A 135,481-nucleotide genomic window follows, 5' to 3' on the forward strand; every position below is an offset into this window, starting at 1 on the left:
TGGCGGCTCCTGACTGACGGGCGGCTCAGGCGGCTCCTGACTGACGGGCGGCTCAGGCGGCTCAGGACAGACGGGCGGCTCAGGCGGCTCAGGACAGACGGGCGGCTCAGGCGGCTCCTGACTGACGGGCGGCTCAGGCGGCTCAGGACAGACGGGCGGCTCAGGCGGCTCAGGACAGACGGGCGGCTCAGGCGGCTCAGGACAGACGGGCGGCTCTGGAAGCTCAGGACAGACGGGCGGCTCTGGCCTGGAGAGAGAACCTGGAGGGAGGAGACGGAGAGACAGCCTGGTGCGTGGGGCTTCCACAGGACCCACCAGGCTGGGGAGACCTACAGGAGGCCTGGTGCTTGGAGGAGGCACCGGAAGGAACGGGCTGTGGGGGAGCACTGGAGCTCTGGTGCGCAGCCTTGGCACCACTCCCCCAGGCTGGATGACTACTCTAGCCCGGACCCTCCAGAGTGCAGGCACAGGTTGAACCGGGCTGTAGGTGAGCACTGGAGATCTGGTGCATACTACGCGTACCTCTCCCTTAGGCTCAATTCCCACATTCGCCCGGCACGAGCGGAGCGCAGGCATAGGACGCACTGCACCCTCCCAGCGCCCCGGAGACACAGCACGTAGAGCCGGCGCAGGATACCCTGGACCGAAACGGCGTACCGAAGACCAGACACGCTGAGCCGGCACAATACGCCCTGGCTGGATGCCCACAATCGCATGACACTTTCGGGGGGCTGTCCTATAGCGCACCGGGCTATGGGCACGTACTGGTGACACCGTGCGCTTAACCGCATAACACGGTGTCTGACCAGTAACGCGCTGCTTACAATATGCACGAGGAGTGGACTCAGGTCTCCAACCTGACTCTGCCACACTCCCCGTGTGCCACCCCCCCAAAAAATGTTTTGGGGCTGCCTCTCGTGCCTGTCGCGCTGCCGTGCTGCCTCCTCATATCGCCGCCGCTCAGCTTTCGCTGCCTCCAGTTCTTTCTTGGGGCGCCGATATTCCCCAGCCTGTGCCCAGGGTCCCTTACCGTCCAATATCTCCTCCCATGTCCATGAGTCCATAATCCTCTGCTCCAATTTACCACGCTGCTTGGTCCGGTGTTGGTGGGTGATTCTGTAACGGTTCTCGTCCTCTTCGTCTGAGGAGTAGCAAGGATCAGACCAATACGCAGCGTGGTAAGTGTCCATTTTAATTTATTAAAACTGAACACTGAAAAATACAAAATAACAAAGTGAACAATACCGAAAACCGAAACAGTCCTGAAATGTGAAACAAACACTACAACAGGAAACAATCACCCACAACACACAATGAAAAACAGGCTACCTAAATATGGCTCCCAATCAGAGACAACGACTGACACCTGCCTATGATTGAGAACCATACTAGGCCCAACACATAGAAATCTAACAACAGAACAAAACATAGAAAAACAACATAGAATGCCCACCCCAACTCACGCCCTGACCAAACTAAAATAAATACATAAAAAAGGAACTAAGGTCAGAACGTGACACATGCTTCTACACCTACATTGCTTGCTGATTGGGGTTTTAGGCTGGGTTTCTGTACAGCACTTTGAGATATCAGCTGATGTAAGAAGGGCTATATAAATACATTTGATTTGATTTGATTTAAATTGTGTAATTTACCCATAGTCCCTAATATCCATAGGGATATCCAAAGTCAACCCCCATTTACCACAGGCATTACAATCAGATTGCCCTCCGAATTGATTTTTAATTGTGCTGCCAGCTGTGGGCATGTGCGCAGGATTGAAACAAACCCAAACTTAATTTACATTGTAATGCAGTCCTGACCAGTCTCACAAAACTCAGTTTTGGACGAGACTGACGTTATGAGATTGACTTTATGATCTTAATCCTATTTACACATGCCCGGTTTTGCCAGCCCGTAATGCCGAGTCTGATTATATCAGACACACAGTTATTATTATATCTAGGATATTATGGGTTGAGGGTCCAAGGGTTGAATCGTGGGATCACATTATTGGATCTCTGGACTTTGGGATTTCAAAAGTATTTGTGATTATTTTCATTTACAGTACAGTAACTATGTTTCATTGTTTACTTGGATCCAAAAGTGCAAAATCCATATTACCGGATTTTAAATATGTTTCTGAGTGACTCATGGTTGCAATAATGATGTGTGCACCCAGACAAAAGTGTTAGAACACATGGGAGATATGGAGAAACATTTCTCTGCACCTACTCTGGCCAGAGGCTCCTGGAGCACTTTGCTCAATAAATTGTATGTCGCTTGTCAGTGCTTGCAGATAGTGTGTGTGTGTGTGTGTGTGTGTGTGTGTGTGTGTGTGTGTGTGTGTGTGTGTGTGTGTGTGTGTGTGTGTGTGTGTGTGTGTGTGTGTGTGTGTGTGTGTGTGTGTGTGTGTGTGTGTGTGTGTGTGTGTGTGTGTGTGTGTGTGTGTGTTACTTCAGAAAGTATTCACACCCATTGACTTTTTCCACATTTTGTTGTGTTATAGCCTGAATTTGAAATTGATTAAATTTGGCCTAACGTCATAACTTGCCCTCCTGGATGGAGATCAAAGGTGCCGGCTAATCAAAGGTGTCAAGACCCCCCTCTCCTGGGGGAGTTGGCCAGTTATTTGACGGTCGTAAATGCCTTGCAGGAACTTTCTCTCCCTTGCCATGCAGTATTGAAGGGAAAGAACCCTTTTGTTACAAAGAGATTCTTCCCGCCAAAACTCCAACATCCAAAAGTGGATAATGAAACAATATTTCTAACACAAAGAATGTGGGAAATGGTCAGGAGGGACATAAAGAACAATCATGTCATCACTTATTATTTTGTGATGTCATTAAACATGTCATAATGGAATCATTGTAACTTTAAGAGTTTTCACAATGTAAATGTCAGAGTTAAATCTAAATGTTGTAAAACGTATATGATTAAATATGAAACTATTTGTGAGAAGATGAAATGTGATTTTAGCCTTCTAAATGAGATAATTGTTTGTCATATGAAGTTTTACCCAGTCGGTAACCACGCCCACGTGAGCACAGACATTATGCTAAAAGGATGGAACGCCCCTTTTGCCAGAGTGCTTATAAAGGACTCCTAAAGAATTAACATATTAGACCAGTACATTGCTGGGTTGCTACTGTCGTGTAAAATTATTTAAAACTACAAGACCAAAACATGCCGGGTTGCATGTCGGTGTATAAAGTGGTTCTAGCTGTACCCTGAATAATCAACCATTGACACCAGACAGCATGGAGGGGTGGCTACACGTTGAAATGGTTGCAGTTTAAATATAGTCCAACGTGACCACAGCGTGAGCGGAATGATACGAAATGGTAAGACCCTCTGAAACTCAACAGGGAAGAAGAAGACTAAGACATGCACCGCCTGCAGCTCTGCATGTAATGCAGTCTAGGAAACTCGACCGAAGACGAGAAAAGAAGAACATTTCCCTCTCAACACCGTGCGGTACGTCTGATGTATCCATTCTAAAGATCAAAGAATGCCTACTACTACTACAACTGAGGACATTGTGACCTCTGATGGACAACCAGAGACTTACACAACCAGAGACTTCTGTCGAACTGACTCCCCATAGATGGACCGGGCGATTTAAACAGAGAGAGATGACAAAGAAATACAAACGTAAATATATATACATCAGGTCTGTTCAACGCTGGTCCGACCAATCTGAATCCACGCTTCAAGACTGCTTCGATCACGCGGATTGGAATATGTTCCGCATCGCGTCCAACAACAATATTGACGAATATGCTGATTCGGTGAGCGAGTTCATTAGGAAGTGCATTGACGATGTCGTACCCACAGCAACGATAAAAACATTCCCAAACCAGAAACCGTGGATTGACGGCAGCATACGCGTGAAACTGAAAGCGCGAACCACTGCTTTTAACCAGGGCAAGGTGACCGGAAGCATGACCGAATACAAACAGTGTAGCTATTCTCTCCGCAAGGCAATCAAACAGGCTAAGTCCCAGTACAGAGACAAAATCGAGTCGCAATTCAACAGCTCAGACACAAGAGGTATGTGGCAGGGTCTACAGTCAATCACGGATTACAAAAAGAAAACCAGCCCCGTCGCGGACCAGGATGTCTTGCTCCCAGACAGGCTAAACAACTTTTTTGCCCGCTTTGAGGACAATACAGTGCCACTGACACGGCCCCCTACCAAAACCTGCGGGCTCTCCTTCACTGCAGCCGAGGTGAGTAAAACATTTAAACGTGTTAAACCTCGCAAGGCTGCAGGCCCAGACGGCATTCCCAGCCGCGTCCTCAGAGCATGCGCAGACCAGCTGGCTGGTGTGTTTACGGACATATTCAATCAATCCTTATCCCAGTCTGCTGTTCCCACATGCTTCAAGAGGGCCACCATTGTTCCTGTTCCCAAGAAAGCTAAGGTAACTGAGCTAAACGACTACCGCCCCGTAGCACTCACTTCCGTCATCATGAAGTGCTTTGAGAGACTAGTCAAGGACCATATCACCTCCACCCTACCGGACACCCTAGACCCACTCCAATTTGCTTACCGACCCAATAGGTCCACAGACGACGCAATCGCAACCACACTGCACACTGCCCTAACCCATCTGGACAAGAGGAATACCCATGTGAGAATGCTGTTCATCGATTACAGCTCAGCATTTAACACCATAGTACCCTCCAAACTCGTCATCAAGCTCGAGACCCTGGGTCTCGACCCCGCCCTGTGCAACTGGGTCCTGGACTTCCTGACGGGCCGCCCCCAGGTGGTGAGGGTAGGTAACAACATCTCCACCCCGCTGATCCTCAACACTGGGGCCCCACAAGGGTGCGTTCTGAGCCCTCTCCTGTACTCCCTGTTCACCCACGACTGCGTGGCCATGCACGCCTCCAACTCAATCATCAAGTTTGCGGATGACACTACAGTGGTAGGCTTGATTACCAACAACGACGAGACGGCCTACAGGGAGGAGGTGAGGGCCCTCGGAGTGTGGTGTCAGGAAAATAACCTCACACTCAACGTCAACAAAACAAAGGAGATGATTGTGGACTTCAGGAAACAGCAGAGGGAGCACCCCCCTATCCACATCGACGGGTCAGTAGTGGAGAAGGTGGAAAGTTTTAAGTTCCTCGGTGTACACATCACGGACAAACTGAATTGGTCCACCCACACAGACAGCGTTGTGAAGAAGGCGCAGCAGCGCCTCTTCAACCCCAGGAGGCTGAAGAAATTCGGCTTGTCACCAAAAGCACTCACAAACTTCTACAGATGCACAATCGAGAGCATCCTGTCGGGCTGTATCACCGCCTGGTACGGCAACTGCTCCGCCCACAACCGTAAGGCTCTCCAGAGGGTAGTGAGGTCTGCAGAACGCATCACCAGGGGCAAACTACCTGCCCTCCAGGACACCTACACCACCCGATGTCACAGGAAGGCCATAAAGATCATCAAGGACAACAACCACCCAAGCCACTGCCTGTTCACCCCGCTATCATCCAGAAGGCGAGGTCAGTACAGGTGCATCAAAGCAGGGACCGAGAGACTGAAAAACAGCTTCTATCTCAAGGCCATCAGACTGTTAAACAGCCACCACTAACATTTAGCGGCCGCTGCCAACATACTGACTCAACTCCAGCCACTTTAAAAATGGGAATTGATGGAAATTATGTAAAAATGTACCACTAGCCACTTTAAACAATGCCACTTAATATAATGTTTACATACCCTACATTACCCATCTCATATGTATATACTGTACTCTATATCATCTACTGCATCTTGCCATCTTTATGTAATACATGTACCACTAGCCACTTTAAACTATGCCACTTTATGTTTACATACCCTACAGTACTCATCTCATATGTATATACCGTACTCTATACCATCTACTGCATCTGCCATGCCGTTCTGTACCACCACTCATTCATATATCTTTATGTACATATTCGTTATCCCTTTACACTTGTGTGTGTGTGTAAGGTAGTAGTTGTGGAATTGTTAGGTTAGATTACTTGTTGGTTATTACTGCATTGTCGGAACTAGAAGCACAAGCATTTCGCTACACTCGCATTAACATCTGCTAACCATGTGTATGTGACTAATAAAATTTGATTTGATTTGATTTGATTTGATTGCAATTATTTTTGAATGAGCAATCGTTCATGTGCAAAGTATTCACATTCCCATGAGCATAGTTATCCAACTGTATGTACAATGTCTTTCCCGCTCTATATCTGTCCCCACCCTCTTGCCATTGTGTAACAAGCCGTCATATCAGGTTAGTCCACTAGGGACTTTTCATTGCATTATGTTAGTAATCAACATATACTCTATCCTGGGTTTGTGTTTATGTAATTCTGTGTGATTATTTAGTTAGTTAGTAAATATTAGTAAAAATGCGTGTATTGCTGAATCATCATTTTAGACTAGGGTTCGTGCAGATTTGAAGTCAACGTTGTTCAGAACGAGACTGATATGGGGTAATAATAATAACTAATGGATGACTGGTAGGATAACGATATATTCTGATATATTCTTGAGTTAATTCGGGAAACTGTAACTCATTAAACAAACTTTTTCCGTGGTGCCCCAAGATTGCTAATGAGTTGATTATTACATGATACATTTAATCACGTAATAATTAAACATAGTTAATTGATTTGATAAAATAGCCATCATCACACTAATGATAGTCACGTCACGACACTACACACAATATCCCATAATGTCAGAGTGGAATTATGTTTTTAGAAATCTTTACAAATTAATAAAAAATGAAAAGGTGAAATGTCTTGAGTCAATAATTATTCATTCCCTTCATTATGGCAAGCCTAAATAAGTTTAGGAGTAACGTTTTGCTTAACAAGTCACATAACAAGTTGCCTGGACTCACTCTCTGTGTAATAATAGTGTTGAACATGACTTTTGAATGACTACCTCATCTCTGTACCCTACACATACAATTATCTGTAAGGTCTCTCAGTCGAGCAGTGTATTTCAAACACAGATTCAACCACAAAGACCAGGGACGTTTTCCAATGCTTCGCACCATTGGCAGATGGGTAAAAAAATCTAAAAAGCAGAAAATGACTATCCTTTGAGAATGGTAGTTTCCTTCCTCTCTGCGACTATTAATTACACTTTGGATGGTGTATCAATACGCCCAGTCACTACAAAGATACAGGTGTCCTTCCTACCTCAGTCGCGGAGAGGAAGGAAACTTCTCAGGAATTTCACCATGAGCCAATGGTGACTTTAAAACAGTTACAGAGTTGAATGGCTGTGATAGGAGAATGGATGGATAAACAACATTGTATTTACTCCACAATGCTAACCTAAATGACAGAATGAAAAGAAGAAAGCCTACACAGAATAAAAATATTCCAAAACATGCATTCTGCTTGCAATAAGGCGCTTAAAGTTAATTTCTTAGCCAATTTTTGTTGCAGTTTAACTTATGTCCTGAATACAAAGTATTATGTTTTGGGGAAAATCTAACACAAAACCTCACTGAGTACCACTCTTCATATTTTCCAGCATGGTGGTGTCTGCATCATGTTATGTGCATGCTTGTCATCGACATGGACTAGGGAGTTTTTTAAGATAAAAAGAAACGGAATAGGGCTAAGCACAGGAAAAGTCCTAGAGGAAAACCTGGTTCAGTCTGCTTTCCAGCAGACAATGGGAGACAAATTCACCTTTCAGCAGGACAATAACCTAAAACACAAGGCCAAATATACACTGGAGTTGCTTACCAAGACGACATTCAATATTCCTGATTGGCCTAGTTACAGTTTTGACTTTAATTAGCTTGAAGATCTATGGCAAGACTTAAAAATGGCTGTCTAGCAATGATCAACAACTATATTGTACAATCCAGGTGTGCAAAGCTCTTAGAGACTTACCCAGAAAGACTCACAGCTGTAAACGCTGCCAAAGGTATATGTATTGACAGAAGTGTGAATACTTATGTAAGTGAGATATTTCTGAATTTCATTTACAATAAATGTGCCAAAAACTTCTCCAACCATATTTTAACTTTGCCATTATAGGATAGTGTGTGTAGATGTGTGAGAAAAAAATCGATTTAATCAACTTTGAATTCAGGCTGTAACACAACAAAATGTGGAATAAGTCAAGGGTAGGAATACTTTCTGAATTATATGCATTATATGTACATTGGTTAGATGCCACTCTACTGTAGCACTGCTAAATGACAAAAATGATTTGTTACATGTAAATATTTAGTAACTTCTATTGTGATTGTGTATCAACTATGGGGGGGATCTGGTTGCAAATGACTGTTTTAACTTTTGGCAACTGTTCAAATTGAGCAACATTGCACATAAAGTGCCATGTTCTCAATATTGCACATCAATTCTCAACATTGCCAACAAACATGAATTAGTTGCTATTTCAAGTCTTTTGATGGGCATTTTGGTGGTAGCTGATCTTGCTTTGCTGTTATGCCCAAGCTTTAGCTCAGTGTGCTAAGTTAACATGGTCGTAAAACCTGTGATCGATCTACCCATTTACCTAGTGGGTCTCATTTACTCAAAGTGAACAATTCGTTGCAGCTAATCCCCAAATGAAGAAATGAGATAGGTTCAGAACTGAGCAAAAGGGTCAAGCTTAGCTAATAACAAAATGCTTTCCATTTTTTTCCAGAGGGATCTTCTAGCTGAGAATGTAGACAGTGCCGAAAACAAAGAGGGATCAAAAACACTTCCTTACACACCCGCCCCAGGAAACCCTTCAAATCCAGAATGCATTGCACCAGGTATGTAGCTACCACATCAATATTCAACATCTATGAATGCTTATAAGGCGGAATAATATAGTTTAAGGGAATAATAAGGGCTTATTAAAATATCGTTATTTCATTATTATGTAGTGTTCAGCATGAGTAACGCTTCACTTGAAGGGATCCTACATAAGGACTTCATAACACAGTCATAACTCATACATACCGCATTCATTCAAGTAAATGTTGTTTTTCAACAACTAGAAATTGATATGTACGCTATGTCTTGCAATTGTTGACATGAACATTTATGAACTGCTTATGTATTGCTTATGAATGGGTTGTGAATGCATTTTTAAGGCCCTATTTAGATGTTCATGTTACCTCTAAGGACCAGTCTAATTCCCCATAGTGACTCAGCAGACCTCTGGCCTTTAAGCAGGATGTCACGTTCTGACCTTAGTTCCTTTGTTATGTCTTTATTTTAGTTTGGTCAGGGCGTGAGTTGGGGTGGGCATTCTATGTTGTTTTCTATGTTTTGTTCTATTGTCCTTTTCTATGTGTTTGGCCTAGTATGGTTCTCAATCAGAGGCAGGTGTCAGTAGTTGTCTCTGATTGGGAGCCATATTTAGGTAGCCTGTTTGTCATTCTGTGTGGTGGGTGATTATATTATTTTCTGTTCTGTGTTTATGTCACCTGACATAACTGTTGCGTTTCGTTCTCCTTTGTTATTTTGTTTAGTGTTCTCTGTTTAATAAATATAATGATGAACACTTACCACGCTGCGCTTTGGTCCTCACCTCATTCCAACGACGAGCGTTACACAGGATACATGAGAAGCATTTCCTTTCCCTGCATTAAATTGTCAGCAGGAGATACAAACACAACACTCTTATAGAATCTGATATGACCCAGCATGGTGTCAACCCATGTCAACTGGACCAACCCACTTTTCAACAAAGGATTAACGCACACTTACTCTGTGCACTATTTTAAGACATGAGCTAATGATGGACAAAATTGTCTCAATCTGCCAGTGTTGCATCTACATCACTTTTTTCACTGCTCTAGTTTATACTGTTATTAAATTATAGTGGCTATTGATAAAACAGGACCGCCACAGTCATTTTGACACCCATTTTGTTTTCCAAGCAATAAAAACAGGTAATTCTAAACAAAAATGTATATATTTTTTTGTTATGTCTTGATGAAATTAGCATGGAGGAACAGGTGTTAACAACGGAGTGACTAAAGTGTTGTGTTTGTTACCTTGCTGTGTCTACATCAGGGATCATCAACTAGATTCAGCCGTGAGCCGATTTTTTTCTGGAGCGGATGGTCGGGGGGCCGGAACATAATTACAAATAATTTGTGGACTGCAAATTGACTGTACGAAGCCCAAACAGATATAATGTTTGACTAAAACAGAATCATTCAAACCTTGCTTACATTTGTAAATGATCCCGTGTCTCTCTGTAATGCTTGGGAATACTTGGGAACAGATTTCTTAAATTACAATCACTTGGAGCTGATTTCCTGGTGTTTGTACAGTCTTTTATGTCCAGCAATGAAAATTCAACACAAAAAAACTTGGCGGGCCGCCAGTTGGGGAACCCTGGTCTGGACAAAATACAGTCTCAATGCCCTAGTACTTTTTCACATTTCTTGTGCAAGGACGACAAGCAAGAAATTGCCAGTAATCATTTATCGCACTTAAGTCCAACCGCACAGATATACTAATGTGTTGATAGGATAAGTGAGTGTCTATACGCTGCACTGTTGGTCTTACGATCCTATCTTCTTGGCATGTGTCTCAGGATATGGAGGCCCCTTGAAGGATGTCCCTGCAGAGACATTCAACTCTACAGCTATACCCAAGTCCTACCACTCCCCTTGGGAGCAGGCTATCATTAACGACCCCAACCTGGCCGAGACCCTCAATATCAGGATGCCTGTCACTGAGCCCAGACCAGAGGCTCCTGACTACAAGAGCTTTAACAGGTGAGGTGTTCTGAGGAGAGTTTTCAGACAACTGCTATTCAACAACTCAAAGTTTAAGCCAAAGATTTCCGAGCTACTTGAACATACTGCATCAGCCGTGCACTTCTCTCAATGACTTTGAGTTAAGTATGCAAATTTCAAGGTTGGGATGGTACTCACAGTAGATAGGATACTCAGTACTTATAATGACATTGATATTGCAAACATTTCCATGGAATGAAATGGTTTTCTTATAACACAGTTCAGATTCACTGTTACATGGATGCACTACTGTAACGCTCCATAAAAAGCCAGCTTTCTATCTTCTATGCAACCGTCACATGTTTTGAGATCTTCATTTTGATTTTGCATTCACACTTGTATCTCCACATCTGATTTCCAGGGTGGCCACACCGTTTGGTGGTTTCGACAAAGACCCCCAGAGCAGTGGGATCACGTTCAAGCTCCCTGAGATCGACCTGAACCTCCCCAACTACTCTGAGCTCCAGGACCCAGGGGTGAAACGGCCCACCTTCAACAGGGTCGCCCAGGGATGGATAACCGACGGCATCCCACTGATCCTGCCCACCGTGCCTCTGGAACCTATGCCCATCCCTGAGTCCGATGACCTCTAGATTACCTATAGATGACCCATAAATACCTGGAAAGACAAGAGAGCACCGGTCCGACAAGATCCACTGCTGGCACCTCTAACCGTACTGCCTGATCTGCGATATAGGGGTTGGAGCTGAAGCCTAAATCATGATGATTGAATATGTGCAACCGACGACAAACTGATGGTTTCAAATGGGGGTTCCCTGCTATCCTGTTTCAATTCTGTGCCATTTGCCAGAGTAATGATACTGATGGTTAGTTTTGCATTGTGTACTCAGAGAATAACATGTAAATAAATAGCACTCATGGCAGAAATGTTATTGAAATGTCTAAGAGAAAAAAATACGAGTAATACATTGAAACTTCAATACATATTTTGGCTTATATTGGATATCAGATACAAAAGTATCTTTGTCTTTAATTATGTAGACATGTTGCCTATTAATCTTTTAGAATGGGCCTATCGATGTGCAAATAAAAATGTATATCTCTTTTCATGACATTGTATAATTAATTGGCTTATGTAAATCAAATCAAATCAAATTTTATTTGTCACATACACATGGTTAGCAGATGTTAATGCAAGTGTAGCGAAATGCTTGTGCTTCTAGTTCCGACAATGCAGTAATAACCAACAAGTAATCTAACCTAACAATTCCACAACTACTACCTTATACACACAAGTGTAAAGGGATAAAGAATATGTACATAAAGATATATGAATGAGTGATGGTACAGAACGGCATAGGCAAGATGCAGTAGATGGTATAGAGTACAGTATATACATATGAGATGAGTAATGTAGGGTATGTAAACAAAGTGGCATAGTTTAAAGTGGCTAGTGATACATGTATTACATAAAGATGGCAAGATGCAGTAGATGATATAGAGTACAGTATATACATATGAGATGAGTAATGTAGGGTATGTAAACATTATATTAAATGGCATTGTTTAAAGTGGCTAGTGGTACATTTTTACATAATTTCCATCAATTCCCATTATTAAAGTGGCTGGAGTTGAGTCAGTATGTTGGCAGCGGCCGCTAAATGTTAGTGGTGGCTGTTTAACAGTCTGATGGCCTTGAGATAGAAGCTGTTTTTCAGTCTCTCGGTCCCTGCTTTGATGCACCTGTACTGACCTCGCCTTCTGGATGATAGCGGTGTGAACAGGCAGTGGCTTGGGTGGTTGTTGTCCTTGATGATCTTTATGGCCTTCCTGTGACATCGGGTGGTGTAGGTGTCCTGGAGGGCAGGTAGTTTGCCCCCGGTGATGCGTTGTGCAGACCTCACTACCCTCTGGAGAGCCTTACGGTTGTGGGCGGAGCAGTTGCCGTACCAGGCGGTGATACAGCCCGACAGGATGCTCTCGATTGTGCATCTGTAGAAGTTTGTGAGTGCTTTTGGTGACAAGCCGAATTTCTTCAGCCTCCTGAGGTTGAAGAGGCGCTGCTGCGCCTTCTTCACAACGCTGTCTGTGTGGGTGGACCAATTCAGTTTGTCCGTGATGTGTACACCAAGGAACTTTCCACCTTCTCCACTACTGACCCGTCGATGTGGATAGGGGGGTGCTCCCTCTGCTGTTTCCTGAAGTCCACAATCATCTCCTTTGTTTTGTTGACGTTGAGTGTGAGGTTATTTTCCTGACACCACACTCCGAGGGCCCTCACCTCCTCCCTGTAGGCCGTCTCGTCGTTGTTGGTAATCAAGCCTACCACTGTAGTGTCATCCGCAAACTTGATGATTGAGTTGGAGGCGTGCATGGCCACGCAGTCGTGGGTGAACAGGGAGTACAGGAGAGGGCTCAGAACGCACCCTTGTGGGGCCCCAGTGTTGAGGATCAGCGGGGTGGAGATGTTGTTACCTACCCTCACCACCTGGGGGCGGCCCGTCAGGAAGTCCAGGACCCAGTTGCACAGGGCGGGGTCGAGACCCAGGGTCTCGAGCTTGATGACGAGTTTGGAGGGTACTATGGCGTTAAATGCTGAGCTGTAGTCGATGAACAGCATTCTCACATAGGTATTCCTCTTGTCCAGATGGGTTAGGGCAGTGTGCAGTGTGGTTGCGATTGCGTCGTCTGTGGACCTATTGGGTCGGTAAGCAAATTGGAGTGGGTCTAGGGTGTCCGGTAGGGTGGAGGTGATATGGTCCTTGACTAGTCTCTCAAAGCACTTCATGATGACGGAAGTGAGTGCTACGGGGCGGTAGTCGTTTAGCTCAGTTACCTTAGCTTTCTTGGGAACAGGAACAATGGTGGCCCTCTTGAAGCATGTGGGAACAGCAGACTGGGATAAGGATTGATTGAATATGTCCGTAAACACACCAGCCAGCTGGTCTGCGCATGCTCTGAGGACGCGGCTGGGAATGCCGTCTGGGCCTGCAGCCTTGCGAGGGTTAACACGTTTAAATGTTTTACTCACCTCGGCTGCAGTGAAGGAGAGCCCACAGGTTTTGGTAGCGGGCCGTGTCAGTGGCACTGTATTGTCCTCAAAGCGAGCAAAATAGTTATTTAGCCTGTCTGGGAGCAAGACATCCTGGTCCGCGACGGGGCTGGTTTTCTTTTTGTAATCCGTGATTGACTGTAGACCCTGCCACATACCTCTTGTGTCTGAGCTGTTGAATTGCGACTCTATTTTGTCTCTGTACTGGGACTTAGCTTGTTTGATTGCCTTGCGGAGAGAATAGCTACACTGTTTGTATTCGGTCATGTTTCCGGTCACCTTGCCCTGGTTAAAAGCAGTGGTTCGCGCTTTCAGTTTCACGCGAATGCTGCCGTCAATCCACGGTTTCTGGTTTGGGAATGTTTTAATCGTTGCTGTGGGTACGACATTGTCAATGCACTTCCTAATGAACTCGCTCACCGAATCAGCATATTCGTCAATGTTGTTGTTGGACGCAATGCGGAACATATTCCAATCCGCGTGATCGAAGCAGTCTTGAAGCGTGGAATCAGATTGGTCGGACCAGCGTTGAACAGACCTGAGCGAGGGAGCTTGTTGTTTTAGTTTCTGTTTGTAGGCTGGAAGCAACAAAATGGAGTAGTGGTCAGCTTTTCCGAAAGGAGGGCGGGGGAGGGCCTTATATGCGTCGCGGAAGTTAGTATAACAATGATCCAAGGTTTTACCAGCCCTGGTAGCACAATCGATATGCTGATAGAATTTAGGGAGTTTTGTTTTCAGATTAGCCTTGTTGAAATCCCCAGCTACGATGAATGCAGCCTCAGGGTGTGTGGTTTCCAGTTTACAAAGAGTCAGATAAAGTTCGTTCAGGGCCATCAATGTGTCTGCTTGGGGGGGAATATATACGGCTGTGATTATAATCGAAATCAATGTGTGGTTTGGATATGTGGAACAAATTAACTTGTTATGTACAGTACTTTGACTTGAAACACACAATTCTTCAAATTAAAAGAAAAGTAAGTAGGCTACAGTGTACATGCTATTTGTTAATTAGTAACAATACATCATTCATTATGAAAGTATTGCTTAAGTAACGTCATATGTACTGTACTTATCGGAAGAAAAAAACATTACTGAGTTACAGTATGCTAACATTAAAGAACCAACACATACCAAATTGAATCGGAAAATAGTTTCACTGACTTCGTACCAATTCCCTGAATTCAAATATTTAAAAAAAAGATGCTACCCAGGATCTGTATGACCAACCTCAGACCAACAACCATACACCAACAACAGTTGATGATGTCTGATCCATTTATACACACACACACTATCAGGTATGAAGGTAAGACTTAGATGCAGACAACGTCGAATTAACAATGGTTTAATAACGGGGCAAAGGTACAGGTCGGCAGGCAGGCTCGGGGGCAGGCAGAGTGGTCAAGCAGGTGGGCTCAGAGTCAGGACAGGCAATGGTCAAAACCAGGAGGGCGACAAAAAGAGAGACTGGAAAAAGCAGGAGCTGAGACACAAAACGCTGGTTGACTTGACAAACAAGACGAACTGGCAACAGACAAACAGAGAACACAGGTATAAATACACAGGCGATAATGGGGAAGATGGGTGACACCTGGATGGGGGTGGAGACAATCACAAAGACAGTTGAAACAGATCAGGGTGTGACACACACACATACACACACACTGTAAATGATCTGCTAGGGTCCATTGACAGACTACATTTCAAGAAGGTAAAAATAGCTTTGCAGCAGACGTACACCACCTCAAAAGAATTTCCAGAAATCATTTCACTTTTTTCAATGCCAAAATCACAATTTAAAAGGAGAGGAAAATACCCAGAACCAATGTCATTATTTTAAGTCATTCTGCTAAATAATTGGGTTGAATTAGAAAATAGCTTTATCCATAGCAATGTTGTTAGCATTAACTGCAGAAGGTCATTTTGTGACCTGCTCATTAGCCACAATGGCTGGCAAACTAATTATAGCAGAAAATATGGATTGAACCATTTGGCTGCTAAAGAACCAGCCCGGCAGACAGGAGTGTGAAACAATTCTCTGTAGTCGGAGCAGTCTGAATATAGCACTGGTCTACTGCAGGCCTATGTGTATAAAACTCACAAATTAACATTTAAACAAGTATGCTGTTTTAAAGGGATAGTTTTATGACATTATAACAAGAATAGTTTCCTGACAGTAGCTAGATGTCATTCCAATTGGTGACAGATTTTCATGTGAATATTCTAAAATACACAGAAAATATGTTCATTTTCCCACCAGTGGTATGTTTCCATCAAATGGACTTGTTGCAGATAAAAATCAGTGTGTAGTGCACACAGAATGTACTTTTTCGCTAAAGTGTTCATGTACCAAATAAAAATCTAAAGTTCAATGAGTTTCCATTGCATTTTCAACTCCACCAATCGTTTTATCACAAACTGTTGCATTAAACAGCAAATGTGCCTCCTCTGGTCTTGGCACCTGTGCCCTAGCCAACAGCTCGCATATACGGTGTGGGTATGCTGTGCAGGTTGGCTAGTCTACATGATGAGATTATTATGGATAAGAGCGAGAATATTTTGATTTGTCAAATGGCAGTCAAGCATCGATCATCATGTCACCAGAATAAGACCCTCAATATTTATTGGAAAGCAGCATCAAGCTCATCACTGTGCACTTTCACCACCCTATGAAGTTCATCATCATTTATTTAATCTGTAGCCTAATAAACTGTGTAGCTTCCCAATTTGTTCTTATGCGATATGACTTTACTTTCGTAAAAACTGTGGATGGAAACGGGGTTATTGTAGCAATTCCTTCATGCTTTTTTTTTCTCAAAAGGAGTCCATGGAATCAGCTGTTTCAGTAGGTCATGTCAGCATATTGCTAATATTAGCATCCCATTGGTTTCCATTCATTTGTTTAGATATGCCCAGAAAAATATTGAACATCGATTGTATTTCATGATGGTATGATATCACTACAGCTGCCGTAGATCTCATTTAATAAGAAATACTTTCGAACACAAATCATTACTTGAAACGATCAAAAGTTGGACAAGAGCTCCTCTCCCTTGCCTCCCAAGGCTGAACAAGAAGCTTAAAAGTGAGGGGAAAATGCACATAAAGAGAGTTACAAAATTTGGGCTAGAAATCGTTTTAAACGTTTCAAACATTGATTTCAACTTGAGAGCCTGTCAAATATAATTGTGTCAGAGTCAGACAATGGTTCTGCCTTTACATCTGCCACGTTTCAAGATCTAATGGGAATAAAGACATGTTCCCGATCAGTGGTCCCCTGCCACCGTGCATGCATTTTTTGTGGGAAATTAGCATAGGCCTACTAGTCACAACAAATGCAATGGTGCTTTCTGAGTTGTTGATAGCGGACTGATATAGAGGCCATGGGCCTGCATATGCCATTTTATTCAATTTAATTGTATTGTTTAGGAGTGCTGGAGGTTGGTCTACTCTATTGACTGGATAATTATTTTTTTGCAGTATTATTTTTTTGTTGTTGCTTTAGTTGAGAAATTAGAGCGGGAGAGACAAAAAGGAGAAGTACAGTTCAGAAACGTCCATATTGGGGATTCAATCCCCGTCATTGAGGGGCATGTCTAGTCCGGGCGTGGCTGTGTTGACCTAAAGCTAAATAATAAATTTTGTGTGCACCACGTCATCACGCACTGATTTTTATCCTCAACAAGTCAGTTTGGTGGAAATACACCACTGGTGGGAAAATGTGCATATTTTCTTTAAGTGGATTTTAGAATATTAGCATGAAAATCTGTTGCCAATTGGATGAAAACCTAGCTACTAAGCACATTTTCATCCACAGTTCTTATGCAAATAAAGTCATATCTTATTTTTTTTAAATAATGACAGCTTTGACAGAAACTGGAAGTTTTTGCTCGTTAGACATGGGATCTTTTTGTGTAGGTAAAATTAATTATGCTGGAAATGGTGGTGGAAACGCCTTTATGGGTAAATATTGGTATAATAACCATCATATATAAAAGTACATTTGGAGTCATGATGATATGGTGTGTGGTCCTCCCACTACCACTTGGGAAACCATGCAGTTCATTAGGCTACAGATTAATTAAGATGTGATGAACTTCACAGGGTGATGAAAGTGCACGTGATGAGCGTGATCCTGCTATCCAATAAATGCTGAGGGTCTTATTCTGGTGACATTATGATCGATGCTTGACCTCCATTTGACAAATAAAATATTCTCGCTTTTATCCATAATAATCTGATCATGTAGACTGGCCAACCCGCATAGCCTACCTGCACTGTATTTGTAAACTGTTGGCTAGAGCGCAAGTGCCAAGCCCAGAGTAGGCGCATTTGCTATTTAATGCAACAGTTTTTGTGACAAAACTTGAAGTTGAAAATGTGATGGAAGCACATTGAACTTTTATCAACAAGTGTGCATATTTTCTTTATGCGTATTTTAGAATATTCGCATACAAATCTGTCTCCAATTGGATGGATACCTAGCTATAGACATGGACTTTCCTTTCCTCGCAGAATGACCAATCTATATTTCCCCCCTGAATGTTTTTATCTCGAGGAAAATGGTCTTTAGATAATTGTATTTGATAATTGCAAACATCAAAGCTTAATATTGAAAGCCTCAACTATTGCCACATTACATGCTGCAGTCAGCGTTATAGTGAAACAGTCTTTTTGAGAGTCATGTGAGTCCTAGTCTCACCTCAAATGGGACAAACCAAACGCCGAATGCTTGTGTCTGCTCTGCGAGACAAGCGATTTGCCATCAAGTGCACCCATGCGGCCGAGATATCTCGTTGTGAATTGCAGTAGGCTACTGTACACTAGGGGCGGATTTTAACCTCGCAACTCTCGAAGCACCACTAATCTGCGGATGACATTCAGGCATAGACCACTACTGGATTTATTTCCAGAAATTATTTCCGCTATTGAACCGAAAACGTAAAAACAGCAAGGACATTATCAGGCTAGAATAAGACAATAGACAAAACGTATTCGGGTATGACGGTTAAAATGCCGGTTGGCATTGTGTCACTGCACTGGCGTTGCAATTTATTGTAGCTATGCAGACTTTAATACTGCATTTGCCCACAGATTCCATCCACCAGTACTGCCTGACATTATCCACGAGCGTGTCCGGGTAGTCTATTGCAGTCATTTTTGCTTAAACGGTTTGTAGGGGACAAAACATGTGGGAATCTAATGTTGACAACTAAGCTGTTTTGGGAGATATTTTATATCGGCCAAATATTATCGGCGAGATACAGTGAGTATGGCATGTGTGTTATGACATTTGTATCTAACGGGTATGTTTTAATTTGATGCAGTGATGCGAGTTGCGGTAAATAAAGCCGTTCCCCCATAACACGCATGCGTCCTAACAGGTGTAAATTGCACGATATGCAATGGCATCTGAAGTAGCCCTATGCATGGTAGAAAAGACCCCTCATGTTCGTGTAAACCCCTCGCTATTTAGAATAATACAATGCATCCAAGGATGGAGAATTATAGGCTAAATGAAATCATATCAAGTTTTAGGTTATAATTATAGGGCTATGATACGGATCCTTTTTCTATTTGAAGAATACACCACATGTGCAGATAAGCAAATGTAATCATATTTGTTCATGTCTATTCTATTTGCTTGTGATTATTCCGGTTTATATGTATTCCACTTTTTGGTCACAACATGGGCTGGATACACTTGTCTAGATACCAGGTTTGGGCTCAATTCGAATTGAAGGCAGTGTATCTAGTGTATACAGTAAACATTTTGTACATTTTGTAAATATGTGATCGTTACAAGCAAAAACATCTCATTTGCAAATAGTAGAAGTAAGGACAAACATGGGTCAACTACAGGTGCAGTCAGATATTATGCTAAAATGAGTGATGGCAAACAGAATGTGAAAGGATAGTTCACCGAAAACACATCTCATTTCATGCATAACATAAATTAATGTATCGATAGGTGGGATGTTCTGTCATGTTGCTTATTCCTATCCAAACCTTTCAGATCTGCATTAGTGCCTAACAGGTTGTTTCTGGACAAGTCTATAGCTTTTTAAAACCAAGCAGCAGCCCCTACATCTAGGTAGTTATGAGGCAATATGGCTAGAAGTAGGTTTGTAGAGCACTTTGGGTTGGGATTTGCTTTTCTTAATACAGGGCTTTCTATACTATTATTAGGAGGTATTGGTTGCATCCCAAATGGCACCCCCATATAGTGCCCTATGGGTCCTGGTCAAAGTAGAGCACTTCAAAGGGAATAGGGTGCCATTTGGGACACAGCCACACTATTAATGGGAGGTATACTTCTTCCTGCTCATTGTTTCCATGGCACATCTGAGATCTGACTACAGTTGAAGTCGGAAGATTACATACACTTAGGTTGGAGTCATTAAAACTCATTAAAACTCATTTCAACCACTCCACAAATGTCTTGTTAACAAACTATAGTTTTGGCAAGTCGGTTACTTTGTTCATGACACAAGTAATTTTTCAAACAATTGTTTACAGACAGATTATTTCACTTATAATTCACTGTATCACAATTCCAGTGGGTCAGAAGTTTACCTATACTAAGTTGACTGTGCCTTTAAACAGCTTGGGAAAATTCCAGAAAATTATGTCATGGCTTTAGAAGCTTCTGATAGGCTAATTGACATAATTTGAGTCAATTGGAGGTGTACCTGTGGATGTATTTCAAGGCCTACCTTCAAACTCAGTGCCTCTTTGCTTGACATCATGGGAAAATCAAAAGAAATCATCCAAGACTGCAGAAAAAAATTGTAGACCTGACCATCGTTATGTCTGGAGGAAAAAGGGGGAGGTTTGCAAGCCGAAGAACACCATCCCAACCGTGAAGCACGGGGGTGGCAGCATCATGTTGTGGGGGTGCTTTGCTGCAGGAGAGACTGGTGCACTTTACAAAATAGATGGCATCACGAGGAAGGAAAATTATGTGGATATATTGAAGCAACATCTCAAGACATCAGTCAGGAAGTTAAAGCTTGGTCGCAAATGGGTCTTCCAAATGGACAATGACCCCAAGCATACTTCCAAAGTTGTGGCAAAATGGCTTAAGGACAACAAAGTCAAGGTATTGGAGTGGCCATCACAAAGCCTTGACCTCAATCCTATAGAAAATGTGTGGGCAGAACTGAAAAAGCGTGTGCGAGCAATGAGGCCTACAAGCTGACTCAGTTACACCAGCTCTGTCAGGAGGAATGGGCCAAAATTCACCCAACTTATTGTGGGAAGATTGTGTAAGGCTGGCCAAAACATTTGACGCAAGTTAAACAATTTAAAGGCAATGATACCAAATACTAATTGAGTGTATGTAAACTTCTGACCCACTGGGAATGTGATGAAAGAAATAAAAGCTGAAATAAGTAATTCTCTCTACTATTTTTCTGACATTTCACATTCTTAAAATAAAGTGGTGATCCTAATTGACCTAAGACAGGGACTTTTTACTAGGATTAAATGTCAGGAATTGTGAAAAACTGAGTTTAAATGTATTTGGCTAAGGTGTATGTAAACTTCCGACTTCAACTGTATATTGTCAGACAGAAGGATAATAACCATCAAATATTATAGAATATAAACTATTATGTGTTATATACAGTAGCAGTGTCTTTATGGATTAGACACACTAAAGTGATAGTCCATAGGCAACTGTTAGAGAAGAGGATGAGAAAAGTTTACCGGTAAGACTTTGCATTAATTTGCACTTATACCTGTGTATTACTGTACTTACTACAATAACAACATTGTAATAACATATTGTTTTAGTAATGCTTTACAATCACGTAGGGATAGAGATGGAGTTCAATATAGAATAAAGTGTAATTACAGTGTTATTACACTCATATAAGAGCAACCTAATGTTTTATAATGTGCTTATGGGTTACCTACCTGTAGGATATTAGGTATATTACTTGGGTCGAGGCCTAATCCTACTTCATATGGAATTAATTCTGTGGATTCCTGGAAAGCATCATGACTCGGCAGCATCACAGCTCAGCAACAAGAACAATAACCTGTCCTGTCTGTAATGTTTCAGAGTGCAGGGAAACTGGGTTTTGGTCAATTTGAATTGAAGGCAGTCAATTCAGAAAGTGATTAAAAAAAAATAAAAAAAACATTGAACAATTTTTGAAATGTATATACTATATATTAAAAAGTATGTGGACACCCCTTCAAATTAGTCAATTCGGGTATTTCAGCCACACCTGTTGCTGACAGATGTATAAAATCTAGCAGACAGCGATGCAATCTCCATAGACAAACATTGGCAGTAGAATGGCCTTACTGAAGAGCTCAGTGACTTTCAATGTGGCACTGTCACAGGATGCCACCTTTCCAACAAGTCAGTTCGTCGAATCTCTGCCCTGCTAGATCTGCCCCGGTCAACTGTAAGTGCTGTTATTGTGAAGAGGAAACATCTAGGAGCAACACCGGCTCAGCAGCGATGTGGTACCCACACAAGCTCACAGAATGGGCCCTCCGAGTGCTAATGCGTGTAAAAAATAATCTGTCCTCGTTTGCAACACTCACTCCCAAGTTCCAAACTGCCTCTGGAAGCAACGTCAGCATAAGGACTGTTCATTGGCAGCTTCATGAAATGGGTTTCCATGGCCGAGCAGCCGCACACAAGCCTAAGATCACCATGCGCATGATGGATGTATAGCCATTGGACTCTGGAGCAGTGGTAATGCGTTATCTGGAGTGATGAATCACGCTTCACCATCTGTCAGTCTGACGGATGAATCTGGGTTTGGCGGCTGCCAGGAGAACGCTACCTGCCTGAATGCATAGTGCTAACTGTAAAGTTTGGTGGAGGAATAATGGTCTGGGGCTGTTTTTCATGGTTCGGGCTAGACCCCTTAGTTCCAGTGAAGGGAAATCTTAAGGCTACAGCATACAATGGCGTTCTAGACAATCCTGTGCTTCCAACTTTGTGGCAACAGTTTGGGGAAGGCCCTTTCCCATTTTAGCATGACAATGCCCCTGTGCACAAAGCGAGGTCCATACAGAAATGGTTTGTTGAGATTGGTGTGGAAGATCTTGACTGGCCTGCACAGAGCCCTGACCTCAACCACACCGAACACCTTTGGGATGAATTGGAACGTTGACTGCGAGCCAGACCTTATCGCCCAACATCAGTGCCCAACCTCACTAATTATCTTGTGGCTGAATGGAAGCAAGTCCCCCGCAGCAATGTTCCAACATCTAGTTGAAAGCCTTTCCAGAAGAGTGGAGGCTGTTATAGTAGCAAAGGGGGTACCAACTCCATATTGATGCCCATGATGTTCGACGAGCAGGTGTCCACATACTTCTGGTCATGTAGTGTATCTTCTACTTTTCAGTTTATTGAGAAGTCATTGTAAATAGATGCCCTTTTTTCAATTATTGGATTGGAATGTCAGTTTACTTCCAGAATCGACTGACTTCCATTCAAATTGACCACAACCCTGCAGGGAGCCTCATTGGCCTAGTTAGCTAGCTATATGTGCTGTTTTGGCATGGGGAGTATCCAGACTTTCACACAGTCCTAATGGGATTAAATAATGTGATGAAATGCCAGGGGGTACTGTATTTTTCAGTGCTGTGACAACCCGTGACTTGAAAAGCAGCAAATGCCTGTGAACTGGCTGTTGAATCTGTGCCCAAGTAATCTATACAGTTGTAACGTTGTCCACCCAGCTCACATCAATCACAACACAGAGAAGCTATTGCAACCGTAGGCCTAGTCTCTATGGTCACTTACTGTAATTCATCATCTAGATTCTATTTAGGTGTATGTAAAATAAAATCATAAGACTTTGAGAAATGTATAAAGGCATGGAATAAAACAATGGCAGTAACGCAACATGATAGCAGGGGCAATTTTAAGATGTATTTTTATGGGGGGCCATAGGGGGACCAAGCACCAGTCAGGGGTGGCCATGGGAACTCAGGAAACTGTATCACAAATATTGTTGACAATTGGCTTGAACTATGATGCGTTTTATTGAAAAACTGTTTCAACTGTTCATTTGTATCTGCCCCTAATATGTTCAAAAAATCGATTTGAAAATGCACACAGGGAAAATATTAAGTTTGATACATGTTAACTTAAGTGGTAACTCACTGGTATGGAATTTTATCAACCTTTGAAAGCAGTAGGGCAACTCACTTTAAAATGAATGTCAAACAAAAACCAATGATTGCAAAGTTAAACCATACAACTATATGCACAATTAATACTTTTAACAATTCCCAAATGTTTTTTTTGTTTTTTTTACAAAAGCACATTTACTTGAAGGACAGTGCAGATGCAAAGTTTGGTAACAGAATGACGGTTTGTGCTGTTTGTGCCGTCATTGCCCAAAGTTTTTTTTAAAGCCAATGATTTGTCCCATCTCTCTTCCTCTCTTTAGACTTGGTCCCATTGTCATTCAATGTCCAATAGTGCTATTCAAAAGCTTCCTTATGGATCAGCCTGGAAATGACTTCAATGGATATTTTTGGAAGTGCGAGGCAGGGATGTAATGGATTGGTCCCATGGCCTGCTAGCTCCCTCTTCCCAGTATGTCCAGCTGTGGCAAGCCTCCCCCACTCTCCGGAGAAGGTAAACAACAGCTCCCATCACACAAGTCACTAAATCCTACCTAACCCAATGTCTGATCATAACCAGTGGCCAAGTGCTATTCACTCTCTATGTAACGATTCTCTAATTCCTCCTCCTCCTCGGACGAGGAGAGGAGAGAGGGATCTGAAGACCAATGTGCAGCGAGGTATGATGACATAACTGATATTTATTGAATTACGAAACGAACACGAAAACACTTGAAAATTACAAAATAACAAACACGACGTAGACAGACCTGAACATGGAACTTACATACAACATGAAGAACGCACGAACAGGTACACGACTACAAACAAACGCTACAGTCCCGTGTGGCACGAACATACATACAGACACAGGAGACAACCACCCACGACAAACAATGTGAAACAACCTCCCTATGTATGTCTCTCAATCAGAGGAAAACGAAAACACCTGCCTCTGATTGAGAGCCATACAAGGTCAATTAAACCTGACACTTAACATAGAACAAACACAGACTGCCCACCCATCTCACGTCCTGACCCACTAAACACAACAATACAAAAGGAAAACAAGGTCAGGAACGTGACACTCTAAGATGTGCATGGACACATAAGGACTTACCCCTCAGGATGTACAGTAAATTCCCAATCTGGCCCTCATACCATCACGGTCACCTAATCATCCCCAGCTTACAATTGGCTCATTCATCCCCCCTCCTCTCTCCTGTAACTATTCCCCAGTTCGTTGCTGTAAATGAGAATGTGTTTTCAGTCAACTTACCTGGTAAAATAAGGGTTAAATAAATCAAATAAATGTATTGTATGATTAAAGTGTACTCTATGGATATATCTCATAACAGCAGTCTTAAACTCCTGGTCCAGGAGCCACATTTGTATATCCAATTCCCATTAGAGCATAACAACAGCTGGTGACTGCTCTCTCCCCAGGGGCAGGCTCTAACTCTCTGGCATGGGTCAAGCTCTTCAAAAAGCCTGGAGCTGTTGGTGGTGGTGGGGGTCTGGGGAAGTCTTATCAGCCTGGGAGCATGTTGTCTCTGGCTCTAACCAAAGGCCTGCTGAACGAACCAGGCCAGAATAGCTGCTTCCTCAACAGTGCCGTACAGGTGAGTGCTAAAACGTGTCAATTTGCAGGTTTATGCAATAGTGTAAACATAGCTTATTTCCTACGGAAGGCTAAGGGGCAAGATTACTACTAAATTAAGATGTGTCCATGCTTTTTTCTATGTAGGATTTAGGTCTACTTTTCATGTAGAACTTCATGTAGGACTAAAACAGTCATAACATTTTATGTTACAGATGTTGTTGGATTAATACACATACATGTGATTTGAATATGATCAGTGCAATGCTGTCATTTCACCTGAACAGGTACTATGGCAGTTGGACATTTTCAGGAGGAGTTTGAGAAAGCTTCCTGGTCATTTTTGTCTAGGGGATGCCTGCATTTTCTGCGCTTTAAAGGTTTGTATATAATATCATCATCACAATACATCTTACACCTAGTTTAATTACTTATTCAAGAGATTCACAAGATGTCCAAGTTCACCATACCACTCATAAAAAATTTAGAATAGTTATTTAGTTTCTATTTAAACAAAAAAAGCCATTGATATTTGAAGATCTTTTAAACACACTGGTTGAATCAATATTGTTTCCACGTCATTTCAATGAAATAATGTTGAACCAACGTGGAATATACGTTGAATTGACGTCTGTACCCAGTGGGCAGAGTTCCAGACCTAGAATTAAGAATTAATTCTAATCCTGGACTGCATTGAACATTCTTTTTAGTCCCGGACTGAGCTGAATCTGGGTCCAGGAAACCGGCTCTTAGAGACTTGATAATTAAGGCAATGTACAGTACCCCTCTCCCCTCAATTCTCTACAACGCTTTTTCCCCCTGCAGAGTATTTTCAGCCAGTTCCAGCAGAGCCGAGAGCGAGCGTTGCCTTCGGATAGCCTGCGCCACGCCCTCGCCGAAACCTTTAAGGATGAGCAGCGCTTCCAACTTGGCCACATGGACGACGCTGCAGAGTGCTTTGTAAGTCTAGAACCGTAGCACTTTCTTTTTTAGCGATCAAAATGTCATATCAGCCTTTTTTATTGAACTGAAGCAGTTTCCCAAAACTCTCCCAAAAGTAATTTTGCAACCCTAACCCAGAACAAATATACCTGATTCATCTAGTCACTTAACCAGTTAAGTCGGCTGTGCTAGTTCTGGAATAAATCAAATAAGTGGAAACGGCTGGGAGTACTTTAAGGAGAGGTTTGGGAAGCACTGAGCTAAAGGAACAGAAGCTAGGAGGTCAGAGGGAATTTTCTGCTTAGCACACACAAGGATATACCTCCAACTGAGGTATTTGGGGATTCTCCTAGAGCCGTCCAATGGTACCATCTTACAGTAGCTGAAGACCATAATAACCCTATTCAACCAAAAGGGAAGTCAGGAAGACGCCAGGGTAAAACGAGACTACATTTCTCCTGTGCTGTAAAAATATGTTTATAATTTTGGGCAGTTGATTTTGTCTTTCCATGACATAGACGGACCAGGTGAATCCAGGTGACAGCTATGATCCCTTATTGATGTCACCACTTCAATCGGTGTAGATAAAGGGGAGGAGACAGGTTAAAGAAGGATTTTTAAACCTTGAGACAATTGAGACATGGATTGTGTATGTATTTGTATTTGTTAGGGATCCCCATTAGCTGCTGCAAAGGGGTACATATAACGCATACAACAATATTACAATGTACGTGTGTGTGGAGTGTGTGTGCTCGTGCCTGTGTGCATATGCGTTTGTCTGTACGTGTGTGTGTCTCTTCACACTACCCGCTGTTCCATAAAAATAAAAAAATCTGTTTTTTAAATCTGATTCTACTGCTTTCATCAGTTACCTGATGTGGAATAGAGTTCCATGTAGTCATGGCTTTATATAGTATTGTGCACCTCCCAGTCTGTTCTGGAATTGTGAAGAGACCTCTCGTGGGATATGCATGGGTGTCCGAGCTTTGTGCTAGTAGTTTAAACAACTCGGTCCATTCAGCTTGTCAACACCTCTTACAAAAACAAGTAGTGATGAAGTCAATCTCTCCCCCACTTTGAGCCACGAGAGATTGACATGCATATCATTAATGTTAGCTCCCCGTGTACATTTAAGGGCCAGCCGTGCTGCCCTGTTCTGAGCCAAAGTCCCTCTTTGTGGCACCTGACCACACGACTGAACAGTAGTCCAGGTGTGACAAACTAGGGCCTGTAGGACCTGCCTTGTTGATAGTGTTGTTAAGAAGGCAGAGCATTGCTTTATTATAGACGGATGTGTGCCATTCAGAGGGTGAATGACCAAGACAAAAGATTAAAGTGCCTTTGAGCGGGGTATGGTAGTAGGTGCCAGGCACATCGGTTTGAGTGTGTCAATAACTGCAACACTGCTGGGTTTTTCACGCTCAACAGTTTGCTGTGTGTATCAAGAATGGTCCACCACTCAAAGGACATCCAGCCAACTTGACAAAACTGTGGAAGCATTGGAGTCAACGTGGACCATCATACCTGTGGAATGCTTTCGACACCTTATAGTCCATGCTCCGACGAATTGAGGCATGGACTACAAGTGCAACTCCATATTAGAAAGGTGTTCTTAACGTTTTGTACACTCAGTGTACACTGTTATGTTTCTACTCGCAGATATGTGTATCAGGATAGTTTGGGCTACAGATGCTAAGGATGTAATGGAAAACAGTGACTTCAGATGTCTGACCTCATTTTGTTTAATTCTTGGTGCACAAGGAGAACATTCTGGAGAGGATTCACCTGCACATAGTTTCTGACACGGCGACTGAGGCCTGCACATCCAAGTCCTGCATTACCCACCAGAAGTTTGCCATGACACTTTATGAACAGGTCATGTGATTTATTTAATCCACTGTTGATTGGAAAGAGGGAAAAGGAGAGACATATAGACTAATGGGTAACACTCTATTTAAGGGATACAGGTATAATGCATCGTGATACGTTCATAATGCATTATAAGCCTTACCATCAGTATCTATGAAGTGTTTATAATGTGTTATCATCTTATAATGAAACAGCTATTTTCAGCCATTTTCAGCCATTTCACAAATTTCCATATAAAAAGATGTAGCATTTTATAAGTTAATTTCTAAAGCATTTATAAGGACTTATACATACATGAAACAAGTAATAATACACTATAACTGTATGCCCTAAGTAAAGTGTTACCCAATAGTGACATACTTACTAACAACAAAAAGATTGTAAAACCAAGTCAATTCAATAGATCTTTATTGTCCCCGTAGGGGAATTCACCTAAGAAAGACATATACTGTACATGCATAAATAAAAGCATACATACAGCATAAATTAGATTTTGCCAAATATACGGTATATATTTGACCCGAAAGCCAATCTGATAAGGCCTATACACATATCATCGGATTTCCAATTTCAACTTTCTGTTAGTTATTCTGTTATTTTAATTTGACATGCAACTTTGTTTTTCTCCCCCTGCAGTTTGTATGTCGTAGTTGTGGCGCCTCGTCGGACCACCTTCCTTTCACAGAGTTAGTGCATTATGTCTCCACCACAGCACTATGGTAAGTACTTCCTCTAAGAAACTTGACAAACAGAACTAAATCTTTGCTCTGAGCCAAAGGGGGATTTTCTGGTGAGATGGCGCTGAACTGGATAGCTGCCGTCTTACGGGCTCCTGATATTGTGTTTTTTTTACGCTGATCTTAACTTATTTCCACCATCATTTCCAGTGACCGAAAACAGCTTCTGGACATCAGAACAGCCATCACTAACCTCAATTTAGATGAAGATCTCTACTTCAACGAGTCGGCAGTTCTGGACGTTATGCTTACCCCGGACCAGGCCCTGATTGTTGGCGAACGTACAATCACTAGAGAACAAACTGGACGAGCTCCGTTCGAGACTATCCTATCAACGGGACCTGAAGAACTGTAATATCCTATGTTTGTTGAAGTCGTGACTGAACAAGAACTTGGATAATATACACCTCGCTGGCTTTTCCATGCATCGTCAAGATTGGACGGCAGCTTCGGGTAAGATGAGAGGGGGTCAATTTCACGCCATATGTATTGAATTCAAAATAAAATAAATTGTGAACATGACAAATAAAGTTGAGAATGTAAACGTTACGGGTGAAATAATGGATGTTGAAATCAAAAACCAAACAACAAAAATAAGACATCAAAAGCAAAACCCCAAAACATATCATTTTAAAGCGAGAGCAAAACTCTATGACAAATTATTTAAAAATATATTTGAAAACGAATGCAAAAATCGTTTTCGGTTAAACTTTCCCAGCAACCAATCCTATTGAATACATTTTTCCTACGTTCTTGCCTGCATGTACTGGAGTATTGTCATGCTGAAACAGGAAAGGGCCTTCCCTTTGCCACAAAGTTGGAAGCACAGAATCGTCTAGAACAGGGCAAAGGCCGGCCCGGGCCCGCGACCTGATTCAATACCGCCCGCGGAATCATGCTCAGATCACATAAAGAATTTGCGATAGTAAAGTTTTGAAAAACAAATTTGTTGTTCAAATTAAAAGCCCAATGAATACTCGCCTTTGTGCAATGAATTAACTCCCACCACTTGTGAGACATTTATTTTGAAGGCACGTATAAATAACAACTGCACGAGGACAGACAGTGACTGACAGGCTGACACACACGTCACAGTTATAAATAGTAGCTAGCTATAAATTGCCAAAAAATTTTAAAAAAGGAAAGTAGACAATGAATGTCGGGTGTTCCAGCAAGAGTGGACATCAAAATATTTCTTTATTGAGGTATCAGGGAAAGCTGTGTGCTTAGTGTGCAAAGAGAGCATCGCTGTCTTGAAAGACTACAATTTGTCCTGACACTTCCAGACGAAGCATGCAGAGAAATATAGGAATATGTCTTCTGAGCAGAGGGCAAGTGCATCGAAAGAGTTACTTTCTCAGTTGCAAAAGCAGCAAGGACTTTTCACAAAACTGCATTCAGCAAACGACGGAATTGCGAGAGCTAGCTGTGTACCGTCTCACAAAATTGCTAAACATAGCAAGCCATTTAGCTGAGCGTGAATTGATTAAATACTGTTTAATTGACTCTGCAGCAATACTTTGCCCCGACAAGAAAGAGCTGTTTGAAAATGTTTCCCTGTCAAGACGATATGGCGTGTTGAGGACATCACAGAGAATATGGAACAACAGTTGAAAGACATGGTAAAGAATTTCACCTATTTCTCCTTGGCCCTGGATGAGAGCAGTTGATATTCTTATGAGGTATAACCCCAGACTTTTAAATTACAGAGGAGCTTGCTTCAGTGCAGTCAATGAAGAGCACAACCACAGGGAAATATTTTTTGGAGGAGGTTAATAAGTGTGGCAAAGCTGGGACTGAGGTTTGAAAGTTATCCAGTGTAACCACTGATGGGTGCCCATACTTGACAGGAAAAACGTTGGCCTTTTGAAAAGGATACAAGATCAAGTAGCTAAGCTGAACCGAGATCAGAAAATTATTTTCCTGCATTGCATTATTCATCAGGGGGTGCTCTGTAAATGTGTTCTGAAAATGAGCCATGTTGTGGATACAGTCACTAAAGTGCTAAACTTCGTAAGAGCAAAATCGTTAACCCACAGGCAGTTTGTCTCACTGTTCAAATCAAATCAAATCAAATTTTATTAGTCACATACACATGGTTAGCAGATGTTAATGCGAGTGTAGCGAAATGCTTGTGCTTCTAGTTCCGACAATGCAGTAATAACCAACAGTAATCTAACCTAACAATTCCACAACTACTACCTTATACACACACACAAGTGTAAAGGGATAAAGAATATGTACATAAAGATATATGAATGAGTGGTGGTACAGAACGGCATGGCAAGATGCAGTAGATGGTATAGAGTACGGTATATACATATGAGATGAGTACTGTAGGGTATGTAAACATAAAGTGGCATAGTTTAAAGTGGCTAGTGGTACATGTATTACATAAGATGGCAAGATGCAGTAGATGATATAGAGTACAGTATATACATATGAGATGGGTAATGTAGGGTATGTAAACATTATATTAAGTGGCATTGTTTAAAGTGGCTAGTGGTACATTTTTACATAATTTCCATCAATTCCCATTTTTAAAGTGGCTGGAGTTGAGTCAGTATGTTGGCAGCGGCCGCTAAATGTTAGTGGTGGCTGTTTAACAGTCTGATGGCCTTGAGATAGAAGCTGTTTTTCAGTCTCTCGGTCCCTGCTTTGATGCACCTGTACTGACCTCGCCTTCTGGATGATAGCGGGGTGAACAGGCAGTGGCTTGGGTGGTTGTTGTCCTTGATGATCTTTATGGCCTTCCTGTGACATCGGGTGGTGTAGGTGTCCTGGAGGGCAGGTAGTTTGCCCCCGGTGGTGCGTTCTGCAGACCTCACTACCCTCTGGAGAGCCTTACGGTTGTGGGCGGAGCAGTTGCCGTACCAGGCGGTGATACAGCCCGACAGGATGCTCTCGATTGTGCATCTGTAGAAGTTTGTGAGTGCTTTTGGTGACAAGCCGAATTTCTTCAGCCTCCTGAGGTTGAAGAGGCGCTGCTGCGCCTTCTTCACAACGCTGTCTGTGTGGGTGGACCAATTCAATTTGTCCGTGATGTGTACACCGAGGAACTTAAAACTTTCCACCTTCTCCACTACTGACCCGTCGATGTGGATAGGGGGGTGCTCCCTCTGCTGTTTCCTGAAGTCCACAATCATCTCCTTTGTTTTGTTGACGTTGAGTGTGAGGTTATTTTCATGCAGATCTCCCCTACCTCACATCAGATGTATAGTCTTGTCAAAGCCTTCAAGGGACAAGCCAACAATTTCACCCACCTTCCGACACTACTAGTCTGTTCCCTATCAGATGACCAGCGGTAGAAGAATACATCGCTGCTGCATGCTATGAACGGTGAGTTTTCTTGTCATTTTGAGGATTTCAAAGTGTTGGAAAATGACATGCTGTTGGTTTCCTCTCCTTTCACCTTCAATGTGGATAACGCTCCCACTGACATGCAACTTGAGCTTATCGATCTTCAGCCTGATGCAGTGATTAGAGAACTATTCAAAACAATGTCACTGACGAGGTTCTACGCATCTCTCGATGAACACCAAACTTTCCAAAGATTAGGAGTCATGCTCAGAAGATGTATGTACTGTTTGTGTCAACCTATGTATGTGTACAGATATTTTTGGTGATGAAATATAACACGTCAAAACTGTAATACCTTATTCTTGACGGAGTCGTGGCTGAACGACGACACTATCAACATACAGCTGGCTGGTTATACGCCGCATCGGCAGGATAGAACAGTGGCGTCTGGTAAGACAAGGGGCGGTGGACTATGTATTTTTGTAAATAACAGCCGGTGCACGATATCTAAGGAAGTCTCGAGCTATTGCTCGCCTGAGGTAGAGGTAAGCTGTAGACCACACTATCTACCTAGAGAGTGTCTCTGTATTTTTCGTAGCTGTTTACAAACCACCACAGTCAGAGGCTGGCACTGAGCCACCATTGAATGAGCTTTATTCTGCCATAGTGTCACGTTCCTGACCTGTTTTCTGTTAGTTTTTGTATGTGTTAGTTGGTCAGGACGTGAGTTTGGGTGGGCAGTCTATGTTTTCTGTTTCTATGTTGGTTTTGGGTACCTGATATGGTTCTCAATTAGAGGCAGGTGGTTTTCATCTCCTCTGATTGAGAATCATATTAAGGTAGGTGTTTTCACTTTGTTTGTCGTGGGTGGTTGTCTTCTGTGTCTGTGTATGTTGCACCACACGGGACTGTTTCGGTTTGTTTGTTCGTTTGATGTAGTCCGTTCCTGTTCGTGAGTTCTTCATGCATTTATGTAAGTTCCATGTTCAGGTCTGTCTACGTCGTTTTCTTATTTTGTAGTTTGTTGAAGTGTTTTCGGTTTTCGTCAGTACTTTAATAAACTTCATTATGTCCAAATATCACGCTGCACTTTGGTCCAATCCCTACTCCTCCTCTTCGTCTGAAGAGGAGGAGGACACCCGTTACACATAGGCAAATAAGAAAACCCTCACCCAGAGGCGGCGCTCCTTGTAGCCGGGGACTTTAATTTAGGGAAACTTAAATCCGTTTTACCAAATTTCTATCAGCATGTTAAATGTGCAACCAGAGGGAAAAAAACTCTAGACCACCTTTACTCCACACACAGAGACGCATACAAAGCTCTCATTCTCTCCTCCTGATTCCTGCTTACGAGCTAAAAATTAAAGCAGGAAGCACCAGTGACTAGATCAATAAAAAAGTGGTCAGATGAAGCAGATGCTAAGCTACAGAACTGTTTTGCTAGCACAGACAGGAATATGTTAATGGAAGTCATGGTTTACAGGCAATATCCACACTGAGCTAAAGGCTAGAGCTTCCGCTTTCAAGGAGTGGGACTCTAACACGGAAGCTTATAAGAAATCCCGCTATGCCCTCCAACGAACCATCAAACAGGCAAAGCATCAATACAGGACCAAGATCGAATTGTACTACACCGGCTCTGACGCTCACCGGATGTGGCAGGGCTTGCAAACCCTAACTGACTACAAAGTGAAGCACAGCCGAGAGCTGCCCAGTGACACGAGCCTACCAGACGAGATAAACTACTTCTATGCTCGCTTCGAGGCAAATAACACTGAAATGTGCATGAGAGCACCAGCTGTTCTGGAAGACTGTGTGATGACACTCTCCGCAGTCAATGTGAGTAAGACCTATAAACAGGTCAACAAACAGATTACCAGGACGTGTACTGCGAGCATGCACTGACCAACTGGCAAGTGTCTTCACTGACATTACCAGAACGTGTACTGCGAGCATGCACTGACCAACTGGCAAGTGTCTTCACTGACATTTTCAACCTCTCCCTTTCCGAGTCTGTAATACCAAGCAGACCACCGTAGTGCCTGTGCCTAAGAACACTAAGGTAACCTGCCTAAATTACTACCAACCCGTAGCACTCACGTCTGTAGCCATGAAGTGCTTTGAAAGGTTGGTCATGGCTCACATCAACACCATTATCCCAGAAACCCTAGACTCACTCCAATTTGCATACCGCCCCCTATAGATTCACAGATGATGCAATCTCAATTGCACTCCACACTGCCCTTTCCCACCTGGACAAAAGGAACACCTATGTAAGAGTGCTATTCATTGACTACAGCTCAGCGTTCAACACCATAGTGCCCTCAAAGCTCATCAATAAGCTAAGGACCCTGGAACTAAACACCTCCCTCTGCAACTGGATCCTGGACTTCCTGATAGGCCGAAACCAGGTGGTAATGGTAGGTAACAACACATCTGCCACGCTGATCCTCAACACTGGGGCCCCTCAGCGGTGTGTGCTCAGTCCCCTCCTGTACTCCCTGTTCACTCATGACTGCACAAACAGGTACGACTCCAACACCATCATTAAGTTTGCCGATGACACAACAGTGGTAGGCCTGATCACCGACAATGATGAGACAGTCTATAGCGAGGAGGTCAGAGACCTAGCCGTGTGGTGCCAGGACAACTAACCTCTCCCTCAACGTGATAAAGACAAAGAAGAAGATTGTGGACTACAGGAAAAAGAGGACCGAGCACGCCCCCATTCTAATTGACATGGCTGCAGTGGTGCAGGTTGAGAGCTTCAAGTTCACCAACAAACTAACATGGTCCAAGCACACCAAGACAGTCGTGAAGAGGGCAAGACAAAGCCTATTCCCCCTCAGGAGACTGACAAGACTTGCCATGGGTCCTCAGATCCTCAAAAGGTTCTACAGCTGCACCATCGAGAGCATCCTGACTGGTTGCATCACTGCCTGGTATGGAAACTGCTCAGCCTCCGACCGCAAGGCACTACAGATGGTAGTGCGAATGGCCCAGTACATCAATGGGGTTCAAGCTTCCAGCCATCCAGGACCTCTATACCAGGCGGTGTCAGAGGAAGGCCCTAAAAATTGTCAAAGACTCCAGCCACGCTAGTCATAGACTGTTCTCTCTGCTACTGCACGGCAAGCGGTACCGGAGCACCAAGTCTAGGTCCAAGAGGCTTCTAAACAGCTTCTACCCCCAATCCATAAAACTCCTGAGCACCTGATTAAATCGCTACCCAGACTATTTGCATTGCACCCCCCCCCCCCTCTCTCTCTTTTACACCGCTGCCTCTCTCTGTTGTTATCATGTATTCATAGTCACTTTAATAACTCTGCCTACATGTACATATTACCTCAACTAACCGGTGCCCCCAGACATTGACTCTGTACCGGTACCCCCCTGTATATAGTCTAGCTAATGTTATTTTACCGCTGCTCTTTAATTATTTGTTACTTTTATTTCTTATTCTTATCCGTATTTTTTTAAACTGCATTGTTGGTTAGGGGCTTGTAAGTAAGCATTTCACTGTAAGGTCTACACCTGTTGTATTCGGCGCATGTAACTAATAACGATTTAATTTGAAGTCAAGGGACAGATAATCTCTTACTGACTCTCACCTCTCAGCAATCCTGCGCATTGCGACGTCAGAAACAATAGCTGACTTCACTGCTCTAGTCAATGCCCATCAGAGACTTCACTCCTCACACTGATTGAGTAATTTAAATTTAATGTTGAGCTCTCTCTCTCTCGTGTTATTGTGCAGTCCGTTAACAAGAGTTCTATCCGTGGTGCTGAATGCACAGTGTACTTTTCCCTCCATGTAGTTCATTGCATGTTTAATAATGTAAATACCTACCAAAAGGAGAGCGTGGATGTGGTTTATTTATGGTTTATTATGTTAAAGTTAAATAGGTAGCATATCTGGACGTGATTTACAGTAGATATATCTGTCAACACAGTCATATACATGATGTGTAATTCTGTAATATGATTCTGGTCCGCAATGTTATATTCTAATGTGGCCCTCCATGGAAAATTATTGCCCAGGCCTGGTTTAGAATGTCATTGTATGAACTAAGGGGCCTAGCCCGAACCATGAAAAACAGCCACAACCATTATTCCTTCTCCACCAAACTGTACAATTGACACCATGCATTGGGGCAGGTAGCGTTCTCCTGGCATCCGCCAAACCCAGATTTGTCCTTTGGACTGCCAGATGGTGAAGCATGATTCATCACTAAAGATAACGCGTTTCCACCATTCCAGCCGACGCTTGACATTGCCCATAGTGAACTTAGGCTTGTGTGCGGCTGCTCGGCCATGGGAACCCATTTCATGAAGCTCCCGACGAACAGTTCTTGTGTGGACGTTGCTTCCAGAGGATGTTTGGAACTCTGTAGCTACATGCTTCAGCAATCGGCAGTCCCGTTCTGTGAGCTTGTATGACCTAACACTGCGGCTGAGCCGTTGTTGCTCCTAGACGTTTCCACTTCACAATAACAGCACCAGCATGACGGTACCATGTTGAAAGTCACTATGCTCTTCAGTAAGGCCATTCTACTCCCAATGTTTGTCTATGGAGATTGCATGGCAGTCATTTGAAGGGGTGTTCACAAACTTTTGTATATATAGTGCATCTACTTCAATTACCTCATACCCCTGCACATCGACAGCCTCAATTTGTCAGGGCATGGACAAGGTGTCGAAAGCGGTCCACAGGGATGCTGGCCCATGTTGACTCCAATGCATCCCACAGTTGTGTCAAGTTGCCTGGATATCCTTTGGGTGGTGGACTATTCTTGATACAGACGGGAAACTGTTGAGTGTGGAAAACCCAGCAGCGTTGCAGTTCTTGACACACTCAAACAGATGTGCCTGGCAACTACTACCATACCTCGTTCAAAGGCACTTAAATATTTTGTCTTGCCCATTCACCCTCTGAATGGCACACATACACAATCCATGTCTCAATTGTCTCATGGCTTAAAAATCATTATTTAACCTGTCTCCTCCCCTTCATCTACACTGATTGAAGTGGATTTAACAGGTGACATCAATAAGGGATGATAGCTTTCACCTGGTCAGTCTATGTCATGGAAAGAGCAGGTGTTCCTAATGTCTTGTACACTCAGGGTCTAGCAAGTTATCTTTACTCATTGTGTATGTATTCCTTGTGTTATTATGTTTCTATATTTTTCTCTCTGCATTGTTGAGAAAAACCTGTACGTAAGCATTTCACTGTTTAGTCTACACCTGTTGTTATACGAGGCATGCGACAAATAACATTTGATTTGATTTGCCTTAGCAACATTTTATATTACAGTGCGTAGGCATCATTCTATGGTAACTATAAGGCAATAACCTATGTGAATGCCTTGTACCAGGTGTGTACGCACAGCTAGTTGTAGAATAGACCTACTGCTCTAGTAGGTCGTCCCACAACTTTTTTTCCCAAAGTACTCCAACTGCATAATGTGCTAGTGGTAGCTAAAGACTTTATGCTACAATGCTATTATAACTGTATAACTTGTGTGTAAGTAGAGTGTGTCAGTACAGCGTAATAACTTTACTGTTACTGTACGTACGTTGTTCCTCTTACACTTTCTGTTAGGTTTGGATTAGGCTTATGTGATTTAGAGTGCAGAAGGACACCCCCTCATATCCCGCCCCCTCTGTGTCCCAGCCAACAGGTGGACCGCGTCTTGGGGCAGAACGACAGGCTTCGGTCGGACATGTTCGGGGAATTGCTGCAGGCGGCAAGCACCATCGGTGACCTACGGAACTGTCCGGTATGTTGCTCATTTTCATTATGAACCACAGTTTGATGTCTAATATCCAATGTGATGTATTTGGTTTTGATAGACATGTTGCCATGCTGTTATCTATGCAGCCAGAAAGTTGGTGCTGAACAATGTGACTGCAACGTGCCGTCATCCCAGCTTCTAGCAGTACATGACTCCAATGGATTTTTTATGTAATCTATGACCAAAATAGTCCAGACCCATTTATTTATTTATTTTAATTATCCAGAACTCCTCGTCCATAACTCTGTTAGTCAATTACTGTTGGTCAGGTCATGTAGTGGACGGGGATTGTGCTTTCTGAACTGTGGAAGTCCGTTACTGTAGCAATGTTCATGATGTTATTTGTTTATAAATCACTGTCATCTTCTGAATACAGAAAGGATCTAGCGATGAATGGATTCCACCAGCTATTCTAACAGTATCAAAAAATTCTGTGGTTGATTAACTATAGGACACATCTTCACATAAATGTTACTCTGTAAATACTACAATACTGTTTTATTGAACTGAACCTTAAAACGTATGACCATCAGAACAATATATTATAGCTACTGTACCTGCAGTATCCCAAAGCAAGTGAATGCAGATCCAGACAGTATTTAATTCAAACCCGCATCGAGCTGATTTCTACTCTCTGTATTCTGCTGTGTGACATGATGATGGAACAGGCCTGAAGGAGAGGCAGCCAGACTAGTGTTAGGGATATAAATAGCAGTTAAGGCTTATCCACTGTTGCTCTCTCATCTCGATTGGCTAGCACCGGTCTACCACTTCAATGTGCGTCAGCCCTGGTGCAAGTGCTTTGTTCCATTAACCCTTTCTACTGTTCCTGGATGAAAAAATCTAAATCTAAAAAATTAAATATCTTTAAGATAGATATTAAAGATATTTTTGTATTTTATGTAATGAAAGTTGTATTACATTTTTCATATTAACAACATTAAGAATAACTAACAACGTGTAAATAATAATTATAAAGGATTAGTAAATAGTTTATTAATCATTATAAACTGGGTGGTTCGAGCCCTGAGTGCTGACAGCCATGGTATATCAGACTGTATACCACGGGTATGACAAAACATTTATTTTTACAGCTCTAATTACGTTGGTAACCAGTTTATAATAGCAATAAGGCACCTCGGGGGTTGGTGATGTATGGCCAATGTACCACGGCTAAGGGCTGTTTCCAGGCACTCCACGTTGTCTTGCTCGGACATGTACTGTCAACTATGGGACCTTATACAGACAGGTGTGTGCCTTTCAAAATCATGTCCAATCAATTGAATTTACCACAGGTAGACTCAAATCAAGTTGTAGAAACATCTCAAGGGTGATCAATGGAAACAGGATGCACCTGAGCTCAATTTGAATCTCATAGCGAAGGGTCTGAATACTTATGTAAATAAGGTATTTCTGTTTTTTATTTTTTATAAATTTACAAACATTTCTAAACTTGTTTTTGCTTTGTCATTATGAGGTATTGTGTGTAAATTGCTGAGGATTTGTATTTATTTAATCAATTTTAGAATGAGGCTGTAACGTAACAAATTGTGGGAAAAGTCAAGGGCGGTGAATACTTTCCGAAGGCACTGTATGTGCATATATTAGCATTTTCATTATTTTTCTCAGCATGAAAGGTACACATCACACTATTACAACAGTTTGACTGTTTTCGAATACAATGTTCAATATATTTTCTTAAGGATCCTCTGTGTTGTGTGCTTATTGTTTAACCATTGATATATTCTATGGGCTATTTTGAGACCTTTAGGAGGTACTGCTGGAATATCTACCAATGGCATATCCTGTGATAAATTACACTGGTCACTCAAAACATTTACAAGATATATATAGCCCACACTTTAGATGAGGCCACACAAAAATACTTAACTAATGATTAGTAAATGGTTTATAAGGACTTATATTAAACATCTTATACATCATTATTAAATACTTTAGAAGATGTCCATAAATGTATGAATCACGAGGTTACTAACATTTACAAATGTGGGAGTAATCATTAATAAATGAATGAACTATTCACTAATCCATTATAAATGCTTTATTACGTGGAGTTATTATAAAGTGCTACCATAGTCCTGTATATATTATAGTTTATGATTCCTATATGATGCAACATGTTTCATGGCAAAGTTGACACGGTTTCTGGAATAAAATACATAGATTTATATATAGATCTCTGCTTTTAATTATCTCTCCTGGATGATAGTTTCTCATCGTCTTTGCAGAGCAACTGTGGCCAGAGCATCAAGATCCGTCGGGTTCTCCTGAACCGCCCAGAGATCGTCACCATTGGCTTTGTGTGGGACGCAGAGCAGTCTGACCTTACAGAGGACGTGGTGAGGTCACTGGGTCCACATCTCAACCTCTCGGGGGTAAGAGTTAAAGATGCACCGTGGAAGTTTAGTCGCTAATTGTTTACCTCAAATTTGGCTTGAGGGTTGACTGTATGGTTCATATACATGATTATGTAATATTAATCCATTTATTTTAATAATAATACTACAGAGTAAGATAATAATAATAATAACTATATATACAGTGGGGAGAACAAGTATTTGATACACTGCCGATTTTGCAGGTTTTCCTACTTACAAAGCATGTAGAGGTCTGTAATTTTTATCATCGGTACACTTCAACTGTGAGAGACGGAATCTAAAACAAAAATCCTGAAAATCACATTGTATGATTTTTAAGTAATTAATTTGCATTTTATTGCATGACATAAGTATTTGATACATCAGAAAAGCAGAACTTAATATTTGGTACAGAAACCTTTGTTTGCAATTACAGAGATCATACGTTTCCTGTAGTTCTTGACCAGGTTTGCACACACTGCAGCAGGGATTTTGGCCCACTCCTCCATACAGACCTTCTCCAGATCCTTCAGGTTTCGGGGCTGTCGCTGGGCAATACGGACTTTCAGCTCCCTCCAAAGATTTTCTATTGGGTTCAGGTCTGGAGACTGGCTAGGCCACTCCAGGACCTTGAGATGCTTCTTACGGAGCCACTCCTTAGTTGCCCTGGCTGTGTGTTTCGGGTCGTTGTCATGCTGGAAGACCCAGCCACGACCCATCTACAATGCTCTTACTGAGGGAAGGAGGTTGTTGGCCAAGATCTCGCGATACATTGCCCCATCCATCCTCCCCTCAATACGGTGCAGTCGTCCTGTCCCCTTTGCAGAAAAGTATCCCCAAAGAATGATGTTTCCACCTCCATGCTTCACGGTTGGGATGGTGTTCTTGGGGTTGTACTCATCCTTCTTTTTCCTCCAAACACGGCGAGTGGAGTTTAGACCAAAAAGCTCTATTTTTGTCTCATCAGATCACATGACCTTCTCCCATTCCTCCTCTGGATCATCCAGATGGTCATTGGCAAACTTCAGACGGGCCTGGACATGCGCTGGCTTGAGCAGGGGGACCTTGCGTGCGCTGCAGGATTTTAATCCATGACGGCGTAGTGTGTTACTAATGGTTTTCTTTGAGACTGTGGTCCCAGCTCTCTTCAGGTCATTGACCAGGTCCTGCCGTGTAGTTCTGGGCTGATCCCTCACCTTCCTCATGATCATTGATGCCCCACGAGGTGAGATCTTGCATGGAGCCCCAGACCGAGGGTGATTGACCGTCATCTTGAACTTCTTCCATTTTCTAATAATTGCGCCAACAGTTGTTGCCTTCTCACCAAGCTGCTTGCCTATTGTCCTGTAGCCCATCCCAGCCTTGTGCAGGTCTACAATTGTATCCCTGATGTCCTTACACAGCTCTCTGGTCTTGGCTATTGTGGAGAGGTTGAAGTCTGTTTGATTGAATGTGTGGACAGGTGTCTTTTATACAGGTAACGAGTTCAAACAAGTGCAGTTAATACAGGTAATGAGTGGAGAACAGGAGGGCTTCTTAAAGAAAAACTAACAGGTCTGTGAGAGCCGGAATTCTTACTGGTTGGTAGGTGATCAAATACTTATGTCATGCAATAAAATGCAAATTAATTACTTAAAAATCATACAATGTGATTTTCAGGATTTTTGTTTTAGATTCCGTCTCTCACAGTTGAAGTGTACCTATGATAAAAATTACAGACCTCTACATGCTTTGTAAGTAGGAAAACCTGCAAAATCGGCAGTGTATCAAATACTTGTTCTCCCCACTGTATATATATATATACCATTTAGCAGACTTTTATCCAAAGCAACTTAGTCATGCGGCACACATTTTTGTATGGGTGGCCCCATTGCCAATCGAACCCACAAACCCTAGGCATTGCAAGCGCCATGATCTACCAACTGACCCACACAGCACCCCAATCCCATTCAATCACACTGTCCTTCATTTTAGAATATTTTTTACTCTTACATGGGTGTCCAATTATGTAATTTCTGCACAGAATTGTATCCCATTTAGTGGACCCTTTTGGTTTTAAACGCACCCCCAGAGGCAAATCTTCAGTATACATGATACAGTATATACAGTTTCATCTGTAAGATTTGCTGTTTCTCATTTTAACCGCTAACATAAAGTAGCTACGCCTCCATTTTGAGGAAAACAACTTAAAAATGAAGATCGTATCATGAAAGAAAACAAAAAACACTAAATCAAATGTTTGCATGTATGTGAGATATTACAAAATATGATAACAAGATATAAACAAATCAGGAAAAGCTGACAGCACTACAATGTTGTTAGTACAGTTATTACTGTGTAATTACATGAATAGTGGAACTTTAGGCGTAGTGTTGAAACAGGTTTAACAGATGTAAGTTAGATGTTACAATGCTATAACATATACACGATAATTACACTGACTGCACCTGCCTATGTAAGTACCATGTAAATACATACTGTAGGTATTAAGGACGCTTATTGTAAAACGTGCCCTTGATATTATTCGTAAATCCTTGAATTTATTCATGCCACAATCAGGTATAACAATTGTTAGTAGTATGTAGCAATATGTAATTGTAATTACACTGTACCTGCCTTTGTAACTACCATTTAAATGCATAGTTATTAGGGCACATATTGTGAAGTATGATCAAAGAACACAATTCTGAACACACATTTCAAATGTGAAATGGCTCACACACAAAGAGACAACATGATTGTCCAATGATTATGTTCACATTCCAGTCTGAATAAATCCTATCCAGGTCGTGTGAGATCTGGCAGGCGTCTGTAAAGTAGCCAGACTGGATAGCTTGTATTAGGTTTGCTTGAGTATTAACCAAGTGTCAATGTTGGTTGAAGATTCCTGTCCTAATTGATCATCGGTATGCCATCTTTCATATATGTCTTATTTCATGTATGTCATATTTCAGCTGTTCAACCGGGTCACTGATGAGAACGCCAAAAGGAGTGAGTTACAGCTCGTGGGAATGATTTGTTTCTCCAGCAAACATTACTCTGCGTTCGCTTATCACACCAAGTCCTCAAAATGGGTCTTCTTTGATGACGCCACCGTGAAAGAGGTGAGTGTTCAAATGAATGTGTTGGTGTCTGTTTCAAATGAATTGAGAAAAATGCCCCTAATATCTCATAGATGATCTATTTGTGCAGATGTTGCAAGAGTCATGTCAAAACTTTGAAAACCACCTCAAAAGTGTTCTCATGTGGAGATAAGTCCCAGGCCATCAATTCAGTAGATCCAGCCACATCAAATGAATCGTTAAGGACCAAATTAAGGACCAAATCATTTCCAGATCTTATTCGGTGCTTATCTTTTCCATTCATTTGGTGTTGGCATACAGATAGATTGCCACAATCCAAGGCGTGGGATTCACCTTGATGTTAGACTACATATTAGTTTCAAAAACATCTGGTAAATGTTGATTTTGGAGTGTAATGTTCCTTTAACATTGCCGACCGGTAAACATAATCTGTGTTTAATGAATAAAAGAAAGTAGGTTATTATTACTCTTTTGACAGTAGCCGTAAAAGCAATGCTTTCCTTTTAACAGCTGGGCTATCCTTTGATCTATCCTTGGGATCCTGAGTGGCGCACTGCATCACAGTGCTAGAGGCGTCACTATAGACCCGGGTTCAATCCCGGGCTGTATTAAGACCGGCCGTGATCGGGAGTCCCATAGGGACTCGTCGTCTGGGTTAGGGAGGGTTTGGCTGGGTAGGCCGTCATTGTAAATAAGAATTTGTTCTTAACTGACATGCCTTGTTAAATAAAAACAAAACATTTTAAAAGCTCAGCAATCAACTAAAGGCTCTCCTAAGACTTTCCATTGTTAAGCTGACAGTTAAGCAAGGTCTATGCCTCACCATCAAAAACACGACACTGGACCATGTTTCATCTGGAATCACCACACACGGAGAAAGACACAGCAAATTCTCTGTACTTCACATTATATGAAGAAAATAAAAACGTCAACATACTAGTTGCTACTCTTTAGCGTTCAGTCGCAAACATGTCAGTCACACATTAAAACATTCTTTTCACTTTTACGTTCTTTTTATGTTCTTCTTAGATCGGATCCAAGTGGAAAGACGTGGCCTCTAAATGCATCCGGGGACATTTCCAGCCACTGCTCCTGTTCTACACTAACCTAGAGGGGACCCCAGTCTCCAGCGATGACGCGCCCAGACAAACGATTATGTGTCCCCGCTTCAAGGCTCACGTCAACGGGGAAGTGCCAGGTAAGACGAAACCTTAACGGTTGGTTTACATGTGTGTCACAATGAGTCGTCACAAAAACAGTTGGTTTTTAGCTGCTACACTGGACTCGATACTTTTGCCATCGTGAGCAGAGAGAGAGCCACTTTATAAAGAGTTTTTGGCCGTGTGCCGCACTTCAAATTCTTGAAAATAGAACTAGAGCATAATTTGATGCAACGTTTTGTAGGTTCTAGGTTATATTGAAATTAATGAGAGTGTCTCACGTTCAGCCAAAATGTAAGTTTCCAGTGTAGCAGACCTTTATGGGAGGTGTGGGGCGTGGTAGGTGAAGGGTCGTTAAACATTCACTTAACTTTTTGGTCACTACCACCTGGTGCAAAAATGTTGGTAACACTTTACTTAAGGCATTTAGGTAGAATGCATTATGATGAGATCATAAGGCATTGTAAGACTTTCCTGTGGCTAGCTCAGTGTCTTTCCTCAATGGCCTTGCCCATACACAAGGTTCTATCTAGATCACACATCCAACAACCACAACGTCAGCCACAATACATTTTCCCTGAAATATTGTAGCTGTGGAAAGAGAATATGTACTATTCTGCTTCCACTTCATGCGTAATACAGAGGCCTACAGTAACTAACACTGTCATCGCTTTGAGAGAAAAAAACATCCTATCAATGTGATGGCGCCTGGCATTGTTTTTAAAAGCACTCCCCAGGCGGAGCGATGGGGATTGTCCGCCCTTGTCGTGTGCAGAGTTGAACTTGATACGAGGACGAAAATCTGTGGCATGCAGATTTCCGCCGGCCTCCCTGCCTAATCCCTGCTCTCCCTGCTATCCCTGCTCAAGTGCGCTTGGTAGCTTTCACTCCCTCCCGTGATCTCCCATCCCGCGTTTGTTCCCATTCTAATATGCGCTTGCTTTCGGAAATGGTGCCCTGCTCTTTGAAACGGACCGTTTAGCCTGGGCGTCGTATCCGGTCACCTCTTTTGGAATGGGATTTGATTTGATTTGCATTTTTACGTGGATAAGCGTAAGTAATTCAAGTGTTGTGTTGCGTTATTGTTTGATGTAGATTATTGGTTTATATAACGACGGATATTTGTGAGGATGCTTTCGGGCAGTATTGGCCGGATTATCGATGCTATTGATATTTTTTTTTTTTGGCATCGTTAACCTGCCTTAGCAGTGCTCTTGTCTGAGAATGACCTTTTCCCAATTTGGAGATTGTCTGGTCAGAAAAACGTAAATTGTGGGCTCGCCACAGATTACATAAATACTTGTTTCATGTTGAAATCCAATCGAATATAAATACACTGTTACCATGCCATATTTGGCAGATTTTGTAAAGTAAAAAAAGAGTGCCATTTTCAATCATATTGCTGCACCTGTGACCAAGTAAAGCAAAAATAATTTACCTAATTGTGAATGTGGGTTGATTCCAAAAGCAAGAAAATAATTCCAATAGGAATCAGATATTAGTTTGGACCTTACAAGAAAGCATTTTGAGGGCCTGATGTGGCTCCAGATCCATGGGAGCATCCACCGTATTCTTTGCACCAGTCTTTTCCTTTTAAATCCGTTAAGGCAAGTGAAAATGTGTACACACAAAGCAGCAGGGTAGAGAATTGGTACGCAACATGGGCTGGCTAGATGCTACCAAAAATGGAGTAAACTAATGCCAGTTGCTGTGTTAGTGAGGCAGAACACCTTGGCAACGATAGACACAGGTTTGTGACAGGCCAACTACTGACCTGGGTCATGTGACATAGAAAAACAACCAAAGGAGCAGACAACACTTGTGGAAAAAGTGCAACTTTATTATAATGTTTTTTAAAATGCATTGTCCAATGTTGCGTTTTAGGTTACAGCAGCTGTGGCCAGCTCTCCTCCTGTGCAGTTGGCCACCACTGCATGATTTTATTCTAGTCTTACTTTAACATACTTTATTCTGCTAACTGTTGAGAAAGTCAATCAGCTGGGTTAGTGTAGGGCTGGAACAAAGGCCTTCATACACATAGGTTGCGTTCCAGACCAACTGCATTGCAGATGTTGCATTACAACAACAAATGTGTCACGCCCCCTGACCTTAGTATTCTATGTTTTCTGTATTATTTTGGTCAGGTCAGGGTGTGACGAGGGTGGGTATGCTTGTGGGTCTTGTCTAGGGTTTTTGTAGATCTAGGGTTTTTTGTAAGTCTAGGTAATTGTAGGTCTATGGTGACCTGAATTGGTCCCAATCAGAGGCAGCTGTTTATCGTTGTCTCTGATTGGGGATCCTATTTCGGTTGCCATTTTCCCTTTTGGTTTGGTGGGAACCACACCCGGCCAAACACAAAGAAATACAAATCATAGAACCTAGAATACCCACCCCAACTGTCACGCCCTGACCTTAGAGATCCTTTTTATGTCTCTATTTTGGTTTGGTCAGGGCGTGAGTTGGGGTGGGTATTCTAGGTTCTATGATTTGTATTTCTTTGTGTTTGGCCGGGTGTGGTTCTCAATCAGAGGCAGCTGTCTATCGTTGTTTCTGATTGAGAACCATACTTAGGTAGCCCTTTTTTCCACCTGCCTTTGTGGGAAGTTGACTTTGTTTAGGGCACATAGCATGTAGCTTCACGGTTTGTTTTGTATTGTTTATTGTTTTGTTCGGCGTCTTTTTCAAATAAAGAGAAAATGTACGCTCACCACGCTGCTCCTTGGTCCTCTTCTTTTAACGGCCATGACAAAATGGTTGTGTGCCACGTCATTGACCGTGCAGTTAAGCATCAGATTGCTATATCATATGATGTGGATAGCTGACATTTTTATTTTTTATAATGTTATTTCACCTTTATTTAACCAGGTAGGCTAGTTGAGAACAAGTTCTCATTTGCAACTGCGACCTGGCCAAGATAAAGCATAGCAATTCGACACACAACAACAGAGTTACACATGGAATAAACAAAACATACAGTCAATAATACAGTAGAAAAATAATTCTATATAGAATGTGAGCAAATGAGGTGAGATAAGGGAGGTAAAGGCAAAAAAAAAGGCCATGGTGGTGAGGTAAATTCAATATAGCAAGTAAAACACTGGAATGGTAGATTTGCAGTGGAAGAATGTGCAAAGTAGAAATAATGGGGTGCAAAGGAGCAAAATAAATAAAATACAGTAGGGGAAGATGTAGTTGTTTGGGCTAAATTATAGATAGGCTATGTGCAGTAATCTGTGAGCTGCTCTGGCAGCTGGTGCTTAAAGCTAGTGAAAAAAAAGCATGTTAAACACCCATCCAAGCGTTCTGAGATCTGGCATGCATCTGAAATGTAGTCAGCCTGGAACGTGACCATTAGCTCCCACCTCATCTCACTGAATGCCTGTCTGATGTTCTGCTTCTGCAGCAGGGATGATGAAGTTGGATGCCGTCCGGGAGAATGCAGGCCCATTCCGCTCCAACCAGGGGCCCTATAAACAGATGCTACTTCCACCCTCCACCTCAGGCTACAAAAGAGGTAAGATCTGGGTTGAGGCCAGTAGGCACAGAACAGTAGAAAATGTTTTGAAGCATAATGAACCTCATTTTCGTTTTCCATTTCAAAACGTTGTACTTCGGGGTGCTCTGCAGAACATGACCCAGACTTGGATTTTGGCAGAGGAAGACAACTAAGATGTAAAAAAATACCTCAAAACATAAGTGGTGTTAAACCTTTTTTGTGTTATATTCAATGATTTTAAATTCATTGTATCCACATCGTGTGGTTGAATTGTGTTTTTTAAATTGTAAAATATATCAAATCAAATAAGCATGTGTTATCCCAATCCTGATATCCATAGTGAAAGGCCCACCTTGTAGTCCCAACAAATTCCGGGTTCCTTCCAAGGAGACTTCCCAGAGGGTTGTAGAGGGGATAAAGAAGGAGGCCGAAAGAGGCCGTCGAAAAGCAGATCCACACAAAGGTAACGTGCACTACAGTGATTGCTATACTCATAAGGTAACATTTTACTGTACTTTGAGTGCTGATGACATGCGTAAGAACCAGTATATTGTGTCCATACTCTTTTTGTCAAAACTTGCACAAAAATTGAAATGACTATTCATTCAATCAGAGGCAGTTACTTGTCACTGACTACCACAAACGTAATCTTGTGTGTGATGAGTGAACTATTCAACCCACCAGTGCTACAACCAAAATCAATGTATACTTAACTGTGTTAACCTGATTGTAGATTATTAAGATACAAGGGTTTTGTCCTCAAGATTGGTTGGATGATTTTTCACACTGTTTATAGACACAAATAGTATTGACTATAATGTGATATCAAATCAAATGTATTTATATAGCCCTTCTTACATCAGCTGATATCTCAAAGTGCTGTACAGAAACCCAGCCTAAAACCCCAAACAGCAAGCAATGCAGGTGTAGAAGCACGGTGGCTAGGAAAAACTCCCTAGAAAGGCCAAAACCTAGGAAGAAACCTAGAGAGGAACCAAGCTATGAGGGGTGGCCGGTCCTCTTCTGGCTGCGCCGGGTGGAGAAGATAACAGAACATGGCCAAGATGTTCAAAAGTTCATAAATGACCAGCATGGTCAAATAATAATAATCACAGTAGTGGTAGAGGGTGCAACAGGTCAGCACCTCAGGAGTAAATGTCAGTTGGCTTTTCATAGCCGATCATTGAGAGTATCTCTACCGCTCCTGCTGTCTCTAGAGAGTTGAAAACAGCAGGTCTGGGACAGGTAGCACGTCCGGTGAACAGGTCAGGGTTCCATAGCCGCAGGCAGAACAGTTGAAACTGGAGCAGTAGCACGGCCAAGTGGACTGGGGACAGCAAGGAGTCATCATGCCAGGTAATCCTGAGGCATGGTCCTAGCGCTCAGGTGCCCCGAGAGAGAGAAAGAGAGAATTGGAGAGAGCATACTTAAATTCACACAGGACACTGGAGAAATACTCCAGATATAACAGACTGACCCTAGCCCCCCGACACATAAACTACTGCAGCATAAATACTGGAGGCTGAGACAGGAGGGGTCAGGAGACACTGTGACCCCATCCGATGATACCCCCGGACAGGGCCAAACAGGCAGGATATAACCCCACCCACTTTGCCAAAGCACAGCCCCCACACCAATAGAGGGATATCTTCAACCACCAACTTACCATCCTGAGACAAGGCCGAGTATAGCCCACAAAGATCTCCGCCACGGCACAATCCAAGGGGGGGCGCCAACCCAGACAGGAAGACCACGTCAGTGACTCAACCCACTCAAGTGACGCACCCCTCCTAGGGACAGAATGGAAGAGCACCAGTAAGCCAGTGACTCGGCCCCTGTAATAGGGTTAGAGGCAGAGAATCCTAGTGGAGAGAGGGGAACCGGCTAGGCAGAGACAGCAAGGGCGGTTCGTTGCTCCAGTGCCTTTCTGTTCACCTTCACAATCCTGGGCCAGACTACACTCATTCATAGGACATACTGAAGAGATGAGTCTTCAATAAAGACTTAAAGGTTGAGACCGAGTCTGCGTCTCTCACATGGGTAGGCAGACCATTCCATAAAAATGGAGCTCTATAGGAGAAAGCCCTGCCTCCAGCTGTTTGCTTAGAAATTCTAGGGACAATTAGGAGGCCTGCGTCTTGTAACCGTAGCGTACGTGTAGGTATGTACGGCAGGACCAAATCGGAAAGATAGGTAGGAGCAAGCCCATGTAATGCTTTGTAGGTTAGCAGTAAAACCTTGAAATCAGCCCTTGATGTGATGCGGTGCACTTCCAATAGATTGCCTGAAGGGTCACTTGGATAATGTTTTGGTGCATTGTTTTTTAGATGTGGCCCCAAACCAAAGGGCAAACTAAGGGCAGCAATATGAAGTCAGGAAATGTTTTACAGGACTGGCCAATCTCCAATAAAATAGCATACCATCTGTCCGACACAGATAAAGTTGTCTCAGGGCAAATAGAACCATGCAAGATGGAAATAATTGGTTCCAGAGTGCTTCACCACTTTCAGTTTTTTTGTGTAGTTCTAATCCTAATCGAGCCATTCATTGTTCATGCAACATTTATCCAATCCTGAGAAATATATTTAAAAACCACCTAGATTAAGTTTATACGTAGATTGTAGGCCTAAATACATTTTACGATGCTACACATGTACAATATGCATGCTTGGCACACTAAAACAAAAATGCTGTTTCTTACATATGTAGAATCGTAATTTGATCACCCTGTTGCAGGAGAACTTTCGAGCAATCTAGGAAAATGTAAATGTGTAGTGTATTTGAGGTTTAGAATTTCTAAAGTTAATGTATCATTTCTAAAGTTAAAGCTAATGTATCAACCCCTACAAAAATGTCCATTAATTATAATCCATATAATAATTCACATTTCATGTTGCTGTAGGATTATTGTTCTGCTGTAGCAAACTGGCACACATTAAGATCCTACATCTGTATGTCACTTCCTGTTTAGATATGGTCTATGCAAGATCCCCTTCTGAGGACGGGCTGAGGCAGCACGCTGACCAGAGGTTGCGAGGCGGCAGTGGAGCCCGGGCTGACAAGTTGTCCTCCTCCCACCAGAGCAGAGCTTCCCAGGACCCACACTCTCAATCCGGTGCCCTTGGCGGACACAGTTGGAGACAGGAAACCTCCCCTGGTCGCCAAGAACAGGACGGCAGCCAGGACGCGTGGGATAAGGGCAGCAGGTCAGGAGCGGGCAGTAACAAAGCCAAGCCCTCCTGGAGGCCCATCCGGGAAGTTCTGAATGTGGACAGCGTCTTGAATGACCTTGAACGGCGACAACAACAGCAGCACTATGTCGGCGGTGGTAGCCCCCGGCTCGCTAAACCCTTCTGTCAGGAGATCCCGCACGCCAGCGAACAGGACAACCGGGACTGGGATAAAGAGCGGAACAGGGATAAAGAGCGGGAACGGGACCGTCTCAGGATGAGGGAAGAGTGCAAGCAGCAGAAGTGCTTGATGACGATTTACGAGGACGAGCAGCGGCAAGAGACAGGGAGCCACAGCTCCCTAGAATCGGAGGGCAGGGCAAGTGGGCACGGCGACCGGGGCGGTGGAGGGGGTGGAAGCAGTGGGAATAGGGCCAAGGGCGGGCCCAAAGCCCTGTTGCGCAGCGACACCTGGACCATCCAGAGGACTGAGTCGGGATACGAGAGCAGCGACCGGCTGAGCAGCGGCTCCACCAACCCTGACTCACCCGGGGTGGACAATTTTGCCGGGAAGGAGCAGCGGTTGACACCAGAGGTGCAGTCTCAGAGGTATGATGGCAGACTGGGGTTTAAACCCAGATCTAGAGACCGGGCTTTAGCCTGCTGAGCTAAAGTCTAGGAGCATAGATTTATGCCAGGTGTGCAGTCACAAAGGTGGACTTTGTTTACATTCAAATATTGTATTAAGTGACTGTAATGCACTGTTTGTTAAGTTTAATCGAGTTAATGTGTTGACACCTAATAAACTTGCCTTATATTTGTTTATATATATTTCTTGTCTTTTCAGGGGACCCATGTGTTTCCAGATAATAATACAATGAATTTAACACTTTAAATAAGGATAGTTGGATAGTTGTACCACAAGGATAGTTGTACCACAATGTCCATCATAAACGTAGTCTCTTGGGTGAAACACAACGATCTTACTCTCTGAAGTCCATTTTGGCAGAGTTGTTTCAGAGTTTAAATCTTCTTATTTTTCTTCAGCAGGGGTCAGCTTCACCCAAACAGGTGCGATTCAAAACCTGATGCGGTACACTCCCCTTTGCATCAAGGTAAGTGGATGTTCTGCGCTTTCGAGCGTGTGTGTTTAATATATAAGTTGTACAGATGTATGATCTTAATTTGATCACTCTTTTGTTGCTGAGAATTTTTCTGCACAGTGGGAAATGCAGATGGGCTTCATGATTCACTGAAAACATGCAATAATACATGGTTATATTAACAGTATTTCACTTTTCATGTAGCCTAATTTTGGCCGACTAATAGCCTAACCACTAATATAGCCTAACCACCGATCAAGCAACATTATTTTTGCTGCAACAATACTAGTCAATTAATATCCTACAGCTGTAGTACAGTATGTAGTGAAGGTTCATTGTTTGTAGTTTAAACTGAAACGGAGTCATGTTCTCTCTAAAGGACAGTTTGAAAATGTACTAGGGTGGGAGGGCTGCTCCAAAACGGGAGGGTTGTCTAACTTTTGTTTTGCTTTGGGGAGGGTTGTGTGTTTTTTTTATTGGGCAAAGGGGAGGGTAGTACATTTTTTCCCTGATTTACATTCACCATTTTGCAGCTTTTCATGTCTTCCATATTGTCAATTTCTCATCTGTTTGCATGTGCCCTCCCTATCTAGGTGTTTTGGCACTTCACTTATGCACCACGCTTTTCCACACGGGTACTACACCACACGTTAATATACCTATAGCTAGCACATTTGGTTCCTTGGAGGTTGGGGGAACATACGTTTTTGGTTTCCCATTGGTTCTTGGAACAAATCCATAAGTTTCCTGACTGGTAAATCTGAAAGTTTTATTCATGTTCAGAGAACGGAAGTTAATATTTAGTTTGGTGTCTTTCATGTGTGATTTCATGAAAGTTGGATTTTTATAGTAATTTATTTGAGTTTGGCGCTCTACTCTTGTTGTGAATCCAGCCAACATGTCTGATTTCAAAAAGGATTTACGGCGAAAGCACACCAAACGATTATTTTTCCAGCCAAAGAGAGGAGTAACAAAAAGCAGAAATAGAGATCAAATTAATCACTAACCTTTGATGATCTTCATCAGATGACACTCATAGGACTGCATGTTACACAATACATGTATGTTGTGTTCGGTAAAGTTCATATTTATATCCAAAAATCTGAGTTTAGGCGGGATGCTACTGTCTCACTTGGCCAAAAGCCAGAGAAAATGCCATATTCAAATAAATTACTATAAAAATCTAACTTTCATTAAATCACACATGAAACATACCAAATTAAAGCTACACTGGTTGTGAATCCAGCCAACATGTCAGAATTCAATAGGCTTTTCGGCGAATGCAAACGATGCTATTATCTGAGTTAGCACCATTGTAAACAAAGAGAGATAAGCCTTACCTTTGACGAGCTTCTGTTGTTGGCACTCCAATATGTCACAAATGGTCCTTTTGTTCGATTAATTCCGTCGATATATATCCAAAATGTCCATTTATTTGGCGCGTTTGATCCAGAAAAACACCGGTTCCAACTCGTGAAACATGACTACAAAATATCTCAAAGGTTACCTGTAAACTTTGCCAAAACATTTCAAACTACTTTTGTAATACAACTTTAGGTATTTTTTAACGTAAATAATCGATCAAATTGAAGACGGGATGATCTGTGTTCAATACAGGATTATTGTAGCATGCTTTCTGGTCACGCGCCTCTATCTAACAGTACACAACAAGTGACCCTGATTCAAAATGGCCGTACTTCTTCATTACACAAAGGAAAAACCCTCAACTAATTTCTAAAGACTGTTGACATCCAGTGGAAGTGGTAGGAACTGCAAGAAGGTCCCTTAGAAATCTGTATTCCCAATGAAAATCCATTGAAAAGAGAGTGACCTCAAAATAAATAATCTGAATGGTTTGTCCTCGGGGTTTCGCCTGCTAAATAAGTTCTGTTATACTCACAGACATGATTCAAACAGTTTTAGAAACTTCAGAGTGTTTTCTATCCAAATCTACTAACAATATGCATATCTTATCTTCTGGGGGTGAGTAGATGGCAGTTGAATTTGGGTATGCTTTTCATCCAAACGTGAAAATGCTGCCCCCTATCCTAGAGAAGTTAAACTAACTGTTTTAAAGTCACCATTGGCCTCATGGTGAAATCCCTGAACAGTGTCCTTCCTCTCCAGCAACTGAGTTAGGAAGGTCACCTGTATCTTTGTAGTGACTGGGTATATTTATACACCATCCAAAGTGTAATTAATAACGTCACCATCGTCATAGGGATATTCAAAGTCTGCTTGTTTTAATTTTTTACCCATCTGCCAATAGATGCTGTTCTTTGCAAGGCATTGGAAAACCTCCCTGGTCTTTGTGGTTGAATCTGTGTTTGAAATTCACTGCTCAACATACATTCTTTAAATGTATGTAGTTCTGTCCTTGAGCTGTTCTTGTCTATTGATGTGCAGTACAGTCGTGACCAAAAGTTTTGAGAATGACACAAATATTAATTTCCACAAAGTTTGCTACTTCACTGTCTTTAGATATTTTTGTCAGATGTTACTATGGAATACTGAAGTATAATTACAAGCATTTCATAAGTGTCAAAGGCTTTTATTGACAATTACATGAAGTTTTCAAGACCTCTGCAATCCGCCCTGGCATGCTGTCAATTAACTTATGGGCCACATCCTCACTGATGGCAGCCCGTTCTTGCATAATCAATGCTTGGAGTTTGTCAGAATTTGTGGGTTTTTGTTTGTCCACCCGCCTCTTGAGGATTGACCACAAGTTCTCAATGGGATTAAGGTCTGTGGAGTTTCCTGGCCATGGACCCAAAATCTCAATGTTTTGTTCCCCGTGCCACTTAGTTATGACTTTTGCCTTATGGCAAGGTGCTCCATCATGCTGGAAAAGGCATTGTTCGTCACCAAACTGTTCCTGGATGGTTGGGAGAAGTTGCTCTCGGAGGATGTGTTGGTACCATTCTTTATTCATGGCTGGGTTCTCAGGCAAAATTGTGAGTGAGCCCACTCCCTTGGCTGAGAAGCAACCCGACACATGAATGGTCTCAGGATGCTTTACTGTTGGCATGACACAGGACTGATGGTAGCGCTCACCTTGTCTTCTCCGGACAAGCTTTTTTCCAGATGCCCCAAACAATCGGAAAGGGGATTCATCAGAGAAAATGACTTTACCCCAGTCCTCAGCAGTCCAATCCCTGTACCTTTTGCAGAATATCAGTCTGTCCCTGATGTTTTTCCTGGAGAGAAGTGGCTTCTTTGCTGCCCTTCTTGACACCAGGCCATCCTCCAAAAGTCTTCGCCTCACTGTGCGTGCAGATGCACTCACACCTGCCTGCTGCCATTCCTGAGCAAGCTCTGTACAGGTGGGGCCCCAATCCCGCAGCTGAATCAACTTTAAGAGACGGTCCTGGCGCTTGCTGGACTTTCTTGGGCGCCCTGAAGCTTTCTTCACAACAATTGAACCGCTCTCCTTGAAGTTCTTGATGATCCGATAAATGGTTGATTTAGGTGCAATTTTACTGGCAGCAATATCCTTGCCTGTGAAGCCCTTTTTGTGCAAAGCAATGATGACGGCACGTGTTTCCTTGCAGGTAACCATGGTTGACAGAGGAAGAACAATGATTCTAAGCACCACCCTCCTTTTGAAGCTTCCAGTCTGTTATTCGAACTCAATCTGCATGACAGAGTGATCTCCAGCCTTGTCCTCATCAACAATCACTCACACCTGTGTTAACGAGAGAATCACTGACATGATGTCAGCTGGTCCTTTTGTGGCAGGGCTGAAGTACAGTGGAAATATTTTGGGGGGATTCAGTTAATTTGCATGGCAAAGAGGAACTTTGCAATTAATTGCAATTCATCTGATCACTCTTCATAACATTCTGGAGTATATGCAAATTGCCATCATACAAACTGAGGCAGCAGACTTTGTGAAAATTTATATTTGTGTCATTCTCAAAACTTTTGGCCACGACTGTACTCCAGGATAATGTTTCCTGCAGGTTTCCTCATGGTTCTATATGAAGTCATGTTTTTTCAGAACATTAAGACATTTTTCCTAAAAACCACAAGAAAATATTACTAACATTCAAAGAACGTTCTAAGAATGTCATTTAAAAATAGATACAGTGCCTTGAGAAAGTATTCACACCCCTTGACTGTATTATGTGTCATGTTTTGTGTGGACCCCAGGAAGAGTAGCTGCTGCTTTTGCAACAGCTAATAAAATAAAATCCCCCACCCCCCCCAAATTACCAAAAACTGAGGGACCTTACAATTATCTGTATGTGTGGGGTACAGAGATGAGGTAGTCGTTCAAAAATCATGTTAAACACTATGAATTGTTAATAAAATGTCTACTCCTGAACATATTTAGGCTTGCCATAATAGAGGGGTTGAATACTTATTGACTCAAGACATTTTAGCTTTGAAAATTTTATGAATTTGTAAACATTTCTAAAAACATAATTCCACTTGGACATTATGGGGTATTGTGTGTAGGCCTGTGACACACAATCTCAATTTAATCAATTTTAAATTCAGGCTGTAATACAACAACATTTTGAAAAAGTCCAGGGGTGTGAATATTTCTACTAATAGGGGTTGCAACAATTTCGGCGGATAATTTTAAAAGAGGGTCCAGATTGTCTAGCCCAGCTGATTTGTAAGGATCCAGCTTTTGCAGGAGAAGCGGCGGCGGCGGGGGGGGGGGGGGGGGGGTTGGGAAAGTTGCTGTTGGTAGGGGTAGCCAGGTCGAACGCATGGCCAACCGTAGAAAAAAGCTTATTGAAATTCTTGTTTGTAATTAGTGCTACAGGATGCAAATTTCTGTTTGAAAAAGCTAGCCTTAGCTTTCCTAACTGACTGTGTATATTGGTTCCTGACTTCCCTGAAAAGTTGCATATCGCCGGGGCTATTCAATGCTAATGCAGTACGCCACAGGATGTTTTTGTGCTGGTCAAGGACAGTCAAGTTTGGAGTGAACCAAGGGCTATATCTGTTCTTAGTTCTACATTTTTTGAACGATGCATGCTTATTTAAAATGGTGAGGAAGGCACTTTTAAAGAACAACCAGGCATCCTCTACTGACGCCATGAGGTCAATATCCTTCCAAGATACCCGGGCCAGGTCGATTAGAAAGGACTGCTCGCAGAAGTGTTTTAGGGAGCGTTTGACAGTGATGAGGGGTGGCCGTTTGACCACGGGCCCCTTACGGACGCAGGCAATGAGGCAGTGATCGGTGAGATCCTGGTTGAAGACAGCAGAGGTGTATTTAGAGGGCAGGTTGGTCAGGATGATATCTATGAGAGTGCCCAAGTTTACGGATTTAGGGTTGTACCTGGTAGGTTCCTTGATTAACAGCCATTCGATTAATATAAAGAGACATCTGTTACAAAACACACAAAGGTTTCATGACATTTGGAGATTGTCAAACCAAGCCTTCAATACTGAGTAGGGAGGGATGTATTTTCTGTTTTGTCGAGACTGACATACTCTTCTTGGTTGTGGTGTTGAAGACCTAAACCATGATGATAAGCGCTCGAAGTCGGTAATCAGTATGCGGTTATATGTTGCTTATTGGTTGTGTGTGGTGCATTGGCACAAGAAACCTGTTGATGGAAAATGAATTGCATATATTTTATATCATTATAAATATAGCATCAGCATGTGGAAAATACGATTTCCCCATAGCTGATCGTTGTCTGCAGCCAGCTCTGGTCATAGTGTAATGATACAGGCAGGGAGAGTGAGCTTGTGGTCGGCAAACCCTCAACTTCATGAAGTCGATATCCACGTTTATAAACACAGGGTTGCTACAGTTGTTGTTATTTATGGTGGTAATCATTATTTTTGATTTGAGGGGGAGGGTGTGTCATTTTTTTTTCTTCATATTTCAAACGGTCCCTAAAGAGTTCATAACACCAAATCTCTCAGAACACTTGAAAAATTGTGTTATTCTTACAAAGGTTTAGCGTTATACCTGCAAAATCATAGTAATAGTTCTAAATCAATACAATACATAATGTATCTTCTGTCTATTGTGATGTAAATGTTATACTTAATTTCCATCACACTATCATAGTTCAACCCTTGATAAAATGTTCAAACTGTATTATAAGATGAATTTGTATATACAGTGGGGAGAACAAGTATTTGATACACTGCCGATTTTGCAGGTTTTCCTACTTACAAAGCATGTAGAGGTCTGTAATTTTTATCATAGGTACACTTCAACTATGAGAGACGGAATCTAAAACAAAAATCCAGAAAATCACATTGTATGATTTTTAAGTAATTAATTTGCATTTTATTGCATGACATAAGTATTTGATACATCAGAAAAGCAGAACTTAATATTTGGTACAGAAACCTTTGTTTGCAATTACAGAGATCATACGTTTCCTGTAGGTCTTGACTAGGTTTGCACACACTGCAGCAGGGATTTTGGCCCACTCCTCCCTACAGATCTTCTCCAGATCCTTCAGGTTTCGGGGCTGTCGCTGGGCAATACGGACTTTCAGCTCCCTCCAAAGATTTTCTATTGGGTTCAGGTCTGGAGACTGGCTAGGCCACTCCAGGACCTTGAGATGCTTCTTACGGAGCCACTCCTTAGTTGCCATGGCTGTGTGCTTCGTGTCGTTGTCATGCTGGAAGACCCAGCCACGACCCATCTTCAATGCTCTTACTGAGGGAAGGAGGTTGTTGGCCAAGATCTCGCGATACATGGCCCCATCCATCCTCCCCTCAATACGGTGCAGTCGTCCTGTCCCCTTTGCAGAAAAGCATCCCCAAAGAATGATGTTTCCACCTCCATGCTTCACGGTTGGGATGGTGTTCTTGGGGTTGTACTCATACTTCTTCTTCCTCCAAACACGGCGAGTGGAGTTAGACCAAAAAGCTCTATTTTTGTCTCATCAGACCACATGACCTTCTCCCATTCCTCCTCTGGATCATCCAGATGGTCATTGGCAAACTTCAGACAGGCCTGGACATGCACTGGCTTAAGCAGGGGGACCTTGCGTGCGCTGCAGGATTTTAATCCATGACGGCGTAGTGTGTTACTAATGGTTTTCTTTGAGACTGTGGTCCCAGCTCTCTTCAGGTCATTGACCAGGTCCTGCCGTGTAGTTCTGGGCTGATCCCTCACCTTCCTCATGATCATTGATGCCCCACGAGGTGAAATCTTGCATGGAGCCCCAGACCGAGGGTGATTGACCGTCATCTTGAACTTCTTCCATTTTCTAATAATTGCGCCAACAGTTGTTTCATTCTCACCAAGCTGCTTGCCTATTGTCCTGTAGCCCATCCCAGCCTTGTGCAGGTCTACAATTTTATCCCTGATGTCCTTACACAGCTCTCTGGTCTTGGCCATTGTGGAGAGGTTGGAATCTGTTTGATTGTGTGTGGACAGGTGTCTTTTATACAGGTAACGAGTTCAAACAGGTGCAGTTAATACAGGTAATGAGTGGAGAACAGGAGGGCTTCTTAAAGAAAAACGAACAGGTCTGTGAGAGCCGGAATTCTTACTGGTTGGTAGGTGATCAAATACTTATGTCATGCAATAAAATGCAAATTAATTATTTAAAAATCATACAATGTGATTTTCTGGATTTTTGTTTTAGATTCCGTCTCACAGTTGAAGTGTACCTATGATAAAAATTACAGACCTCTACATGCTTTGTAAGTAGGAAAACCTGCAAAATCGGCAGTGTATCAAATACTTGTTCTCCCCACTGTACATCCGAGCAAAGACAAAATCCTCAGTGTTTTGAAAAGAGAGATACCAGTATTATCTTCCCCTCCCCCATACCAACGTTTCAGGGAAACATAGGCTTTAAAAAAGAAGGAAAAGCAGATTAAGGGACTGTTCATTTTGATCCCCTGACTTAATGGTGCTAGATTATGGCCAACTGAATATGGGGGCAATAGGCCCTAAACGCAAAGGACCTTTGTCATGACTGCAGAGCCCTGGTGAGTCATGCAAAATCAAGCCCTTCAAATCTCTTACGTTCTAATCTGCACAAGCTATTTAAAAAACATGACGATATCCGAGAAGAAAACGCTAAATAAACCTAGTGTGGAAATAGATTTTGAGCCGAGCTAACAAATGGCCTACCGTTGCTACTGTAAATAGCAGTACTGTAAGTGACACGTCAAAATCTATCAGACGTGTGTAGTACTGTAGGTCTCTGACTATTTTCCACACTGATAATGAGGGTAGGCAAAATATAAAAATACAGTAACATCCTGACTCAATGATTTGTTGTTGCCATGTTGAGAGGTCGATCTTATTAAACCTTGCCTAAGCTCGACCCTCTTGACTTTGTTTCCTAGAGGGAGTTTGTTGCGGTCTGCCTTGATAGCTAGATTCTAGACTTGTAGATTCTGTGCTCGCTACATCTTTTGACAGGATGCACAAGTCCTATGTGAGTTTGAGGGTAAAGATGACCTTCTATTCACATTTTATCCTATGTGTATTTGATGATAAATACGATATTCTATGCCATTGTATCTTATGTGTATTTGAGGGGCCAGAGTATGGCATTTTAGTCAAGTTTTATCCTATGTGTGTTCAGAGGCTAAAGAAGACATTTTTGTCACATAAAAAAAAAAAAATTTAAACACTGAATAAACGTACACAGAATGTCAATTTGGATTGTGCGCTGGTTGACTTTTGGTCTCTCCTGTTCACCCATTAAGCCCCTTCACATTCATTAATCTGACAGTAATCCCCAAATGCTTGTTCAGATGCCACAGCTGGACTTGACTGTTTCCGCCTTAGTCATTGTTGTTAATATGTTAGCTTGTGTGTAGAGCGCTGTGTGCTCCAGTAGGATATGTTCCCCGTAAAATATATAAAAGCTAAGCTATTCAAAGCTTTGATTGCAACTGAATCAAGTGCTGGCCCCTTTTTTAAATTTTCATGTGATCGAGTGTTGGCTGCAAGCACTCTTTCATAGTTTTATGCAAGAGCATAGAGTTGAACATGTTTTATCCCTTCACCTGAATATGTTAGCTTATAGCAATGCTTCCTTCTACAGTCAACCTGTGTGAATCTAGAGCCAAACCGACTCCCACAGCTTTTATCCTTGCATAAAGGGAAGGGAAAAAGGAAGGGGGAAAAATGACGCTTCTATTTTTAAAGTGGATGAATTTAGCATGCATACTGCCTCCTGCTGTGCTGACCGTCTGCCGATTGGTCGATCCAGCAGCAGGGTCAATGGCAGTGGAGATCAACCCTGTGCTGCCATCGTGCATCAGAAAAACAGAACTGCTTTTACTCTCCCAACTCACTGTTACTGTGAGACAAATAGGCCCTTCCCTATTTCTCTTACTCTTTTTCTCTCTTTCTCTCTGTCTGTGTCTGTCTGTCTACCTGCCTGTCCATCCCTCTCTCTCTTTCTTTCTTTCTTTCTTTCTCTCTCTTGCTCTAATGTCTCTCCTGTGTGTTGCTCTGTTAGTTTTTTTCTCTTCTCTGCGATTAGGTGTTAGTTTCTATGTGTCTCTAGAAAATGGTGGTTTAAATGAAAATGTCAAATACTTATTCCTAATTTATAAATCATGAATTAACAGACCTGATTAACTGTTGATTTAATTTATTCAATGGAATCACCCCCAAGTTGTATTACTTTTCCCTCCTGGACAAAATATCAAGATTTATCGTGGGGGAAAAACTATCCAGACTTTATAAATAATGTAAATAAATAACTCCATAAAATGTTGGTGATTGCATCATTTTGGGGTTTCATTTTCATTTTATCCTAAGCAGTGAGTGTGTTAATTTCAGCTTTGTCTATTTTTCTTCTAGACAAACATCAACTGACATCTCAGGGAAAGAACTGTGACCATCAAGTTCCACATCTCCTGAAAAGTAGTCCAAGTTCAAGGTAATGTTATGTTGATATGTTTAATGTCGTTAATTGTCAATGTGTACATCCATATTTTGTGCACTTAAAAAGTATATTGTGTTCTATTCTACAGACGAAAATGTAGATACAGCCCCGGTAGTTCTAAGAAAGGAGCTGGTCCAGAGAGGGATGCTAGCTCCTCAGACAACAGGAGCAGTCACATGATGGAATCACCAGAGATGAGTAACAACAACAGAGGTGGTCACCATGGCGATAGCCCCGCCCTGCGGCGCTTGGGTAAACCCAGCAGCTCGGAGTGGAACAGCTCCGACAACCTGTCTGGGAATCTCTCGGAACCAGAGGACAGTGCCTACCGCTCGAGCAACAGCAAGCCCCTTCTGTCCGAGTCGCCATGTCCCCCCCACCACCTGGCCTTCCACCAACCCCCCCATATCGAACTGGAAGAGCCCTCATCTCAACATCAACCCGCCACGCCACCAATGCCTCACCCCAAAGCCGCCCAGCAAACTTCCCCTCACCAGGGGGATGTTGGCCGCCACTGCTTCCATCCCAGGCTACTCCAGGAGCCCTCCCAGACCAGCCCCCGGCCCAGCGTCTGGCCCACCCCGGCCTCACATACCCCCAGCCCCAACCGGAGGTCGGAATCCAATGGCCCTCTGCAGAGGCCCTCGTCGGGTGCCAGCTCCAAGTCGGGCTCGGACCCAGAGAGGAGCAACCCGTCGTCGGGCGAAAGTGAGGAGAGGCTGCCCATCTGCAGGCCACCTGGAGCCGAGTCAGCGGCAACCCAAGGGGTTTCCCTCACCACGTACTTCAGCGTGGACAATTGCATGACGGACACGTACAGACTTAAGTACCATCACCAGCGACCCCTCCTACTCTCGGCTATTGTGCCCCGAGCACCGACGGAGCCCCGAGAACACCCCAGCCACCACCTGCACCCCGCAAACACACACTCCATGCTAGACCCACCCAAAACCCGGCCTGATGCAGGTAAGCTTGGACAGTCACAGCGGCTTGTAAAAACACCTACGGACATTCATGTACAGTACACTGTTCCAAAACGACATGTTCTCCTCGTACTGTACAAGTGGTCTCAACAGTAAAATTACAACTCTAATAAAGCATAAATATTAAAGCATCCAAATATTTTAAATTCTGGCATCTGCCCAAAATTTGCTCTGTAAATTTTTTTTTTTTTTAAATTCCATGTGTGTTTTTGCATTGACTTCATCTATATCTATATTGTTTTATTTTTTTCCTCGAAAACAGGCCATAACAGCAATAAGCCCACTGCAAAATGGAACCCAGTGACAGCCAAAGGACTGGACGAGCGTGGCTATTTGTGATGGTATTACCTGGTAAGTGATAGTTCCTCTTATCAGCACTTTTTTGATGGCTCCACTACCAGATCCTTCTATGAATACAGATGCAGTTTATTTTGTACAAGCATTACTGCACGGCATGCTGCACTCGCCTGAGACAAAATCAGTGAGAGATCGGCAGACACAAAATCATTTCATTTCCCTGTAGATGATGATAATGCATGACATTTCTCATTTTAATTTAATGCAGTAAAAAATATATATTCATCTGTATACCAGAACTTAAGCTGTTCGATACCACTACTCAGGACAAGCACTGACTTTGCTACTTATTGAGGAAATATTTGCTTACAGTAACCATGTTTCCCTCCACCGTTTTTTATGCGACTAAAGTGATACCGTATTTTAAAAAACACGACAGCTGTGATGGAAACAGTTTCGATACAATTTTATAAATGCCGACAGATCATTTGTTTGTTCGACCTGGGGCATTTTTTGGTCTGTAAAATGTATCATGCGAGAAATGGTGGTGGAAAGGCCTTTATGCACATGTATTGATATAATAACCATTATATCGAAGTAAACTTGGAGTCACGCGATGATATAGTGGGTGGTCCTCCCACTACGACTCGGTAAACCATGCAGTTTATTAGGCTACAGATAATAAGTGATGATGAACTTCACATGGTGGTGAAAGTGCACATTGATCTTGATGCTCCTTTACAATATATATCGAATGTCTTATTCTGGTGAGATGATGATCGATGCTTGACTGCCATTTGACAAATACACATATTCTCGCTCTTACACATAATAATCTCATCATGTAGACTAGCCTACCCGCACAGACTACCCGCACTGTATCTGAAAGTTGCTGGTTGAAAATACAATCTATACATTACCGTATTATCAGCAGGTTTGCATGGGCGGGAGTTTCGGCTTTCCATGGTGACATCACCATGCGGTAAATTGATGAATTGACCAATAACAAAGAAAGTCCCAAACCTCTGTGCCAGTGACAGCTAGTTTTCAGTTTTCCCCTCCCCACTCAGACCACTCCCAGACTCCCAGAAATCTATTACAGTAAGGTACTTAATTGCTACCCAGAAACTATTTGATATTGATAAATTAACAGCTGCATTGGGCCTTTAAGAAATGCACTAACTAAGCTGCTCTGGATAAAAGTGTCTGCTAATGACTAAAATGTCAACTTAAACAAGCAAAAACAAGAGCTGAAAAATGCACAACCAATAAACCAGACTTGTGTCAAATACATAGGTCGAATACTTAAAAATATATGTTAATCAGAAATATTTAGTTTGCGTGGTGCACTTCTTTTACTGTTGCGTTGGTTTCATTGTACTCAACCAAATTAAATGAAACTCCCATGTATTTGAAAATATTTGACATTATATATTTTACCCAGGTCTGCAGTACAAGAAGTGTGTAAGGACAAGAAAGATTTTTAGTAACAAGCTCTATAGCACATTGGTAATGTGGGCCTCTGTAGCTTAGTTGGTAGAGCATTGTGCTTTGAACACCAGGACAGTGGGCCTAGTGGTTAGAGCGTTGGGCCAGTAACGAATGGTTGCTGGACAAATCCCCGAGCTGCCAAGCTAAAAATCTGTCGTTCTACTCCTGAGCAAGGCAATTAACCCATAAACAATGTATGTATGCTTTGGATAAAAGTGTCTGCTAAATGGCATTTCTTTCTTGGAAATGTACTCATGGCGTACTCATGGCGTACACATACAGTATGATCCATATCATAATAATCTACTGTCCTCTTCTTACTCATAGGTCTGATGTCCATGGAAAATAATCTATTGAACTGGATGCCAAAGAGTCTGCTGACTGGAAAAGTGTTGCTCCTAGAACTTCAATTGAAATCAGTGTCAAATGCCAAATCACTGATGCACTGTGGGTTACATAAGTACTTACAGTGGGGAGAACAAGTATTTGATACACTGCCGATTTTGCAGGTTTTCCTACTTACAAAGCATGTAGAGGTCTGTAATTTTTATCATAGGTACACTTCAACTATGAGAGACGGAATCTAAAACAAAAATCCAGAAAGTCACATTGTATGATTTTTAAGTAATTAATTTGCATTTTATTGCATGACATAAGTATTTGATACATCAGAAAAGCAGAACTTAATATTTGGTACAGAAACCTTTGTTTGCAATTACAGAGATCATACGTTTCCTGTAGTTCTTGACTAGGTTTGCACACACTGCAGCAGGGATTTTGGCCCACTCCTCCCTACAGATCTTCTCCAGATCCTTCAGGTTTCGGGGCTGTCGCTGGGCAATACGGACTTTCAGCTCCCTCCAAAGATTTTCTATTGGGTTCAGGTCTGGAGACTGGCTAGGCCACTCCAGGACCTTGAGATGCTTCTTACGGAGCCACTCCTTAGTTGCCATGGCTGTGTGCTTCGTGTCGTTGTCATGCTGGAAGACCCAGCCACGACCCATCTTCAATGCTCTTACTGAGGGAAGGAGGTTGTTGGCCAAGATCTCGCGATACATGGCCCCATCCATCCTCCCCTCAATACGGTGCAGTCGTCCTGTCCCCTTTGCAGAAAAGCATCCCCAAAGAATGATGTTTCCACCTCCATGCTTCACGGTTGGGATGGTGTTCTTGGGGTTGTACTCATACTTCTTCTTCCTCCAAACACGGCGAGTGGAGTTAGACCAAAAAGCTCTATTTTTGTCTCATCAGACCACATGACCTTCTCCCATTCCTCCTCTGGATCATCCAGATGGTCATTGGCAAACTTCAGACAGGCCTGGACATGCACTGGCTTAAGCAGGGGGACCTTGCGTGCGCTGCAGGATTTTAATCCATGACGGCGTAGTGTGTTACTAATGGTTTTCTTTGAGACTGTGGTCCCAGCTCTCTTCAGGTCATTGACCAGGTCCTGCCGTGTAGTTCTGGGCTGATCCCTCACCTTCCTCATGATCATTGATGCCCCACGAGGTGAAATCTTGCATGGAGCCCCAGACCGAGGGTGATTGACCGTCATCTTGAACTTCTTCCATTTTCTAATAATTGCGCCAACAGTTGTTTCCTTCTCACCAAGCTGCTTGCCTATTGTCCTGTAGCCCATCCCAGCCTTGTGCAGGTCTACAATTTTATCCCTGATGTCCTTACACAGCTCTCTGGTCTTGGCCATTGTGGAGAGGTTGGAATCTGTTTGATTGAGTGTGTGGACAGGTGTCTTTTATACAGGTAACGAGTTCAAACAGGTGCAGTTAATACAGGTAATGAGTGGAGAACAGGAGGGCTTCTTAAAGAAAAACTAACAGGTCTGTGAGAGCCGGAATTCTTACTGGTTGGTAGGTGATCAAATACTTATGTCATGCAATAAAATGCAAATTAATTATTTAAAAATCATACAATGTGATTTTCTGGATTTTTGTTTTAGATTCCGTCTCTCACAGTTGAAGTGTACCTATGATAAAAATGACAGACCTCTACATGCTTTGTAAGTAGGAAAACCTGCAAAATCGGCAGTGTATCAAATACTTGTTCTCCCCACTGTATATGTATTTTGAAGGAAGATACAGTTTGATAGTCCATTGTCAGAGAGAAAAATGTTTATGTATGTTGATAGATGAGTTGGAAGTTGGAAAGGGCAGCCCAAGGCATAACACAGTCAAATATAATGATAACCTGTTGAATATACACTTGCTACAGTGTGACATTGACCTCTGGGATCAAGAGGTGTACCTTTTGGTTTAAGATAATGTGCATCCCTGATCGTGTGGCCAACACAAATTTTATTTCCGAATATGAGCACCAAATTCAGCAATCTCAGAATACAAACACTAACATTGTGTTTGCATACTTGTTATCCTGCTGAATAGACAACTGTTACAATGTTAGCCAACCTGCATGAGGACTTATAAAGAGGTAACAATAGTGATGTGTACAGTATGAGCATGCGCATGGCATACTTTACATTTGTATCCAACCGACATCCAAATTCCAATTGGTTTATGTTATTGGGTCTACTTAAATTATATCTTCACTTTTTTTGGGACCTGCCTCAATTTTTCCACGTACAGTACCGTGCAAGTACTTTATAGGCCAGGAGAGACATCAGATTTATTTCAACCACTGCTAACTTGATCAACTTTAGCCACTGCTAACCAAAAAGTAAAAGGAATGATAGGGGAAAGCTCACTATGTTCAGAATTTGTTGCAAAATCACCTCTAAGTAACTTCAATCAATCAAATATATTTATAAAGCCCTTTTAACATCAGCAGATGTCAAAAAGTGTATATACAGAAACCCAGCCTAAACCCCCAAAAGCAAGCAATGCTGATGTAAAAGCATGAACCTAGGAAGAAACATAGAGAAGAACCAGGCTTTGAGGGGTGGCCAGTGCTCTTCTGACTGTACCGGGTGGAGATTATAAGAATACATGGCCGTTAAGGCCAGATCGTTCTTCAAGATGTTAAAACGTTCATAGATTACCAGCAGGGTTAAATATTAATCACAGTGGTTATAGAGGATGCAACAGGTCAGCACCTCAGGAATAAATGTCAGTTGGCTTTTCATGCTCGAGCATTCACAGGTCGAGACAGGTCGAGAGGGTTGAAAGAGCAGGTTCGCTAAACAGGTCAGGGTTCCAGGCAGAACAGCAGAAACTGGATCAGCAGCACAACCAGGTGGACTGGGGACGGGGACAGCCAGGAGTCGCCAGGCCAGTTAGTTGTGAGGCATGGTCCTAGGGCTCAGGTTCTCCGGGAGGGGAGAAAGCAAAGAGAGATTGGAGAATTAAAGGGAGCATACTTAAGATCACACAGGACACCAGATAAGACAGGAGAATTACACTAGATAGGACAGACTGACCCTAGCCCCCCGGCACAAAGACTATTGCAGCATAGATACTGGAGACTGAGATGGGGGGACACTGTGGCCCTGTCCTACGATACCCCCGGACAGGGCCAACAAGGCAGGATATAACCCCACCCACTTTGCCAAAGCCCCCACACCACCAGAGGGATATAAACAGACCACCGACTTACTACCCTGAGACAAGGCGGAGTATTGCCCAAAAATATCTCCCCCACCGCACGAGCCCAAGGGGTGCAAAACCGGACAGGAAGATGACGTCGAGTATAGTGAAAAAAGCTAGACCCCTCCTAGGGACGGCATGGGAAGTCAGTGACTTAGCCCCAGTAATAGGGTCAGAGAGAATACCAGTGGAGAGAGGGAACCAGCCAGGAAAAGACAGCAAGGGTGGTTTGTCACTCCAGTGCCTTGCCGTTCACCTTCGCACCACTGATTTGAAGGTATTTGAGTTGATTTTGTCGTGCAATGTTGAACATGGTGAGCAAAGCCCCTATCACTCCCATTGTTAGTAGTGGCTATTTAAACAAATCAAAGCTGTGGATGACAGCTTCTCTGGCTCCGTAGACAACTTTCAGAGTAAGTGGAAAAAATAGAGGTAAGTGTGAAAACAGTGAAAATATCCTTTAAGTTGTCATTATTATTTGTATTTATTTAGTGAAGATAACGGTAGGGATTCAATATGATCACGGGTTATAGCTATTGTAGCTTTTAAAGGCAATGTTCCCACATTCACGGAGATCTTATTCACGGTAAGTGCTGTTAGTGTTGTCTCAATCGGAAAAATAGCATAGTGTCCCAAGGTGTGGAATACTAATGTATTCAAGCATGATAGTGTCAATATGTTTTCGTCAATGCCTATAACCCGCGATCAGATTGAAACCGGGCCAAGGTGTGGGACACTATGCGAGCATGATTGTGTCAATATGTTTTTGTCAATGACACCCATAGTATCGCAATTTATTAAGGTGCAATTTATTACAATTTTGATGAAGATGATAGCAAGTTGTCCTCTAGATGTTTATGAATGAAGCCAAACAAATATCATTCACATTAGAATTCATTTTATACCGTTTTCATTGTATAAGTCGGGTCCTTTCCTGTCAAAAACCAGGAACCATAACTTCTACTTATTTTCATGTTTTTTTTACATGCATCATTTTGACATTTAACATTGTGAATGGAAAATAGGAAAACATTTTTTAAATTTAAGTAGTCTTAAGTGAGTTAAGAACAAGTTCTTATTTACAATGACAGCCTACTGGAGAACAGTGGGGTAACTGCCTTGTTCAGGGGCAGAATGACAGATTTGTACCCTGTCAGCTCGGGGACTCAATCCAGCAACCTTTTGATTACTGGCCCAACGCTCTAACCACTAGGCTACCTACCCGCCTACGTATTAGGTAAATAACCCAATGGGAAATGGCTTCAGTTTTGGTGATAAAAGATAATAGATAATTTAGTGCAATGCTAATGTATAAAACTTTAAAGGCCCAGTGTAGTCAAAGTCTAGATTTTTCCCGTGTTCTATATATATTTCCAAACTGTGAGGTTAGAATAATACTGTGAAATTGTAATAATTGTAGTGTAAGAGCTGTGTTGAGCTGTTTGAAATTACTCAAATTTCAGCCTGTTTTGGTGAGAGGGAGTTTTGGCCTTCCATGGTGATATCACCATGCGGTAAATTCGTTTTTAGACCAATTAACAGCAATTAACAGCAAAAACACAATTTTGTAGTTTTTTGTAGTTTTCCCCTCCCTACTCAAACACTTCCAGACAGTCCTAGCAAAATTCTTGCTTGAGAAATTGCTATTTCCTAATAAGCTATTGTTGTTTCTTTTTGACCATTTTAATTGAAAACAATCACAGAAACGATTTGATATTGAGTGGCTGCATTGAACCTTTAACACTTCATAGTTTAACACTTTATGGGTGACATTTTCTTCCCACAGAGTAACACTTTGCTTATTTTATATAGGTGGGATGGTACTTTATCCATGATGGTACTTTATCCATCCATATCCTTTATCCTTGGATCACATGCCATTACATATTGAAAATGTTATAGGTAGCTTGCTCATGCAAAGTGCTTCTTTGTGAGAGGAAAATGTCACATTCCAGATATCTCAACTCCATTGCCTGTTATAAAAAAATTGCAACAGAGCTACATCGTGGTTTTATGGTATTTAAGTCATCAATGGACAAAACCACATTGCGGCTAACTGGGGATACGTACAGTGCCTTGCAAAAGCATGCATCCCCCTTGGCGTTTTTCCTATTTTGTTGCATAACAACCTAAAATTGAAATAGATTTTTATTTTTGTATTTCATGTAATGGACATACACAAAATAGGTCAAATTGGTGAAGTGAAATGAAATAAATAAATAAAACGGAAAAGTGGTGCGTGCATATGTATTCACCCCCTTTGCTATGAAGCCCCTAAATAAGATCTGGTGCAACCAATTACCTTCAGAAGTCACATAATTAGTTAGACTGTCTACAGGTGGACTTTATTTAAGTGTCACATGATCTGTCACATGATTTCAGTGTGTATATATATATTTCTACGCCTGTTCTGAAAGGCCCCAGAGTTCGCAACACCACTAAGCAAGGGGCACCACCAAGCAAGCAGCACCATAAAGACCAAGGAGCTCTCCAAACAGGTCAGGGACAACATTGTGGAGAAGTACAGATCAGGGTTGAGTTATAAAAAAATATACGAAACGTTGAACATCCCATTAAATTCGTTGAGCGCCATTAAATTCATTATTAAAAATTGGAAAGAATATGGCACCACAACAAAACTGCCAAGAGGGCCGCCCACAAAAACTCGGACCAGGCAAGGAGAGCATTTATCAGAGAGGCAACAAAGAGACCAAAGATAACCCAGAGGGGGCTGCAAAGCTCCACAGGGGAGATTGTAGTATCTGTCCATAGGACCACTTTAAGCCGTACACTCCACAGAGCTGGGCTTTACGGAAGAGTGGCCAGAAAAAAAGCCCTTGCTTAAAGAAAAAAATAAGCAAACACGTTTGGTGTTCGCCAAAAGGCATGTGGGAGACTCCCCAAACATATGGAAGAAGGTACTCTGGTCAGATGAGACTAAAATGTAGCTTTTTGGCCATCAAGGAAAACGCTATGTCTGGCGCAAACCCAACACCTCTCATCACCCCGAGAACAACATCCCCACAGTGAAGCATGGTGGTGGCAGCATCATGCTGTGGGGATGTTTTTCATCGGCAGGGACTGGGAAACTGGTCAGAATTGAAGGAATGATGGATGGCGCTAAATACAGGGAAATTCTTGAGGGAAACCTGTCTCAGTCCTCCAGAGATTTGAGACTGGGATGGAGGTTCAGCTTCTTTTTTCATCCCCCCAAAGTATTGACTTTGGGGAGGTGAAAAGTTATGTTTTCAGTTTTTTTGTCTCATTTCTTGTTTGTTTCACAATAACAAATATTTTGCATTTTCAAAGTGGTAGGCTGTTGTGTAAATCAAATGATACAAACCCCCCCCCAAAAAAATCTATTTTAATTCCAGGTTGTAAGGCAACAAAATAGGAAAAATGCCAAGGGGGGTGAATACTTTCGCAAGCCACTGTATGTAGATTCATTAACATAATTGTTTATTTTAATTGCAATGTTCCTCGATCCATTTGCAATACGTATGTGCAAAGAACAGATACAGCAATTGCATGGTTGGGCAGAAGCAAAAACAAAACTTGAGTCTGAATCTTACCCCATGTCCCAGAGGACCCTGGTACTTTCAGAAAAATAATTTACAGGGATAGTTCACCCAAATTACAAAATGACATGTTGGTCTATGCAGTCTATGGTCAAGGTAAGACAGCAATCCATGATTTGGTTTTGTTTAACTGGCCACTGTCTCCAAACTTTTTAGCATGTATGGCACAAATTCAATGCAAGTCAATATCCCTGATATTAGAATTTTTCACGTTTCAGGTCCTACATGTTGACTCATCGGCATAAAATGTAGTGCAGCGTCTATGGGCAAAAATCTTTACGTGAAAAAAGCTATTGAATACTTAGCATCTTGGCTGTAATTTTTCAGCTAGCAAAAGAATGTATTTTTCTTAATGGATTATGCTATTTATTTTACTCATAATCCAATTGTGTTCTGTCATTTGATTTGGGGCATTTATTTAAATGAATGCTGCTTTGAAATTCACGGTTTTGCCATTACTTCTGGTAAAATACATTTTTTGTAATGGTAAAATAACTATTGAGATTTTGGCTTTCAAAGAATTTGGGGTAAGACTCAACAAACTAGGACTTCCCAATAAAAATGTCATAGTATTTGTTCACTAATGTTCCTGGGCTGTTGAAATACTGTATGAATCCCCTTTCATATTTTTTTACTGTAGCTCAACATGAAAATGTGTTCCCAGTTCTCACTGGTAGTGTTTTTAAGTTGGTTATTTCAATGCTTTACATTAAATGATTCATGTAATATACAGTTTATTATTCGTTTATGTAAGTCTTGCTTCTTACTGGCTATTTTTGGGAGTATGGACTTTGTATATATTGCTCTGCTGTTGTATCTGGAGTGCCTTTGCATTTTTTCCATGAGAAAGTTGAACAGGTTCCATTTAAGAAGAAACATGTACAGTATAGCTGACTGTGCACACTTTATATTTTTGGAGATGCCTATGCATTTATTTTTATTCATTGTTTAATAAACTTCAAATTATGCAATCACTAAACGTGTTTTGTATGCCTCTGGTTTTTGAAGTCACTTGATTTCCATTGATGATTGCCAACAGTGAGTCAGTCATTGGCAATAGCGTATTGCATTAGTGTGCTTGTACTCATCTAATCGTGAATATTCAGAAATATCTGTATACATTATGTGCACATTGAGAAATTGAGAAAATCAGTCCATAAATAATTCAAAAACGTGTTTACTTCTTAAAATATCAAAACGTGAAGTGCAAATCAAACCTGCTTTATACATTTCTATCACAAATAGTACATTTTGTACAGCTAATAATTATGTTGGCGTCACAAAGACCTGAAGTGGTCCAATGGCTTAGGGAAGGTTGTAAAATGTTCAGTGTCACAATGGTATCATTCTGGATTCGAAGGTAACGCCTCTTGGTCTTAGTGGTTGGATTGGTTGATCGGTTTCCTCTAACCCCTCTTGAAAATTCTCTTGGCTTCGACTCCATCATAGCTATAGCTCTGTTGGAGGAGGAGTATATATATATATATATTATTATGACAACAATATCTTACAACCAGACCTGGTTCAAATCCATATCCATGACAAATACTTCTGTCATATGCTGCACTTGATTTGGTTTGCCATGTACAATTGAACCAATGGAATAGTCCCAACATTGCAAACTCCAAGGTAAAACAAGACGGGTACTTTCAATCATTTGATTTGTACTTTGGCCAAGGTCTGCTGCCTGTTTTCTTCTTCAGAAGTGTAAATATGTTTTATGGAGGTTTTCATTGAGGGTGTGTAAAACATTTTCCAGAGAGGGTAACTAACCTGTACAAGTTCCTCTCCAACAATGGCTCTGGTAGTTGTCAGCACCTTTCCATTGTCCTTTCTGGTGAATGTACCTTTCATCATGTCTCCTTCCATGCCCCATGAACCCTGAGGGGTGAAAGGTCAAATAATTCATCATGATACTGGTCCAAGAATCAAGTGGAAACATTCCAGGTAATTATTGCAGTCATGCTGCACATCTCAAAAGATGATATCATATTCATCTAGTTGCTGAAAGGTTTTATACTTCATCAGGCCTGTGGTTCACAAATGGATTGTGAATGTGTTCTAACCGGTATCCTAGTGTGGACACATTGGAACATAGCCAATGGGACTGTACTGTTTCATTGAGTAAGAATAATTGCCTTGTACTTTGCAACTCATTATCAAGTCCTGAATAGCTTCTCAATAGCTTTTGAGCACAGAAAAATAATGCAATACATTTTTGTTATTAGCAATAACAGATAGGAATAAAATATTTGGAATTGTGGTATGCACCCATTCAATTATATTGGTACAAATGTATTATCCTGGGAATACACTATGCATCAACATAACAACTATGCCTAGGCTCTTCCACAGCCATTGTATGTATGGCTGCAATAATATAATACTATATAATACTGTATAAATGCATGGCTTACTGATACGATTGTCCCATCTGCAAGGGCATACTCAAAGGTGACTCCCAGGGTGAATTCCATATCCAGCGTGCGGAAAGTACTGGCCTCCTTCACGACAAACTTGTCTCCAGTTTGTTCAAGGGTGATCTTGAGGCTATCGTGAGCGGCCAGCTTCCTCTTGACCATGTTGACACCTGTGAACAGACACACAATCCATGTGTCCAACCCCAAATCTCATTGAACCATGAGCAAACAACTATACAAGATATTTCATCTGCATGTACAGCGCCTGGCTAGAGATGATGCATTCGTTTTACAGCGCCTTAGGTGCAAGGTGCATACATAGTCCTCTAATCTAAAGGCATTTAATGCATTAAAAATAGCTTTATTACAAACACTGAATTTGCCTGTGGTAAAAAAGTTAATTGACATCATTATTTCTTAAATGCACTTTGTATGCATGTTAATGTATACATTTTGTAGGCCTACTTGTCTTTGCTTTCAAATCCATTTGCACCATTTATATCCAAAAGACTTTCCCCAAAACACATTTTCCAAAAACGATCAATCTCTTACCCATCTGCTCCATGAATTTCTCATAGTTCTCGCTGCGGTCTACTTTCCAAGTGCCATTGTAGGTCATGGTTGCTGGAAGGGTTGGACTGGCTCTACTCTAAGGAGTGACCTGCCTTAGCCTACCACCTGGCCTTTTAAACCATGTCCCGTGTTAGCTCACTCTCTTATCGCTCTCCCCTATCTCATATGCTGATATGGCTGTGTAAAGCTCATATTTCCTCAAGGCTACACAAGTCATGATCTCCCACTGTGTAGTGCCAATAGCTGTGACTGGGTATAATGGGAGTTGTCCCTTTAATGATCATACAATGCAAGGGCATTGTTCTGACGTTCTTTGCCCTTTACTATCACATAATTATTTGTGGTCGCAGATAATCTGTTTACAAGTGCTGTGCTTTGGATGTACAGGATAGTTCCTTTGTTATAAACAATGGGTCACTGTTTTATTTAGTAGAGCAGTACTGCTGCTGGTCCGACTCCTACTACAAGTAGTAGTAGACAAGTAGTAATAGTAGTAGACAAGTAGTAACAGTAGTAGTAGTAGTAGTAGTAGTAGTAGTAGTAGTAGTATAGTAGTAGTGGTAGTAGCGGAGCTCAGCAATTTAACAATTTATTACGGTCCCAAGCTACCCCTTGGTGGTACCGTGGAATCATCTGATCACACAGCCGCTGAAAAACAAACATCAAATATGAGTTAAAATTATGTGTGTCTCCTAACCCCATTTTCTCTCTCTCTCTTTAAGAGATATTGCCTCTCCCTTGCCCCCTTCTCTCTCTCTCTCTCTCTCACACACGTTTAGGGTCTGTTGGTTATTTGTGCTGAAAGGGGTCTAAAGTGAGAGGTGAGCAATTGAAAATTGAAAATGTGTTGGACTAACTTTCAGAAACGAGTCATATCATTTTATCTATGTCATTATATACTGAACAAAAATATAAAGGCAACTTGAAACAATTTCAAAGATTTTACTGAATGACAGTTCATATGAAGGAATCAGTCAATTTAAATAAACTCATTAGACCCTAATCTATGGATTTCACATGACTGGGAATACAGATATGCATCTGTTGGTCACAGGTACCTTAAAAAAAGGGGCCTCACATTGGGCCACTGGATCTTATCACAGTATTTCTGTGCATTCAAATTGCAATCGATAAAATGCAATTGTGTCCGTTGTGCGTAGCTTAAGCCACAGTCACAGTGGACTGATAAAAGACTAATTTTAATGCCAAGTGTAGACATGGCAAATTTTGATCAGATTATGGTGATTGTGACCAGATTTTGTGGTTACATGGCCATATTTTGGTTACACTTAAAAATCGAATGTATATGTATTTCATCCATAAACGAATAAATAACAGTTCATTAACTACATTTAAACACATTTATAAATGTGTTTTTTCAATCAAGTAAACCTTAAACCAATATCAAATTATTTAATTTCATATTTTTACTATTTCTTCCTAGTCATGTATATTTATTCAATAGCACAATGTGCTGTATATATATTATTTATTTATTTTACATTATGTATAGTTTATATTATTGTCTCTTTGGTTTGTATTGTATGTAGTTTGCTGTGTCATCCTGCCTGCAGATCAAATGTCCCTATTAGTTCATGGACTAAATATATGATGACTCTATATAACTAAAATACTTTCTCAATGGGTCTCCATGTTGTATGTGAAATTTGGTGTGAGTTATCATCAAGGGACCGTGTCACAATAGAGCACTTACCTCATCGGGGTCATAACATTAATGTACAGATAACCACAACTTAGCTACATGCGATAAGTGGTTATCATACTGAAAATAACCCACAGACATTGACCTCAATGAAAATCTTTTTTAACCCCCCCCCCCCCCGGCCCAATGACTATGAAACAATAAAGATAAACGTAACCTTCATGAACTTGCCATTGCTCTTGTCTTTTGCTCGTGTGTAGCCAAAACATAACCCACAGACATGGACCTTAATGAAACTCATCATTAGACTATGCCAACCCAGGGTGGACCAATATGTGAAAAGTTGCCCTCTGGCCCATGTCTTATATGGGACAATAAAGATCGACGTAAACTTTCACCATGAACTTGGCGTCATTCTCGCCTTTGGCTCTGCATAGATAGCGCTGCCTATTTTGTCTATGGACGTCAGATTATTTCCCCACCAGTTCTTTGTGGCAGACCACCTAAACTGAGTGCACCTTTAGAAGCGCGTCTGCTCTTCTCCTATAGGACAGTAAAGATGTCATGATAAGGACAGTTATGTGTTAGGACTGGTTCACATCGGTGGTCTTGGATCTTAACCATTGCCTCTCTATTGCCTATCTTAATCATCTGCATCTCTGATAAAGTTTGGTTCCATTAAGACTTTAACCTTAATAATCGTCCCACTACTTGACCTAAAAATGATGACCTTTGTAGCTGTCAGTTAATATTGCACAGGGATAGTGTAAGCCCTAACAGATAACGTATTGTGATGTCTTTACTGTCCTATAGGAGAATAGCAGATGCTCTTTTCTGTTAATATGATGCCCTCAGTTTAGGTGGTCTGCCACAAAAAGAGCCAATGGGGAAATAATCTGACGTGTAGGAGAACATTGGCTGTAATGAATGGATCGATGTTTGTGTGGCACTGGGTTGCTGTGTTTCTGCTGTTCATTTCTACAAATTGGTGTAGCTTTCTTTAAAATGAAAATATAGGTTAATAGATAGAAAAATGATTCCCTGTCTAGCACCATTTCAAACTTGTATGCTACCTACAGTATGTCAGGTTCTTTCCCACTAAAGAAGTGTACCATGAATTAATTCATTCATTTCGATACTTCTGGAATAAATCAGTGTCTAGTGTTCAGCGAAATAACAACACAATGTCAAATACAGGTAGCCTAGTCAAATAATTAACATCCAATCACATTAACCGTAACTCTCTCGGGGGAATTCCACTAACGATCCGTATGTTGCCAAACATAGCTGCTGCTCATTCCGTTTGCTTGAAAATGGATAAATGGTTAAAAAAAAGTAAGGCCCGCGTCCATAGAAACGCACACCAGTACTACATCTGCACCTGTCGATGACACAAGTTGTTCTGCTTCCACAAGCACATCCAATGCTAGCATCAGTAATTCTACATTTGTTGTTAGCCCAGCTAGCATGGACACTGACAGTTGTGAATCTGATGCAGCCGAAGAGCTACTGCCCCCTTACCCGGGAAAGCACCGAACAACAGACAGGGATGTTGGACCATCGAAGAGGCGCAAATATAAGAAGCAAATCAGGCGATATCTCAATAAATATGCCCGTATTTGCATACCACGCAAATAAACATTTCTGGACACTGGAATGAAGTCAGCTTAAATATTTTTGTTTCATTTTGTTAAGACAGTCCACTACTTTATGTAGTTGCAGGTGCATGGAGGAAAAACATACAGTATATACAGTTGTTGAAAAGAAACTCCAGGACACTGGTACTTTTAGAATGCTCTAAAAACAATTCATTAGATCTTAGCACCAATGTTTCTGTCAAGATGTTCATCAGGGTTAAGCAGTGTTTTAAGTCTATTTAAGATCCTTTAGTCTAAATGATCTCAATATCAAATAATTTATGGGTAACAATTAAGTACCTTACTGTGATTGTTTCCAATTAAAATTGTCAATAAGAAACAAAATAGCTTCTTATCAAAGAGCAATTTCTCCAGAAAGACTTTAGCTAGGACTGTCTTGCAGTGGTCTGAGTGGAGAGGGGAACATGAAAACTGGCTGTTACTGGCAGAGAGGTTTGGAACTCTCTTTCTTATTGGTCTATTAAGTAATTTAAGTATTTGATGTCACCAGGCAGGCCAAACCTCTACCCCACCAAAGCAGGCAGACATTTCAGGTGGTCTTTTCGAACAGCTCTTTCACTAACAGGGCATCATCATTATTTTCACCATTTCACAGTATTATTCCAACATCATAGCGTGGAAATATAAAACACAGGAAAATTCAGTTTTGTCTGCACTGGGCTTTATATTCTAGAATGCCAGTGTGCTGGAGTTTACTGTAAGAAGGATGCTTAGCGTTTAATGCTGACTAAGGTGCAGGCTATCTTGCTTCTGCCATCAGCCATTGTAGAAAGAGATGCCTGAGTCATGACAAGAAGTTATAGCATCAACAGTGAGCTCAGACCTAGTCTCTGTTAATCCAATGATATTGGTGTGTGTCCATACTGTAGGTCTAATCCAGGGGTGTTGCCAACACACAGGTGTATAATCCTGTGTGAAATCAGCCAAAACACCAGACCCACCCAGTAGCCTTTAAGTTTATGATTACCTTGACTCATATAGTCCATACCTTAAGGGAACTCTGTGGCGGGAGCCGTATGGTTAGTGAAGAAAGTCCCATTGCGAATGTACGGTCCTTTACTAGACGTCCGGCGACGTTTCCAAAAATCGCGGACGGCGTCGGGCCGCGGGCGGGGGAGAGCTCTTTCGGGAAGTCATCGAAGAAAACATCTCGGGCGTTCGGTTTCCGTTTTATAAAAATAACACATTTTTGACTTTTTTCCGCATTCTCGAAAATTCCCACAAGAGGGAAAATAAATCATATTGCAAGCGCACGAGCACGTGGTTACGAGCGCGGCCTTTTTTCCTAAACGGAAAATATTTCGAAGACGAAACTCGGTGAGCGTAGGTTTGGAGTAACGGGCAGTTGGCCCCGAACGAGATGACGTCGAGGCCTCGGCGCTTTTTGAGTTATGGCCATTTTTCTGGGATTAAAGGTCAAAAACGCAAGTAGGGTGCTAATTTGACCGCTTCACGTCAAAGTACCTAAGCATACGGTGTCAGGAAAAAAAGAACCAGCCATTTATCTATCGTAATTTAAGAGAAATCGTACATTGACCATTTGGTGATGTTCACAAAGAGGATTTTTTTTTCCAAAAAATTCACAGATCCAGTTGCAGTTTGTTCAGACGAACATTTTTTAAGTGGGTCTCGAAGCTCTGCGAGAATTCTGTGATTTTATGTGATTTTATGAAGTAACACACACTCATTTAACCCTCTGTTAATAAGTCAGTTCTTAACATAAAGACTTAAAGCTCAATATTATATAAGAGCCTACCCCAAGGAGGGTATGTGTTCACTTTCAGCTTCCTATGTCAACTGGAAGTACCTTAAAATGGTGCCATAGGGTCAGGTATGAAGCGTAATAAAGGTCATATCTTTTCAAAACTTCACTTGTGTGATTAGACAACCCTCATGAACTGTAATCAGTCATTTCTCCCAACAGATGTCAAAGAAAAGCTCTCTCACACAAACACACACACACAAAAAGCAAGGATGGAGTGAAAAAGTACGGTGCTTAAAGACACACAAAGCCTACAATGGCATTACTATTATCTCCAGGCCGTGCCGAGTTCAACGAGATGCCCCGCTTGACCGTAGCTCACTCGGTCTGAGCGCAGCGACAGTGACAAGAAGACAGAGCAAAATGACCCTTTGACCTCAATGTCAATTTTATTTGCTTTTGGGAGACAGAGAGAGAACCGTTAAGGTTAGAAGCACAATTTGACCTCAGGAACACTCCTAAGGTCCTCCCGATCTGTGCAAGCCTAACCTTGACTGTGTGGCTTTAACCCTTAACAGTTAAAAGAAGGTGTCTACATCAAACAGTTTACAATGACATCTCTCCCATAGGAACACATTGCCTGCACCTCTAAATTCAACCTGAAGCCTATGTGGGTTATGAATGTCTTATGAACCTGTCTTTGATGACAATCCATCAGGGCACTATGAGGTCTACCTGTGTTGATTCTAAGCTTCCTGTAGCAACCGGAAGTGATAAAATCACCCTAAAAGTGTTTTGCCATACCCAACCAGCAGTTTGTGATATATAGTGCATTTAACCCTGTGTAAATCAGTCAGTTCTTAACGTATAGACTTAAAACTCAGGACTCTGTAAAAGCATACCCCGATCAGGATAGGTATTTACTTATAGCTTCCTGTGCCAACCGGAAGTGCCTTAAAATGGGGTCATAGGTGCTGTTTCAAAGGGTTAAAAAAGTCAGATCTTTCCAAAACTTTAAGTGTGTGATTAGGCAACCCTCATGAAGTGTAAATCAGTCATTTCTCTAAACAGATGTCAAAGAAAAGCTCACACACACACACAGACACACACAGCAAGGACAAAAGTATGGTGCTTAAAGACACACAGAGCCTTAAATGCTTTTAGGGGGGGATCCAGACTTCCATACCCGCTCTGGGAGCACTATACTACGGGCAAAAATCAATGGGTGCTGGCCTGAATGATTTATGGAGGTTTTCAAAAAAAGTCAGAAAATATGTTTTTTTTTCTGGAAAATATTTTATGTTTTTTCTTCTCGAGTCAATGGCCTGAGTGATTTATGGAGTTTTTCCAAAAAACTCGAAAAATATTCTAAGTCCAAACTTTTCGTGCACCTGGTATTTTTTTGGGGTTACCAGGTGCCATTTTTCAAGACGGTTGAAATTGCTTTTAGGGGGCATCCAGACTTCTATACCCGCTCTGGGAGCACTATTCTACGGCCAAAAATCAATGGGGGCTGGCCTGAGTGATTTATGGAGGTTTTCAAAAAAAGTCAGAAAATATTCTGGGTTTTTTTCTGGAAAATATTTTATGCTTTTTCTTCTCGAGTCAATGGGGTCCGGCCTGAGTGATTTATGGAGGTTTCCAAAAAAAGTTTAAAAAAAATATGTTTCATGTTTTGGGTTACCAGGCGTCATTTTTCAAAACGGTTTTAAATGCTTTTAGGTGTCATCCAGACGTCCATGCCCGCTATGGGAGCACTATACTACGGCCCCAAATCAATGGGTGCTGGCCTGAGTGGTTTGGGGGGGTGATAAGTTTTTTCTAATTTATTCACATTTTTGACCTCATATTAAATCAGATTGCAAATGCACAAAACATATTCCTTAAGTACAAGTAAACATTTCACAAAAAATTATGATAATAAAATGTGAATAAAGTATTTTCATACAGTTCTTATACATGTGTAATTGACGTAAAAATCGAAAGAATTTCAAAAATCGGTCCAGAAAGCACTTTTTTAAATGGAATATACTTTTTTTCCACATTTTTAACATTTTTGACTTTTGACTTTTGACTTTTGACTTCCTTTGAAATCACATTCCAAATGCACAAAACATATTCCTTAAGTACAAGTAAACATTTATTAAAAATTATGATAATAAAATGTGACTAAAGTATTTTCATACAGTTCTTATACATGTGTAATTGACATAAAAATCGAAAGAATTTCAAAAAACGGTCCAGAAAGCACTTTTTTAAAGGGGGTGATACATTTTTTCCAAATATTTGACATTTTTTACTTTTGACTTTTGACTTCCTATGAAATCACATTCCAAATGCACAAAACATATTCCTTAAGTCCAAATAAAGTTTTCCAAAAAATTATGTTAATAAAATTTGACAAAAGTATTTTCATACAGTTCTTACACATGTGTAATTGACATAAAAATCGAAAGAATTTCGAAAAACGGTCCAGAAAGCACTTTTTTAAGGGGGTGATACGTTTTTGCCAAAACTTTCAAAATTTCAAAATTTTACTCTTGGGTCTTGACTTGTGTTACAATAGGCCTATGAAAAATTAGGATAGAACACACTCGCCCACTATAGGATTTTTGGGGTGTTACACAGCTCATTTACAATATGGCATTTGCCATCAACTTTGGATGAAACACCGCCAGAAGTAGTGTATTTGTCCATCGTGTATATGCTCCGCCCACTGCCAATAACTTGCCATGTTATTTTGTACAATTGGGGGGGGAGTTCCCTTACACTCTTTATGGCTGCCACAAAATCATTTTCTTAATGTCAAATTGAAATGATCATAGGAAAATATCAAAAGAAGACAGTGTGTCGTGACGTTGCTACCATTAATGTGATGATGACTACTCATCGAATAATTACATACCATGTTCAATTATTACGCAATTAAATTAAATATAACAATTAATTAAGTAGTCATCTGGGGCACCACGGGAAAAGGTTATTTAACGAGCTACCATTTCCCAAATTTACTCAAAATTATCCGAATATCTCAATATACCATCCGTCATCCATCAATCATTTGCTCCTATTTCAGTCTCATTCTGAACGTCGAAATATCCTATAAATCTGCACGAATGCTAGTCTCCATGATCAATCAGCTTACACAAATGGGCTTAAATATTTATTTACTAGCTAATGAAACAATCACACAGAAATACATACACACACACACACAGTATAGTATTGAATATTAACATAATGCAATGAAAAGTCCCTAATGGACTAACCCGATATGACGTCTGGTTACACAATTGTACATACAGTTGAATAGTACGTTCATTGTGAATATGGATATTTAGCTCCCTAATAACCGCTCATTCGGATTTAGAAATGCAGCAACATATTTACGCTTGTATGTCTTTGTTGTCTCGCACTGTTGAAAACTTCCGATCAGTCTGTTGGAGTCAGTCGACAGAAAGTCTCTGGTTGTGTAAGTCTTTGGTTGAAAACCAGAGGTCACCATGTCCTTTGTAATTGTAGTAGGTTGGTCTCGGAGTGTCTTTTAGAACGTGTTCCTGTGTTGTCTTCTTCTTCTTCTTCGAGAGAGAGAGTTTCAGAGGGTCTTACCATTTTCTGGTATTGTAGTTTCAAACCATTTTGCCATATCCAGCTTGCGCTGTACTTCGACTGGTCTTTAGTTTTAAACCATTTCTCAGCAGTGTAGCCACCGCTTCACGCTGTCTGGTCTGGTAGAGATGTTCTTCTTCTCTGTTGAAAGTTTCAGAGTTTCTAACCATTTCGTACCTATCAGCTCACGCTGTCGGTCACGCTGGTCTGGTAGAGTCTAACAATTTTACACATCCGGCTTACCGTCCGTATACTGGTCTGTAGAGATTCCAACCATTCCAACGTGCGGATGGTCCTCACGATCTCTGGTCTAATGTAAATTTCGTTAGCGGTCCTTTTATGCCCTCGCCTTGGAGGGCAGTTCCATCACGTTGCCACAAGGTCTGTGCTCACATGGGCGTGGTTACTGACTGGGTAAAACTTTACATGAAAAGCAATTCTCTCATTTAGAAGGCCAAAATCGAATTTCATCTTCTCACAAATAGTTTCACATTTAATTACATAAATTACACAACATTTAGATGTAAATCTGATAACTGGGACGTATACATTTGTAGAGTTACCGTTATTTGGTTATAACGTCCTTAATGATATCACAAACAACAACTTATTTGACATGATTATTGTTTCAAGCCACACCAACCGTTTCCCACATTATTTGTGTTTGGAATATTGTGCCATTATCCACTTTTGGATGTTGTAGTTTTGGCGGGAGGAATGTCCTTGTAACAAAAGGGTTCTTTCCCCTCAATCCTGCAGAGCCCAAAGGCAGAGTTTGTGCAAGGTATTTACGACCGTCATAAAACTGGCCAACTCCATCCCTCTCCCCTCTGCGGGAGAGAGAAGCCACTGTAGAGCTGACCCACTGTAACCTGATTCTTCGGGTTCCTCACAGGAGAGTCATGACAAGTGTATGAAAAGATACTTATCAGTACATATTAATATCAGTACCTTTTAAGAAAAGCAGATCTTCAACATGAATCCACACAAACACAATAAGATGAACCAGATAATTATATTCCAATGGAAATGTAGAACAGTTAACAAAATAGCAAATATATAGAAATGCACAAATAATAAAGTAAGATTAATACAGCTGAATTAAATTCAATAAACAAACATGAACATGATCAAAAACTTGAAACAAAAAGCTACGCAATTTTACCCAGAATTGTTCATGAATCAAGTATAATATGTTGTTATTGAAGGTACTCTTGTGAGTTTAGTATAAAACATATAGTCCAAAAGAAGATCCATTGGGTTGATATTGGTCCTGTTGTGAGATGCGTCCTATTTATCCGTTATCTCCTCTGTTACTTGTGGTGGCGGGGGCAGTGGTAGTCTGGCTGGGACTTGGTGTTGGGAGAGGAGCAGCTGGGGCAGCTGGGGCAGTAACCCAGGGAAGAAGGGCCAGAGAGGGAACTGGAGTCGGTGTGGCACTTGCCTCGGTCGATACAAGTGAAATGTTGGGATCGGGGCAAGATAGAACTTCTAACAAAAACACAAAACAGAGTTACTATATAACCATATATAAAATAATACACATTTGCTCACAAAAAAAACACAACAGACAGGGTATACTCCAAATATTTTTGTTGAAGAAATGTAAATCCTTACCTCATCACTGTCAGGGAAGCTTACGTGATAGTGATGGCCAGAGTGCTGTAAAAAGGATTTGATTGGTTGGTAACACCTTAACAACTTGCATCAAACTCATCAACATTGATATCAATGTATCAATTAATTATTCAGGTTGAAACTCACATTTGAAATTGCTTAAATTTATCATATCACTGAAATGGTTCTGAACAAAATGTTTATGTACTTTGAAATTACAAAAATATACTGGATATTTTGATGAGTTAATTTTGCACTTACAGTTTCAGGCACAGCATTATGGCAAGTACAGCAAATTTCATCATGAAAGCAGACTTCCAGACCTATAAATATATATATTTTTTAAACGTATTCATAAATTCATCGTCTTTATTTCATAGTGTCTTGTTAACATATAACCATATACTTTTGATGTAAGTTTTTATATTCTGTATATTTTCATAAATCATTTCAGTTTGACATAAAAAAAAGCCTTTCGTGAACTAACACTCTGTAACGCTTGTCTTCCTCCTCGTCTGAAGAGGAGCAAGGATCGGACCAAAACGCAGCGTGGGTTGAATACATAATAATTTTAATAATAATAACGAAGACGAAAAAAACACTTGAACAAACTACAAAATAATAAACGACGTGAAGAACTTGAGAACATATAAAACATGAACGCACAAACAGGAACAAACGAACGAACGAAACAGTACCGTGTGGCGTACAAACACAGACACAGCAACAATCACCCACAAACAAACAGTGAGAACAGCCTACCTTAATATGGTTCTCAATCCGAGGAAACGTAAAACACCTGCCCCTGATTGAGAACCATATCAGGCTAGTTGACAATGAACCCAACATAGAAACACATAACATAGAATGCCCACCCAGCTCACGTCCTGACCAACTTTTCCCTTTCGGAAAAGCTGACCACGACTCCATTTTGTTGATTCCAGCCTACAAACAAAAACTCAAACAACAAGCTCCCGCGCTCAGGTCTGTTCAACGCTGGTCCGACCAATCTGAATCCACGCTTCAAGACTGCTTCGATCACGCGGATTGGAATATGTTCCGCATCGCGTCCAACAACAATATTGACGAATATGCTGATTCGGTGAGCGAGTTCATTAGGAAGTGCATTGACGATGTCGTACCCACAGCAACGATAAAAACATTCCCAAACCAGAAACCGTGGATTGACGGCAGCATTCGCGTGAAACTGAAAGCGCGAACCACTGCTTTTAACCAGGGCAAGGTGACCGGAAGCATGACCGAATACAAACAGTGTAGCTATTCTCTCCGCAAGGCAATCAAACAGGCTAAGTCTCAGTACAGAGACAAAATCGAGTCGAAATTCAACAGCTCAGACACAAGAGGTATGTGGCAGGGTCTACAGTCAATCACGGATTACAAAAAGAAAACCAGCCCCGTCGAGGACCAGGATGTCTTGCTCCCAGACAGGCTAAACAACTTTTTTGCCCGCTTTGAGGACAATACAGTGCCACTGACACGGCCCCCTACCAAAACCTGCGGGCTCTCCTTCACTGCAGCCGAGGTGAGTAAAACATTTAAACGTGTTAACCCTCGCAAGGCTGCAGGCCCAGACGGCATTCCCAGCCGCGTCCTCAGAGCATGCGCAGACCAGCTGGCTGGTGTGTTTACGGACATATTCAATCAATCCTTATCCCAGTCTGCTGTTCCCACATGCTTCAAGAGGGCCACCATTGTTCCTGTTCCCAAGAAAGCTAAGGTAACTGAGCTAAACGACTACCGCCCCGTAGCACTCACTTCCGTCATCATGAAGTGCTTTGAGAGACTAGTCAAGGACCATATCACCTCCACCCTACCGGACACCCTAGACCCACTCCAATTTGCTTACCGACCCAATAGGTCCACAGACGACGCAATCGCAACCACACTGCACACTGCCCTAACCCATCTGGACAAGAGGAATACCCATGTGAGAATGCTGTTCATCGATTACAGCTCAGCATTTAACACCATAGTACCCTCCAAACTCGTCATCAAGCTCGAGACCCTGGGTCTCGACCCCGCCCTGTGCAACTGGGTCCTGGACTTCCTGACGGGCCGCCCCCAGGTGGTGAGGGTAGGTAACAACATCTCCACCCCGCTGATCCTCAACACTGGGGCCCCACAAGGGTGCGTTCTGAGCCCTCTCCTGTACTCCCTGTTCACCCACGACTGCGTGGCCATGCACGCCTCCAACTCAATCATCAAGTTTGCGGATGACACTACAGTGGTAGGCTTGATCACCAACAACGACGAGACGGCCTACAGGGAGGAGGTGAGGGCCCTCGGAGTGTGGTGTCAGGAAAATAACCTCATACTCAACGTCAACAAAACAAAGGAGATGATTGTGGACTTCAGGAAACAGCAGAGGGAGCACCCCCCTATCCACATCGACGGGTCAGTAGTGGAGAAGGTGGAAAGTTTTAAGTTCCTCGGTGTACACATCACGGACAAACTGAACTGGTCCACCCACACAGACAGCGTTGTGAAGAAGGCGCAGCAGCGCCTCTTCAACCTCAGGAGGCTGAAGAAATTCGGCTTGTCACCAAAAGCACTCACAAACTTCTACAGATGCACAATCGAGAGCATCCTGTCGGGCTGTATCACCGCCTGGTACGGCAACTGCTCCGCCCACAACCGTAAGGCTCTCCAGAGGGTAGTGAGGTCTGCAGAACGCATCACCAGGGGCAAACTACCTGCCCTCCAGGACACCTACACCACCCGATGTCACAGGAAGGCCATAAAGATCATCAAGGACAACAACCACCCAAGCCACTGCCTGTTCACCCCGCTATCATCCAGAAGGCGAGGTCAGTACAGGTGCATCAAAGCAGGGACCGAGAGACTGAAAAACAGCTTCTATCTCAAGGCCATCAGACTGTTAAACAGCCACCACTAACATTTAGCGGCCGCTGCCAACATACTGACCCAACTCCAGCCACTTTAAAAATGGGAATTGATGGAAATTATGTAAAAATGTACCACTAGCCACTTTAAGCAATGCCACTTAATACAATGTTTACATACCCTACATTACCCATCTCATATGTATATATACTGTACTCTATATCATCTACTGCATCTTGCCATCTTTATGCAATACATGTACCACTAGCCACTTTAAACTATGCCACTTATGTTTACATACCCTACAGTACTCATCTCATATGTATATACCGTACTCTATACCATCTACTGCATCTGCCATGCCGTTCTGTACCACCACTCATTCATATATCTTTATGTACATATTCTTTATCCCTTTACACTTGTGTGTGTGTGTAAGGTAGTAGTGTGGAATTGTTAGGTTAGATTACTGTTGGTTATTACTGCATTGTCGGAACTAGAAGCACAAGCATTTCGCTACACTCGCATTAACATCTGCTAACCATGTGTATGTGACTAATAAAATTTGATTTGATTTGATTTGATTTGATTAAACAATACAGAACAAAGGAAATAAGTTCAGGAACGTGACACACTCGCACTTAACTTTTTTCCCCCTTGCTAACTCTGACTTTGCTCATAGCTACTTTATTGAGGAAAAATTAACATACTATGACAGTGATATGTGGTTGTCCCACATAGCTATCATAAGGTGAATGCACCAACTGTATTTACAATGACAGCCTACACCGGCCAAACCTGGACGACACTGGGCCAGTTGTGCACTGCCCTATGGGACTCCCAATCACAGCGGGTTGTGATACAGCCTGAATTTGAACCAGCATGTCTGTGATGCCTCACACTGAGATGCAGTGCCCTAGACCGGTTGACTTTACCTTGACTCCTCGAAACAGGTACTTAAGGGAAATTCCATTAGCAATAGAACAGGCATGTCTTCATTATTAATCGTTGTGTTCCACTCTTGCCTTATTTTGGATGTCGTTTGTCGCATGGCAACCTCTACATAAATAATTAGCAATGAAAACAATGATTATCTACATATCAGACTCATTAATCAATATTGGCCTTTTGTTGAGGGTTAATACTGTGTCTGGATTGTCACACAAATGGGTTCCCAATATCACTGTCTCAATATTATTACTCTGGCATAATATGCTTAATCCATTGTAATGGGCTCTGAATTATTAAATAACGAATAGATGACACAGGGTCATTCTCTGTCAAAAAGTCTTCACACACAAGTATGTACGCACTCACACACACACACACACACACACACTGTAAAAACACACACACAACGGGTGAGGTAATACCTTTAACCACATTGTGTCCCTCATGGCTTGAAATTGAAATTCCTTCAATTTCTATTCATCACACAGTAATGTATTGATTTAGTGCTCAAGTATAGTATTGGCTGCATAGTTAGACTACCACTTACCTGTGGTGGAACAGACATGTTGGACCCTTTGATTTTTCTTTAAATCTATCTTTAATTTGTCTCTAGGTTTCTTTGTCAACGTGCTGGTAACTTTGAGAGTAAATCTTCTTAAAGTAGAACAATCATACTTTCAGTATAACCAAGCACCTCCTTCAAGAACAAGTGCAGAACGAGTGTTAACTTGATGAAGACACCGACTGTGAATCTGTGTCTTAATTGAGCGATTACGGCAATACTCACATGGGCCACTTGCAACACTTCAGTGTCCATGTACAGACTGAAACAGAAATATGTTTTTAATCTTGCCTTGTTGCAATATTTTCCTTGTCCTATTATGAATATATATTGTACTGTATCCAGGTACAGTAATTATAACCCAGTGACTTACTTTACTTGCTCATCATAAGCAACCCAGTAAAATAAGCAGTGGAGTAACATTATACTATATTATGTCAAAGTTTTCATTGATTTCAACCATTGAATGATTTTAATGTTTGACCATTGAATTTGAGCTGTATAAGGCCATAAGCAAACAAGGAAATGATCATCCAGAGGCGGCGCACCTAGTGGCCCGGGGACTTTAATGCAGCGAAATTTAAATCCGTTTTACCTCATTTCTACCAGCACGTTAAATGTGCAACCAGAGGAAAAAAAACTCTAGACCACCTTTACTCTCCCTCGCCCTCCATTGGGCAAATCTGACCATAATTCTATCATCCCGATTCCTGCTTACAAGCAAAAACTAAAGCAGGAACCACCAGTGACTCGGTCAAAAAAGAAGTGGTCAGATGATGCAGATGCTAAACTACAGGACTGTTTTGCTAGGACAGACTGGAATATGTTCCGGGATTCTTCTGATGGCATTGAGGAGTACACCACATCAGTCACTGGCTTCATCAATAAGTGTATCGATGACGTAGTCCCCACATTGACCGTACGTACATACAGTACCCCAACCAGAAACCATTGGATTACAGGCAACAACCACACTGAGCTAAAGGGTAGAGCTGCCGCTTTCAGGCGGTGTCAGAGGAAGGCCCTAAAGACCAGCCACCCTAGTCATAGACTGTTCTCTCTGCTACAGCACAGCAAGCGGTACATTGCCTCCCCCCTGTCTTGTTTTGCACACTTTATACAAAATAATAAAATGCAGTACTACAGGATATTTCTTAACGTAGCTCTTTATTAGCTAGCTATAACTGGCATGTTCACGTATCGCCAACCAGGATCAAACTGACCTTGACCTAACCATTTGGGTGGTCTTAACCAATCATAGCACAGTATGATATGGCGGTAAAATGCATCCAATTATAATTCAGTCGGTTTACACATATGAATATTACATCCCCCCCTTCTTTTAAAACAAAAGAAAAATGTACATATTCTAAGCATTTCTTTTGAAAACATGCTCTGCAGTTTGAACTCAAGGTAAGTAACCATTTATATTTCATACTACACCAACTGAATCAACATAGACTCTGAAACAATGATCCAACATACTGTTACTTTTCGAACAAGGGATTCTCAGCAACTCAGCTTTCACAGTAGAAATACATCTTAACATTTCAAACAAATACAATACCAAAGCATTTCAAGTGAACTTTCAATAACAAGTTTACAGTCTGGAACTCTTTTAGGGCAGCGATCCGCCTACACCCTTTGACATTTCACCGGTCTAGGACAGCTCTGGGCTTGACCTCTCTTCCTGACCTTGTGCGACATGATGCTGAGCATGCTTCTGTGTCAGTCAACAGTTCTGTGGTGTTGCAGGTAAGTATGCTGTATGTTGTGCTGTGTGTGTGTTTAGTCCATCACGTTCTCTTTCAGGGGAACAGTTCATCTCATCAGTGTGTTGTTCTTTTGTGTTCAGTAGGTGACGACGATTGCGGCGGTACACCGCTCCTTCTGCGGTGCAGACGTGATATGAACGTTCAGTGTCAGCTGGCTGGATGACGACTGCTGGCTTCCAGAGGCCATGCTCTTGGATTCTAACTGACTCTCCGTCAATCAGTGGTGGCAGTGGTCTAGCTGACCTGTCGTAGTATCGCTTTTGTTGTTGTTGTCTCTGTGCACGTTTTCCATGCATTTCCTTGTAGCTGACGACCTCAGGGTGTAGCTGCTGGTTGGTGCTGGGAAGGATTGAGCGAAGTCTGCGGCTCATCAACAGCTGGGCTGGTGATTTGAAGTTGTCAACTGGAGTGTTGCGGTATTCAAGGAGACTGAGGTAGGGGTCTCTCGTCTGCTTTTGCTTTATCCATGAGTGATTTAGCAATCTGCACAGATTTTTCAGCAAGGCCATTACTTTGAGGGTAATGTGGGCTTGTGGTGACATGTGTGAACTCCCATGCTTTTGTGAAGGATTCAAACTCATTTGATTTGTAACAGGGCCCATTGTCAGATATTAAAGTCTCTACAATGCCATGCCTGGCAAAGGCTGGTTTCAGCTTGTTGCATGTTGCGTTCATATTTTTGGTTCAGTGTACATAATACAATTTAAGTACACTTATATATGAGCTACTGTCAGACTGCTCTTTCTGTTGGCAAACTGCCATTGTGGGACTCAATGTCAATGAAATAACCATTAGCAAAGCCTGCGTGATAATTGCCCCTATTGCACACATCAAAGCGTGAGTCAGAAGCCGTGTTTTCTCAAACTGTATAGTGATTGCTCAACACCGCATGTCTAATGTAAGTGTCCATAGAAGCTTAGAGCACAAAGAGACTGGCGAGGTGAAGGTATGTGCTAGGGAGAAGCACTGGGTTTAGAATAGACAGGTTGTTTTCAAGCAATCTGGTGGCAAAAATGACTTGGTGTTTTCAGTGTTAAAACTACTGTTTTCAGTATTGTGTTCACAGTTTTAAGCAACATCACCGTTGAACATCTTTGTGCTTTCGTTGTTAAATAACGTCACTGTTACACAACGTTGTTTCAGTGTTAACAATATCAGTGTTAAACAACTTTGTGTTTTCAGTGTTTAAATATGAATTATTGTCTTACAGGCTCATGGGAAGCAATGGAGTACCTCTGTGCTGTCGTTTTACTTCTCTCCGCTGTGCCTGCACATGTGAGTAAATAGTCAATAGAGAATGGAGAATGATCTGTCAAAATATATATGGGTGCAATGCATTCAGTTTATTCATTTTCAGCACGGCAGATCATGTACATTATTAAATTGTGATTTACTTTCCCCGGGCTGACCCATGGAGACAATGGCAACAGGGAGACACTCGATTTCCCACCTTTGGCGGACCCCAACAAAGTCCAGACAGACACCCTACGAGAGTAAGAGAAAAAGATCAAAGAGACTTCCGAGAGATCCAAGAGACCTAATCAAAGTCAATCAAGATATAGAGAAAAACAGACCATTCTAGATTTGATATATTTGATTTCTTACTGAATGGTAATATCTGAAGCTCATATTATTATTTTCCTTTACTTTTTCAAGCTCAAAGGTAGAGATCCCTGGATGCAGGATGGTTCCCGCCCTCCATTTGGGGACCAGCCAATAGGTGGAGGAGGAGAGAACTCTAGAACAATTGGGGGAGGACTTATGTGGCAAGGATGGAATATGCGTCAAACTGGCAGCCCAGGACGGGTATGATGGCTAAATTTGATTAACAAATGTGATATTCCCAAACTACGAATTCATTGTATCCACTAATAGTCATGTTAAAGTACTTTTTACATGACAACATTTATTTTGTGCAGCCCAACCAGGATCAAATGCCCCCTTGGTACCCAAACAGACCCTCTGGAGGCCCAGGAAGTGGGGACACTCGGCGACTAATGGGTGGGCCTAACAGGGAGACCCCCCAATTTGGAGGATCGAACGGGGGGACACCCGAGTCTGGAGGACCCCCCGACCACCTTGATCGGGGTTATAAAAGGGCAGGTACTGTCTGGTTATTTTCAATTCTATTTTCTTATTGTTTTAATGTATTGCTTTTTAGGATGTTTTTACTTCTCATATGTTGTTTTTGTGATATTTTTATTGCCATGATATACTCATGTCTCATTTCGGAAAAGAAATGTATAATCTCAATGTGATCTCCTGAATAAATAAAGGATACAAATATAAAAGCTGTCAGGGATCCTCCGTCAATTGAAAATCTAAAATATGATGCTCGCTGCTGGTCAAGGGAGAGGATGAAGGTCCATGGTGGAACCAGGGAACCATGAGAGGAGACAGAGGATCATCATCCCCTGCCGGTGTAATGGCAACCTCCATTCAACCTGCTATGAATACAATCACCGATCCCACTTTAGATGCTTACCTGATTGTAGAACTAGACTTTGATGTTTCTCTCTCTCTCTACAGGGTTCTGACTTTGGGTATCCTCCCAGTGGACCTGGACCGCACCCTGGCCAGGACCCAACATGAGAAACCTTGATGCAAGGGTAAGAAAATATTTACTTTTATGTCAGACCATATTGGAAAGTACTGGCCTGGCGGTTCAGTTTGTTAGTGTTTTAGCCAACTTATCCCTCTCTGTCTTTCTTCGTTAAGAGTTATGGGACACGGGCTAGGAGACTACAGAACTAATTAGCTTTGATAATGAAGGGTGTTGTGTCTCTTTATCACCCCAGCCTGACAGGAACCCCCTTCGCCCCTCAGCTGTTCCATCTGGAGCAGGTGGACGGCCCCCATTTGATGACACCTTCTTTGGAGGAAGACCATTGCAACCTGAGATGGTGGTAGGTTGTTAAAAGATCCTGGTTATGTCATAACCCGGCATAAAGTTTAATGTAGACAAAATGTACTTATGTCCATTTTTTTCATGTTTTAGGGCAACAGAGAATTCATCCCCTTCTTTCAGGTACAGTTCTTTGGTCATTGGTAATTAATGTATGTCATGAAGAACATCGCTTTGAGAATACAGACATGGATAATTACATATTACGTTAATTCGTTATTCCTTGTTTATTAATTCAGAAATTATTGAGAAATTTGAAATAATATTAGTTTTCATGTTATGATTCTTTTACAGGCTGACAATGTGACTTTACAGTTAAGATGATGTTTTTACTATCGAAAACGAAATGTATTTACATGAAAACCTATATTGCTGAAACTCATATTGAAACAAACTGCTTTTTTTCTTTCCCAGAATGCTAGCGGTCTGCCCCTGAAAGAGGTAAATAATGAATTTACCTGAATGATCTAAGATTAAATCAGGCTATTGCATTGTTATCATGATATCAATGTGTTAAGTCACAGTATCTTTGTCTATGTCTTCTATATCTGTTCATGTGGCAAACATGTTTTCCCTTGTAGGGTGAGAACATTTTCCTGCTGCCAAAGGTAAGGAATTCATACAATTTTATTTTTATTTTTTTTGTATTTTGATGGCTGGAGTACTGCATAATTGAATTTTGTAAAAAACAAGACTGTATTTTCTTTACTATCAGGGAGGAAGAAGAACACCCCCACCAATGGTATGGACTAGCCTGGTCTCACTTTCCATTTTAGCTTAATTCTATTACTCTGAAGTATTGTAGGCAAAATAGCAGGAAGTATGCCATTGTACTGTATAGTACAGATGAGAAAACTGGAATCTAAAGTGGCTGTAATATGTTTTACAGAATGGACGTAAACGACCTCAAGAATTAGGGGTATGAAAAGATATTGTGTTTTAAATCAAATTCTACTATATTTTGGTTAAGTGTGAATTTCTTGAAAGAACTTGAAAAGCAGTCAATATTTTTTATGTGTCCCTGGTTTTGATAGTTTGGATACCCATACTTATCTAGTTTTCAGGTAAGTGTCTTATGAACAGGTAAGTGTCTTATGAACGGGACACCAATCCTTCTTCGGGATTGGTGTCCCGTCCACGGGATGGTTGTGCTAACGTAGGCTAATGCGATTGGCATTAGGTTGTAAGTAAAAAAGAAAATTTCCCAGGACATAGACATATCTGATATTGGCAGAAAGCTTAAATTCTTGTTAATCTAACTGCACTGTCCAATTTACAGTAGCTATTACAGTGAAAGAATACCATGATATTGTTTGAGGAGAGTGCATAATTTTGAACATGAAAAGTTATTAATAAACAAATTAGGCACATTTGGGCAGTCTTGATACAACATTTTGACAGAAATGCAATGGTTCATTGGATCAGTCTAAAACTTTGCACATACACTGCTCCCATCTGGTGGCCAAAATCGAAATTGCACCTGGGCTGGAATAATATACATTATGGTTTTTCTTTTCCATTTAAATGATGATGGTACAAAAAAAAATACAAAAGAATGGTTGTTTTTTTCTTTGTATTATCTTTTACCAGATCTACTGTGTTTATTCTCCTACATTCCTTTCACATTTCCAAAAACTGTAAAGTGTTTCCTTTCAAATGGTACCAAGAATATGCATATCCTTGCTTCAGGGCCTGAGCTACAGGCAGTTGGATTTGGGTATGTCATTTTAGACAAAAATTTAAAAAAAGGGGCGGATCCTTAAGAGGTGAAAATATTTGTTATATGTTTTCAATGCTGGATAAACAGAAAACAAGTTGATTTTAAAATTAGAGAAATAACAAACAAAAATGTTATTTGTCTCAATTCCAGCCTTACCTGAAGCTCATCTACAACCCCTCAGCTACAGTGTGTATACATTTATGATTTAACATGATCAAAATATCACAATGTTCACAGAAAACATTTTGTGAGCGTTTTTATAATTACATTTACAAATGTTTAAATGTTTATCTGTTCTTTACCCTGCAGACAAAAATCTCATTTGAATATGGGATAACAGCACTTGTAAGTATCTAATTCAGATTTTAATTGTCCCTTTCAGCTTTCGTGTCGTCATGAATAAATATTGTCAAATGTAACAATATTGCTTATTTTTCAATCAAATGTCACTCACGATACCATCTAAAACATGTATTATTTTAATCCTTCAACCTATACCCAAAGCTCCCATCATTCATGAAGGTAAGACATTAGTAATAACATTGCTATATTCTTCCTAATATGATGAGTTGTAATCTGTATTCTTACAGTACACTAATATATTTCCTACTTGAACCATGTTATGACTGATATATCTGCAGGCTGAGGAGACAGAGACTCGGGAGGAGGAAGGAAAATAATATGGCGGATACAAGGTGTATGGAAGGTGAGGCTATCCTGAATTGTCAAGCACTTTGGCTCGCCGTTTCTTTGCAATGCATCATCTATTTCTTCATCCGTTTCTGACTACCTCTTCCCTGTTTACAGGGAGAAGAAGCCCAAGGCTTGCATCTGGATTGGAATCGTTGATTGGATTGAGATGACACATTTACATATCTTTCTGGAGTACATTAAACTTTAAAGATGAACTATGGATTTTTAGTTGCTAACATTTTTCCTAAATACCAATCAATTTCTTAACTCATGAAACCACACAAGCCTTAGTTTTATCCTAACTAACAATATATGATTTTACTCATGGGTATGGGTATGCAGTGAGGTCATTTCAGGATGATATTTCTGTCTATTCAGGGGACCCCTTTTGGCTCAAGAGCACACCAGTGGCAAGTTATGTGTAACCTCTCTAGATCCTCTTTATATCTATACAGTACATGGCAGGTGTTGATGGAGGTTACTTCTGTGATATAATTGGACACCTTTTCAATCAATTGCTACATTAAAACGTCCACCTAAGAGCTCTTGTTTTCGTGTGCATACAAAGTACAATTGACAACTGTGATTTTGCTTGATAATGGATTTATTTGACAATAGAAAATGTATCATATTGTAACTGAAATCAGATCTTAAATATAGGAGTGGGAATCTGGGATTGATGTGCCGATCCCTGAAAATTAAACAAAAAAAGAAACACGTAAATGGAAGTACAGTATATTCCTGATATGAATAGATTTCAGATGTTCAGTTGAAAATATGTCTCCTTCCCATATTAAAAACCTGTAAATGGCCCTAATGTTACCCTACCTCAATTTTCCTTGCCCCCACATACAATTCTATGGCTCTAACAGGAATGAGAAGTTGGGACGACCCTGTAAAAAATGTTTAGCATGATGACATGATAAAAGAACAATATATGTTTCATATCACATGTTAAAAATCTATATATACAATGTATACATACTATAATATATTATGTTAGTATTGTTATAGTCATAGTATAAGAAGTAGAGGTCATACCTCATCTATGCCAGGGTCAACTGTGTCCCCACGGTGATCTGGTGGAGGGTTGGCAGCCTCTGTCTGGACTCTTTTAGGCCATGTCTATCAACACAAAAATACAGTTGGATATCATACAGCACAGTCTACATCAGCAGCCCTCACATAGAGGCCACATTAATGTTATCCGTATATGATTCAGACACAGTAGTAAGAGATTACTTACCTTTCCTGGTGCCTGAGGTTGGGCATCCTGTTGCAATTTTAAAAGGGAAAATAATAATAATCAAGATACTCTGTCTGGCCTATAAAATGATTGTTTGTTTAAAATGAAACTAAAATCATGAAATGACGATATACTATCGGTTCATTGTCTCTAATTTCCTTTCTGTTGAGAATATTTCACCACACTTCAAACTGCCACATTCAACTTTTTTATTCTCCTGGAGCCGTGCCCGGTTATACATAGGTTCATTGAAATGGATAGGAGCGTCTCACACTCTGCAAAAGTCACGCATCTAGTGTAGCAGGCCAGCATCAGGGGAAGGGAGAGCACACCCATGTAATGACCACTCCTCACCTGTAGTGGGAGCTGTGGTTTCTGAGGAGTCATCTCCAAGTTCTGCTGGTTCTGCCCGTTCACCTGGTTGTTCTGGTTAGGCTGGGGGTAGTTGGGGTAACCATAAGACATGTAGTAGGGGTAGCCCTAGGGAAGATACACTTGTGAAAGTTAAGAGTCGTAAACGATCAAAAAGTGTGATGATGATATGTTTCGCATCATGTTATGCAAAACGCATCATGATCACACATTTAGCTTTTTAGTGCTTTATCTTGAAAATTTTACTGGTGACATGCCCAATTTGTGGGGACCATACCAACAGTGGACTAATTAACACAATACGACACAAAATGGGGGGTAAAGTGATCCTTTAATCTGAATAAAGAGTGTATATCATCTCTTACAGTGAATACCAGATGCACATTGAGGAACAAATCACATTGAAAGAGTGAAACTCCACTGTACCTGCATTCTTGGTTGCTGGGGAAATGAAAAGGATGGGTAGTACTGAGGAAACTGGGGAACCCCCTTCAGGAAAATATAAAAGAAATACAACTTCAATCAATACTGGAAATGACCTGACACATGGTATTTCATTGAATTACATAGAATTTGTATAAAAACAGACAAACTGACTTCAGGAAAAAAACATGTGTATTCATTAATAAAAGCTGGGAAGCCTTTTGTCATTGGTATCCATCGAAAACATTGGTATTTCAATGAATTTGTGTAAAAACATACATAGACTAACTGACTGATCTACCTGTGCAGGGTTTTGAGGTTGCTGGGGGTTATTTGGGATATTGTGGTTGTTGGGGTCCTGGGGGGCCCCAGGCTGCTCCTGTTGGGCATTGGTGTACAGCACGGGGGGCAGCTGGTTCCCCTGTGTAGGGAACATCATCTGGGGGCCGAAAGGGCCTCCCACCTGGGGGTTAAAGTTCACCATCTGGGGGAGACCCAGTTCAGGCTGCTGCTGGATCACGTACTGGGGCATGAACGGAGACGCCTGAGCAAACAAGGTTGGGTAAAAAAATATGTCTCTGACCTAAAATCATCTCAAAGCTTTGCTGACCGAAGTTGTTCAAGTGGTGATGAGCAATTGAATGAACAATTCAGCTGATGTGCCAAAGCTGAAAATGTGTGTAGTTCAAGGTATAGTGAGAATGGAAGCTGCTCCTGAAATACATTACTGGAGACCATTTTTAGCTATTATGCTGTCTGCAAATGTGTCTAATGATATCAATCTTTTTGTTCTACAGTATGTCTTTAGCATTATCATGGCTAATGATTTCTATCTCGATTGAGTTCGATTGGATTGGTTCAGTACCTGCATTTGTGTTTGCCCAAAGCCTACACCTGTCAGGGTCAGTCCATTGAATCGCAGGATCTGTAAAGGATGGGTGAGCAGTCAGAAAATGTTTCTAACAGTTTCTAACTCCACATTGCATTGTATTTTACTAAACATCCATTTAAAAGGAAAAATCCTGAACTACAAATGCAATGGCAAGAGTTGCAGACAAAAACATAATGGGGCAATTCAATGTACCTCATTGCTGTTACTTGCGAGGATTCCAATTTGCTGTTGGTATAACTTTAAAAATGCAACAAAAACAGATTGTTATGATTCGTTTTGAAGTGTAGTGCTATAAATGAAGGAATATTCAAGTAGCGTGTGAAACTCACAGGAAGTGAAAGGCTAGCACCAAAAAGGCAGACCAAAACAGATACAGTCTGCAGCTTCATGATATCCTACAATGAAGACAGAACAAATGTTGTTTATATCTGACATTTCAATACATGTTACCATCTTGAGCATATTGTATGTGATACATACTTGTTTTCAACTGTTTTTGTTGACACAAAAGCAAGTGATAGTCCATGACGGTGTTACCTTATCAGAGAACGCCAGCTTCAGTCCGTCTTCCTTTTTCCCCCGTGTGTTCTTTATATCTCTGTGCATCCTACTGTGTCTCTCCTACTTTTAAACTATCTCTAGCTTCCCATTTGAGCCGTCATGTCCCAGACACACACAGACTACGGTCAATATGACGCACAGGCTCTTTGAGATGACATCACTCTCAGACTCAGACAGTTACGGTGCAGGTACATGCAGCTGTATCATTATGGACTGAACATAAGTCAAAATGAATCTCATGGCTGGACATGATCTATCAGGGGTGTCATACTCCAATTCTCATGTTGTTGTCTGATATGTTGACTCTACAGTATGTGACACATACTAGGTGGATAACAGCCAACCCTTCTCCCATTGTTTCAATGGGTATTCTGCCCATACAGTATGTTCACAATATATACATCATCTCCTATTATACATCACTTTCCCTATACTAGCCAAAAGACCATTGAACTCATTGCCTATGATGACCATGAGTCTGCATTTTTTGTAAACCTTTCATAGAGACCTGTGATTATAATGTGTCATTGCAAGAGAGTTTGCTGCAGGTGGTTAAGAGTTTTCAGACAGATGATTAGTCCATGGACGGGTGTGGGGTTGATATGTGTAAATGGAAGTATTTTGATTGACATTTTCAGTGTTGATTGTGTCCTGTAAATAAGGTATTATAGGTTTGCTGGTTCAAATCCCAGTGGTTACTGAACTGGCAACAGGAGGGCTGCTGGTTTTAGATCCTAACCTTCATCATTTGGTTAGGATAAAACCAATCTCTAAAAGAGATTGAGGAAGTGTGAGAAGTGCCATCTACAGTAGAACACTTGCCCTTGTTCTTCATCAGGCCCAGTTCCACGAGGGAGCAAAAGGGTGCTAAGGCCCCTCAGTTGAAAATTGTGCCCCCTCAGTTTTAGTTCTATGTCCCTATATAAAAATATCCCAAAAAGTTCAAATGATTAAGTGACAGGTTGGTGCAAAATCTGTATCTCCACTGTTCTGTGTCAGCAGAACGGACAGAGAGCATGGGATGTGTGTGTGTGTGTGTGTGTGTGTGGGGGGGGGGGGGGGGGGGGCTTGCTTGAACCAGCTAATCTGCCACTGCCAAAGTACCAAAACAAAGCCAAAAGAAGAAGGAGAGTGATGAGCAGCAGCTGCAGCATCAAACCACCGAGGCCACCGTCAAGCCCAGCAGCGATGATGCCGCCAATCTCCAGCTAGCTTCGCAGGCAGAGCCTACCCACCCTTCCACAAGCACTGCCAGGATATTGGCTCCACAGCCCCCTCCACCTCCGACTGTTCCTGACAATCTTGGAACAGAGGAGCCAGCCCAGGTTAATGTAAAATACTACCCTAGCCGCAGGTTCCGTCCAAAAACTTCCATTAAATAGCATCTGGTTCATAGGAAGAGTTTCTGGAATACTGGGTTACTGCAGAATTCAAAGTAAACCCAATGCAAGAACCCAAACGATGCCCATGGGTATAGTTACATGTCGGTATGTTTCATCATAAAAATAGACACATTCTATTATGGTTTTCGTGGTTGTAAATGGAACTGTGCGTATTGGAAACATGTTTATGGTAGGCTGGCATTGCTTAATTGATTAAGTTGAGTCGAATTGAATCCACAGAAGTGTATTGTGCCATATCACGTGTTGCTGTACACACGAGTGGCATGATTTTCCATGTCTGAAGCCTTTTTTGGGGGCAAGACAGCGCTGCATGACTGCTTCTCACTGGAGTAGGTTGTAGCTGTCATGTGTCAGTTGTGCAGAGGTGAGGACGGAATCAGGCGCAGGACACAGAACTGAGTAAAATAACGTACTTTACTCTGGAAAAATTATCCGCCAAAAATAATCCACGCAGGGAATAACAAGCCCTAAAACAAAAGACTAACACAAAACCAGGAACAATCACGCACAAGACATAATGAGAACCAGAGGGTTAAATAGGAAAATAATAATAACGTAATGGGAACCAGGTGTGTACAATCAAAACGTAACAAATGGAAAAAGAAACGTGGATCGATGGCAGCTAGCAAGCCGGTGACGACGACCGCCGAACACCGCCTGAACAAGGAGAGGCACCAACTTCGGCGGAAGTCGTGACAGTAGTCTATATTTTGGTTATTCGGATCTCCATTCGCCTTTTGTTTACTGTGTTTGGTTACTGTTAATGTAACTAGCCTAAATATAGATTGGGTCATGCCTTTATCGATCTGATCTACTAGGTCTACTAGGCCTACTTGGTACCACTGTTTTGTTCTATTCACATTCGTTTGTTCGTATTCGCAGTTGTGTCGGTATTCTAAGCCAAACTGTTATTAAGTATTTTTGTTTGCATGCATGAATAACTAGGCTACTACTTTCAGCATTTGGGTTGCATCATCTTGGTAAGACAGCTGTGTGTACGGCTGAATTCACATAGGTTGTTTGTTATAGGTGAATGACCCTATCTATCTTGTAGCCTATATTCATTACCAAAGTGTCATTGCTTTAGTGTGTAGGGCGCTGTCCATTGTGCTGATACAGTGCAGTGGGGATAGGCTACAGATTTTGCACCAACCTGTCACTTCAAAAGCACTCAATCAATGGTCTCGGAGTCTTAGCATTTGGACTTTATGTTTATTGTGGTATAGCGTGATATAAGCAGAATTCAATATAATTCCATTGCAAGAACCCCCCAAAATTGTGCCTCCTCCCCGATTTCAACTGCGCCCTTAGTCACTTTTTCATGGCGCTGCGTCTGTTCTTCGTAGAGCCCTGCAGTCACTTGTAGCCTGTCTATGTACTTCTTCACCAACAGTTTCTGCACTTTCTCAGGTCCTCAGAAATTCTTAAATGTCTGGTTTCCTGGGCAGAAATTCAACCTAGTCCTGGACTAAAAGGCATGCTCAGTGGAGATTCTCCATTGAAAGTGCTTCTTATGGAGTAAACTTAATCTGAGTCCGGTAAACTGGGCTCATAATATTTTACAATTCATTTAATTCTGCCACTAGATGACAATATAGGCCAAAATTTGATTGTAGAAATCGGGGCAACATGCCATACATTTGCATGATAAACATGGAAGGGACAAAAATCAACCCCCTTCATGCAGTGGAAAACCATTTCAAACCAAACAACTTTTATGAAGGTTAATAGTCATGTTTATTGACATTTTAACAAAGAAACATGGACAGAGGCAGGTAGCCTAGTGGTTAGAGTGTTGGGCCAGTAACCGAAAGGTTGCTAGATCGAATCCCTGAGCTGATAAGGTTAAAAAATCTATCCTTCTGCCCCTGAACAAGGCAATTAAACCACTGTTCCTAAGCCGTCATTGTAAATAATAACTTGTTCTTAACTGACTTGCATAAGTCAAATAACATTTGCATGCATACAATGTTAGAAGACAGTATATGTTGTCATTTAGCAGATGCTCTTATCCAGAGCGATTAACAGGAGCAATTAGGGATAAGTGTCTTGCTCAAGGGCACATCGACCGATTTTTCACTTAGTTGGCTCAGGGATTCGAACCAGCAACCATTCGGTTAATGGCCGAAAGCTCTTAACTGCTATGGTATCTGATATGATTAACTTAAAGCGCTGTGGACAATTTGGTGAAATTCCCGTGTCCATGTTCTAGAGTAAATAAATGACCCGAGATAGTTCTTGCTTATCATTTTTTTCAATAATGGGATATTGCACAGTACCACAAATGTAAGCAGACTGTTTGTATTTTGATGTATACCTTGTTCCACTCCAATTTGTCCACTCTAAACTTGAATATTGTCTAAACAAGTAGTTGGGGATGGAGTTGTGGTTGTCTCAGTTGAAATCTGAATGAGAAAGGATAGCCAACAAGTATAAATACAAATCAGTAAAACCCTTCTGATAACAGGAGCTATCTTATCGTTTATAAGTTCATAACACATTCATAACCCATACATAACACATTCATAAGCAGTACTTAAGCAATTCATAACTACTGTATGTATCAGATTAAATGTGCATCATTCTGTACCTGAATGTCCAAATCAGGTTTCATGGTGTGAGCCCTCCTCATCAGAAAGCGCTAAAGGTGAAAATCGTATGAACATACGCACATTAGCTAGATTCATTTCCTTACACAGAGTTAATTACATATTGAGATACACTATTGACCATGAGGCACATGTACTGTACAGTCAGTGACCATTACTGTACCTTGAATCTTCTCACTGGCTCTGCTTGTGGAGGACCCTGCTGTGGCTGCTGCATCATGGGAATCCCACCTGCACCTTGGACTCCCTAACCAGAAGGAAGAGTTATTATTATACATTTATTATAAATTGTAAATTATGGAATGCTCAAAATGTTCAAAAAACATTTATTCATGTATTTTCCTGGTATGTAATACACTCTCGCCCTCTGGTGATCATGTCGTGTTCACGTCACGTCGGAAACTCGGGACCTCCGAGTTAAAATTAACATAAGTTATTTGCGTAGAGCTTCCTATTGATTAATTCTGATACCTCCCAAGTAGGAAACTCACATTTCAACTCTTCCGCCTAGGTTAGCAAATTTGAAATGTCAGCGTTTCCCAGTTTCCGACATCAAATGAACACAGCATAAGTTTGAATACATAGAGTCGACTATACCATGACTTGCTGTTGTGGAGGATTCATTCCTGCCATTTGAGGGACGCCCATGTAGTAAGGCAGCTGTTTAAGGGAGAATTGACATTTTAATTACTGCAAAGCCTTTCCCATTGTTTCTTCTCACATAATACTATAATGACACCAAAAGACAAACGCATAATGTGCAATATAAACATGCAGGTCAAAAATGTGTACAATGTATTTCCCATTTTTAGAACTAATAAAACATTAAAATAACAGAAAATAATATATGTAGCAGAATAAGAGTATGAACGTGTATTTATTTAGAGTCGTACCCCATTAGCTGGTGGGCCAGGATACTGGTACTGCCCAGGGAAGTTAGGGAACGGTTGAGGCTGCTGCATCCCGACATTTGGGAAACCATAGGGACCAGCGGGGACAGCTTGGGGCTGCATGACATACGTGGGGACACCTGGAACCATCTGTAGGAGCGAGGGGAGAAAGTCGTGCCAAATTATTGAGCACTTAGATAAAAAATATCGTTTTCCCTTCCACATCATCTAATACACAATTGACTGTCTGTTGCATAAACTGTTATGTGAAATTATTTATAAAAAGGTGTATAAGTAATTTAAAAACAGTTACTTGTTTGTTTATCCACCTGTAGTGAACAGTTACTGTATAATACATTTATTGAAATAGAATGAAACTGCAAACAGAGATATTGATGACTGACCTGGGCAAACATAGGCTGCCCAATCAACCCAGTGCCACCACTGAGGACGCCAGGGTTCAGGCCCCCCACCACCAGTCCAGGGTTAACCCCAGACACAACTCCACCGTTTAGACCTGCCAGCAGTCTCAGCTTCTGAGAAACGGCAAAGATAGATATGACATGACCTTGAATTCTATCAACAGCTTCTCCTGAAGTGTGCTCTCATTCAATACTTCCCATCAACCTAATAGCATTGGATTGGTGAAGGATAAATATGTTTTTAGTGTCCAGCATCCTACCTTGCCAGCATTGACCTAAAAAGAGATCATTGAGAAAAAAAAATGATTGGCTGAGTCATTTTGAACGCTAACATTGGATGTTGGACATTGTTGTGTGATGATCATGTGATATACTCACATTGAAGATGGTGGCCATGAAGGCTACAAAAAGAAGAAGCTTCATTTTGCAATCTGGAATATTGACAGACAGACCACAAACGTGATTACTGTTGCTAAGATACTGGGGCTACTGTACTCCATACATTATCTAGATTATTTGCTGCTAACAAAATGATCAAATCATATACAATGTTTGAATATGAAGGCAAAAATACAGACCTTAAGTTAGTGAAAATGGTTTTGCTTCAGGTGCTGTCCTCCAAGCAGTATTCTCAGTTGCCCTCTGACATTTGAACATAGCCTTTTATTGACGTTAGATCTTCTAAAGCAACCAATTAGAACAGAGCCCAGAAATGAGAAATCTTCATGTTGGTCACCTAATGCACATAATAACAGAAGTGACCAAATTAAAATAAAGCCAAAGCCATTGTGTGCTTTTAATCTTCAATGACTCCAATACCTGGTCCACAAAATAAGACCATTGTCCATTGTTCCAAATATTACTAAGTGACCACTAGTGACCGCAGTAGGACCGTGAAAGGTCACAAACAGATTAAACAACCAGGTTGTAATCCTGGAGGCCCGTGACCTAAGTAAAGCATGAAATCCATATGGGTAAAGAAGCTAAGAATGCAAATCAACATAATATGTTTGTAGATTGCTTCTGTATACATTTAACTATATGTACTATCACAATTGTTGTGGTTTTAACAAATAATGTACTCCTTATGTACACCCTTAAGCAGGGTAAATGCACACTGTACTTATTGCTTCCTAAAGAGATTGTGAACGGACTTGTGACATTGTTAAACCTTAAACTGCCTATTTTCTTTCACATGCTGTAACAGCCATACAAGTATGCACATGTTCACAGGACCCATGCTTAGTTACGACACTTCTCCATTGTGGTTGGGTGGGAATGGTGTCATGCAGCTCATAGGTTGTCTGGGATTGGTGTATCCGACTACATTATTATAGGTAAACACCACCTAGGTGAGTCTGCGGCTGTATTGTGATAATAGAATCTCATGTCGTTTGTGAAGTATGGGACCAAATGTCCTCACTTTGTTTTTTAATTATATGTTACGACTAATGACTCATCCTTTTTGGTTATACACACACATTGAAAAACAGTTAGACTATTGTCCAAAATACTGTATAATATAATACGTTTTTTGATTAAAAAAATGTCCCCATAGTATGGTTCAATCCATAGTGGCTTGTGTTTGTCTTGAACATCTTACTGAAAATGTGAAACATTTTAGTGACATATTTGTGGGTTCATGAACGAATGGGCAGGGAAAGTTCATAATGCAGTATGTGAACTTCACTGTCGTACGAAAGCATGGGCAGCTTGTTCATTGCATAGGAGTAATATTCTATGGAATCAGTGATAATTTTTAAACATTTTGCACAAGGAGAGTTTTTAAAGATATACACTATTTAAGTGCCACAACACTGTTCGAAATAGAGCACTCAAAACCTAATGTGAGAAAATGCTTAGGAAGCAAGACGGTAAAATTGACTGGTCACTTGTGCTGGATAGCATAAAGGGTAGACAGTGCCTGTGAAGCCTTTGAATTTAGATTCCTTGATGTGGTGAATGTGATGGCTCCATTGGACAGGTCAGAGTAAAGCAGAGATCTAGCCCTTAGTTTAATCATGAGATTCTAGAATCTATTCAAGCAAAGCCTTTAAGAAATGTAAAAACTCTCAAGAGCAGTCTGATTTTCTCCTATATAAACGTCACAGAAATGAGGCACAAGGCAGGATGAATGAAGCAAAAGAGTTACTTGGCTCATAAAATCATTGAGAACAAAAATTACCCTAAAAAGCTTTGGAAATCATTTAAGGAACTAGGCTGTAGTAGTACTACCAAAAACAAACTAAACAGTATTGGACTGAACATCAGGGGGGAGATGATATATGAAAAGCAGAGGTTGCCAATTAATTCAACTCTTTTTTTACTTCTGTTGCCAGCAAGCTGGTTAGCAAGCTGCCAACCAGTTCTGGTTTGTATGGAAACGACCAAGTCAAGAAGTATTATGTCGAGTTAGGGGTTCAGCCAAACTCTTTTTCTTTTGCAAAGGTAGCAACAGCCAAAGTAATCAGTATGCTATGCAGTATGCAGTATGCAGAGCTTGAATGCTCCAAAGCCACAGGCCTGGATAATATTCCTGCAAGGTTTCTTAGAGATTCTGCTGAGCAAATTGCCCTTGTATTAGGCATATCACTAATCTCTCTCTTGAACAATACCTTTGTATAAGAAGGGGATAATGTCACGCCCTGACCATAGAGAGCTCTTGGTTCTCTATGGTGTTGTAGGTCAGGGCGTGACTAGGGGGTGTTCTAGTCTTTTCATTTCTATGTTGGTGCTCTTGGTATGGTTCCCAATTAGAGGCAGCTGATGTTCGTTGTCTCTAATTGGGGATCATACTTAAGTTCTCCATTGTTCCCACCTGGGTTGTGGGGTATTTTTTGTGTTAGTGTGTTTAGCACTACGGCTTTCACGTTCGTTTTATGTTTGTTTATGGTTTTGGTAGTTTCACTTTGAATAAAGATGTGGAACTCAAATCACGCTGTGCCTTGGTCCGTCCTTGTTAACGACCGTGACAGATAAAGTCTGACCCTGGGAATTATAGGCCTGTATCTATCCTCAGTATAACATCAAAGATCCTGTAGAGAGTTGTACATGAGCAAATGCATGAATATGTCAACAAACAAAGTCTAACCTTTGATTTTCAGTCAGGGTTTAGACAAACATACTCATGTCTACTTTACTTACTATCTCTGCACTTAGGTAAAACTGAGGCAATCATTTTTCTGTCCAGACCTAAATTGTGTACGTCCTCTGGAGACAGAGTGGATATAGCGGGTGAGGTGCTGACTACCAGAACCTCTGTTAGCTATCTGAGATGCATCCTTGATGAAGGCTTTGGGGCATGGTCACTAAAGTGTTAGGGAAGGCCTCCCACTCTTTCTATTCTAGTTAGAGCCAGTTTGTGCTGTTCTGTGAAGGGAGTAGTACACAGCTTTGTACGAGATCTTCCGTTTTTTGGCAATTTCTCGGATGGAATAGCCTTCATTTCTCAGAACAAGAATAGACTGACGAGTTTCAGAAGAAAGGTCTTTGTTTCTGGCCATTTTGAGCCTGTAATCGAACCCACAAATGCTGATGCTCCAGATACTCAACTAGTCTAAAGAAGGCCAGTTTTATTGCTTTTTTAATCAGGACAACAGTTTTCAGCTGTGCTAACATAATTGCAAAAGGGTTTTCTAATGATCAATTAGCCTTTTAAAATGATAAACTTGGATTAGCTAACACAATGTGCCATTGGAACACAGGAGTGATGGTTGCTGATAATGGCCTCTGTACGCCTATATAGATATTCCATACAAAATGTGCCGTTTCCAGCTACAATGGTCATTTACAACATTAACAATGTCTACACTGTGTTTCTGATCATTTTGATGTTATTTTAATGGACAAAAACAAGGACATTTCTAAATGACCCCAAACTTTTGAACGGCAGTGTACATGTTCCAAAAAAGGAAGACATATTTGTATCAGAGTCCACCTGACATTTTAATACTCTTCTCGATATAACTGAGTCATTCTGATCTATACAATATATTTCTACCTATAGAATATATTTCTATCTATCTGAATGTTCTGTAAAGTTGTTACCCTCATCAACCAGGCATCTATGATGCCAGGCTTGTGTTGTATGGGCTGTTGTGTTGGCATTTAGTGAGAATGTGTAGGGCTTAAACAACAGTGGTGTTTCATTCAGCAATCAATGAGTCTTGGGGAATTTCCTCTCCAACACCAAATGAACAATACCTATCTAGTTCTCTCCCATATTCCCAAGAAAGCAGTTGCTTCTGGTCAATGGTCAATTATGTGTGTAATTATCACAATAGTTTAATAGGGAATGAATGGCAATTAGATTGCAGGACGTGGAGAGATAGAACCTGCAAAGATTGACATCCATTTTAATAGTTTATTCAAAGACATCAGCTGTGATAACATCATTTCCAGTACATTTTGTAACGCCGTTACAAAACATGGATATGGACACACAGTCGAGATACAGTCAGACCTATGCCTGTTAATCTAGTTTTAGCTTTGGTCAAAGGAGACTGGAATAACACTTTTCTTTCAGAAAGTTTATTCAGAGATAGATGTTGAAGTAAGAGGGGGGACAAACAAGAAGGCAACACAGCAAGTTATAGTGGCGCACCCGGCAATTGAACCCATGCCTGTAGAGGTAATTTGTCATCTGGAATTGGCAGCTTGACGAGATTCTGGTACTTGATATTACAGGTTATACAGTTAATTTTGGAATGCAAAATTCTGCTAACTTTCCCACTTTCCACACATCCCAGTTACCAGAATTTTGCAACCCTAGTTAGAATGCTGTCCAGGTTTGAGATGCTCAGCCTCACTTCAGCATTCACTGGTGAGTCAGAGCCAGAGGATTCTTCCACCTCTCCAGCAGTCACCTTCGTCTGACGGGCAGAATGGAAACATTATAGAAGCATTATTAGCTACTTTGTACATGTGTTATTGTTACCTCAAGTGTTATATTAACAACAAATGTATTGCCACAACCTTAGTTTATTAGTGACGTATAGGATTTAAATGCATGTTTCGTGAAAATACATGTTTCTTGAAGTACACCTTGGACAAGTAAGCTTTGCCTGAGCCGTAACAGCCCATAGGGGCAGGAGACTACAGTATGTCTTGATTCTGTAGCATGAGGCAGCTTGATGTACAAGACACTAGTCTTTTGCATGTACAAGACACTAGTTGTCGCAAGGCCTTACCCCCAATACATCTCTTTAATGCTGAATGCCAAGAAGCGAGGCATCAGTTCCCATTTTTAGAGTCTTTGGTATGACTTGACTGTGGGTTTCAACCCCCACCCTTCCAATCTCAGAGTGAACACTCTAATCGAAGACAGTACAGATTTAAGATAGGCAGATACTGTTTCTCCAATAGGCAATGTCATGGCGACTTTGGCTAGCTAAACTCATGTTCAGAAACAGGTAATCCGGGTCTAACAGCCTTCTACAGTCGAACTGTGCATGTGCAGGCCATCAAATCAAAGGCCTCCTTCGATATAAAGTTATTTTTGATGAAAATGAAAAAGTGTCTCTTTGTCACTTCCACTAGGTTGGAGTAATAACATGTTCAACTACTTAAGAAATTGGCTCGAATCTAGGTTGTCCTTTACATTTGGAGAAAATTAGCAATTGAAAAGTTGACTTCTCAAACCCCGAACCCCGCCCTGGTCTGCTTGGTCTGTTTCGCAAGTGTTCCTGGATGTCTCGCGATGTTTGCGCCTCTGGATTTAGAAACTCTGTGCTCTAACCACAAGGCCACTGAGTTGCCTCATGTTTCATGAGAAAACGTCATTAAAACAATGGATAAATGTTAATTTGAAAGCTGCCTTGGTAATTTGGAAATGAGTCATCTTTATGTGAGGGCAATTCATTCGAATACATGATGAGGGTTATAAGGGCAATCACACCGTCAGAAATGAAGTGAAGAGGAGGAATAACTGTGAGAATATACCAGTGGAGCATCTGTTCTTGTTGATGTGGCCATTCCATGGAAAGGGACTGAATGCTGTGAAGGGGATTTAAAATGAGAGAGCAGGTGAAACACTTGCAAAGGTATATCAAGGTCCATAATACATTTCTTTGTGACTGCGATGTAGTCTGTGCAATCTACAGTTGCGAGCACTAAAACCTTTTTATAATCTGGTGCCACAGTACATGTTTTTGTGACAAACTGTTACTACACTTATGCCAAACTATATTATTGGATACTACAGTAGTTGTCCCTGCCAAAACCAGCACCTGGATCTAGGCGCGCTCCTGTGCACGGGGTTTTATATTTATGTATTGCTAGGATATGTTAGAGCCGTGTTGCACATGCTTGCATTGTGGCAATTGTTCTACTAATACCACAGAACAACCAAATCTCATTCACCGGATACTTCCGCCATCACCGCTTTGCACAGTCAACCTGGGGAACTTTTTAGTACCCTCAACTGTATGACTAACGAGTAGAGGTGGCCCGTCGTGTTACCTTGACTCTAGCTTTGCCTGCCTTCCCTCCAGCAGCTGGCTGCTGGATGTTGTTCCCTCCACCCACAGGAATAATCTGACAGGAGAGATTATGAGGAGAGGATAAGAGAGCCAGAATCACCATCATGGGTCATTGACATCAAGGTGTGAACACTGTTAAATGGGATGTATTTGGTGCATTGACATCAAGGTGTGAACACTGTTAAATGGGATGTATTTTGTGCATTGAGATATCTAGGTGTACGATACTACAAGACATACCACTGATACAACAGTAATGATATACCTGCATCAACATTGGAGCCTGGGGGCCTCCGATGCCATTTGCCTGTGGCAGAACTGCAAATAATGGTACAACCTGTAAAGATATGTTTAAACAGTCACACTCTAACACTGATTACTTTCAATAGATACTTGTGATATCTCTAGGCTTCTGGTAAATGTTAGAGAAGCGAAGTTGGACAAAGGAGACAAACCCCATTGGCTAGTTGAGCAAGCTGTCCCTGTTGTAGTGGCATGCCATTGGCTGCGCCCACCTGTCCTACAGGAAGTGCCCCCCCCTGCTGAAGAGCACCAATGGGGACCAGCTGGGGCATGGCAGCCTGACCAAGTGCACCCGATTGTTGAATAAGTAATGATCCACCAACTGGTACTACCTGTTTTGCCAATAAGAATAGTTTAGACCAGGAGAAACAGTTTAAATTAGAAATATGAAATGTTAGAGAGGTAGCCCATAGTACAGATGCGCTGGTTCAAAAGTTACTTTTTAAAATGCCTGTACTGCTGCACCGGTGCATGGTCTACATGGCCCTCTAGTAAGTTTGCTTGCAATCCTCTAACAAAAACCTACGTAATTAAATATATAGGTTATATTTCTGAAATATGCCACTGATGGTGTAGTTATATTCACTTTGCAGTTTCTTTAAACTGTGCTGCAGCGCAGGGACACTTTTTAACCACCCACACTGTACACGTACCTGTACCAGACAGGGTTGCCCATTTAAGGCAAGCCCATTCATAACCCCTGGGTTAACAGCGTTACCGACCATGCCTCCATTCACAACTCCATTGCCACCACCACCCTGGGGAGTAATGCACATTATCCTATTACTTAGCTCATAACGCCTTAACTTCTCTCACTGAGTCATACTGTCCACACTATTTCTTTATACTGTGTATGTATTGATACACTATGTATTATATTGTATTTATGTGTAACATTATTGTAAAAGTTACTCTCAGTGATTGTAAAGAAGCTCAGAAAGTAAATGTATATTAAGACAATGTTATCAACAATGTCTTATTGTTAAGATGTTTAAGAAACACACAATACCTCGCCACTACCTGAAGACTGTCCTCCAGCCGCCACCTACAAATGAAACCAGGAAAGCACAGTGGACGCTATCAGACCTGGGTCTCAAATTCTTGAAAAATAATTTCAAATACTTTGTGCCTGTTTGAGCTTGCCTACATGTAGTTAAATTAACTTTAAAAAGTCCCAAAAGTGGAAACCCTGAATCTGAATGTGCCAAATCTGGCACTACTAGCAAACTCAAGCAAACGCTCAATGTATTCGAAAGGATTTCCAAGTATTTGAACCCAGGTCTGGACGCTATGGTAGCTACAGTATTGAATAAATATTTAAATGTGTCTTACCAGGAGAGCCAGTGTCTGAAAGATGATCCACAGCATACAAAACATGTTGCTCTGCTTTACCATACAAAAAAGAAAGTCAGAAAAGCATCTCATTGTTGGAAACATATAACTGATAGGAGCAATAACCCTGTGTCATGAATTTTCAATCAATACAAAATCAATACTTGAAATGTGATTAAATTGCATGAAGGCTGTTCCATGAAAATGGTTAAGTTGTCATCTGTCATACCTCTGTGAATGACGGCAGTTTTTCAACTCACAAAGACACTTCTGAAGATAACATGTTGTTTCTAGCTTCGCTCTTATAAAGAGCCACTTCCTCCATGTCCACTGGTAACAGTCCAATCAGAAGACAGCTCTAAATGTTGATCTCACAATTGTGGCTTGCGGACCCAAAGAGGGCCTTATTCAAAATCACATGGATTGCAAACCCAGACCAGGAATCTGAACCATATTATCATATTACGATTATGTCCTTATTATAAGCCTTTGTTGGATGAGTCAACTGTTCACCTGTGGTGGCTGTGTAAAATAGATGCCTGTTATTATTTTCATCCAAACTAAAAGAGACAACGCATCACCACTGACGTAAAAGTGACATCACCAACCACAACTTATTACAGTTACTTCCCTATTATGTCATTGTACAGTACAAATGATCAAATAAGAACATAAAGAAGGCTTGAGTGTAATTCAGTGTGACCTAAAAACTAAATACTGGAGTAGTTTCTCTTCATTGTATCAATTTATCATAGTGTATGAAATAACTTTATCGATGAAAATTTCCTTGAGGGGGGATCAATAAAGTTACATTCAATTCAATTATGTATAAAGTAAAACAATCAAACATGGATTTTGATGAGATCCGATGAGGTCAACATTACTTTTATTAGAATGGTTAGTGAAGTAGCTATATCAGGCAAGACATAAAAAAAACAGTTACAGCATTCAACTCTTAGTAATTCGGTCAACATCACATGTTCTACTACATTTACTGCCATTCAAATTTCTCCTTTTGATATAATAGAAATAAATACTCTATTCAAGCTCAATTTATTTCGAGAGTCAATGATACATGGTTTCAATACAAAAAAATGCTCCCACATACAACTATAGCTTTTATATGTTTAAAATAAATACTGTAATATTTTGGCCAAAAAGCAAAGTGATCGGTTTCACCTGCATAGAAGTCCATTTTTGTTTTGTTTTCTGTCATCTACAAAAAGCACTCGTAAACTTTCCCCCTCTTGGAATGTGTTCATAACACTGATATCATTGTTAATTGTTTAAAAAATACAATCTCATCACCTACTCTACTAATACCACTATCAGCTATACAGTATCTACATACAGTATCACAGAACATCCACATATTTATAGAACCAAATTTGATCTACCTTGGTCTGATTTTTTAAAAAATCACCTAAAATTACATACCCAAATCTAACTGCCTGTAGCTCAGGACCTGAAGCAAGGATATGCATATTCTTGATTCCATTTGAAAGGAAACATTTTGAAGTTTGTGGAAATGTGAAATTAATGTAGGAGAATGTAACACATGAGATCTGGTAAATAATACAAAGAAAAAGGCGATATTTTTTTTCATCATCTTTGAAATGCAAGAGAAAGGCCACAATGTATTATTTCAGTTTAGGCGCAATTTAGATGTTGGCCACTAGATGGCAGCAGTGTATGTGCAACGTTTTAGACTGATCCAATGAACCGTTTCATTTCAATTCAAAATGTTTTATCAAGTCTGCCCAAATGTGCCTAATTGGTTTATTGATACATTTTCAAGTTCATAACTCTGCACTCTCCTCAAACAATAGCATGGCATTATTTCACTGTAATAGCTACACTGTAATAAGACAACATGAACTATCCTCCTCTTCCGTCTATGACATAATACATGGAAGGACAGTGGTCCATCCTCACGTTTACTTTTTAGTCAATCGTACTTTGCAGTAGCATGGTGGAACCGGCCTGATTACTGTGTTCGCCATTTTGTTTTACTGCACATATAAATCTGGGCTTTCTCCAATAGCTGGGAGTTTTGGACAAACCAAGAAATGACTGGTCAAATCAGCGTCCTCTCAGAAAACCCACCCCCAAAATCCTGTGCTTTGAATTAGGTCGTCCTCTGATTGGTTAAAGGTGATCTCATCACTGACAAGTTAATTTTGAACAATGTCTCTCATTACAGACGTAGACTCAAACAGTTTCAATAAGGAGCAATGCCAGACTGATACGTGACGTTAAATATAATGGTGAACACAGCGATCAGGCTGGTTCCACCAGGCTAACTTTACAGAACATCCTAAAAACATACAGTTGAAATCAGCAAAACAAGTGACTCTCCAATTAAGGTATGTGGTTCTGCCATGATTGAAGGTTATCTTGCTCAATGCTTATTTAAGCTGGTTGCTTGATGAGGTACTGAGTGGACTCAGAAGAGCAGGTTGACATCTATGTCCTCTGCAGAGGGGGAAAATGGAAATATCACAAAAGATGACATCTTTACAAGAGTTTACAATGCATGGTCATACTGTCAAACATGTGTGGAAGCACATGACCATGGTCCTTCTGTAAGCTACAGTAATGCAGCATTCATTCATTCACTCACATCTAACTACTACAACTATCACAACATTGCCAATGTCACACAAGCCTCATTCTTTGGTTATTGAATTGCTTTCACCTTGTATAAGACTGCCACTCTTACCATCTTTGATGCCGAAGCAGTGGATCCACTCCCTGAAGGACACCTGTTTGTCTTTGTCTGCGTCACACTCCTGGAAGAAGCGGGAGGTACAATGCTCCATGGGGACTAACGGGACCCTCAGGGGGGCCAGCTCAGAGTGGGACAGGAACCTGGATAGGAACACCAGTGTCATGTTCATAAGCCTATGCAATGGAGAACATTTTGAAACATCTTGCAACAGAAAACAAAAATGAGTGTCTCTAATTGTGCATTACTGGCATCTAGATCACCAACAAACTAACATGGTCCAAGCACACAAATACAGTCTCAAAGAGGGCAAGACAAAACCTATTCTCCCTAAGGAGACTGAAAAGATTTGGCATGGGTCCTCAGATCCTCAAAAGGTTTTACAGCTGCACCCTTGAGAGCATCCTGACGAGTTGCATCACTGCCTGGTATGGCAACTGCTAGGCCTCCGACCGCAAGACACTACAGAGTGTAATGCGTATGGCCCAGTACATCACCGGGGCCAAGCTTCCTGCCATCCAGCACCTCTATACCAGGCGGTGTCAGAGGAAGGCCCTAAAAATTGTCAAAAACTCCAGCCACCCTAGTCATAGACTGTTCTCTCTGCTACCACACGGCAAGCGGTACCGGAGCGCCAAGTCTAGGTACAAGAGGCTTCTTAACCGCTTCTACCCCCAAGCCATAAGACTCCTGAACAGCTAATCAAATGGCTACCCAGACTATTTGCATTGTCCCCCCCTCCTTCTACGCTGCTGCTACTCTCTGTTATCATCTATGCATAGTCACTTTAATAACTCTACCTACATGTACATATTACCTCAATTACCTCAACACCAGTGCCCCTGCACATTGACTCTGTACCGGTACCCCCTGTATATGTCCCCGCTATTGTAATTTACTGCTGCTCTTTAATTATTTGTTATTCTTATCTCTTACTTTTTTTCTTATTTTTCTTATAACTGCATTGTTGGTTAAGGGCTTGTAGGTAAGCATTTCACTGCAAGGCACTGAAAGCATTTCACTGTACCTGTTGTATTAGTCGCATGTGACAAATACGATTTGATTTGATTTTTGAAATAGTGCTTCCCTGTTTCACTCCGTTTTATTCCATTGGGGGTTGATTATGGGGGAGTCTGACCCCAAAACTGGAACCGATTCACACACAGTCTGAACTGGATTTACCCAAAGGGACTAATTCCAGTAATATCCCAGCTGTGCTTCCACTTGTGTTACCCACTCTATGGGCCTTTAAAGTATACTTAAATGTGAAAAGTTCAGTTAAACTGATTCTTAATCTCATATTAGATTCAGACCCACCATGTATCTGATTCACAATGAGAACCGTAATCAGAGAACCGAACCGTAATGTCTTGTGTAGATGAACAGCTACAAGTGAAGCTAGTCACTCTTGAATCATATCAAAGACATATAGCTACACTTCTTTAATATTGGCCCGCTGCACTAGGCGTGTAACTTTTTACAGACGCTCATATTAATTTCAATGAAAGCTCCGCAAGAGGCTCTTGCTTCTCAGTGTAAAATTACGTTCTGGTTCTTTTTCATGATTATGACATCAACAAACAAATGCATCTTTCTCCTGAAGTACTGTACCTGTCAGAAGGGTGCTGGTCCATCTGAGCAAACTGCCAGTGCACGGGATAGATGTACATGTTGTAGTTCTTCTCAAAGTCCTGGGCCAGCAACTCAATGGGGTGGTCGCCGGCATGGAGGCGCCTCTCACTCTCGTGGATCTTTCTCACCTGGGAGATTGACATCATCATCATTTATGGTCACACATGAACAATAAAGTTGTATTGAATTGAATATGAATATGTGCTCACAAGAAAATCAGTTGTGAGGCGCTGGTGTTTTTATGTGTTTGAGATGTATACTATCAATCACTAAGACTGCAGTTGGTTAAACTTCATAAAGCCCCTTTATATGAATATTAATTATTTAGAAAATATAAATTATGGAACTACTATAACCCCTTTATAGATGGTATGTCCAATGTAAAGTGTTACCCTCATATGTTAAGCTTATAGTTAAGGGTGTCCGTACGAGGTTTGTTTTTAAAATCTATGGATCCAATGATATTCAATTGAATAAAAATTTCTAAAAATGAAATCCAAATCAAAAAATAGATTTACTCACTCTGATGCGTTGCTTGAGGATGAGGAAGCCAGGGGACATGGAGTCGTGCTCATAGAGATGCAGCAAGACGTTCTTCAACCAGTCGCGCATACGCAGAGGAAACTGGACCAGTTCGGCATCCATACACGGCGCTATGACTAACAGAGAGAGCAAGGTAGGGGAAAAAAGAGAGAGAGTGAGAAAGGGAGCAGAGGGAGAGACAAGGTAAGACGAGAGGATTAAATAGAGAGTGAGAAACAGACGGGAGAGAGAGAGAAATAAAAAGATAGGGAGTAGAAGAAATTGACAAAAATGTGTTCTACTTTATGCAGTTATTTCATGTTAGTTACTGTATTGGTCAGAAACTGTAGAGGTGGTCTGACTATAGCTGTCTTACATTTGCAGGGTCCAGTGTAGTCCAGGTGAAGTCTATGGCTTCTCTTGGTGCCTTCCAGGTTGCACTTAGTGGCAAAGAGCTCACAGGATGTGTCGTAGGTGACATTGTCAGTTCCACATACCTGCATGAAAGATACATGACTTCATGAGTTATGGATTTAACAAAGAAAATGCTTCAGATAAAGATATTGTAGTGATCCTGCTCTTGGTAAGCAACTAAGCATCACAGAGTTCCAATAGAGTCAACTCTAACTCAAAAAAATTTGGTATCATATGAATACCACGAGTGGGACTTTTTATTGCTCAATCTAATTTGAGCTGATTTAATATGTTCAATAGGCCTAATGGACACATGCTCAAACTTGTGCACTTTTAATTTACTGAAATTATCGAGATATCAAAGTGTCACCAACAACAATGTGCCATTCCATTCCATTCCATGACAGCAGCATTTATTTTTCAACAATGTTTTGAAGCAATGGGCCTTATCAGTCCTCCTTGACAACAAAAATATAAACAGAGTAGGCTAATAAGTCCTTCGTTTGGGGTTATGTTCAGATAAAACTATTTTTCTAATCAATATTTCCAAGTCATATTCTTGAAGATCAAGGGGTATGTATTTAATCAACTGAAATGACTAGAAATCTGACAGATGTCGTTTTTTAACATAAAGATATAGCCTAATCGTATTATTATCTGTATTGAAGTAGAAAGCAATGGGTTAGAAATATGCCTAACCCATAAGTCAAATGCAACATCCATTTATGGCCAGCTAAACTCTAACATTGATTGATCCTGCAATATATGTTGTTCAATTGGTAATATTCCTTTGTGTCTTCTACTAATGCCTCTTAATAGGAAAGTGATCAGATTATGTTACTGAGTTTGGGTAATCCAAAAATGACGTTACTGATACACGTTTGGACAGGTAACTAGTAACTTTAATGATTTCCATTTGGAATGTAACCTACCAAACCCTGTCGGTTCAACACAACTATGGAGAATTCAAATCCCGCCCCAAGCCGGCCCCAATGGATACCAACTGAAATGGCCCATGGCAGACCACCCAGACCTCCACCCGCAAGGTAGTCTGGGTATTATGCACACTGTGCGCTGCCTAATGACCCTTCCCTGTCCCAGCTGTAAGCACACTGTGGGCTACACTGGGAGAAGTGACATCCAAGCTATAAAACCTCACAAATGTGTGTGGTGATACCCCAACTTGCTGCAGCGCAAATATCTCCTACAGTCAATCCTTTAAATAATGCCCAAGACGCTGCCAAACCCATGGTCGAGTGGGCAGGTACACCGCTAAATAACCCTTACCACTTGCTGCTGTATGCCAGGGAGATAGCCTTCACAAGCCAGTAGGAGAGACGTTGCTTAAAGAGCGCCCTGCTACGAGCTGGATTAGCTAAACAGACAAAAAGCTGGTCACATAACCGGTTATCTCAGGTCCACTCAAAGTGTGTGCATAAAGCTAGTACTGGACAGAGCATGAAACCTTTGTTGCTCTTCAGAGGCAAAAGGAGGAGGTGAAAAGGGAAATAAGCTCAAATGCTAAAGACATGTAAGTCATAACCATGAAGGCCACATCAGGACACAACGTCACCTTAGAGTCGCCAGGGGTGAACTGAGTACAGGAACGCTGTACGGATAAGGCGTGGAGGCCCCCAACACATTTAGCCGAGGCCAAAGCCATGAGCAGAGAGCTCTTGTAGGAGAGGATCTTCAGATCCACCAACTCCAGAGGCTCAAAGGGGGCAGCACACAATGCCTCCAAAACAAGAGCTAAATCCCATGTGGGCGCAATAACTTTTCTAAAGCATCACAGCACAGTTGAAAAATATAATGCAAAAAGAAATCCAATATGGATGGGTTTAAGAGATAGATGGGAGGAGTTGAATGGAGCTATAGGGTGGGACTAATAACAACAAGATAACAAATGTAAAATATACTGTGTCTGTAAAATGTACACTACCGTTCAAACGTTTGGGGTCACTTAGAAATGTCCTTGTTTTTGAAAGAAAAGCATTTTTTTTGTCCATTAAAATGACATCAAATTGATCAGAAATACAGTATAGATATTGTTAATGTTGTAAATGACTATTGTAGCTGGAAACGGCAGATATTTTTATAGAATATATGTCACACCCTGATCTGTTTCACCTGTCCTTGTGATTTTCTCCACCCCCCTCCAGGTGTCGCCCATCTTCTCCATTATCCCCTGTGTATTTCAAAGACAGACATGAGGGCTGTCCACCTTGGTATCTGATAATGGCAATGACAGTCCCTTATTATGCAATCATTCAAAACCAATGGACAAACCATTTTCCCCACCTCTAGAACATTTAAATCTTGACCCCCCTCCCACGCCCCCTCTCGGTTACCATAGTGTGATGCTCTCCCTTCAGAGATGCGCCAGTCTCTCAAAAGTCACATTGAGAGTTCAGCGGACGCTAAAGCAAACACCAGAAGCTACTAGATAGGAAATAGAGTCGACTAAGTCCACAATTTTTTTTGTTTCTGGGTTTGGAGACTTTGGTGGGGGGGGGGAATGCCAAAAATGATAAATCACTTGAAACGGGATGATTCTGTTTTAGCCATTAAATATAAAATATCACGTGTAATATAAATATCACGTGAATGTTGTCTTTGTTGGTTTTACTAGCTACATAAGGTCATGGGATTACTCTTTGGTCAAACTTTGTGGAGATTTTAAAGTTTTTTTTTTTACCCAGTAATTTCTTGAAATGCTCTCTAAAGCATGGGGGGATATTCCATGCTAAAAATGATAAATCACTTGGAAAAGATTGAAACGGGATGATTCTGTTTTAGCCTAATGGTATAAATATCACGTGAATGTTGTCTTTGTCGGTTTTACTAGCTACATAAAGTAATGAGATTACTCTTTGGTCAAACTTTGTAGCGTTTTTAAAGTTTTTATTTTTTACCCAGTAATTTAATGAAATGCTCTCGAAAGCATGCATGCTAATGTAAAATCATAAAGGAAAAATCGGAGTTATAGACGTCTGAAACATCCATAACATCTAATACAATCCTGCAGAAGCACCCTATGCAACACAATGGTGCCGAAAAATACGCATCTGCGCAGATTGATTTAGCAGTGAACATAACACAAAATCACTCTTCTCATTGCAATATATAACCACCACATCCCCAGTATCAATTTCCTCAGTAAGACAATAAATACATTTCGAGGGTTTAGTTTTTGCGACAACAAAATGTGTCTTCAAGGAATTTAAAATGATATCAGTTCAAGTGGATGTAGCTTAGAGAGAAGAAGATAAAGGTGTTACCTGATGTTGGCAGCTGCAAGGAGAGGTCTGAGACTGGGTCACACAGACGCAAACACACATACACACACACAATGTACTATCTCACCCAAGACAGTGCACACAGTGCACACTGACGCGTCGTCCAGCAACACACACCACACCTCGTCTTTTGTGCCTTCTGTGTCAAGGGAAACAGTGGACAGTGGACAGTGGACCACAGCAAAGGAGACGGTCAACAGAGCATAGCCAAGCAGGGAAGCGAGAGAGAGAGCTTATTCAATCAAACCCGTATGGCGGAATATTACGCTCTTATTTCATATGGTCAACTAAAATCTCCCAAAATGGTTTACAATCACAAGAACGGGTGATACACTGACGCGTGAACCACAGGAGGCCGGTGGCACCTTAAAAGGGGAGGACGGGCTCATAGTAATGTCTGGAATAGAATCAATGGAATGGTATTGGACATATCAAACAGACGGTTCCCATGTGTTTGATACACTACATAACCAAAAGTATGTGGACACCTGCTCGTCGAACATCTCATTCCGAAATAATGGGCATTAATATGGAGTTGATCCCCGATTGCTGCTATAACAGCCTCCACTCTTCTGGGAAGGCTTTCCACTAGATGTTGGAACATTGCTATGGGAATTTGCTTCCATTTAGCCACTAGAGCATTAGTGAGGTTGGGCACTGATGTTGGGCGATTAGGCCTGGCTCACAGTCGGTGTTCCAATTCATCCCGAAGGTGGTCGATGGAATCATCTAGAATGTCATTGTATACTGTAGCGTTAAGATTTCCCTTCACTGGAACTAAGGGGCCTAGCCCAAACCCCAAAAAAATAGCCCCATACCATTATTCCTCCTCCACTAAACTTTACAGTTGGCACTATGCATTGGGGCAGGTAGCAATCTCCTGGCATCCGCCAAACCCAGATTATTCCATTGGACTGCCATATGCTGAAGTGTGATTCATCACTCCAGAGAATGTGTTTTCACTGCATTGTGCATGGTGATCTTAGGTTTGTGTGCGGCTGCTCTGCCATGGACACCCATTTCATGAAGCTCCCGACTAACAGTTATTGTGCTGACGTTGTTTCCAGGGGTGTTTGGAACTCGGTAGTGAGTGTTGCAACATAGGACAGATGATTTTTACGTGCTACTCGCTTCAGCACTCTGCAGTCCTGCTCTGTGAGCTTGTGTGGCCTACCACTTCGCGGCTGAGCTGTTGTTGCTCCTAGACGTTTCCACTTCACAATAACAGCACTCATATTTGACCTGGGTAGCTCTAGCAGGGAAGAAACATGACCAACTGACTTCTTGGAAAGGTGGCATCCTATGACAGTGCCAGGTTGAACGTCATTGAGATCTTCAGTAAGGCAATTCTACTGTCAATGTTTGTCTATGGAGATTGCATGGCTGTGTGCTCACTTTTATAACCTGTCTGCAACTGGTGTGGCTGAAATAGCCGAATCCACTCATTTGAAAGGGGCGCCAGATAGTTTGCTATATATAGTGTACTTTTCCATTCACTCCATTCCAGCTATTATTATGAGTCATCCTCCCCTCAGCAGCCTCCTGTGGTGTGAACACACATGCCTCCTTGCAGCTTGCCTAAGGCACGTTCACGCAGATGAGCAGGGACCCTGGGCATCTTTCTTTTGGTGTTTTTCATAGTCAGTAGAAAGGCCTCTTTATTGCCTACCGTCTGTAAGCTGTTAGTGTCTTCGACCGTTCCACAGGTGCATGTTCATTAATTGTTTATGGTTCATTGAACAAGCATGGGAAAGTGTTTAAACCCTTTACAATGAAGATCTGTGAAGTTATTTGGATTTTTACGAATTATCTTTGAAAGACAGGGTCCTGAAAAAGGGCTGTTTCTTTTTTTGCTGAGTTTAGAAGTGTCTGAGGAAGAAAATCGCACTTTGGTCATGCATAACAAGGCTCGAATGCACTATAGCCAAATGGATAAACTTGAGATTGCTTTTCAGATTAACTTGTGGAACACAATACTCCAACGTTTTAAGAATACAAGCATTGCACTTCAGGCAGTCCAACTGGACCTCTCTAACACTGTTCATTTGGTGGTCTCAAGATATTTTGTTGCTGGGCTCCGGGATGGATCAGTTTGATAGCTTTGAGGCAAAAGGAATACTCCCAGCCTGTGTAGTGATTCGGTCTCAAAAGTAGACCAAGCAAGTACCGGCAAACCCCTGAAAGGATTGAGAGCAACCCTGTAAGCAGACACCTGGTTTGCTATGCAGTTACAGTGATATACAATAGAAAATATTACATGACATTACATTTCATAACACTTTTTACAACACATAAAGTGTGTGCCACTACTCTACCACTACATATCTACAATACAAAATGCATGTGTACGTGTGTGTAGAGTGCGTGTGTTAGCATCAAATATCAAATCAAATAAAAGTTTATTTGTCACGTACGCCGAATATAACAGGTTTAGACCTTACACTGTAATGCTTAACCAATAGTGCAAAAAAGGTATTAGGTGAACAATAGGTAAGTAAAGAAATAAAAACAACAGTAAAAGACAGTGAAAAATGACAGTAGCGAGGCTATATACAGTAGCGAGGCTATAAAAGTAGCGAGGCTACATACAGACACTGATAGTCGGGCTGATTGAGGTAGTATGTACAGGTAGATATGGGCCTGCCAGGTTTGCACACACTGCAGCGGGGATTTTGGCCCACTCCTCCTTACAGACCTTCTCCAGATCCTTCAGGTTTCGGGGCTGTCGCTGAGGAATACGGACTTTCAGCTCCCTCCAAAGATTTTCTTTTGGGTTCAGGTCTGGAGACTGGCTAGGCCACTCCAGGACCTTGAGATGCTTCTTACGGAGCCACTCCTTAGTTGCCCTGGCTGTGTGTTTCGGGTCGTTGTCATGCTGGAAGACCCAGCCACGACCCATCTTCAATGCTCTTACTGAGGGAAGGAGGTTGTTGGCCAAGATCTCGCGATACATGGCCCCATCCATCCCCCCCCTCAATACGGTGCAGTCGTCCTGTCCCCTTTGCAGAAAAGCATCCCCAAAGAATGATGTTTACACCTCCATGCTTCACGGTTGGGATGGTGTTCTTGGGGTTGTACTCATCCTTCTTCTTCCTCCAAACACGGCGAGTGGAGTTTAGACCAAAAAGCTCTATTTTTGTCTCATCAGACCACATGACCTTCTCCCATTCCTCCTCTGGATCATCCAGATGGTCATTGGCAAACTTCAGACGGGCCTGGACATGCGCTGGCTTGAGCAGGGGGACCTTGCGTGCGCTGCAGGATTTTAATCCATGACGGCGTAGTGTGTTACTAATGGTTTTCTTTGAGACTGTGGTCCCAGCTCTCTTCAGGTCATTGACCAGGTCCTGCCGTGTAGTTCTGGGCTGATCCCTCACCTTCCTCATGATCATTGATGCTCCACGAGGTGAGATCTTGCATGGAGCCCCAGACCGAGGGTGATTGACCGTCATCTTGAACTTCTTCCATTTTCGAATAATTGCGCCAACAGTTGTTGCCTTCTCACCAAGCTGCTTGCCTATTGTCCTGTAGCCCATCCCAGCCTTGTGCAGGTCTACAATTTTATCCCTGATGTCTTTACACAGCTCTCTGGTCTTGGCCATTGTGGAGAGGTTGCAGTCTGTTTGATTGAGTGTGTGGACAGGTGTCTTTTATACAGGTAACGAGTTCAAACAGGTGCAGTTAATACAGGTAATGAGTGGAGAACAGGAGGGCTTCTTAAAGAAAAACTAACAGGTCTGTGAGAGCCGGAATTCTTACTGGTTGGTAGGTGATCAAATACTTATGTCATGCAATAAAATGCATGAAATTAATTACTTAAAAATCATACAATGTGATTTTCTGGATTTTTGTTTTAAATTCCGTCTCTCACAGTTGAAGTGTACCTATGATAAAAAATTACAGACCTCTACATGCTTTGTAAGTAGGAAAACCTGCAAAATCGGCAGTGTATAAAATACTTGTTCTCCCCACTGTATATTTTGTGTTAAACTTGCTAGCTAGCAAGCTCGCGTACTCCCTCTAACGTTATCATTAGCATCAGCTTTGTCACCCGGAATGCATGACTATTTAGCATGCTTATTAGCAATTAGCATTTGTTAGCATTTGTCTGTTGTGCTAGGCAAATTTTAGTTGCAGATCGCTCATGCTTATTATGTTTTATAATGTGTAGATGTTTCTACATTGCTCTATTGTTTCTTTGTGCATCAATCATGTGTTTGGGTCCACAAAGCCTGTTTAATTTGTTGACATGCAAATAGGCATTTTTTCCAATACTGTGCTACAGCCTAAGTTCTCCTCTTTTCTTTACAGAACCACAATTAGTATCAGAGAGAGTGGTGTTGTATGTGTGTGTGTGGATCTTCATGAAACCCTTGAACTGGAACTACTGCTTCCTCGTGTTCTGAATGGACACAGTGTGGTGGTTGCTACCGGCCAAAAATCCAGCACTTACGTTTTTATCCCTTTTTATTGGTCCTTCTAATTCATAAATAACCCAGAGCATCCTGTTGGGCTGTATCACCGCCTGGTACGGCAACTGCTCCACCCACAACCGTAAGGCTCTCCAGAGGGTAGTGAGGTCTGCACAACGCATCACCGGGGGCCAACTACCTGCCCTCCAGAACACCTACACCACCCGATGTCACAGGAAGGCCTGTTCAATCCACTGTCATCCACTGTCATCCAGAAGGCGAGGTCAGTACAGGTGCATCAAAGCGGGGACCGAGAGACTGAAAAACAGATTCTATCTCAAGGCCATCAGACTGTTAAACAGCCATCACTAACATTGAGTGGCTGCTGCCAACACACTGACTCAAATCTCTATCCACTTTAATAATTAAAAATTGGATGTAATAAATGTATCAGTAGTCACTTTAACAATGCCACTTTATATAATGTTTACATACCCTACATTACTCATCTCATATGTATATACTGTACTCTATACCATCTACTGCATCTTGCCTATGCCGTTCGGCCATCGCTCATCCATATATATTTTTATGTACATATTCTTATTCATAAAACGTTTGGGAACCACTGGTCTAGTCGATTCCATAACAATTATATTACGCCATTCTATTGGAGGTTAACAATAGAACAACTGGAGTCCTGCTCTATGCTAATTGTTGTCCCCTTTTTTCAACTCATGTTGTATTAAACTCATGTATTATACCTACTGCAATCAACAGCGGAGCAGGGAAATTAACACAGGTGGCTGGCGGGAAAGGCGAACAGCCTATGCATCACACCAATAGGGTTAACTCACTTTGTGTGAATTGTAACGTGGCTCATATAGCAAACATTCCTAAACTGACCCCTCCGAACAGAGAAGGCGCATCCCACTCTGACACCAAAGTAGCAAAAAGCTGGGCAGGAAAGCAAACCAGGTCGCCGACGTGAAAGGCAAACACCCTACACCAGGGAATTATAACATGGCTCATGTAGCAAGGATGAAGTGTTGATGTTGCCACTTTGCACCACTAGATGTCCATCTGTATCAAGTTATTCAGTCCCCCCAAAAGTAAGTGGTCAGCTAAGAAAGTTTCCTTACATCCCATTTCATATAATTAAGCAATTAGTTTTGTGCAATCTTCATTTGGTGATATCGGCAACTATCAGTATGTGATAGTTTTGGGGTCCGTAAAATAGATAAAGTCGATTTTTCTCAAAATGGGGTTGGTCAATACGTGTAATTTACGAGGGTAAAAACGAATCCTTACAATAAGATAACTGTTTCCAAAAGGATATGGTGGTGACATGTTTATCTAAAATGTTTAATTAGGTTGTTTACCAAAGAAACCAACAACAAAAAATGTGTGAGCTGTGTTTTTTTTGTCTTTAGCCACATGTTTACACCCCCCCCCCCCCCCACACACACACACACATACACCCTAAACTAAACTACATTGCCTACACAAGCCACACACAAACATATGCTTGCACACCCACAAACACACACGGTGTGGTGACTGACAAAAGGCCCTCTGGGAATCAGTTGTCCATTGGCCGATTTAAGATGAGCCAAGTTTGGATATCCAGGAAACCATTTATTACATGAGCTTTCTAAAGAAAGTGACTGTAGTCAGCATTTAGACAGACTGTGCTGTGTTAATAGCATAAGAATTTCACTCATATCCTTCATATTACGGGGTATGACTCATATTATAAGCATTGAATAATGTACTATCGACATTCAGAAAGAAAACAATCAACTCAAAGCAAAATCGTCTGACCAAAAATTATGAGCTGTGCATAATGCTTTTGGTATCCTCGTCTTAACAAAAAATATGAATGTATGAACGACTGAAAGGTACATTTTCACTCACTTGCAACCAGTGCAGGCCAGTGGTGGGAGAAATGAGGAGGACAGGCTCATGGCTGGAATGATGATCTGTGTATGTTCAGTGTGTATTTACTGTATTTCTTTGAAGAAATTGAAAAGTTTCACAGGAAGGAGACATGTTCTTATTTGACCTTCCATCTTCCGTTCCTGGAGTGGGCACGCTTGTTTTTACAAGAGGCTACACACCCTATAGTTTAGCATCCTAAATTATATTGACTTAAGTCAGTAAGGGGGAGGAGGAAGAAGAAGAAAGACTGTGTGTGTGCCTGCGTGTGTGTGTGTTTATGTATGTGTGTGTGTGTGTGCATTCAGCATCCGGCACCAATACAGTGTGATGAAGCTGAGTTGGCTGGGAGGAAGTGATGCAATCATGTTAATTGGCATTTTAATCAGTATTCAATTCATACAGTACATTCTACTTTTAATTAACACAGTACAGGAATACAGCTTTATATCTTTGCAACCATAAGAGCACTATAAATATTATCCGCAGAATATTACCTTTTGTGGATCACAATGATTTCCTAATATGGGATTTCTCTTGAAACACAAGGAACTTCAGTAATAAGTACTGCAAAATATATAATCTGTTGCCAACATTTTACTTCTACGACAAGGCGATTTCCAGCCCTTACAGACAGTTTATGATTTATGGTAATAACAGGTGCTGCAGTGACACTCGGTGTGGTTCGTCACCGGGAAGCCATCCTTGGTGGTAACCTGAGAGGGGAGAAGAAGAGAAAGAATCAAGTGAAAGATAGATGGTTTAAAATAAAAACAGTCAGGTTCATTTGAGTTGTTTTCAATTATACGTTTAGATGCCATGTTGCGTTATACTAGGAATGTCGTCATGTCAGATGATCAAACTTTGTGTAGCAGAGAATATCAATCCCAACTACCTTATTAGCTAAATATTGTCTTACCCTTTCCCCTTCTTTTGCAACGCAGCATGTGGCTTCAGAGGTGATGTTCTTGGGGACCAGCATGGTTTGCTTTGACCGTAGTGGGGTTGGATAAGCTCTGGAGAAGCAGCAGCCTGTACACTGCATGATGTTGGGGAATATTGTGTTCGGTTTCAGTGTGCATTCCTCACAGCCCACTGTGAAGATAATGAAGACGTAAATCAATTGAGAATATATTGAATAGTCTGATTTTAAGCTGCACCATGCATCACCAATGTGTGGCTCTCTTCCTTTGTAAGACCACAGTTTGGGAATAAGGAGGTAATATAGCAATTTATATTCTCTCACTGTAATGACAACAGAACAACTCACTGGTCATTTTGTTTCCAGAACACATAAACCATCAACAAAAACAGTTCTTGTCACGTAAAACTTACTGTTTGTCTTGTCGCTGTTTGGGTAAGAGTCTGCGATGAATAGAAGTACGGACAGGATGAGGGATACTCCAGTTGACTTCAACACGCACATTTTAGTGACAGGTGGCAATATCCTGACAGGAAACATGAACAAAATCATTCAAAACCAGCCTTATTCATCTCAAAATTTGACAACTCATGAACACAAAAACCAGCAGTGAAACACTACATTGGAAACACAACATAGTGAATGGAAAAAAGCATTACCTGTGTATGTTTCTCTTGGTGGAAGCCTGTTCAGTGTAGACCCTACTTCTCCCTCCATGAACTTTTATACCGCTGTCCCTCTGCCCATGTGCTCGACCGGGATTAGGTGAACCCCTCCAACCTTATCAGTGTTATCTGTGAGGCATTGGCCACTTGGCTACCTGCTCTAATCCTTTAAATGAAAAAAGGAACTGCACACGTAGTCGAAAGTCAAAACACACTTCCATCTTGACTATGGATGGAAGCTTCTAATCCCTTTTACAGGTGGGATGTTGCTAGGTAACTGCTGTTCGGTCGTACGGAAGACGAGGCAGGATCATTGGTTCATTAGTTTAACTTATGTTCATGGTCTTTTGCCTTATAAATCAATACATCTAAAGACATTTTTAATACTTTGAATATCTGATTCATCTTTCCATGCTGGATTATAACCCCCCAAAATAAGTAAATATGTAAACTACACAAAAAAGTTAAAGATTTCCCATGAATTAAATGGGGTTTCTTATATAAACCAGGAGGACTAGTCCCTGGCCATGCTTTATTATCATCTGGGGCAGTGCTAAGATGAGTGAAAGCAATGAATACGGTATATGAAATAATGCTATCCTCTCAGAGAACCAAACAGCACATAGCCAAAAGTATGTGGACACCCCTTCAAATTCGTGGATTTGGCTATTTCAGCCACACCCATTGCTGACAGGTGTATAAAATCGAGCACACATCCATGCAATCTCCATAGACAAACATTGGCCGTAGAATGACCTTACTGAAGAACTCAGTGACTTTCAACATGGCACCATCATAGGATGCCACCTTTCCAAAAAGTCAGTTTGTCAAATTTCTACCCTGCTAGAGCTGCTCTGGTCAATTGTAAGTGCTGTTATTGTGAAGTGGAATTGTCTAGGAGCTCACAGAACAGGACCGACGAGCGCTGAAGCAAGTAGCGCATAAAAGTAATCTGTCCTCAGTTGCAACACTCACTACCGTGTTCCAAACTGCCTCTGGAAGCAACGTTAGCACAAAAACTGTTCATTGGGAGCTTCATGAAATGGGTATCCATGGCCGAGCCCCCTCACACAATGTCAAGCGTCGGCTGGAGCGGTGTAAAGTTTGCCGCTATTGGACTCTGGAGCAGTGGAAACACGTTCTCTGGAGTGATGAATCACGCTTCACCATCTGGTTTGGTGAATTCCAGGAGAACGCTACCTGCCCCAATGCATAGTGCCAAGTGTAAAGTTTGGTGGAGGCGGAATAATGGTCTGGGGCTGTTTTTCATGGTTCGGGCTAGGCCCCTTATTTCCTGTGAGGGGAAATCTTAAAGCTACAGCATACAATGACATTCTAGACAATTCTGTGCTTCCAACTTTGTGGGAATAGTTTGAGGAAGGCCCTTTCCTGTTTCATCATGACAGTGCCTCCGTGCACAAAGCGAGGTCCATACAGAAATGGTTTGTCGAGATCGGTGTGGAAGATCTTGACTGGCCTAGACAGAGCCCTGACCTCAACCCCATCGATCACGTTTGGGATGAATTGGAACACCGACTGCGAACCAGGTCTAATTGCCCAACATCAGTGACCGACCTCACTAATGCTCTTATGGCTGAATGGAAGAGAGTTACCGTAGCAATGTTCCAACATCTAGTGGAAAGCTTTTGCAGAAGAGTGGAGGCTGTTTTATCAACAAAGGAGGACCAACTCCATACTAATGCTCATGATTTTGGAATGGGATGTCCGATGAGCAGGTGTCCAGGTACTGTATTTACCTCAGAGATGCATTTCAATGATATGTTTATATTCATGTAATAACATTAATGAGTCAGTGTATCCTCAATTAAATTAGATGTATGCTAATGAATGTGTACTCTAAATTAAATGTGCACCATGTGGAAATCACTCCGCCATTTTCTGGTTGCTAAGATTCTTACAGTTGGCCTAATTTCAGTTTATGTGACAAAACAAGCAAGTACAGTGTAGAGAATTATGCCATTTGCCCGGTACAGTTGAAATTGGGATTCATCTGTGAAAAGCACACTTCTCCAGCATGCCAGTGGCCATTTAAAGTGAGCATTTGCCCACTGAAGTTGGTTACGACGCTGAACTGCAGTCAGGTCAAGACCCTAGTGAGGACGATGAGCACGCAGATGAGCTTTCCTGAGATGGTTTCTGACAGTTTGTGCAGAAAATCTTTGATTGTGCAAACTCACAGTTTCATCAGCTGTCCGGGTAGCTGGTCTCAGACGATCCCGCAGGTGAAGAAGCTAGATGTGGAGGTCCTGGGCTGGCGTCACTACACATGGTCTGCAGTTGTGAGGACGGTGCTGTTTTGTGAAGTGGAAACGTCTACGAGCTCACAGAACGGGACCGCCGAGTGTTGAAGCAAGTAGCGCGAAAAAATTATCTGTCCTAAATTGCAACACTCACTACCGTGTTCCAAACTGCCTCTGGAAGCAACGTTAGCACAAAAACTGTTAGTTGGGAGCTTCATGAAATGGGTTTCCATGGCCGAGCAGCCTCACACAATGTCAAGCGTCGGCTGGAGCGGTGTAAAGTTTGCCGCCATTGGACTCTGGAGCAGTGGAAACGTGTTCTCTGGAGTGATGAATCACGCTTCACCATCTGGCAGTCCAACAGACGAATATGGGTTTGGCGAATGCCAGGAGAACGCCACCTGCTCCATTGCATAGCGCCAAGTGTAAAGTTTGGTGGAGGAGGAATAATGGTCTGCCAAATTCTCTAAAACAATGTTGGTAGCGGCTGCCAAATTTTCTAAAAGAATGTTGGGGGCGGCTTATAGTAGAGGAATGATCATTAAATTATCTGGCAACAGCTCTGGTGGACATTCCTGCAGTCAGCATACCAATTGCATGCTCCCACAAAACTTGAGACATCTGTGGAATTGTGTTGTGTGACAAAACTGCACATTTTAGAGTGGCCTTTTATTGTCCCCAGCTTAAGCTGCAACTGTGTAATGATCATGCTATTAAATCAGCTTCTTGATATGTCACACGTGTCAGGTGGATGGATTATCTTGGCAAAGGAGAAATGCTCACTAACAGGGATGTAAACAAATGTGAGCACCAAATATTTGAGAAATACGTTTTTTTGTGCGTATGGACATTTTCAGGAATCTTTTATTTTGGCTCATAAAACATTGGACCAACACTTTATACATGATAAGGTACACACTCTACCCACACGTACACATGGATGTTGTATTGTAAATATGTAAATATGTCGCCTGAGTGAACACAGTAAATGTATTGGGTAAAGTGTTATGAAATGAAATGTCATGTAAAATTTTAAACTGTATATAACTTAATGTTGCTGGACCCCAGAAAGAGTAGCTGCCATGGGGATCCTTAATAAATATAAATACGAAATACAAATACATGTTGTGTTTATATTTTTGTTCAGTGTAAGAACAGCTACAACACAGTATCTTTTCATCCTTCCGTTGACCTGTTTTAAAATTTCCCGACCTTGGTTGCATTGGAGACTATGCCCTGGCAGATGTAACTCAATATGCATGAAGGATGGCACATGAAATCGCAGAGATTTAAAGGCTTATGGTGCAACCATGTCATGAGCCGTACCTGCTCTTCAATCCTGCACTCTTACTGTCATTGTATTTCTCCACTCAAAATGGTAATTGTATAGCCTAGTGTAAAACATTAAGACTAATTGCTAAGGTGTTTTCATTAACAAGACGAAAGATGAAAACCATATTGACAGCTAAACGCATAGCACAGTACATTTTTTGTTATTGTAACATGCAATGATGTAGTGGTAAAAAAATATGTGGGTCAACACTGATCGCCAGTCAGTAAAGTAATACTCCCTTTACTTTCAATGCATTTTTCTGCAAAAGGTGGGTAAACGCTTATGCAAAACAAGCATTACACTATACTCGCAATAACATCTGCTAATCACGTCTATGTCACGTTCTGACCATAGTTCTTTTGTATTTTCTTTGTTTTAGTGTGGTCAGGGCGTGAGTTGGGTGGGTAATCTATGTTTTCTATTTCTGTGTTGGTTTTCTGTGTTTGGCCTGATATGGTTCTCAATCAGAGGCAGCTGTCATTCGTTGTCCCTGATTGGGGACCATATTTAGGTAGCCTGTTTTCTGTTGGGTTTTGTGGGTGGTTGGTTTCAGTCTTTGTGTGTCTGCACCAGATAGAACTGTTTCGGTTTTCACTTTGTTGTTTTTGTATTTTGAGTTGTTCACTTCCATTAAATAAGATGAACAATTACCACGCTGCGCATTGGTCCTCTGATCCTTCAAACTTCTCCTCCTCAGACGAGGAGGAAGACGACAGCCGTTACAGTCTATGTGACCAATAAAATTTGATTTGATTTGAAAAAACGTGCATGAACAGCGTTTGTGTGCGTTTACCCTCCACTACACTACTGGTAACATTCTGTAAATGATCTGTTATTTACTCTTCTCTAATACCACTCTGGATAAAGGCAATCTACAATTTTCTCAGTACAAATGAAACCCGCTTTTATTCCCCAAAAATGTTAACATTTTCTATGGTACAGCATTGCATCTTTAATACATTGTTTGCAGCCTGATTAACAATCAGTCCAGACATAGCCATCGAAAGCAGTCCTAGAGAAACATTGGTGTGACACGGCAGCAACTGAAGTAGTTGTGGTTGCTGGCTCTCCTCTTACACAGGGTCCCTGAGGAGCTTCGTTTGTGGTACAAGGTCCAGGCCGCGATGAAGATCCTGTAGTAGAAAATTAAGATGAGACCATTGGGATGTAGAAGACCATAAAGGTGGAGAAGATGGTGTGGTCGATGTGGTCATGCTCTTGGAATCATGTGTGGTGTGTGTGCATTTGGTATCCGGCACCAATGCACCTTCACAAAAAGTGTGTGAAGCTGAGTTGGCTGGGAGGAAGTGAGCCGATCATGTCAATTGAGGGTTCTGGTTACTATATAGCCCTGTCTGTCTCCTCAACTCACCACATCCACTTAATCCCGCTCTTATTGTCTCACACCCAGTGGGA

The 135,481-nt window shown here is 41.5% G+C and overlaps 7 protein-coding genes and 2 long non-coding RNA genes across 12 annotated transcripts in view; 4 read left to right on the top strand and 5 right to left on the bottom strand.

Moving 5' to 3' along the window:
- LOC139566879 (myozenin-2-like) overlaps positions 1-11,851 on the top strand; it is a 16,892-nt gene extending 5,041 nt beyond the window's left edge. For all 3 annotated transcript variants that reach the window (XM_071388219.1, XM_071388217.1, XM_071388218.1), the window contains 3 exons: positions 8,681-8,792; positions 10,574-10,757; positions 11,140-11,851. In XM_071388219.1, coding sequence (XP_071244320.1) covers positions 8,681-8,792; positions 10,574-10,757; positions 11,140-11,371 — 528 coding nt within the window. In that variant the 3' untranslated portion in view covers positions 11,372-11,851. The remainder of the gene's footprint in view (positions 1-8,680; positions 8,793-10,573; positions 10,758-11,139) is intronic.
- A 6,751-nt stretch (positions 11,852-18,602) lies between these two features.
- On the top strand, positions 18,603-66,512 carry LOC139566831 (inactive ubiquitin carboxyl-terminal hydrolase 53-like). The gene is made up of 19 exons (XM_071388148.1): positions 18,603-19,057; positions 24,219-24,409; positions 25,342-25,517; positions 25,783-25,875; positions 26,321-26,455; positions 28,199-28,312; positions 28,943-29,025; positions 38,021-38,126; positions 40,391-40,537; positions 43,474-43,623; positions 44,632-44,800; positions 48,166-48,276; positions 48,599-48,721; positions 51,230-52,037; positions 52,476-52,543; positions 62,304-62,382; positions 62,477-63,354; positions 63,634-63,722; positions 65,487-66,512. Exons 2-18 carry the CDS (start codon positions 24,370-24,372, stop codon positions 63,708-63,710), a joined length of 3,357 nt encoding a protein of 1,118 aa, XP_071244249.1. The 5' UTR covers positions 18,603-19,057; positions 24,219-24,369; the 3' UTR covers positions 63,711-63,722; positions 65,487-66,512.
- A 6,941-nt stretch (positions 66,513-73,453) lies between these two features.
- On the bottom strand, positions 73,454-75,398 carry LOC139566832 (fatty acid-binding protein, intestinal-like). The gene is made up of 4 exons (XM_071388149.1): positions 75,267-75,398; positions 74,712-74,884; positions 74,068-74,175; positions 73,454-73,751 (listed from the first exon to the last, which is right to left on the bottom strand). The coding sequence occupies exons 1-4, from the start codon at positions 75,331-75,333 to the stop codon at positions 73,701-73,703; spliced, it is 399 nt and encodes a 132-aa protein (XP_071244250.1). The 5' UTR covers positions 75,334-75,398; the 3' UTR covers positions 73,454-73,700.
- Positions 75,399-94,951: 19,553 nt separating this feature from the next.
- On the top strand, positions 94,952-95,348 carry LOC139566942 (uncharacterized). Its single transcript, XR_011673189.1, has 3 exons — positions 94,952-95,035; positions 95,176-95,202; positions 95,310-95,348. It is a non-coding gene; the product is annotated as an uncharacterized lncRNA (long non-coding RNA).
- A 140-nt stretch (positions 95,349-95,488) lies between these two features.
- LOC139566913 (uncharacterized) lies at positions 95,489-98,351 on the top strand. The gene is made up of 5 exons (XR_011673183.1): positions 95,489-96,500; positions 96,624-96,659; positions 96,819-96,836; positions 96,956-97,020; positions 97,122-98,351. It is a non-coding gene; the product is annotated as an uncharacterized lncRNA (long non-coding RNA).
- On the bottom strand, positions 97,594-100,600 carry LOC139566912 (odontogenic ameloblast-associated protein-like). 2 transcript variants are annotated; one of them, XM_071388281.1, is made up of 11 exons: positions 100,478-100,598; positions 100,270-100,335; positions 100,133-100,177; positions 99,914-99,973; positions 99,350-99,592; positions 99,052-99,114; positions 98,608-98,733; positions 98,254-98,280; positions 98,049-98,132; positions 97,836-97,900; positions 97,594-97,698 (listed from the first exon to the last, which is right to left on the bottom strand). In XM_071388281.1, exons 1-10 carry the CDS (start codon positions 100,544-100,546, stop codon positions 97,865-97,867), a joined length of 819 nt encoding a protein of 272 aa, XP_071244382.1. In that variant the 5' UTR covers positions 100,547-100,598; the 3' UTR covers positions 97,594-97,698; positions 97,836-97,864. The 2 variants fall into 2 exon arrangements, with proteins under 2 accessions (XP_071244382.1, XP_071244383.1); XM_071388282.1 differs by lacking the exon at positions 98,254-98,280 and having other exon boundaries at positions 100,478-100,600.
- A 3,029-nt stretch (positions 100,601-103,629) lies between these two features.
- On the bottom strand, positions 103,630-106,127 carry scpp9 (secretory calcium-binding phosphoprotein 9). The gene is made up of 6 exons (XM_071388293.1): positions 105,808-106,127; positions 105,407-105,553; positions 105,111-105,173; positions 104,677-104,760; positions 104,495-104,545; positions 103,630-104,309 (listed from the first exon to the last, which is right to left on the bottom strand). The coding sequence occupies exons 1-6, from the start codon at positions 105,817-105,819 to the stop codon at positions 104,247-104,249; spliced, it is 420 nt and encodes a 139-aa protein (XP_071244394.1). The 5' UTR covers positions 105,820-106,127; the 3' UTR covers positions 103,630-104,246.
- An 8,848-nt stretch (positions 106,128-114,975) lies between these two features.
- LOC139566662 (SPARC-like) lies at positions 114,976-121,417 on the bottom strand. Its single transcript, XM_071387919.1, has 7 exons — positions 121,366-121,417; positions 120,809-120,987; positions 119,198-119,318; positions 118,822-118,958; positions 118,279-118,427; positions 116,662-116,810; positions 114,976-116,414 (listed from the first exon to the last, which is right to left on the bottom strand). Exons 1-7 carry the CDS (start codon positions 121,415-121,417, stop codon positions 116,386-116,388), a joined length of 816 nt encoding a protein of 271 aa, XP_071244020.1. The 3' UTR covers positions 114,976-116,385.
- Positions 121,418-129,248: 7,831 nt separating this feature from the next.
- LOC139566904 (glycoprotein hormones alpha chain 2) lies at positions 129,249-130,598 on the bottom strand. Its single transcript, XM_071388276.1, has 4 exons — positions 130,466-130,598; positions 130,220-130,332; positions 129,804-129,979; positions 129,249-129,600 (listed from the first exon to the last, which is right to left on the bottom strand). The coding sequence occupies exons 2-4, from the start codon at positions 130,308-130,310 to the stop codon at positions 129,523-129,525; spliced, it is 345 nt and encodes a 114-aa protein (XP_071244377.1). The 5' UTR covers positions 130,311-130,332; positions 130,466-130,598; the 3' UTR covers positions 129,249-129,522.
- Between the last annotated feature and the right edge of the window lie 4,883 nt (positions 130,599-135,481).

This window comes from Salvelinus alpinus, chromosome 39, assembly GCF_045679555.1.
Source record: "Salvelinus alpinus chromosome 39, SLU_Salpinus.1, whole genome shotgun sequence".
Classification (NCBI taxonomy): domain Eukaryota; kingdom Metazoa; phylum Chordata; class Actinopteri; order Salmoniformes; family Salmonidae; genus Salvelinus; species Salvelinus alpinus.

Bases quoted from the DNA above. Each gene is read 5' to 3' on its own strand.
- LOC139566831 (XM_071388148.1), top strand. From the start codon at position 24,370: ATGTCCAGCTGTGGCAAGCCTCCCCCACTCTCCGGAGAAG. The intron at 48,722-51,229 runs GTAACGTGCACT...CTTCCTGTTTAG, and splicing joins AAAAGCAGATCCACACAAAG to ATATGGTCTATGCAAGATCC. The intron at 62,383-62,476 runs GTAATGTTATGT...TCTATTCTACAG, and splicing joins AAAAGTAGTCCAAGTTCAAG to ACGAAAATGTAGATACAGCC.
- LOC139566912 (XM_071388281.1), bottom strand. From the start codon at position 100,546: ATGCACAGAGATATAAAGAACACACGGGGGAAAAAGGAAGACGGACTG. The intron at 100,178-100,269 runs GTGAGTTTCACA...GCATTTTTAAAG, and splicing joins GTGCTAGCCTTTCACTTCCT to TTATACCAACAGCAAATTGG. The intron at 98,133-98,253 runs GTAAGTAATCTC...TTGTGTTGATAG, and splicing joins AACCTCAGGCACCAGGAAAG to ACATGGCCTAAAAGAGTCCA.
- LOC139566904 (XM_071388276.1), bottom strand. From the start codon at position 130,310: ATGTGCGTGTTGAAGTCAACTGGAGTATCCCTCATCCTGTCCGTACTT. The intron at 129,980-130,219 runs GTAAGTTTTACG...TTATCTTCACAG, and splicing joins AAACAGCGACAAGACAAACA to TGGGCTGTGAGGAATGCACA. The intron at 129,601-129,803 runs GTAAGACAATAT...CTCCCCTCTCAG, and splicing joins TTGCAAAAGAAGGGGAAAGG to GTTACCACCAAGGATGGCTT.
- LOC139566832 (XM_071388149.1), bottom strand. From the start codon at position 75,333: ATGACCTACAATGGCACTTGGAAAGTAGACCGCAGCGAGAACTATGAG. The intron at 74,176-74,711 runs GTAAGCCATGCA...TTCACCCCTCAG, and splicing joins CAGATGGGACAATCGTATCA to GGTTCATGGGGCATGGAAGG. The intron at 73,752-74,067 runs GTTAGTTACCCT...CTCCTCCAACAG, and splicing joins TTGGAGAGGAACTTGTACAG to AGCTATAGCTATGATGGAGT.
- scpp9 (XM_071388293.1), bottom strand. The intron at 105,174-105,406 runs GTACGACTCTAA...TCCCTTAAACAG, and splicing joins CTGGCCCACCAGCTAATGGG to CTGCCTTACTACATGGGCGT. The intron at 104,310-104,494 runs GTACAGAATGAT...TTTCTCATTCAG, and splicing joins AACCTGATTTGGACATTCAG to ATTTCAACTGAGACAACCAC.
- LOC139566662 (XM_071387919.1), bottom strand. From the start codon at position 121,417: ATGGAGAAGATGGGCGACACCTGGAGGGGGGTGGAGAAAATCACAAGG. The intron at 120,988-121,365 runs GTGAAACAGATC...CATGGGATTTAG, and splicing joins GGAGAAAATCACAAGGACAG to CTCTTGTTTTGGAGGCATTG. The intron at 118,428-118,821 runs GTGAGTAAATCT...TCAATCTCCCAG, and splicing joins TCCTCAAGCAACGCATCAGA to GTGAGAAAGATCCACGAGAG.